The following is a 144,179-nucleotide window of genomic DNA, read 5'->3' on the forward strand; positions in this document are numbered from 1 at the left end:
TACTAGGAAGCTGGAAAAAAAATTCCAAATGTGGTAAAATTGGTTTAAAACTTTGCATCACTTTCTTGTAGGCTCAGTTTTTACGACTTTCACTCCAAATAACACCTCTGCTTTATTCTTTGGTTCGGTACAATCACGGTGATTCCAAATTTATACAGGTTTTTTTGTGTTTTAATACATTTTCAAAAATGAAAACAATGGGGCTCATTTACTAAGGGTCCAAACGCCGCACTTTTGTCGGGTTTCCTGAATATTTCCGTCTTGCGCCAAATTGCCCAGGGATTTTGGCACACACGATCGGATTTTGCCACATCCGCGCCGGCTTGCATGCGACAGAAATCGGGAGACGGGCTGTCGGACAACCCAATGGATTCGGACAAACCGCGTAATTTAAAAAAGGATTTGTGTCACAAGATCAAGTACTTACATGCACCGGAAAGAAGCAGGTGAACTCCGGCGCAGCAGCGACACATGCAGGAACTCGGACGCACGATGTTAGTCCGCGCCGGACCCGAATCCTCGTCGGACAACACACCGCGGGATGGTGACAGGACCAGGTAAGTAAATCTGCCCCAATGTGCATGAAAAAAATAGTTTTGCCATAGTTTTTTCATACTTCAGTGTACGGATCTGTGTGAAGTGTCATTTTTTGAGAGATGAACTGACGTTTTCAATGATTGGCGTTTTGGACATTTGGGCGCTATTTTCCGTTATGGGGTTCACCTCATGGAATAACCGTTTTTATATTTGATAAATTGGACATTTTGGGACACAGCAATACCAAATATGTTTGTGATTTTTACTATTTATTTAGTTCTATATCAGTTCTAGGGAAAGGGGGGTGATTTTAATTTTTAGGGTTTTTTTTTATCATTTTTTTTTACTTTATTTTACTCCTCTCCAATCCTCCTGGTGCATAGTAACAAATCTCCAGGAGCCATGCAGCCACGATGAAGACCTGAGACTGTTATGGCAACCAATTGCCGCTCCCCGATGACGTCACGGGAAGTGGGAATCTCAACAAACATGGCAGCGCCTGTCTTTTAAATGCCACTGGTGGCCATCAAAGGGATAATACTCGCAATCGGTTCTAGCACTGATCATGGGTATTAGCGGTGGGGGTTTGCTTTAACCCCACCTCTGTATGAAGAGGGCTGACCCCCCCGAGCCCTCTTCATACACCCTTACTAGCTCTGCGCCATATATGTATGGCAGAGCGTGAAGAGGTTAAATACGAAAGCCTTAGGCTGATGCCACATGTGACGTTTTGGTCCGTTTTTTAAGCAGGCGTTTTCACTCCGTTTAAAAATGCATGCATTTTTGAAAACACACCAGTTTTTGACCGTTTTTGTCTGTTTTTCTTCAATTATCTTAATAAATAAATAGGTTGTAAGTAGCCAAATGCATGGTAAATGGTCAAAAAAGGATGAGTTATTAAACGGACAGAAACACATGCTTAAAAACGGACCAAAAACATCATGTGTGGCATCACCCTTACACACCATGCTTGCACCAATTGCAGATCTCCAGGGTTAAATTGCCAATTGAACTGTCCTTCAGGTCATTGATTTATACTTAAATTTCATGTTAATTATTTTCAATCTATATTTCCTCTGTGACTTTAAATTACCATTAAATCAGAAAGCAGAGTCCCATAATGTGATTAAAGCACAAAGGTAGAATCGGATAAGAAGGCAATTCTCTCTTTGATCTCATGTCACATGGCAATAGTTCAATTGTTTTTGTCTGGCAGCTTATTGATCAATGAGCCGCATTGTTTGGACAAATGCTCGAACATGGTTAAAATCCTAAATAAAATGTCAGATTGAATTAACGTTCATTGTTAATAAGACAATCTTTTCGAAGCACATTTTAAATAAACAATAATAACAAACATTAGCAAATAGACAAAAATCGCAAATAGGTTCACAATATATAAATATATATACCTCTTTACAATGGAAGTAGAGAAGAATCTGCTCCATTAGGTCTCTTTCACATTGGCGCTGGTGCTCAGCTTCAGTTACAAATCAGTCGCGTTTTGTCTCCGTTTTTCTTCTTTTTTGTCTCCGTGTCCGAAAAAAAAAAAATGAAGGTCTTACATTGCTTCAAAAACATCACACCTGGCTTTTGAGCCTTATCAGTGAAAAAAAAACGGATGTTTCATCCATTTCTTTTGTGGACCCATAGACTTTTGTTGTCTTTGGTGATCCGCATCCGTGAATAAACTAGGACATGTTTCATAATTTTTTTGTGAAAATACAAGCCAATGTGAAAACGCCCATATAAATCAATGGCTTTGTGAGGCATCCGTGGAAATCACTGAACCACGGACGTGAAAAACAACGCCAATGTGAAAGAGCCCTAAGTCTGATCTGTGTCTCTTTCTGAGGTATCAGTAGATTCATATAATCATGTTGTTTCATCTGTTATTACTCTGAAATGTCTTATTTTGTATATGTACCCCATGATCTGTAAAGCGCTGCGGAATATGGTGGCGCCATATTTATAATTGTAGGCCAACTGTTGGACAGTATAAAGAAAGATGGACATAAGCCCCTCCCATTTTACTCTAAACAACACCTACTACCCAGCCTATTTCCCTACCCACAAGCATTATATAATATTGATGCCCCTGTCCTCCATCCACCTCATATTGTGGCCTCCTGTCCTACACCCCCTCATTTTGGCCTCCTGTTCTCCATTCTCCTTCATATTGTGGCCTCCTGTCCTCCATCCTGATCTTACAGTGGTCTCCCATCCTCCATCCTCCTCTCAAAGTGGGCCCCCTGTGCTCCATTCTCATTTTACTGTGGCATCCTGTCCTCCCTCCTCACCTTACTGTGGTCTCCTGTCCCCTCTCATCCTCTTGCTGTGGCCCCCTGTCCTCCATTCTCCTCTTACTGTGGCCTCATGTCCTGCCTCCTCCTTTTACTGTGCCCTTCTGTTCTCCCTCCTCCTCTTACTATGCCCCCCTGTATTCCATCCTCCTTTTATTGTGGCCTCCTGTCATTCCTCCTCTTCTTACTGTGGCCTCCTATCCTCTCTCCTCCTCCTGCTGTGGCCTCCTGTTCTCCCTCCCCCTCTTACTATGGCCTCCTGCTCTCCATCCTTCTTTTACTGTGGCCTCCTGTCCTCCTCGTACTGTGGCCCCAGTCTCCACTTACTGTGACTTCCATCCCTCTCTTCACACTTTGGCCCCCTGTTCTCCATCCTCCTCTTACTGTGGCCTCATGCCCTCCCTCCTCTTCATACTTTGGCCCCCCTGCCCTCCCTCCTCCTATTACTGTGGCCTCCTGTCCTTCCTTCTTCTCTTACTGTGGCACCCTGTCCCCTGTCCTTCTTTTTCTGTGTTCTCCTGTCCTCCATCCTCCTCTTACTGCGGCTCCCCCGTCCTCCATACTCCTCTTCCTGTGGCCTCCGTCCTACATCCTCCCTCGTGCTGAGTCCCCCATCCTCCATCCTCCTCTTACTGTGGTCCCTGTCCTCTGTCCTCCTCTTACTGTGGCCCCCTGTCCTCCTCTTACTGTGGTCCCCTGTCCTCTGTCCTCCTCTTACTGTGGTCCCCTGTCCTTTGTCCTCCTCTTACTGTGGTCCCCTGTCCTCTGTCCTCCTCTTACTGTGGTCCCCTGTCCTTTGTCCTCCTCTTACTGTGGTCCCCTGTCCTCTGTCCTCCTCTTACTGTGGTCCCCTGTCCTTTGTCCTCCTCTTACTGTGGTCCCCTGTCCTCTGTCCTCCTCTTACTGTGGTCCCCTGTCCTTTGTCCTCCTCTTACTGTGGCCCCCTGTACTCCACATGCTTCTTACTCCTTGTGGGAGGAGTGGGTCAATGGGACATTTAGTATACAGTAATCTATACATATGACTTTTATTCCTAGAGCTGTTTTGTATGTCTTTTTTCAGATTTAATAAAACATAAAATAAAAAAAGCTGTGTTGGCACTTTGCTAAAAATAAGTTTGCTTTGGTTGTAGTTTGGGCACTCGGTCTGTTCCCATCACTGATATAACATCTTAATTCCTTGTGCGTTATTCCTGGTTATGTATAAGGCATGTCTCTATATTATATGTGACACATCAGATGCCTGGCATACACATGTAGACAGAAATAGACATAATGAACTGTAATAAACTCTGTTCTTTATATTCAGTCTTCATTGCAGGGTGGGATGTCTGCTGACTATATCATGTGCTTCTTTAGATTTCGGGAGATGCCTCAGGATGCTGTGTTCTTTCAGCCAGGGTACACTGTTAGATATGACTATATATATATATATATATATATATATATATATATATATATATATATATATATATATAAATAAAAGGAGAGCCCGAAGCAGCACAGGTAGGTTAGGGTGCAGCAGCCGTAGGACCCCTGGCTAGGGTCCGTCTAGGTAACCGTAAGGAAGAGGCAGCACTCCAGGGTACGTGGAAACGGGTGAAGCTTTATTCCATGTGCAACGTTTCGGCGTAGAAGCACGCCTTTTTCAAGCATGCCTCTTCCTTACGGTTATATATATATATATATATAGAATAGACAGTACTGTATGTATGCAGATCATCAACTAAATGCCATTAGACTAGACTGGATCCACGATACAAACAATTTTTCCAACGCAGAACTAGAAGCAGAGCTAGCAACACCTCACGACCTAATAGCACTCATGCACACAAAGTACAATAGATGGCCCATAATCGCCAAGACCTCGATAGTACTAAGAGATACCCTGATAACATGGAAGGAAGTCCGAAAACTATACTCCCTTCCCTTCCTCCTCTCTAAGCGCATGCCCCTTTGGAGACATAGAGAATTCACACCGGGCACAGAAAGTGTCCTCTACAGACCTTGGAAAGAAAGAGGAATCCAGAAAGTAGGAGACCTACTTCACGAGACTGAACCGAGATGGTTGACAGAACAGGAGCTAACAGACAAATATTCCCTAACCGGGTGTGTCACATTCACATACCACCAATTGCACCACTTTCTTAGCGAAAGGTTAGCAGACGTGACGAAGGAAGCCTCAGAAACCACCTTCACATCATTCCTGGGGACCCCGCGGAGTGTACGTTCCATTTCCTCCCTGTACACAAAAAGGGCAATTGCTCAAGGGGACACAACAGCTGGTAGGAAAGCGCTGGGCTAGAAAATTCCCAGAGAGAGAGGTATACGAGGGAAGTTTAAAAGGTTGGGCCAAAGTCTGTAGCGAGCGAGCAATGGAGGGAAACCTACTTTAGAACCTTGCACCACGCCTATTACGGTTTTAACTTACCCAGAACACCCTCCAAACCTGACAGACTGACAGCGTGCCCGAAGTGCCTAGAGCCGAACACTGACTTGTGGCATGGCCTGTGCCAATGTGACCACTCACAAAACTACTGGAAATCAATCACAGAACACATTATGGTAAAATGGAAAGTTAACTTACCCATGGACCCGCTGCTTTTTATCTTACATGTAGAAGAGGGGGGGGGACCAAGACGACGATTACACCATAAGACTTGACATGCATGCTCTTTTATTGGTAGCGAAAAGGTGCCTGATGAATCATTGGATTCAACAGACAATACCTACTGTCACTGAAGTTATATCATAATTGAAATACCTTATAAGATTAGATTGCCTAGAAACTCTGAGACATAAAGAAAAGCAGACGAAAGGATTTTTTAGAAAATGGAAAACCTTTATTACAGCACATATGACAACGGCGGAAATAGTAGAATTAGTTACTCCATTCCGTCTCACTGAATGGTACAACACACAATATCTAAAAGGCTCATTGGGAGCTCTGCAATTGTGAAAATCCAACTGGCAGAACCATACAGGAAGGACCACCGTCCTCCCCACGGTGGACCAAGCGTAGGGTCGTAGAGACTGATATGAGCACAAACATAATGACATACCCTCCCCAGGGCATCCTCATTCAATATACATATTATTCTCACATAAGTTGATGACGTTACGAGTAAAATTCTGTATGTATCCTTATTTGCCATACCAGAAACTGCATTGTAACGAAAATGTCTGTAAAACTGTTAATGAACCAAGCAAAATGTGTTGTTACACATGTTTATGTTCATTTTTGAAAAAAACAAATAAAATGATACATTTTGATAGAAGTGTCACTAAATATTCTCTCTCCATAAATTAAAATACAAATATATACAAACATAACATACTGAACACCTATCTATTTGGATACATTGTTTGTTTTGTAATTAACTCTTCAAATTAAACGACATAATAGTGTTTTATTATATGTAACTTACCTGGCTCTTTCTATCTATCACATGTTACTTTTGTAGTTTCCTGTTGTAAGTACAATACAATTACATTCTGGGAAGGAAGCTACTTGTGAGCCTTGTGTTCTACAGAGAAATAACAGCATTGTAGACACAGCAGCTGGTGCAATCCCTGCCTAATTCTAAAGCATTCACTTGACATCAAAGCAAGTTTGAAATGAAAGTTTTGTCTGTAAATAGCTTTAGAACATAAAAAAAAAGAAAATATTGCATTTCATCAATGTAGAATGTGGAGGAGCTGTGGCAAAGTACAATGTATCATATCACCTTGTAACAAAGAGTTACTAAATCATTTGTTTCAGAAATGAATAGAGCAGGTAATGATGGTAAACTTTGTAATATACTTCATTATATTCCGTCTTTTTTCTGCTTCTGAGTCCTGTAGTGAGCATTGTATCTGAAAGCCTTCTCCATCCATCCACTTGAGAGCGAAAAGGAGGCCAATTATTAACTCTTTCAATAATGTTTCATTTAATATTTCAGTAGATAAGACTATCCAGGAACAGTATCAGGTCACTTTATCTCTCAGTTGTCAGTGGATACAGGACAAAACACTGATTTACACAAACTGCATTATTACTATTGGTGATAGGGGCCGTGTGACTAATGGCTATGGGGGGGGGGGGGCACAATTTGAAACTGGGGCCCCTGTGACTATTGAGGGCACTGTTAGTATTGATAACTGGGAGAATTCTATGGGTCTGGAAGATTATGGGGTTATGACTATTTGATCCTGTGGTGGCACTGTGACTATTGTTTATTGGGGGGCACTGTGACTGTTGACTACTAGGGGGCACTGTGACTATTGACTACTGTGGGGAGCACTATGACTATTGACTACTGTGGGGAGCACTGTGATTATTGACTACTGTGGGGAGCACTGTGACTATTGACTACTGTGGGGAGCACTGTGACTATTGGCTACTGATGGGCACTTTGACTCTTGTTATTCTACTGTTTTTATGCACAAAGCATCAGGGTATAAAAATATATTAGTTTGGTGTGGGAGGGCATAAAATATGCTAGTCTGTGCCTGTGGGAGAGGGGCACTGTGTCATGAGTTTAGTGAAAAGTAGAGGATTGTGCTAGTGCACTTCGCATTCTGGATGCTGAGTTATTGGTAGTAGGGAGCCTTTTCAATGCTTTAAGAAAATTTACCATTTGATTTTATGCATTGTGAACCAAACATTTATTGAGAATGCTGTAACTACACTGATGCAGAAACATATCTTGTTTAATCCCTGAACTGAGTGGTTTTGCTGAAAAAATAACTATAAAATGATGATAATGAGGCTCTGTCGCTCCTATGGCTACTACTGCGCTTCTCCTCTTACCCCAATTATGCACTCCTTTAGAGAACGCTGACATCATTGCATTGTCCCTGACAGGCAGAATCACTGCCCCATCCCGTAGCTGCTGAGTCATCCAGCTCAGGTTGATTAGTCCTGTCTGGACAGTTCAGGAAGCTCCATAAAACATAGCAGCCAGTATGCACCCAGCTTTCCCGAGGTCCTGAATTTTATAATTGTTTTTTGAGCAATACCACTCGGATCAGGGATTAAACAAGATTTGTTTCTGCATCAGTGTAGCTACGGCATTCTCAAGGTATGTCACAATACATAAAAACAAATGGTAGATTTCCTTTAACCCCTTAAGGACGGAGGGTTTTTCGGCTAAATTCTCGCTCTCCAACTTCAAAAATCCATAACTTTTTCATTTTTACGTGTACAGACCTGTGTGAGGGCTTATTTTGTGCGTAACAAATTTTACTTTCCCGTAATGTTATTTATTTTAACATGCCGTGTACTGCGAAGCTGAAAAAAAATTCCAAATGTGGAAAAATTGAAAAAAAACCGCACGTGCGTCACGTTCTTGTGGGCTCAGTTTTTACGACTTTCACTCTTCGCTCCAAATAACACGCCTACTTTATTCTTTGTTTCGGTGCGATCGCGGGGATACCAAATTTATATAGGTTTTATTGTGTTTTAATACATTTTCAAAAATTAAACGAATGTGTACAAGAAAGAAAAAAAAATTTTTGCCCACTTCTGACGCTAATAACTTTTTCATACTTTGGCGCACGGAAATGTGTGAGGAGTCATTTTTTGTGAAATGAGGCGACGTTTTCATTGCTACCATTTTGAGGTCTGTGCGACATTTTGATCATTTTTTATTTCATTTTTTATGTTATGTAAAAAGGTGTAAAAGTCGCATTTCGGACATTTGGGCGCCATTTCCCGCCTCGGAGGTCACCGCCGGCCGTAACCGTTTTTATATTTTGATAGATCGGGCATTTTGGGACGCGGCGATACCTAATATGTCTGTGATTTTTACTGTTTGTTATGTTTTATATCCGTTCTAGGGAAAGGGGGGTGATTTGAACTTTTAATATTTTATTAATTTTTTTTATTTTTTAAACTTTTTTTTTTCTTTTTTTTTTCACTATTTTTTAGACCATCTAGGGTACATTAACCCTAGATGATCAGATCGCTCCTACCATATACTGCAATACTACAGTATTGCAATATATGGCGTTTTTGCAGGTCATACATTACAATGAGCCACTGGCTCATTGTAACGAACCTGCATAAACCATGTAGCCTCGTGTCAAAAGAAGACCCGAGGCTACCATGGTAACCGATCGCCGCCCCCCGATGACGTTCGGGGGCGTGGCGATCGAAAAAAAGATGGCGGCGCCCGCGCGCCGCCGTCTTTTAAACGCCGCCCGCGACATTGCGGGCGGCGTTTAGAGGGTTAATAGCCGCGATCGGTGCAAGCACCGACCGCGGTTATTAGCGGTGGGGGTTTTGTGCAAAATGCAAAAACCCCCACCTCTGTATGAAGAGGACTCAGCCCGTGAGCCCTCTTCATACATCCCTTATACCTCTGCGCCGTAGAGCTACGGCGCAGAGCGTTAAGGGGTTAAACATAACAACCTCATAAGGGAGGATCATATATATAGTGCTTCCACAAGCTCGATGAGGATTTGATAGGGACATACCATCTGAGGGGTATGTAATTACAAGCCAGGAGTAGCCGCTCCCGCAGGAGTATTCGTGCATGATGATCCCAGTGCTCCTCATAGTAGGGATACTGGTTGAGACAATAGATAGATTACTGATGCCCAGAAAATAGCTACAGGAGGAAGGGCAGGTCCAAATCATGTACCTACAGCCTGTATGTGGCTCCAAACAGCGTGCACTATCAGATAAGTGCACTTCTGAGTCAATCAATCCGGTGCAAAGTACGTCTATTGCATGTATAGTTGAATCTATAGTTGGTTAACGGAACACATTTCTTTTCTTAACTTATCTTACAAAGTTTAGTATTATCGACTGTACTATTTATTTATGCATTTGGTGCAAATTTATCATCTTGGTCCTGTCTTCCGCTGTCTTCCTGTCTCCTGCCACAGTCTTGATGGTTCAGGGCCTGAACCCTCCCGCAAAAATGGCCAAACAACACATGACTTGCCTCAGTCACTTCTCTCCTTGGTCTTGTCCCTTACATTGTTTTGCTTGTGTTGCTGCTGCTGATCCTGACTTTAGCTTTGATGCTTGCTGACATTGCCTTTGCCTTATCCTGGCTACGGAATATGATGGTGCTATATAAATAAAGATTATTATTATTATCCTATTGGTTCTGACCCTTGGCTACGCTTCTGACCCTGCTCCTGTCTCCACCTCTGACTAATCCTCCTGGCTTTAATATTTCTGCTAATTTATGACTATTCTGAGGACTCCAATCCGTGGATCTTCCTGCAGCGCTTACCTTACCTATTAAGGGTTAAAAGTGAAATCCCAGGGGATCCCTTAAACTCTAAATGCAGCAGTGTATATTCCAGGGAAAAATGTGTCCAAAAAATCTTGGTTGTCTAGAGAGAACTACAAGAGAAAAGAAGGATATTATTTCTTCAAGACATGAACCGTGACTTGGTGTCACTTAGAATATTATTGTACATGCAGACACTTGGTGGGACATGGAGCTTGTTCTGCTTCTCTTCAAAGGATGTTGACCTGGATTTATGATTTCAAGACAGGATCCTCTATGAAGGGATAATTCATAGATTTGCCGCGTTAAGCTCTTCAGGCTTTTCCTGTGTGTATCTTAGGCTTGAAGTGAATGTAGTATAAAGAAAATAGTGGAGATATATTTTCCTAAAAACACAGCTGAATTCAAAGGTGGTCTCCGTTATTGTGTCACACATGTGTTTTGCTGATTAGTTTAGTGTCTGTTAAATTTATATAAGTGAAAATATATTGATGACTTCATCTCTTGCCTGGTTGGCTGGAGTGAACAAACATCTTTATTTATGTAGCACCATCATATTCCATAGGGCTTTACAATCATAGGGGTCATATACAAATAAAATACTACATAAGGGCTCATTCACACGGCCATTCATGGGGACGTACATGCGGCCGCAAATTTGCGGCCACATATACGTCCCCATAGACGGTAACGGAGGCCTGGCGGCAGTACGGTGCCACACATGTCCGCATGCTCTATCTTTCTGCGAGTGTGTGGGCCGCTGTTTTCTATGGAGGGAGGAGGGGTCACCTCCTCCTCACCTCCAGCATAGGGAGGTATGACTGTTCCCATACTTCTGGGAAAACCGGAGACTATGAAGCGGCTTCTGGGAAAGCCAGAGACTCTGGAGAGGCTTCTGGGAAAGCCAGAGACTGGAGAGGCTTCTGGGAAAGCCGGTGACTCTGGAGCGGCTTTTGGAAAGCCAGAGCCAAGCAAGGCAGACGTGGAAGTCGACCACGAGGTTGCTTGGAGTCAAGCAGTTGATGAAGCATGGAAACAACTCTACTTAATTTGTTTTTCCACCCAAAAAAAAGCTGCCAGGACACCTGGGCAACTAATCCGGAAAGATCTGCCAGCAACTGATTAGAATCCTTGGCAGAGTCCCTGATCCTGGCGGAGTCCATGGCCGGATCCTGCTGTAACGTTTACACAGACAACAGGAAAGTACTTGGGAGTACCCAGGAGGAAAGTCTCTATGGGAAGAGTCCAAAGGGAGGAGTCTGTGGACCAGTGGACCCTCTGGATCACCGCGGAAGATGGAGAGAGTTCTAGCCGCAACCCGGGACCGGAATCTAAGTGGCACCCTGGTCTTCACCAGAGCCCGCCGCAAAGCGGGTTGTTCATTCCACAGGTTGCGACTATACCTGGAGTGGCAGCCAGGGATGTAGGACACAGTCCGAGCCTGAGATGAAAGCAGGAGTGCGGCTTGGAAGGATGAGCTGGAACTCACGGCAGGCAAGCAGGCAGCAGCTGGCACAGGATCCAGGCGGGCAGGAAAGGAGAGGTCCTTGGAGGAGAGTTGGTGGCTTGGAGGTGCCTGGGAATGCTGGAAGACGGGAGCCACCAGGAGCGAATGGGAACGCTGGAGACAAGAGACACAGAGGCATCTGGAAACGCTGGAGGAACACGGAGGTGCCAGATTATAAGGCCTGAGCCGGATTAGCCAGCGCCAATCAGGAGGACGCTGGCCCTTTAAGGCTGAGAGAAACGACGCGCGCGCACCCTAGGAGTCTTTTGTCATTGGAAAACCTGTGTTTTATTTACCTATCACACAGCAACAATAGATGTGCTGAACTTTGGTGCATTGGATATTCTATAACCCCTAGATTTTGTTTCTTCTTCTCCTTTGCACACAGGGGTGGATTAAGACTGCCATGGGCCCTGGCCTGTATGGATATTAGAGCCCCCGCAAGTCTGGAATCACTTCCTAAATATAGTACTATAATCAGCTTCTATGGGAATGGAGGATGTGTCCCTTCTGCTGCATTCAATCTGAGGTTTAAAAGGTCCTGGAATGGCTTTTTTATACATTTGTAATGAGAGCAGGAACAGATATATGAGGATTTCATGGGTGAAGGTCCATGGACCCCCTGGAAGGCTTGGGCCACAGGCTAATGTCCAATCTGCCTGTATTATATTCCACTACTGTTTTCATGATCCTTAGTCTAGTTGCCTGGGATCGAAAGAACCATATATATAAGTAAATAAGAGGTAAACATGATCATTGCTTCACTTTCTTAGTTTAAGTAATCATTTAAAGGATTTTTTCCATCTATACAAATTATTCCCTATTCATAAGTTTGGGGTAAAGTTGTAGATCAGTGTGGATCCGACTACTAGAAGCAGCAGTGATCATGAGGTCATGAAGACAAGGAGTTCTTTGTTACAGCCAGCAGGTAACCCCCCCCCCCCCCGAGTATATGCAGCCAGCAGGTAGGTAACACCCCCCCCCACTCCAGAGTATATATAGCCTGTAGGTAACACCCCCCAAAGTAAATACAGCTAGCAGGTAACCCCCAGAATATATATACAGCCAGCAGGTAACACCCGTCTCTCATCCACAGTATATTCAACCAGCAGGTAACCACCACCCAGAGTATATACAGCCATCAGGTAACACCCCAACCAGAGTATATACAGCCATCAGGTAACACCCCACCTAGAGTATATACAGCCATCAGGTAACACCCCACCTAGAGTATATACAGCCAGCAGGTAACACCCCACCCAGAGTATATACAGCCAGCAGGTAACACCCCACCCAAAGTATATACAGCCAGCAGGTAACTGTCCCACCCAGAGTTTATACAGCCAGCAGGTAACCCCCCCAGAGTATATACAGCCAGCAGGTAACTCCCACTCCTCTAGAGTATATACAGCCAGCAGGTAACCACAACCCAGAGTATATACAGCCACCAGGTAACCCCCCCCTACGCAGATTATATACAGCCACCAGGTAACCCGCTATCCACCCAGTACATAGTATATACAGCCGCCAGCAGCCCCCCCCCCCCTTCCCATAGAAACTATACACAGTCAGGTCCCCCATGTGGCAAGTTAAAAATTAATAAACTAAATACTTACCTTCTGGTTCTAGAGCTCCCCTGTTACTGCCATCTTCTCCCACTGGCTGCCTCGTCCATTCTGTGCTGATACAGGCCGGTGCACATAATGATGTCATCATTTGTGCCGGCCTGTGTCCTGCACAGCGTTTCTATGTTGCACCACTCTGCCTGTCAATTACATTGATTTCCTGGTAGTGGGGACTTGCCAGCATTTAGCAAGTCCTTACTGGGGGCAATTGTGCCGCTCCCTTAAGTGGTCCTTGATCTGCTGCCTGAGGCGGACTGAAGTTTGTGACAGATGTGGCCCTGCTCCTACCGTATCTGTTTAGTCATTTACTTAGTTCATGTCTATTGTGTTTTTCTTTTTGTAATTGCGTACATCCTTCTTCTTTGTACAGTTACATAGAATGAAAAGCGCTCTAAAACATTATATATTTAATTATAAAATTACAAAGCATCATGTATTGAACTGCACCACTGACATGTGCACAGAATGACCACTAGTTGTTGTGTATTACATAAATATACAGTATTGTGATTGAGAGAATAATTCTCCTCACATAACCTTTTTTCTGGGACTGTGACCAGAAACCTTTCTTATATAATACGGCTGGCACAATGAGCGGAGTTGGCCAGCATCGCTCCAGGGAGGGTAAAGCTCTGTACGTGAGGTTGGTGATGCACGTTCCATGCCAAAAAGATTATCGTTATGTGTGCAAAGCTCTAGGTGTGGCTATGAAAGGAGAAATAATACTATTCCATCTCTGAGTAAGGTCAGATTTCTCTTATGCCAACACCTGGAGCCACCCACAGGCATTAGGATTTATGTTATCCTTCCATGACATGTTTCTTCAGAGATCTGGAATGCTAGTGGATAAAATTGTATGTCTCTTCAGAATTTCGACCATCCTGTGTATTCACATAAGACTAGTTATATAGGTATATACTGTACTGGAAATTATATCTAGATGCAATGTCCAGCCAAAGAGTATCATTCCTTCCCGGGGCTCTGCCTTCTCAATCTCTCAATGGCCCGTGTATGGTGCAGATACGTAGGTATGCAGACTGATCCCGCTCTATACAGGCCAGGTATCTGCTCTAGAGGCAGGGTGTAATAGGGAAGCTGTATATTCAGAATATACTGCAATACAGCTCCTGGTCATGCCACATCACAATACATATAAGGCTACAGTCATGTAATGTTTTATGTATACACTCAGTATGTGAGCCAGGAAAGCTCCCGACATATGCTGAGTGTATACATAGACATATACTGGATAAAAGCGTTCCTTTTTGCCTCTGCCTGCACAATATACATTGTATAATGTAGAAAAGACAAGATGGAAAGATGCAGCAAGCTATGTCTCTCCATTCTGCTCCATTCTGCTGAGCTATGCACAGCGGAGGCCATAATAGCTTAAGGAGACGGATGCAACAGTTTTGCATCCACCTATGGCCTTTGCTGGGTGTACACTCAGGGAGATCCATAGTGATGTCACTTACCATGTAAGGACAATGACATCAGTGGGGAAAATACCCTGAACATCGTCAGCAGCCAATCACAGGCTTCTTCTGGTATTCACTCCTCCCATTTTCAGGGGGGAGGGGAAGGAACACGGTAACATATTCCTCCGTATGGCCATACAGTGGGATATATCTTAGGCTTGGGAATGGAAAGATGTCCTCACTCTGCTGTATTGCTTCCTGGATGAATCTATAAATAGCCACATCACCTCTATCTTAAAGGTTTACTGATAGTAGGCTACTCCTACAAAAAAGCTCCTGAGGATTCCTTCTTAGAACTTTTTTTTAATGATAACCCTGGACGCTGTTATTTCCGCGATATAGAATTCTAAAAAATTCTAAAGAATTCTGGGGTGCTCCGTCTTAGGTCACCGACCACCTCTGAGCGCCTCAGCTTATAATTTATTAACTTCCCCATTACTCTCCTCAACAGAGACATAATCAAACGGAGGCACTGGAAATATTCCACATATTAAGGGGTTGTTTTAAGTATTTAAACAAATTCTACCATTTGTTTTTATACAGTGTGAACCAAATATACCTTGAGAATGCTGTAGCTATACTGATGCAGTAACATATCTTGTTTAATCCCCTAACCAAGTGGTTCTGCTCAAAAAACAAATTTTATAAAATTCAGGACCTTGGGAAAGCTGGGTGACTACATAAACACATTACACATAGAGCTCACTGAACTATCCAGACAGGATTAATCAACCTGAACTGAATGACTCATACACAGCAGCTGGAGGATGGTGCAGTGATTGATTACTTCTGCCTGTTAGGGACAACACAGTGATGATGTATTCTCTGCTTATGCTGGGCAGGGCAAGGCTGGAGCAGTGCATAATTAAGGTGAGGAGAAGCACTAAGCCAGTCAAAGGAGGGAGAGATCCTTATTATTATTATAACTTTGTAATTGTTTTTTCAGCAAAAACACTTGGTTCAAGGATTAAACAAGATATGTTTCTGCATCAGTGCAGCTACAGCATTCTCAAGATATGTTTGGTTCATAATAGATAAAAGCAAAAGGTAGATTTCCTTTGTATGTAGCTCAAAGATCCGGCGGGGGTTGGTGGGAGCAGCCTGCTTAAATAGGAACCCCGGAAGCGGCCAGCGCAAATCAGCGATGCTCTGGCCCTTTAAATCTTCTAGAGTCAGCGTATGCACATGCCCTAGGAAGCTGGAACGTGTGCCGACTGGCCGGGACGGAAGCAGGAACCCAGAGAGGTAAGAGAGGGCCGGGGAGGGCGCCGCCACAGAGAGTGGGACAGGTGTGCCTGTGATCCGAGGGACACCCGTGACATCTATATCAGTGAAATCCCAGCGTACAGGGTTACAATAAAATTGTTAAAGTTATAATAAGAACGATTCCTCAGGAGCTTGTAAGTAGCACCAGTATTCATTCAGTAAACCTTGATTATTGATTTCTAATTGCACTTCGAGACCACATACAGACCAGTGCAAGTGGATTCCCAGAGGTCAGAACCCCTACATTAAAAAAAAGAAGAAATAAATTCCCCTTACTGATATATGGATTAAAAAAAATCAGTAATAATTGCTAACAAAGAAGTTAAAGTATAACTTACTATGTATAAAAAAGTCGAGATTAAATATTATCTGGTTCATTATTTGTTGATGCACTCGTCTGACATTACCTGCGTTGGCACTTGGTAGATGTTACATATTGCCAAACATCCAAGGACGACTGATAAGTGAACAGCGAGAACTGATTACACACTGCTGAGTCCTGCAGTAATAACCTGTCTGATGAAAGCGCTCTCAATTCTAGTTTATCCAAGAAATGTCATGTTTGATATTAACCATTGCTGATATCAAGAAAACTGATCTTGTTAACCTGCTGATGGTCACACCATCATAAGACCGAATCTAGATACAACTGTCCTTGTTAGATTGTAGCATTCATTGGGGCACATTTACTAAGGGTCCGAACGCCGCATTTCCATCGAGTTTCCCGAATTTTTCCGTTTTGCGCTGAATTGCCCCAGGTTTTTTCATCAGCAGCGGCTTGCATGCGACACAAATCGGGGGGTGTGGACGACCCGACTGATTCGGACAAACTGCGGAATTTAAAAAGCAAATTGTGTCGCAAGATCAGCACTCACATGCACTGGGAAGAAGAAGGTGAATTCCGATGGGGCAAGCGACATATGCAGAAAATCAGGCGCACAACCTTAGTGAATCGCGGTAGAATCGAATCCTCGTTGGACAACGCACAGCGAGGATTCCGAGGGGACGGGTAAGTAAATGTGCTCCATTGTGTCTTATTGTGTTTACTTTTATACAATTTACTTTTATACAAGAGGTTGTTCTAAGTATTGAAGGGGTTGTTCACTTTCAGCAAATAATTGATATTGTTTGTGTAATGAAAAGTTATACAATTCCCCAATATGCTGTCTGTAGCAATTCCTTTTGGTTTTCTAGATCTCTGCTTGCTGTCCTTTTATACAAAAGCTTCATTGTTTACTTCCAGTGGATAACAAGCTGTTAGTGTCACATGCCTCTGATTACTCTCTGTGATAATCACGGCTCCGGCACCTGCCTGTCCATCACAAGACCATGGACTGTGTAGCATTGTGTAACTTTTCCTTACGCAAACCATATCAATTATTTGCTGAAATTGAACAACCCCTCTAAGTTATCCCCTGTCCACAAGATAGGGGATAACTAGATGATTGGTGGGGCTCTGACTGCTTGGACCCCACTGATAGCAGAAAGGGACCCTCATGTTCTCTAGAATGAAGATCCTGTTGTCACTGATGGTTGGGGCAGCACGAGGAGCATGAGTCTATGGCAGTGGTCGGAGGTAACCACTTATTCCATAGAAATAATTTGGGAGGCAAGGCACATGCTCATCCTTACCCTTCACCCTGGGAATGCCATTCTCCGTAGAAGAGGAGTCACATTCTCTTGATTGGTAGGGGGTTCAGCAGTGGGACCCTCACTGATCATCCTGGGTGTCCCTGAGATTCACTTATTGGATCGCAGGGAACACCAATGCCCCTCTCCGTGGCGGCACCCGGTCCCTAGCTCACTCACCTCTCCGCGTTCCTGCTCCTGTGCCGGCCATTGCACGCGTCCCCGCTCCATAGGGCGCTTGCGTGCCAGTGCTCGCAGATTTAAAGGATCAGCGTGCCGCTGATTGGCGCTGGCCACTTCCGGGTTGTCTTTTAAATCCGGCTTCCTCCAGCTACCCCCGCCGGATCTAAGGGTGATGTCACACGTTCAGTTTTTCAGATGCAGTTTTTGATTCCCAAACCAGTAATGGAGTAAAAGTAGGAGGAGGAGCAACACCTTTCAATTATTTATCTCCATTATGATCCACGCCTGTTTTTGGCTTCAAAAACTGCATCTGAAAAACTGAACGTGTGCCATCACCCTTAGTGCTCCAAGCCTATGAGAAAGCTATTCCTGTGTATTCCTTGTGTTCTGCTCTCTCATTGTGACCTCTGCCTGTTCCTGACCACGAGACTGACCAGTGTTTCTGTTCCTCAACCCTGTCGCACCTGTAGAATGACCTGGTGGTATCACGCCGCAGCAAGACCATACTGCTTTGCAGCGGCCTCTAGTGAAGTCCGTGTGCCACTTAGATTCCGCTCCCAGGTGTTGGCTTGTGTCATCGTCTGCGGAAGTCCAGGGGGTTCACTGACCCCAAGCCCTGACATGAGATAAACCACTTAAGGGCTATCCAAAGAGTACAAAGATTGAGCAGTATATTCCCTGCTAAACAGGGTTGGGCCTCCTGCACATAACCATTGTTTTGAAAGGTTTTGCTATCTTTGTCCCTTTGTATGAGTTAACTGTAGTCTGTATTGCAGTCATCGGCATGAGAGTGGACCTTGCATGTCAATGACACATGTGCCACATGTGTTGTTTGTGGCAAGGATGCAGGAAGGCTTGCTTCATTAACCCCTTAACGCTCTGCGCCGTAGCTCTACGGCGCAGAGGTATAAGGGATGTATGAAGAGGGCTCACGGGCTGAGTCCTCTTCATACAAAGGTGGGGGTTTTTGCAAAATGCATAAAACCCCCACCGCTAATAAACCCCCCCCCCCCCGTTGCATATTAACACCCCCCCCCCGTTGCCGCCGGCAAAGTCGCCGGCGGCACTTAAAAGACGGCGGCGCGCGGGCGCCGCCATCTTTTTTTCGATCGCCACGCCCCCGAACGTCATCGGGGGGCGGCGATCGGTTGCCATGGTAGCCTCATGTCTTCTTTTGACACGAGGCTATCTGGCAGCTGCAGATTCGTTACAATGAGCCAGTGGCTCATTGTAATGAATGTGCTGCAAAAATGCCATATATTGCAATACAGAAGTATTGCAGTATATGGTAGCAGCGATCTGACCATCTAGGGTTAATGTACCCTAGATCAGTGGTGGCGAACCTATGGCACGGGTGCCAGAGGCGGCACTCAGAGCCTTTTTTGTGGGCACCTGGGCCATCACCCCAGCAAACTAGAAAAGACTCAAAAAATCTTCCTGCTATGTACAGAGGGAAACTGGAAAGAAGCTAAAATGATGAAAATTGTCCATCTTTCTACTGTGTTACTGTCTAGGGAGGCCACTATGATTGAAGGTTGTTTAACAGGGAGCAATAAGTTACTGCTTTAATTTTTGGTCGGCACCTCGTGATAAATAAGCAGGGTTTTGGGTTGCAGTTTGGGCACTCAGCCTCTAAAAGCTTCGCCATCACTGCCCTAGATGGTCTAAAAGATAGTGAAAAAAAAAAGAAAAAAAAAAGTTTAAAAAATAAAAAAAATTAATAAAATATTAAAAGTTCAAATCACCCCCCTTTCCCTAGAACGGATATAAAACATAATAAACAGTAAAAATCACAAACATATTAGGTATCGCCGCATCCCAAAATGCCCGATCTATCAAAATATAAAAACGGTTACGGCCGGCGGTGACCTCCGAGGCGGGAAATGGCGCCCAAATGTCCGAAATGCGACTTTTACACCTTTTTACATAACATAAAAAATGAAATAAAAAATGATCAAAATGTCGCCCAGACCTCAAAATGGTAGCAATGAAAACGTCGCCTCATTTCGCAAAAAATGACCCCTCACACATCTCCGTGCGCAAAAGTATGAAAAAGTTTTTAGCATCAGAAGATGGCAAAAAAATTTTTTTCTTTTTTGTACACATTCATTTAATTTTTGAAAATGTATTAAAACACAATAAAACCTATATAAATTTGGTATCACCGCGATCGCACCGAACCAAAGAATAAAGTAGGCGTGTTATTTGGAGCGAAGAGTGAAAGTCGTAAAAACTGAGCCCACAAGAACGTGACGCATGTGCGTTTTTTTTTTCAATTTTTCCACATTTGGAATTTTTTTTCAGCTTCGCAGTACACAACATGTTAAAATAAATAACATTACGGGAAAGTAACATTTGTTACGCACAAAATAAGCCCTCACACAGGTCTGTACACAGAAAAATGAAAAAGTTATGGATTTTTGAAGTTGGAGAGCGAGAAATGAGCCGGAAAACCCTCCGTCCTTAAGGGGTTAAAAAAAAAAACCTTTGTAATCCCACCATTTTTTAATCCTTTGCGCACCATATGACTGGGGAGCTGGAGTAAGGCTGCTGTACTACAGAGATCCAGCCCCTTCAGTCACTGTCAAGCGTCCTGACTTTCCAAATGGCACAAGAGCAAATTTGTGTGCCTATGCACTGCTCAACAGCGGTGATAACTCCAATTTGTGTCTCCATTCACGTGAATTTACTACAGGTGGACACCAGGGGGCATATTTATCAGGACCTCTGCGCACCGCCACTGGCGCAGAGGCCCTGAAATAATCGCAAATGCTAGCTTATTGCTAGCTTTTGCGATTATTTGCCCCAATCCGCCACCTTCACGCCAGTGGGGCGTGAAGGGGGGGCGCGGCCGGACGGGAGTGGGCCGGCGCGGGGCGTTACTGTCCCCGTGCCTGCGCACTCGCTGCTGCCGGCGACTTTTCATACGCGAAAAGTCGCTTCATGTATCGGGCTGCGAATTTACATCGGCGGTGTTGATATCCCCCCAGGTGTTGATATATCGTAAACATGATCAAGACAAATCATAGATTTCAAGTGGCATTACAAATGGCCTAAATACTATTGGCCTACTACTGGTATTGAGTACGGATTGAACAGGGGGTCACTGTAGTACCCCTATTGCTCTATATGGCTGCTATCACTATATTATAAAACGGAGAGCCGGGGGAAATTTAGAGGAAGTTGACCATATTCTATTTGATGTATTAGTGTCTGCTGTATCCTACTATGTAAATTAATAAAAAAAATATTGTATTAGTTATATATATCAAAAATAGGATTGAAGGAAATCTACCACCAGGATCAAGGTTTATAAAACAAAAACACTGACATACTGGCGTGTGCCCCCTCTGGCAGGATCCACTCTTCTTTTATATATGCCTATGTTTTTTTTTATTTAAATGTTTTTTTTTTATATTATGCAAATGAACATGAGGGGCTCCAGGATCCATTGACAACTATGGAGCCTGGAGCCCCTCAGGTAATTTGTATGTATTTTCTTATCTTTGTAAAAACAAGGGCATAAGAAGCTAAAAGTAGAGGGGATCCTCCCAGAGGGGGCACACACCAGCAGGTAAGTGGGCTTGGTTTACAATCCTTCATTCTGGTCCTTTAATATTCTTCTTTTGGCAATATATAATATACTGTATTATTGTCCTTCAGAAGTTTTGTACTAATGCCAGCATTACTGTATTAAACAATAATCCTGCCCCCTGGCTAAGGACTGGCACTGGATTCAAACCTTCAGCTAAAATAATGAGACAACTTTTTGGCATTGGGAATAGTGTAGAATACTGCAGATTTATTTGGTTGCCTCTTACGATCGGTAGTATTCACCATGATCTATAAAAACCTCCATGTAATTGGTGTTTCCTCTTTGATCTAGATTACATTTGGCAGTAGAACCGTATCATATAAACATTGCTTTACTATTATACCGCACCCTTTGCTTCATGCATTCCCAAAGTTCAGTGGGGAAGGTTTATTATTCATCAGGCATTAGTTTTATAGAGAGTATCTGGGGCTCTTTTGGTCTATTCTGTATGTAGCATATATTATAGTGGACTATAGAGCTTTGATAATGTGGTTTATTTGTATTTCACACATTTTTTTTCTGTGCGTCTTGTGCCAAGAGGGAACTGGAGTCGTTTTGGACCTGAATTGTAATTCAGCCGCAAATCATAAATCTGTCTTCAACATCTAAATTTTTTTTGCTATTTTGTGCAAATCCACAGATGCAACAATTTAGCACAAAAAAAATTGCAGCCAAAAACTAACAATACCCAATGATATATTTACGCTGCCAAATAAAAGTAGCATTAAGGCTACATTGACACAGCCGTTGTATACGTCCCCTATAGGCAGGCAATGGGCGCACTGAGACGTACGGTGCGGCACACTTGCGGCACCATACAATTTCGTACCTGGGAAAAGATCTTTCCCTGTATTACGGCGCGTTGTGCCATGTATCATTATGGATAGAGGGCGCTCGTCCCCTCCCCCTCTCCCGTAGCACGGTGGGCACGAATTTGTGTGAATTAAGCTTTATATGATTAGGACCAGTGTCGGACTGGCCCACCAGAGTACCAGAGGATCCTCTGTTGGGCCCTGGTGCAACCAAATAAGGGACCCCAGAGGTCAATCAGAAAACACCACAATTTGAAAGCTGCTAGAGTATATTTCCTGGGGGATAGTGAAGAGTGGGGCCCCATATTGATTTTCTCTGGGGGGCCTAAGGAACCTCAGTCCGACACGTAATAGGAGCCATGCACAGTACATAAAGGGGTTGGCCACCAAACACTAACAAGGTAAGTATGAGACTCTAATAGGGTCATCCCTATTATACTGACCCTGTAAATGTTTGTTTTTTAGGGAGCTGTGGGTCATGTGACCACTGGTTTATCATGCTTGATTTTGATGGTAGATTTCCTTTAATTTACTGGTAAAAGTTTTCTTCAGTCAGTAATCTGATTATCAGCGCCAGCACCGATCACGGGTGTTATAAGCTGCAGCGTTTAGGGCTTGTCCACCTTCAGCCACTAATTGATATGGTTTCTGTAATGAAAAGTATATATAAATTTCCAATGTACTTTCCCTATCAATTCCTCATGGTTTTCTAGATCTCTGCTTGCTGTCTGTCTATAGGAAGCTTTTATGTTTACTTGCAGTGGATAGAAATCTGTCCATGGTCATGTGATGGACAGGCTGGCGCAGGAGTTGATATTATCTCACAGCTTTTATTACTCTCTGTGATAATAACGGCTCCGGCACCTACGAGTCCATCCCAAGACTACGGACAGATTTATATCCACTGGAAGTAAACATAGAAGCTTTCTATAGCAGCAGAGCAAGCCCAGATCTTGAAAACCGTGAAGAATTGTTATAGAAAGTATATTGGAAAATTGTATAACTTTTCATTACACAAACCATATTAATTGTTTGCTGAAAGTGGAAAACCAAAAATGTGCTGAAAAACCTCACCTCGGCTTATACACGAGTCAATAAAAATAATAAACTTATATACTCACCCTTCGACGGCCAATGCTCGGCGCTGCTTCCCGATGTCGGCACGGCTCCTCTTCTGTCTTCCCTGCGGCTACTATTTTGTTTTCGGTCTTCTGTACAGCCGGGAGAGACGTGGCCATGTTATCTTCCTGGCCGGCGCATTATATGGTATGGCCGCTGGTGACGTCATAGTATGCACCCGCCGGGAGATAACATGGCCACGTCCCTGCTTGCTGTACAAAAGAACGAAGAAAGAAGAGGAGCCGCGGGGAAGACAGAAGAGGAGCACATCGGGGACATCGGGAGCCACACTGAGCATCGGGACCGCCAGAGGGTGAGTATATAAGTTTATTTTTTTAAGCGCTGGGCGGGCTGGCTGTATACTACAGGGGGGCAGGCTGGGCTGGCTCTATACTACAGGGGGCAGTCTGGGCTGGCTGTATACAACTGGGGGCAGGCTGGGCTGGCTGTATACTACGGGGGGCAGGCTGGGCTGGCTGTATACTACAGGGGGCAGGTTGGGCTGAATGTATACTACTGGGGGCAGGCTGGGCTGGCTGTATACTACTGGGGGTAAGCTGGGCTGGCTGTATACTACTGGAGGCAGGCTGGGCTGGCTGTATACTAGCGGGGGCTGGCTGTATACTACAGGGGGAAGGCTGGGCTGACTGTATACTACTGGAGGCAGTCTGAGCTGGCTGTATACTACTGGAGGCAGGCTGGGCTGGCTGTATACTAGAGGGGGCAGGCTGAGCTGGCTGTATACTACAGGGGAAAGGCTGGGCAGTGCTGTATACTACTGGGGGCAGGCTGGGCAGTGCTGTATACTACTGGGGGCAGGCTGGGCAGTGCTGTATACTACTGGGGGCAGGCTGGGCAGTGCTGTATACTACTGGGGGCAGGCTGGGCAGTGCTGTATACTACAGGGGGCAGGCTGGACTGGCTGTATACTACTGGGGGCAGGCTGGGCTTGTTGTATACTACAGGGGGCAGGCTGGGCTTGTTGTATACTACAGGGGGCAGGCTGGGTGTATACTACAGGGGACAGGCTGAGCTGGCTGTATACTACAGGGGGCAGGCTGGGATGGCTGTATACTACAGGGGCCAGGCTGGCTGTATACTACATGGGGGCTGGCAATATACTACCTGGGGGCAGGCTGGCTATATACTACTGGGAGCTGCCTGGCTATATACTGGGGAGGCTGTGACCAATGCATTTCCCACCCTTGGCTTATACTCGTGTCAATAGGTTTTCCCAGTTTTGGTGGTAAAATTAGGGGTCTCGGCTATACTCGGGTTGGCTTATACTCGAGTACATAAAAACACTTTTATTATAAGCAAAATGTAGTCATATAGCTTTTGTAAACACAGTTGACAGGTATATATACCTTTTGGTGTTTAAAGCCATGTGTTCAATGGTCAGAAGTACATATAAAGCCATACCACCATTGTATACAGCCACATTTATCAATACTAGAGCAGTCTGTACTATGTGCAGTTTGCGTGTGTAGTGTGCAGGGGGCGCCAGATTCATCAAAACTGGTGTACGGTCTACATGAATCTGATGTCCCCTGCACTGCTGTGGAAGGGTGCACCATTTTTTTTTATATGCACCTTGTTCATGCTGCAGAATTATGGTGCATGTCAGTAATAAATGTGCTGTATGGTCGGACTAAGCACTATCACGTCCCTTTAGGTGCACATTTTTTCTGGCTTGTCAGACACAGAGCGGCAGCGACACAAAACTGGCGCAGACACTTTATAAATACATGGGCAAGCAGTTTGCATGTTCCTTTCAGTGCATAGTCACACAGAAAACTGGTGCAAACACTTATGTGGGCCAGCATGTCCAACTTAGAGTAGAGCTGCAGAAATACCATAACGCTTTACTATACAAATGTAGACTTATCTTCTCTTTCGGTATAGGTAAATAGGCTACATTTATTTTTTCAGTTTGTCCATACCTCCCAACTTTTGGACGAGAGAAAGAGGGACAAAAGCCCCTCCCACTTTTCTAAACCACGCCCATTGTCCCACCCACAAGCATAGTATAATATCGACCTTGACGTTCCCCACATAGTACAGTGCCCCTTACTTTGGCCACCCCCCACCCCCATGGACCCGTTTAATACCCCCTAATGCAAATCTGCAACATATAAAACATATAAAACACCTCTTTAATTTTATCCTCCCTTTACATTTTGTTTTCCACTTTTATTTATCTCCCCAAACTTACACATAATCCTATCTGTACTCCTACCCCCACCTCTCCTCATATGGTGTGGTCCCTGTTCTCTATCCTCCTCCTGTAGCCTCCTGTCCTCCAGCCTCCTCCTGTGATCCCCTGTCCTCCATCCTCCTCCTGTCCTCCAGCCTCCTCCTCCAACCTCACCCTCCAGTTTCCCCCTCCAGAATCCTCCTGTCCTCTGACCTCCTTCTGTCCCCCAGCCTACTCAAGCATCCTCCTGTCCTCCAGCCTCCTCCTCCTGTCCCACGGCCTCCTCCTCCTGTCCTCTAGCCACCTCCAGCCTCTTCTGTCCTCCAGCAGCACCCAGCAGCCCCCTGTCCTCCAGCAGCACCCAGCAGCCTCCCCCTATCCTCCAGCAGCACCCAGCCGCCTCCCCCTGTCCTCCAGCAGCACCCAGCCGCCTCCCCCTGTCCTCCAGCAGCCTCCCCCTGTCCTCCAGCAGCCTCCCCCTGTGCTCCAGCAGCACCCAGCAGCCTTCTCCTGTCCTCCCGCAGCCTCCAGCCCCCCTGTCCTCCTCCTGTAGCCTCCAGCCCCCCCTGTCCTCCTCCTGTAGCCTCCAGCCCCACCTGTCCTCCTCCTGTAGCCTCCAGCCCCTCTGTCCTCCTCCTGTAGCCTCCAGCCCCCCCTGTCCTCCTCCTGTAGCCTCCAGCCCCCCCTGTCCTCCTCCTGTAGCCTCCAGCCCCCTGTCCTCCTCCTGTAGCCTCCAGCCCCTCTGTCCTCCTCCTGTAGCCTCCAGCCCCACCTGTCCTCCTCCTGTAGCCTCCAGTCCCCCCCTGTCCTCCTCCTGTAGCCTCCAGCCCCCCTGTCCTCCTCCTGTAGCCTCCAGCCCCCCCCTGTCCTCCTCCTGTAGCCTCCAGCCCCCCCTGTCCTCCTCCTGTAGCCTCCAGCCCCCTGTCCTCCTCCTGTAGCCTCCAGCCCCTCTGTCCTCCTCCTGTAGCCTCCAGCCCCACCTGTCCTCCTCCTGTAGCCTCCAGCCCCCCCTGTCCTCCTCCTGTAGCCTCCAGCCCCCTGTCCTCCTCCTGTAGCCTCCAGCCCCTCTGTCCTCCTCCTGTAGCCTCCAGCCCCACCTGTCCTCCTCCTGTAGCCTCCAGCCCCCCCTGTCCTCCTCCTGTAGCCTCCAGCCCCCTGTCCTCCTCCTGTAGCCTCCAGCCCCTCTGTCCTCCTCCTGTAGCCTCCAGCCCCACCTGTCCTCCTCCTGTAGCCTCCAGCCCCCCCCTGTCCTCCTCCTGTAGCCTCCAGCCCCCCTGTCCTCCTCCTGTAGCCACCAGCCCCCCCCCTGTCCTCCTCCTGTAGCCTCCAGCCCCCCCTGTCCTCCTCCTGTAGCCTCCAGCCCCTCTGTCCTCCTCCTGTAGCCTCCAGCTCCCCCTGTCCTCCTCCTGTAGCCTCCAGCCCTCCCCCCCCCCCTGTCCTCTATCCTCCTCCTAGCTCCTCTCCCTGTTTCCAATGCGTTTTGAAACACATTACAAAAGCTAAGAAGAAGGGATTTGCCTAGGTACATTACTGTAAACAATTTCGTTTACAAAACGCAATGTAAAGATGATGTTAACACACATGTTAACGTCACGTAAATGCATATGTCAACAAAACGAGTGTGTTAACATGATGTTAACACATACATTAACATTACGTTTACGCAATTCGGTAAATCACCCCCCCTCAGCTGTAGTTTCAAAACGCAATGAAAATGCAACCAAAACGCAATGGGGCACATTTACTTACCCGGCCCATTCGCGATCCAGCGGCGCGTTCTCTGCACAGGATTCGGGTCCGGCTGGGATTTAAGATGGTAGTTCCTCCGCCGTCCACCAGGTGGCGCTGCAGCGCCGAAAATAATCTTAACGCCCCGGAATGCACCATCCCATAGAAGGTGAAGGTGAGCGCTCCCCAAGCGACACATTTTCGTTTTTTAAATGCGGCGGTTTTTCCGAATACGTCGGGTTTTCGTTCGGCCACGCCCCCCCGATTTCTGTCGCGCGCATGCCGGCCCCGATGCGCCACAATCCGATCGCGTGCGCCAAAAACCCGGGGCAATTCATGTACAAGCGGCGCAAATCAGAAATATTCGGGTAACACGTCGGGAAAACGCGAATCGGGCCCTTAGTAAATGACCCCCAATGTGTGCCCGCACCCTAAAGTCTGGTGGGGTGAACTGTGCTGGGGGGATTGGCTGGGTGCCCAGCACAGGCCTAGGGGGAGGATATATCCAAGGACATACATAAGTAGAAGACGCTCTGGAGCCAGAATGTAGCCGCCTGTTTATCCTCAGCTTATTTGTTAAGGGTAAAATATTTGTAAAGAGCTGAACTTTTTCCTCGGTCAGCGATGTAGCAATCTCTGTGTTGGATTGCAGTAATTATGAGAATCATTATCTCATTTTGTTTCGTTTCATGCCTTCTTGCAGACAGTAGAGGCTTTGTTATTTTCTCCAAAATTGTGGTGCCGTGGCCCCCTTTGTATGAAAGCATAAAAATTGGAGATTGTCTTGTGGCTGGTGGAAGACTGGAGTCGCCTTGTCTAATGCGGCTTCAGATCCCCTGTGGCAAAAATGTTTATTTTTAGAAATAAATGCATAATTGCTATAAAGTAGATCCCCCAACAATATAATATTTTGTAGTCGGTGGATAGGAGGATAAAATACTGAGTGTTTGCTAACAATTGCCTTGGTAAAACCAGTATTTCGTTCATTCCCCATAAGCCGTTTTGGACTATTTAATATTAACAGACTGATAAGACATCTCATAGTTGTGGAGCTAGTGCCAGGCCCTGTGCAGTTACAGCTATACAAAGGATATTTACACTAGAAAAAGATGTATTATTGAACTGTATTACTGGCAACATTAGTCAAACGTAAAGTAAAGAAAACTTTGACATTTCCAGTAGGCTACTTAGTTAGCAAAAGGTGTAGCAAGCCATAGCCCCCTCCTCCATTGTCTTCACCAGATCAGTTACTTCTGTCGTAATAACTAATTATAAAGAGTCGCATCCTGAGGCCAAAGAAGGGACCACAAAGGTGATACAAGTTTTAATAATGGCACTTGGTATGTTGCGGTTTTGTTCAGATTCATTATGAATTATTAGGGCACATTTACTTACCCGGTCCGCGGAGTTCCCTGAAAGTGCATTGTCCAACGAACATGCAGTCTGCCGCAATTCACTAAGATCCTGCGCCCGATATCCTGCATGTGTCGCTTCTCCGCTCAGGTCCGCCTGAGTTCACCTTCTTCTTCCTGGTGCATGTAAGTGCTTGATCTTGCGACACAATTTGAAAGTTAAATCCTGCGCTCAACCCGAATCAGTCGGATCATCCGACGCAATGCCCCCTGATTTGAATACCAGTCCCAGCAGGGCAAATCCTGAAAACGCTGGAAAAACCGATAAAAGTGCTGTCACGGACTCTAGGTAAATAAGCCCCAATGAGTTTTCCGGGCTTCAGGGCCGGGGTGAGAAAAAAAGAACACATACTTAACTTGCTCTGGATCATCTCTTTCATACAATTTTGGAGTCTGTACCCAAACACTAGTTCTGGGGGTCTTAAGCCTCCTTTGGAACACAAGTCTACTCTTCCGTTTTCCGGGGAACTTCACTTTTTCCCTGGTCCAAAGAGATGACACATTGGCAGAAGTGAGTCCCCATGAGTGAGGTAAGTATGCTCTTTTATTCTCACCCTGACCACCGTCCCCTGTTTGTTTTCCAGATTCATGGAAACCCCTTTTAAGTTAAACTATATCAAGGGGATGGGGTTCAAAATCTTATCAGACATATGATAGAATAAATAGCTTTTAGGGTCATTTTTATTAGAGGTTAAGTGAACTTACTCCTACATATCAGCTCTTAAGTATTATGTGTACATCAATTGTACATCAAATATGCTTGCTGGTCTTTGAATTTATCTGCATCGGTTGGGAAACAGTTTTTACCTAATTTCCATAATTTTTGTCATAATTTCTCTTTCTTTTTTTTTATTAATAAAGGGGGTAAAACCGGATAATTGATTACATTCTACATTTTCAGCTAGACATAAAAATAATGGGGTGGATTTGCAACTCATCCCCCTTTTCTTACACCACATCCACTCCAAGTGGGTGGGGAGTAGGCCATGCCTGGCAGCGGATAGGGCCACCACGGGGTGTAGTAGAGACTTATTTACAGGGACTGCTCCATGGAAAACTGTGCACATCAGTTTATATCAGCCAAATCAAAGACTTCCACAAAAAAGATTTAACAGGGTTCTTCCTAATTAGTAAAGACAGGTCCATTTGTTAACTGAAATAATTTTAATTGAGCTCAGTAAGACTAATGCCTCCTGCAGACAATTGTCTAAGCCCAATTTCACAGACCGCACACCTTGCACAAAAGGGGAGTCCTTGCACAGTCTTTCCGTACAAGGCTTGCAGTCGTGGCATCGGGAAGACTTAAGGGCCTGTTTCTTACGGGCTGCACACGATTGAGTGAAGGAGGTCCAAATGTAAAAGAAAGGAAGAGTAAACTAACCATCACAGAGAATCAATATCCACATCTCATTGACATATTGGGGAACATTTACTAAGGGCCGTGCGCCAGTTTTTTAAAGAAGTGTTTGTGCCAGATTTGTTTCACTAGCTACAGTTTTGTGGCGTGACTGCACTATTCTTCACGCAACACAAATTTCTCCACTGAAGGGGGCGTTACGGTGCTCAGACGGACCGGTTGCCAGATTTAACATGCAAAGTCAGACAGAAGTGTCGCATAGCCCATGGTAAAAGTGCACCAAAAATAAGTGGTGCACTCCGTTGGAGCAGTGCAGGGGGCGCCAGATTCATAAAGAACCTGCGCCAAAAATCCTGAATCTGGCGCCCCCTGCACACTACACTACACTGTTCTTAGTATTTGTGCTCCATTTACTGTACATGGTATTCTGCTGATGGCACCGGCTGAGGGGACCACATTTAGATCTTGATTGGCTTTATTTTTTAATGTAAATTGTATCAATTCATGTACATGATCATATCATGAATAGAATTAATTAATGGAGTTGGTACTTACATAGTTGGAAAAAAAATGATCATATTGATAACATGGGGTCAAGATCAAAGGGTAACATGTTCTCACATTGCCTAAACATGTCTCTGCTCAACAACAGAAATCGCCTTTATCGCAGCTTAGTCACGTGCCTATTCTATGTAAAGGATTTCAGCCTGGAATTAATAAGTGTTATCATACATGCAGATATGATGAAGGTCAGCATACAGTGTAGGTGTTAAGAATGTGTTCTGCGAAAGTGGATACTATACAGATATAAATTCAAGGTTACGAACTATTACAATGAGGGAAAGGGGTTCTGCTATTGTATTGGATAATGGAGAGGAGGGACCTATGTATCCTCTTTGTAGGTCCTACATGCAGTGATTACAGCATTTAACCCCTTAACGCTGAAGCCACTTTTCACCTTCCTGACACGGCCCATTTTTTCAAATGTGCCCTGTGTCACTATAAGTGGTTATAACTTCAAAACGCTTTAACATATCCAAGTGATTTTGAAATTGTTTTCTTGTGACACATTGTACTTCATGTTAGTTACAAAATTTTGGTTGTATGTTTTGCATTTATTTATGAGAAAATCAGATATTTGGTGAAAATTTGGAAAAATTCTCAATTTTCGAAATTCAAAATGTTCTACTAACACCAGAAAACATAATAACTAACATTCACAAAATGTCTACTTTATACCTCCGTGGTTTTTTATACATACTATCATTTTTGTAGGATGTTATGGGGCTTTGAACGTTAGGTGCGATTTTTCACATTTTCATAAAAAAAGCAAAATCCTGCTATTGAGGGACCTGCTCAGGTTTGAAGTCACTTTGAGAGGCCTAAATAAAAGTAAAACCCCATAAATTACCCCATTATAGAAACTACACCCCTCAACGTACGTAAAACAACTTTTATGAAGTTTGTTAACCCTTTAATTGGTTTACAGGGGTTAAAACAAAATCGGGTGCAATTTTGAAAATTTTTTTTTTTTTTACTAAATTAATGTGTTTTTCATAAAATGTACAAATTCTCAGTGGATAAAATACCAAAACGCTCCACAAAATTTGATACCCAATCTCTCCCGTGTATAGTAATACCCCATATGTGGTGGTAACCTGCTGTATGGGCACACGCCAGGGCATCGAAGGGAAGCTGCGCCATTCAGAGCAGATTATGCATTGTCACTTTTTATTGGCTATACAATCTTTATTTTTTTGGCAATTTGGACATAGAAGGACTTATTTTTTGCGACATGAGATGAACTTTACAAATACTTCATTTTAGTGGGTCTGTAGCTTTTTGATGAGATTTTATTAACTCTTTAATGTATGGAGGAAAAGAAAATTGTCAATTTTGGGTTCCTTTTTTTTGTATATTTTGGGGGTCGTACACCATACACTAAAAATACTATAATATTTTTATTCTCTAGATCACTACGATTACGGTGATACCTCATTTATATAGTTTTTTATATATTTTACAGGAAAAAAGAAAATCTCCTTTGTTTTTGCATCGCCATCTTTTCGGAGATTTTTTTGTTGACAGTGCTAGTTTAGGGCTTATTTTTTACGCGTTGAGATGTCCTTTTCAGTGGTACCATTTTGGTGCACATAACTTTTTTTTTATCACTTTTTGGAACATTTTTGTGAAGGGATTTTATGAAAATTTACATTTTTGGCGAGTTTTTCGCATTTTGTTATTACGGCGTTCACCGTACGGGTCCAAAAATGTTTCTGACTTATTGTACAGATTGTTACGGGCGCGGCGATCCCAAATATGTGGGGTATTTTGGAAATTTTCAGGTTTTTTCACTTTATTAGATGTGTATAGGGAATGTTTGTGTTTAGGGGGACTTTAACTTTATTTAATTAATTATTTTTATGCAAAAGTGTGTTATTAGTGTTTTTTTACCTTTTTTCTTTACTTTTACAGGTTAGCTTGAACAAGTGATCCATTGATCACTTGTTCAAGCTATTCTTCGCCTAATACAGTGTAATACAGATGTATTACACTGGCAGGTGTCGGCTATAATATATAGCCGACACCCGCAGCTTCTGGCGCCGGCTCCGTTCAGGAGCCGGTGCCAGAAGCTTGACGTACTATTACTGCATTTTGCGGGAACGCACCTCCCGCCATGCAGTAATAGTACGTCAAATGTCGGGAAGGGGTTAATATAATACAAATTAAAGGAAACCTACCATTTCAAATGGTAGGTGTAAGCTGTAAATACCGAGCACCAGCTCAGGGTGAGCTGGTGCCGGTGCTTACTTTTGTTGGTGTTATTAACCGCTGTATTGCGGTTTTAAAGAGAACCCGTCATGCAAAATAACCCCCCCAAACTAAATATATTTTCATAAACTGCCATTAGAGAGCATTGCCTCTATCCCTTCATTGTCCCTCTACATGCCTGTAAACCTAAGCAATGAGGTCCTAAAGCTGTATGCAAATGACCTGTGGAATGTCCAATGAAGCATTAGCATATTCAAGCTGTCCACTCTATTCATGAGTGGGAGGCAAAGCCACACCCCTAGTGCATGACTGACAGCCTGTATAATGATGTGAGGCTGTCTAATGATGTGCTTCCTGGTGCTGGTGGCCGCACCCCCTGCAGCCTGTGTGTGCATGTGTGTGTGTGTGTATAGGAGATACAGCAGCTCCAGGCAGCAGCCATGTTATAGCAGAACATGTCAGATTCATGTGTAGCTGATGTCTGTGTCTCTCACCTGTATATTAGGAGAATGCAGCATGTCAGCAGATGCAGCACACACACTAGCAATGCTTTACTATACATTACACACAGACATGAGCAGGGGGAGGAGAGGGGAGGGGGAACAGGGGGGACATCACTGCCTCTGACCATGTGACCAGCCTCATTTACATAATAAAGAATAGACTATTTTAGAATGATTAATGTATGAATTCACTAGATAAAGGCTGGGATGGGATCCTTGTGAGCTGCTCCAACAGGTAGAGGTGACAGGACAAGTGACACAGACCTGATGACAGGTGTCCTTTAACACTTTTTAAAGTTTACAGCAGAAGCTGCTTCGGCGCCGCGCACAACGTCTCCGGCATTTCCTATGTAGGCACACGCAGCGCCGAAGCAGCTTCTGCTATAAACTTTAAAAAGTGTTAAAACCGCGATACAGCGGTTAATAACACTAACGAAAGTAAGCATCGGCACCAGCTCACCCTGAGCTGGTGCTCCGTACTTACAGCTTTCACCTACCATTTGTAATGGTAGGTTTCCTTTAAAGGGAAAATCCACTTATTCGGTACCGTTGTCCAGAAGACCTTAATTTTTCCCAGTGGCGGACTAAACAGCATTAATGTTGCTGATAACACTCAGATCTATATGTCTAGCCTAAAGATCATCTAGCCAGAGTTCCAGAATGTCTATCAGCCATATCTTCCTTCTTCAGCTTTCTAAAACTTAACATGGACAAATAGGAACTGATCTTTCTTCCACAAGACTTTTACTGTAAGAGCAGTGAGACCGTGGAACTCTCTGCGGACTCTTTGTATGTGTTCAAGAGGCCTGGATTCTTAAAGGTTGGACTTGATGGACTTCCGTCTTTTCCTGCCTTATATACTATGAAAAGAAAAAAACTATGAAACAATTCATGGCTCCTCACTCTCCCTGGTCCACTGCTTTGTAGTAACCTTTGACCCTGCCTTAACCTTTAAAGGAAATCTAGCATTTATTTGGTACCCATTTAAACTAAATATACTTACCCATCGGTGTCTTCGTCCAGATCCCGGCACGTATCTTCAATAGGCTTGAAACACCTCCAGCATCTCCAGGCTCTTCAGCAGGGGAGGTAACTATCACCACTAGAAGCGTGCATAATTATTATCCAATTATCCAAGAGCGTCTGTATACATGGAGCACACCAGGCACAAATCCCTGTGTGTCAAGTCTAACGAAGATTTGTGCCGGGATCTACATGAAGACATTGAAGGTAGTTTAAAGGGCTACCACGCAAGTAGTACATTTCCTTTAAGCCTCTCATCCAGACCCTCCCTACTACTCTCACGTCTCTTGTATCTGATCCTTCCTCAACCTGGAGAATTTAAGGCTGCTAGTCCATACCCTCCTCATCTCCCACTTGGACTAATGCAACATTCTTCTCTGTGGTCTTCCAGCTAACTCTCCCCTGAATTTTTATCTAAGCTAATCCATCTCTTTCCACATTTCTCATGTGCCCCTTTACTGGTTACCCATCAGTTTGAAATATTAACCATGATTACCAAAGCTCTCCACAGACTGTCCCCTCCACATATCTCTGACTTAATAACCTTATAACGTTCCACACATAATCTCCAATCTTCACAAAACCTTTAGCTTCACTCTCCTACTATCTGCTCATCTCACAATCATCTCCAGGACTTGTACTGTGCATCCCCCATACTATTATTAATTGCCTTAGGGTCTCATGGCTCGCACTTCTGTGATCATCTAATGGAGATAAGTGTAGCTGTGGTGCCTTGGCAGAGTTAAACCTTTGGCTTTGGGCCATATAGTAAACGTGAGAGGCAGTGGCGGGTAACTGGCAGGTGAGGCAGAATTGTTACCCATACACAGCCAAGCCCTGGCCTCTGCACATCTTAGCCCAGTCTGAAACGGAAAGACGCTGACAGAGGAGTACAGGAGAAGTATAAAGCAGAACCGTATTCTTGGTGAGTAATGAACATATGACTAGAACCAGATGGTCACCCAAATGAAGTCCAAGAATAAGGTTTTCTGCAGCTGATACCTGCTGAGTGGTTTGGCTGTACACAGTAACGGGTCAACTTTTTGAAGGCAATCTAATTCCTTGTCAGGACTTAGATTTTAGACTCCAGATTTCAGACCCAGGAAAATCAATCCACAGCCCAATCGCTCACGCCTAAAACAAAAAGTCTATTCTGCGTAGTAAGGCCACTAAAACTTCATGCAGAGAAAAAAAACTAGCTAAAAAATATATAAATCATCTATTTTTTGTTGGGCCAGCCATCCAACCCCGCTTACTTACATTGCTTGCAGAGATACCTCACTAAGCACAAAATTTGGGTTTGGAGCAGAGATCTTTATTCATTCTCCGAATCGTAACTGCAGAATCAATTTCCTGTGACTTCTGAGTAGGAAGAAGCATTTGGCAGGGATTAATATTTGCCTTGAATTTTACATTCTGTCTTCCTGTATCTTATTCGCTACAATGAAGAAACTGTATAGAGTTCTCTGGAATTGATTAGAAACAGAACAAACGCTGTGGGCCACCACAGCACAAACTAAATGATTATTCTAAGCCACTGGCTCTGGGATTGTATTCCGGAGTCCAACCAGTGATCCATAATTCATGTTCTTTTATCCGTCTTACTTTTTTATTATGACGCACTTTATGTCAAGCTTAATAAAGTCAGTGATCCTCACCAGCAACACGTTATTCTCTGCTATATACCAGACAGTCCTGCTTTTATTTGAAGACATATATGGTACAAATTGAAGTGAAACTAGTATTTAAATGGAGTCTGCTGGCAGATTTGATCTTGTAAAATTGCATAGATAGCAACCCTGGAGTTCTCTTTTTTGTGGATGTTAGTAGCAGCAGGACTGTGGAAATACATTTATATCACAGGATTGCATCTTCTTGAAATACAAGGTGATGGGACTTATGTACTAAGGGTTGCGCTACTGACTTTAGTCGGACTTTGCACCGTTTTCAGGTTTTGTGCAGTTTTGACAGGTATTTAACAGGTGTCTGCATTGGGATTTTGTCTCACACAATCGGTTTCTGTCGCAGCTGCGCTGGCTTCCATGCGACATAAATTGGGGGGGCATACTGTCTGTCCGACTGATTTGGACTGAGCGCGGGATTTAACAATCGAATTGTGTTGCAAGACATTGCATTTACATGCACCACGAAGAAGATGATGAACTCCGGAGGACCTGAGCGGGGAAGCGACACATGCAGGATATCGGGCGCATGATCTTAGTCGGACAATGCACTTTCGGTGAACTCCAAGGAACAGGTAAGTAAATGTGCCCCGATGTATCCTCACACTGTTATTCTCTGTGCCCTGTTCAATGGACTGAATTGACTGTTAGAATATCCAAGTGTAAGCCTGCTACAGGTTTTACTTACAGGAGATAGGAGGGCGATGCACAGAACTAAGAACACTACTTTTAACAATGCAATGCAGTAAATCTCCCTTGGAGTGGGTTGGCAAATATTTGTGCAAATCGTCAGCTACACCAGAAAACTGAAGTAACCACATTGATAAATTCCCCCCATAGATCATGACAAGCCCACCATGTTGTCATGTTTTGTCCTGTCGTCTATATAGCACTGAAGGGGTATTACATAACTTGTGTCTGTGTAGGTATCATGAATGTGTAAGTCTTATGAATAAGATGTGTTTACAAAGTATAATATAGCCATAAGAGGCGGCTTATTCAGTGTTTAGAAATGGACGTATTTTTGCTTACACAGCAATAAAAAACCGTAAAGCGGCTCCATTTTCCTCCAATGCAATTCATAATGAAGAAGCTTCTCTTTTGTAGAGAGGATTATCTTGATTCATACTGCTACAGAGACCTTGGCACAGCCTGGTTAGCTATTATCATCAGTGACGTCAACCTCATGTTTGTAAGACCACAACTGCTATTGCCAGAGGGAGGATCAGCGTAACATTGCTGGAACTCTAAGCGGACAAGTCTGATCACTAATAGAGGCAACGCACAAAGTTACTACAGTAGTTTAATGTAACCATGTCCTCACCCAGTAATATGAATACAAGTATCTTCTTCTTCTTTTTTTTTTAAAAAGTCTCAGTTTTACAACATTTTTGCTTGTTTTACATCCTTCATTTTTGTTTTTGTAATTTACAAAACTGAGTTCACTTTACAACTTTCACCACTTGGTGGGGACTTATATAATAATTCCTTTATTTATATAGCGCACACAGATTACGCAGCACTGCACAGATCTTGCCAAATCAGTCCATGTCCCCAATGGGGCTCACAATCTAAACAACCTACTAGTATGTTTTTGGAGTGTGGGAGGAAACCGGAGGACCCGGAGGAAACCCACACAAGCACGGAGAGAACATACAAACTCTTTGCAGATGTTGACCTGGATGGGACTTGAACCCAATGGGGCACATTTACTTACCTGGTCCAGTCGCAATCCCGCAGTGCGTTGTCCAACGAAGATTCGGGTGTTCTGGGATTCACTAAGGCCGATATCCAGCAGGTGTCGCTGCTGCGCTGAGGTGCGCCGGAGTTCACCTTCTTCTTCCTGTATGTGAGTGCTGATCTTGCGACACAAATAGGTTTTTAAATTCCGCAGTTTTTCCGAATCCGTCGGGTTGTCCGACGGCCACACCCCCCAAATTATGTCGCGTGAAAGTTGGCAGAACGGAAATATTCGGGAAACCCGACGAACCTGCGGCGTTCGGACCCTTAGTAAATGAGCCCCAATATGTGGACAGATGCCTTCATGACCATTTATAGTTTTCTTTAATTTTAGTTTAGTTTTTTAGTTTTCTTTTCGGTACAGTTGTACGGTAGACCGTCATTTTCCCCAGTGGGGAACTAAACAGCATAAATGTTGCTGATAACACTCAGATCTGTATGTCTGGCCCAAACATCATCTAGCCAGAGTTCCGGAATGTCTATCAGCCATATCTTCCTTCTTCTTCAGCTTTCTAAAACTTAACATGGACAAATAAGAACTGATCTTTCTTCCACAATTCCTGGCTCCACACTCTCCCCGATCCTACTTCTTTGTAGTAACCTTTGATCCTGCCTAATCCTTTAAAGGAAATCTAGCACCTTTGTGGGAGCCATTTAAACTAAATATACTTACCCGTCGGTGTCTTCTTCCAGATCCCGGCACATATCTTCAATAGGCTTGAAACGCCTGCAGCATCACCAGGCAGAAAAAGTGAAAAAACTCCATTCTTTATTTTATCTTCATATTAAAATACAACATGGCCTTGACAAATAGCTTCATGACATCAGTAGACAGTGTTAGCCAAGGTTTATTAGCTGGGTGTAACATTTGTACTGGTGTTGTCCTATAACCATATGTCTGATTATGCTCTGATTTTATTTCACTCTTAATTTGTTTCACTCTGTCTGGACACTGTATTATAACTTGCAACCAGCGCTGATTTAATTGAACCACACCCGTTTGTCTCCTGCAAACTCTGCTTATCTTCACTAACAGTTAACCCCCATTTACAGAATCTTTCTTTTGCTGTGATAGAATCTCTCTCCAATCACGTTGCTATCCTGCCTGATTTCAGAGTACTGATCCAATCACCTCTTAGGCCAGGGCTATGGATTGTAATATAGGTCTTGTGGACCAGGACTCTTTGCCTGCTATAGTCTTATAATAAGAGGCTACATTCAAACACATGTTTGGGGGACGTATATACGGCCGATATACGTCCCCCATACACTTCTATGGGCTCAGGGCCCTGTACGGGAGCGGTACGGTACAGCACACATGCGGCACTGTACCGCTCCGTAGCCCGGGAAAAGATAGGACATGTCCTATCTTTTCCCGTGATACGGCGCCGTGCGCTGTATCTTCCTATGGAGAGGGGTGAGGGTGAGCAGCGCTCATTCCCTGCTCCTCTAAGCAGCGCCGATGTATGCCCGTCGTACTACGGTATGGCGGCCATACATCGTGTGAATGTATCCTTACTTGTGGTAAGTTAGCAGTGTTATTATGTCATTCTGTATTACAGTATCTTGACCCTTTGCCTGTATTCTTGACTTCTAGTGATTTTGTCCTGCTTTGTCCTCTTGGTTTTGCTCCATATTTGGTAACTATCCCTCTCTGTTTGTATTGTCTTGTTCTATCTTTGTGTTTAGCACTTTGGCGCAGAGAGGGAACGTCAACTTGTTGTCTACCCACTTCCTAGGGTTCGTTGGGCAGGGACAACTGGGAAGAGGGTTTAGTCTCACTGTCTGACCCTGACCCTGCCTAACACACAGCTTAGTAGACTCCAACACTTGCCATCAAATTTGCATACTGAGATATAAGATAACATAGCTATATAAAGATGAAAAACCACAAACACATGTTTCCATATATTGAGAGATATCTGAAGGATAACATTTGATCTAGCACAACGCTCAGGCCATTTTAAATTCACGAACAGGAATTTTTCTTGTTTTACCTTACTAAGAATGTTCAGGGAACCTTATTAAGATGTGTGTTAAAAAAATATTCTTCCTTTAATATTAATAGTAATACTATTTGTTGTGGGGATAAAGTCAGTAATAATGTTACAACAATAATAAATTGGTTCTGCTTTGCTAGTTTAGACTTGTACCCGTGAAACCCATGAGAATCGTCCAAGTGAAACTGAACAATGGCTTCTTGTCTAGGTGGAGACCAAGGTTATTGAGGATCTGTGTACATCCTTTATCTGACTGATGGATCCAGAGTGTTGGGACTTTTGATATAGATAAAAAAAACAAGGTGATCAAATAAAAAAATACCCATCTAAATGAAAAATTTATAATTTCTGTATTTCGGATGACAGAATCCTGGGTGTAATAGAGGTTCTCATACACACCCATTGCACATAAACCATCAACAATATAGATTAAGAAGTTTAAAAAGCCTTACATTTCCCCTCCATAATGGAATATTTTCTAATTCTGGTTATTTACGAGTCTCAATGACGTTTTGTTGTTAATGTAAAAGATGTACTAGTACACACACTGATAAGCCTATCAGAGCACTGCAGAACCAGCAGACAAAATAAGATTAAAGAGCAACTCCGACGTGAAGATCCTCCCACCATCGGTTCTAAATAAATTGCTGTGTTACAGTCTTTGTTGTTAATTGCGCGTCTACTGAAAACTAAGTCTTATGATATTTCAAGTCTCATAACTGAAATACTGCTTTCCAATCTTGTTCATCTCACATGTGCATGGTCAGCAATTTTCAATCAGTGGGAATCCAATTCCTGAACCCCACCCCACCCCCACCGCCAACCATTATCGATTATCTGCCCAGAGCGGCTGTAATGTTTGGATGACCATTTATTATACACAGGACACAGTGCTGCACATTGCTTAGTGGTTATGTTTGGTATGGCACCTCAGATCAGACAAATAAAATTAGACCCCCTCATCCCCCGAGCACAAAAAGATAATAAAGGAAATCCAGATCAAATAAAAATAATAACCTAGATCTGCCAATAAATAATAATACAGAACAATAATAATGGATGCCCTTAAAACAGATAATAAATAAGGATTCAGACCCCAGACCAGACAAAAAAAAATACTTAGAATCTCATTCCGCTTCTGCTACATACACAACACTTGATGTTCTTCTAAAACTCCATGTGCTGCTCTGCATTAGGACCTGACACCTGCAAGTAGTGCCAGCATCGGGGCTGAGAGAGGCAGGGTCGGCTCCAGGTTTCAGTAGGCCTCTGGGTGACAGAGCCTCAGTGGGCCCCTTTGCAGTGAACTTATGTGGCATCATTAAAAATTCAGAAACTAAAACTGTTCCCTCAAATATTCCCTAGTTTATCATACAAAACAGCCCCCTCGTGTTTTTTTTATATAACCCCCCCCCCCTCATCCTATGAATTAATTTAATACAGCCTCCTTCACCCCCCATGGATTTGTTATGTATAGCCTTACGTGCCTCCCCCCCCAGCAACTCTGGGCCCCAGTACTTGCCCAGGTATGCCCAGAGTGGGTGCCGGCCCCAGAGAGAGGGACCAAAAGCTTGGAGTATATTGAAAAACTGAAAAATATGGCTTCACGATCCTTTCCTGCTCCTTTGCTTTGGTTCCTGAGGACGATGTGCGTTATCAGCATTAGGCACCAACCGCAGCAAAGGAGGACCATGAATCGTATTGTACATTTTACAAGAAATCTCCTCCTCTACTCTGGGGGCCCTATTGCTTTGGTTCCTGAGGCCAGTGCATACACCAGCATCAGGCATCCGCCGCAGTAGAGGACCTTGTAGTGTATTGTACATCTGAGCCTCATGCTCCTCACCTGCTCTGGGGTCCCTATTGCTTTGGTTCCTGAGGCCAGTGCATACACCGGCATCAAGCACCTGGTGCAGCAGAGGACCTTGCAGTGTATTGTACATCTGAGCCTCATGCTCCTCTCCTGCTCTGGGGGCCCCATTAATTTGGTTCCTGAGGCCAGTGCATACACCAGCATCAGACACCTGCCGCAGCAGAGGACCTTTTAGTGTATTGTACATCTAAGCTCATCCTCCTCTCCTGCTCTGGGGGCTCTATTGCTTTGGTTCCTGAGGCCAGTGCATACACCAGCATCAGGCATCCGCCGCAGCAGAGGACCTTGTAGTGTATTGTACATCTAAGCTCATGCTCCTCTCCTGCTCTGGGGGCCCTATTGCTTTGGTTCCTGAGGCCAGTGCATACACCAGCATCAGGCATCCCCCACATTAGAGGACCTTGTAGTGTATTCTACATCTAAGCTCATGCTCCTCTCCTGCTCTGGGGGCCCTATTACTTTGGTTCCTGAGGCCAGTGCATACACCAGCATCAGGCATCCACCTCAGCAGAGGACCCTTGAGCAGTGAGTACTTGTCACATCTAGACAATGCTACCTGGACTCCTGCACCGTCTTTGGATTCTTATTGTGCCGCTGCTTAGAAGGGGGGTGTTGGTCGCACCGTGAGGCAATGTGGGCCACAGTTTCTGCACCCCAGATTTACAAGATTTACCTGATTTCCTCACATTCACTCAAGGTAAACAGACACCTGTTTTTTTTTTACCTCTTTTGTCCATTTTTGAACATTCAGCACAATGAAGCTCTTTATTGTTTTCATATATAAGAGAATTGTTTCCTAACAATCAAACAATCCATTATAAACAAATACTAATATGAATTAATTGGTTGTTGAGTATACAAGGTACAGGGCTGGATTAAGACTGACATGGGCCCTAGGCTGTATGAATATTATAGCTCCTCCATGTCTGCCTTCTTTTAATTTACAGTATCAGGAATTTTGGAGGACCTTCAAAGGTCTTGAAATGTCTCTTGTGTACATGAGTATTGAGTGCAGGACCAGATGTACAAAGATTTCATGGTGAAGGCCCTTCACAATGGACAATTTGCTGAGTGCTTTGGGGGGCCATGGGCGCTCTAAAAGGCTTGTTTACCGGGCTACCGCCCAAACCGCCTGTATTATACTCCACTACTTCCAAGGTGGGAGCACATCTCCAACTTCCTGTAACTTCTCCGGCATTGAGATATTGCCCTGCTACTAGGCAAAACTATCAACTGCAACAATACAAGTCACACCAAATATTGCAGATACATAACACATAAAGCTCATGTCTAACTTGTCTGCAGCTGACAGATTTTAACTGACTTATTTTATCCACAATCCCCGCTGAGAAGGGAAGAACAATACATGTAATCTGTGTGAGCATTTATCTACACTTTTCTCATAAATCACCATAAACGGTGCATTATTATCCCTTTCATATACGCGTCTCATAACTTTGAAGCTGTCATAACTCTATGGCTGCCTGTCCTACTTGATCCTACACACACCCTAAAACAGACTCTTATAGCAACTCAGTAAATATTTGACTTACAGTGTATAGTACTCGCTGCAGATACAGTTTCTAGCTCAGACTTGTAGATAAGTATGTGTTCACACAAAAGCCAATGTGACTCTTGTATTATCTGATGATAAGGAAATGTAATTGATTTGGATTGTAGTAAAGTCCATTTGTACGTATTAGATTGAATTCACACACAGTGAATGTGCTGCAGAAATGTATTCTTCTGTCCCATTCTGCATACATTCAGAAAAAAAAGTAGTATGGTGAGGAAATCTGTAATATGGGACTGTAGGATAATTGTATAGGAGATAGACAGATGATAGGGAGATTGATGATAGAAGATAAAGATGAACGATGATATAGCTTTATAGATAGATAGATAGATAGATAGATAGATAGATAGATAGGAGATAGATAGGTAGATAGATAGATATGAAATAGATAGATAGATAGATAGATAGATAGATAGATAGGAGATAGATAGGTAGATAGATATGAAATAGATAGATAGATAGATAGATAGATAGATAGATAGATAGATAGATAGATATGAAATATATAGATAGATAGATAGATAGATAGATAGATAGATAGATATGGGATAGATAGATATGGGATAGATAGATAGATAGATAGATATGAGATATATAGATAGATAGACAGATGCATAAATATAAAGTAGATTATATATAGATACATAATAGAAGATAGATACAGTAGAAGAGAGATAGAAGATCAATTGATTGATAGATGGATAGTAATGGATAAATAGGTAGATATAAGGTATAAAGATGAATAAATAGACAAAAGCTAGATAGAGAAATGGTTAAATGGACAGATATGTAGATAGGAAACAGACAAATTATAGGAGACAGATAACTAGACAGATAGATGCTACGCATCTTCACCCGGGGCATTCAACCAAGGGGTATTAAAGGAGCAATACATCATCTGTCCACAAAAGTCCACATGCAAGCAAGTGACTCCTTTAGGACAGGGGGCCCTGGGCAAATGCCCATTTTGCTGCCCTCTAACACCGTCCCTCCCCATGGCTATCATTGGCCGTGGTGGGGGGTCCTCATCAATCAAGAAATTGTGGTTACTCCTGTGACTACGCCACCTCCATGCCATGTGGACATGGACCTCGCAGGATGGAGATGCAGCTGTTGGTGGAGTGCGCACTTCAGATAGTTTGCAAGGACAGGGGGCCCGGAGAACATGCCCAGTTTACTACCCTCTAATCCCTGCCATGCATATTTACTATAGTCTCCTCTGGTAAACAAGCATAGGCTATAGCTAAACTCTCCACCTGGTCAGTCCTGGTCTAACAGTGGCATCAATTTTTATGCAACATGTGCAGATCTTATTATTATGCTGTCACTTGTAATTGAAGATGTGGGGGGTTTTTTTGGAGCTACCCTTATACAGAAAACCTTATTCGGACCACTAGCCTACCTGACCCAATATGATGGTATGAACCAGCAACATAAGATGGGAAAACACCCATTAACTTGTTTTTTTTTATAATAGTAAATGGTGATATCATCCCTTCATCAAACAAATCATACAAAATGTAAAGATCATGGAATTATTAAAGCCTAAAAATAATCCCAGCAGATGTGATGTGAGCAGGTATAACATAAGAGAGTAATACGAGATCTGGGTGGAGGTTTTCTACAAAACCTACAATACATCAGGAATACATGTGAAATGTTGGTTAGTAACTTTGATTCTTCTATGAATGATCCTCTTACCTCGCTACTTAGTTTTACTCTGTCACTTACATATTTGTTACACCCAAATAAGAACAAAGTTCAACATTCACAAGGACCAGGATCCAGAGCACAGCTGCTCATGGAGCATAGAAAAAATTTAATTTAGTAAACAGAGTGATGAGGTTTTTTTTTCTAGTCTAATCTGGGTTCTTCATTATTTTTTGCATCTGGTCTGGGGTCTCCATTATTTGACTAATCTTTGGTCACCATTATTATAAATATCTGCTCTGGGGTCTTTTTTTGTGCTCTGGAGTATACATTATTGTTGCTCTGTGGTTTTTATGATTTTTGTCTGGTCTGGGGTCTGTATTATTCTAAATAGTTTGCTCTGGGTCTCTTTTATTTTTTATGCCTGGTATGGAGACTGTTTTACTTATCGTCTGATTGCAATGGGGCTCATTTACTAAGGGTCCGAAGAGCGCATTTTGGGCGGGTTTCCCGCCGATTTCTGTTTTGCTTCGCATTTAACAGGGATTTTGGCACACGCGATCAGATTTTGGCGCATTGGCGCCGGCTTGCACGCGATACAAATCGGGGGGGCGGCCGTCGGACAACCCAACAGATTCGGACTACGCGCAGGATTTAACATTTCAAATTGTGATGCAAGACCCGCGCTTACAAGCATGGTAAGAAGAAGGTGAACTCCGGTGGACCTCGGCGGGGAAGTGACGGATGCAGGAACTCAGACGCACCATTGGTTGGAAAGTCCGAATCGGGGATCGCGACAGGACCAGGTAAATAAATTTGCCACAATGTGTTTTTGGTTTGTTGTTAGCATTGAGCATACTTGCGTTCACTTCCGAATCAAACTTTGTGGATTTGGGTCACCCAGACACGAACTTCATGGGTTTAGCTGAAACTTTAATGCCAGCAGTGGTGCCAGCAGCGATCAAGGGATTTAACTTTTTAAATGCTGCTGGCAATGTCTCCAGCGGCATCTAATTTACCTGCAGCCACACGCTCTAGCACTAACCTGCCAGTGGTGTGGGACGCTATGCATGTAGGTGTTTTGCATTTCAGGGTCCAGGCTCCAACGTTGACAGCATTATTTTAGGGTTAGGACCATTTTAAATGGGTCAACTTATCAGTATTTGTTATCATTTTGCAGGTGCCATTCTGTGCTATTAGACTCTGCTTCTATGGTGCTGGTTACTACTGCGGCTCCTTGAAGTTGAGCTCTATGACAATGAAGACCTCAGACCAAACAAGGTTATGCACCTTTGCAGTAGACTGAATTACGCTTTCATGATGACAGATTCCCCTGCATCCACACATGCAGTGTCGGACTGGCCCACCAGAGTACCAGAGGATCCTCTGGTGGTTCCTGGCTCAACCCAATACTCCCCACCCCAGAGGTCCATCAAAAAACACCATCAAAAAAGGCTATATTATGTATAGTATATTTCCTGGGGGATAATGAAGAGTGTGCCACCAAATTGATTTTCTCTGGTGGGTCTAATGAAACCCAGTCCGACACTGCACACATGTATCTACAGCACAGAGTCTATATAGCAGTGCAACTAATTTCAGGGCTGAGCCAAGTCATTTATCACGTTTCATTGGATCATCGAGAGACTACGAGAGTTTAATACCTAAAGAAAACTCCAGTGACCTGTGATTGCAGCACACTTGGCACACTTTTTTTACTAGGAGTAGGATAAAGTTAATCTCAGTGTATCTGCTAATCCGACTAAACAAGCAGTTGTAATTGCAGGTCTTGTGCTTTTTTTTTGGATCTACCCTTATACAGAAAAACTTATTCGGACCACTAGCCTACTTGACCCAATATGATGGTATGAAACTGCAACATAAGATGGGAAATCAACCATTACCTTGCTTTGTTATAAAAGTAAATGGTGATATTTTCACAAATCATACAAAGTATAAATATCATGGAATTATTAAAGCCTAAAAATAATCTCAGCAGATGTGATGTGAACAGGTATAACATAAGAGAGTAATATGAGATCTGGGTGGAGGTTGTCTACAAAACCTACAATACATCAGGAATACATGTGAAATGTTGGTTAGTAACTTTGATTCTTCTATGAATGATCCTCTTACCTCGCTACTTAGTTTGTCACTTACATATTTGTTACACCCAAATAAGAACAAAGTTCAACATTCACAAATTCACGCCTATCCCCAATGTAAAACCTGAATGGGGGTTAAAGAACAGCTACTGGCACAGCCTCTGCCTAAAATAACTACATTGTTTCACATATTTAGTTATCTTTAAAAGTGAAATATTCACTGTATACTGAGAAATCAAGGTCAAGGTGCAAACTTTACACCAACAATTCCACAAGTTCAACCATTAAAGAGTCTTCTGTTATCACATACTGCTCAGTGTAGGGAAAAGGTCAAATGTATAGAAAATCTGTGAGGCTGACTAGACTGCCAGGGTTTTATTGAAAATATGTTCCATTGTGTAACATTATACAATTGTTGCTCTTATTACAGGAAGTTTATATTGACACATAATTGTTATGTGTATGATGCAATATTTTTATATAACTTTCCAATATAATTAAGGAATAATTTCAGAGATACCTTTGTCTTATAAAAGTGATTTCATTTTTCTTACCCTTTATTCTAAAAAAACCTTTACACAGATAAGCCTGATTTTGTAGCGGTTATCTCAAATGACTTTCTTCCTCATCCTTGAAATGTAAAATTATGTAAATGTATTTCATTAAAAGGGCAATCCCCACTTCCTCCTGATTGCCGCACCTTTCAGCACCTCCACAATGTCTGTCTGTAGGACTACAGCCACAATCCCTCTTATTCTTAATAATAATAATTCCTTTATTTATATAGCGCTCACAGCTTATATAGCGTTTGCCAAATTAGTCCCTGTCCCCAATGGGGATCACAATCTAATCAACCTACCAGTATGTTTTGGAGTGTGGGAGGAAACCGGAGGACCTGGAGGAAACCCACGCAAACACAGAGTGAACATACAAACTCTTTGCAGATGTTGACCTGGATGTTGACCCCAGTGCAGCAAGGCTGTAGTGCTAACCACTGAGCCACCATGCTGTGTACAGTTTATATTGTTACCATTTCTGCACATTGTCATATTATTATTGAAATATCGTTACTGCTATGCTGTGTCATAAATGTGACGGTGGGCAATGGTATAATGTGGATGCTAACAAGCTGTGGGTTGCAGACCCTTTGTATTATCAGGGATCTGAACCTTGCTGCAAAGTTTTAGCAATAGTGGCAGGTGGCTTGGGTGGGACTGTGTAAGGCACCAAGAGGTTAGGCTAGGTAAAGTACCAGAAAGGCCAAGGTCAGGGCAGATAGGAAGCTTGGTGGTACAAATCCATGATCCAGATGCATCAGGGACCAAAGAAAAGCACTACCTAGAGCAGGAGAGGAGTATTGAGTAATGATATATACTCTACACTCCATGGTCCTCTCCTGCTGCAGGCACCACTCTACACTGTGTCTTGATGCTGGAAGCAGACACCAGCACCAGGACCCAGAGCACAGCTGCACATGGAGCATAGAAAAAATGTAATTAAGTAAACAGAGTGATGAGGGTTTTTTTTTCTAGTCTAATCTGGGTTCTTCATTATTTTTTGCATCTGGTCTGGGGTCCCTATTATTTGGCTAATCTTTGGTCACCATTATTATAAATATATGCTCTGGGGTCTTTTTTTGTGCTCTGGAGTATACATTATTGTTGCTCTGTGGTTTTTATGATTATTGTCTGGTCTGGGGTCTGCATTATTATAAATAGTTTGCTCTGGGTCTCTATTATTTTTTGATTGCCTAGTATGGAGACTGTATTAGGTCCATCATTGATTTTCTCTGGTGGGTCTAATGAAACCCAGTCCGACACTGCACACATGTATCTACAGCACAGAGTCTATATAGCAGTGCAACTAATTTCAGGGCTGAGCCAAGTCAAGTTATCACACTTCACTGGCTCACGAGAGTTTAATACCTAACGAAAACTCCAGTGACCTGTGATTGCAGCACACTTTGGCACACTTTTTTTTACTAGGAGTAGGTTAAAGTTAATAGCAGTGTATCTTCTGATCCGACTAAACAAGCAGGTTAGTCCAGGAGGGTCAGTTAAGTTTTTTGTGTTGGGAATTTACTTGTAATAAGCTGCTGCTTTGTATTCCAACATCAGAGGATATAGACCTATTCAAGTCTTTAACGGATCAATTTCCTGCCTGTAGGTGTTTGCGGACCTCTCGTCTAATATACCTTTGGCCTGTTATTCTGTTTCCATGGACCTCAGAAGCCCAGTAGGTCAACAGATATGACTATTGCAGATGCTGACCCTTGTCCCATCCATTTTATAACCAAAAATAGAAGAGATTCTAGAATATATGACTGTGAAAAGCACATTTTATTGGTCAAAAGCCATAGCAAGACCTTCAATAAGTTGAGTGTGGGGAATATTTACTCTAGAAAAGTGTAAATTGCTCCATCAGCCATTTATACCTCCAGACAATTGGTCTTGGGTCCTTTTGTATTAATTTGAAAACAACAAGTTTTGGCTTGTTAGGTTTTATAACAAGGGATTTGCAATCACAACCCATCATAAGTGCTGTCACAGGTCAGGCCTTATGTGCTGTGCCTAGAACCTGTAATCTAAGGGCTCTGTCACGGGTGCTCCTGCAACCAACATCCATGATGACAGTGCATGCGCACTGTGCCCCTCTCTGCGACGCCCGCTCCCCCTGGCATCACTCACATCTCCAAGCTCCTGCTCCCATCCAGGCTTCCCAGCGTGTGCGTCCCCGTCTCCTAGGGTGGGGGCGCGCCGGCTTCAGAAGATTAAAAGGGCTAGTGCACCGTTGATTGGCGCTGGCCACTTCCTGGAATTGGATTAAAGCCGGCTCTTCCCAGCATTCCCCGCCGTATCCTCGTGCTCTATGCCGTTGAGAAAGCTTTGTCCTTCGCCTTGTGCCTGTTGGATTTCCTGTTGTAACGCCGGACCTGTTCCTGTTTACGCTCCTCCGCTGCCTGCCCTGACCTTCTGCTCTGACCGTGAACCTCTGCCACCTGTCTTGACCTCCTGCCTGTCCCAGACCACAAACTTGCTTACCAACTCTGTACCTCACCTTGGCTGCCACTGCGGACAAAGTCGCATCTGTGGAACGACCTGGTGGTACCACGCAGCAAGGCTCTGGTGGAAACCGGGTGCAACTTAGATTCTGGTCCCAAATGTCCGCTTGTGTCATTGTCCGCAGTGGTCCAGGGGGTCCACTACCCCTGTAGCCTGACTGGCTCTTTCACATTCACGTTGTTTTTCACATCCATGGTTCAGTGATTTCCACAGATGCCTCACAAATCCATTGAGTGTTTTCATATTAGCTTGTATTTTCACTGATCCGTTGTCCGTGGAAAAAATTATGAAACATGTCCTATTTTTTTCACTGATGTGGATGACGGAATGCAACAGAAGTCTATGGGTTTGCAGAAAAAACGGATGAAAAACCAGGTGTAATGTTTGCAAAGCAATGTGAAACCTTAATTTATTTTACGGACACAGAGACAAAACGGATGCATCACGGAGAAAAAAAACTGAAGAAAAGCGGAGACAAAACAGAGACAAAACCAATGGATGCGCAACTGAAGCTGATCATCAACTCCAATGTAAAAGAACCCTTAGTTTACAATACCAGCAATCGGTGTGGTGCCTCCAGGTTCTAGAATGTTCTAGGGGAGAATATGGTCTGCAATGTCCTGTGCCTTTGATGAATCTATATCCAGAACTACTTCCTAAAAACTTTTTCAAGATATGTTTGTACACCGTAATGGAAACCTTAAAAAAAAAGAACTTAAAAAAAATGACTTTGTTTCTATTGGATTTTTACTTTTTCAGGCTTAGGTAGAAGTATTGAGGTTGGTGCTTATCACCCGCCAGCAGTGTAGGCACGAGACACTTGTCCTGGCTGTACAGCAGATTACTAGGTGGAGTTCAATGTTCTTTTTAGCTATCAATGAGTGACTAGAGATAATAGCTGTTAAAGCGAAATCTTCCCTTTGAGGGATGCCCTCATATGACTGTTTCTTTGTGTTTATATATTTCTGGGCTTAGAAAGACTAGAGGGGTGATAGTAATAGAAAATGTAGTAGTTATAACTGCATCTAGGGCTAGAGTTGGATTCCATCATGTGTAACCCATATAAAAATGTATAAATTGGCCACATTTATCAAAAACAGACCAGATTCATGAATTGTGGTGCATGTTCTTCATGAATCTGGCCCTCCCTGCACTGCTCCAGCAGAGTGTGCCGACTTTTTTTTGGTGCACTTTTAACATAGAGCATGTAACACAATTCTGTCAGACAATGGGGCAGATTTACTTACCCAGCCCATTCGCGATCCAGCGGCGCGTTCTCTGCTCTGCATTCGGGTCCGGCAGGGATTTATGAAGGTAGTTCCTCCGCCGTCCACCAGGTGGCGCTGCTGCGCTGAAAATCTTCTGAACGCGCCGGAATGCACCACCTCGGACCAGGTGAAGGTAAGCGCTTCACAAGCGACACTTTTTCGGTTTTTAAAATGCAGCGGTTTTTCCCGAATACGTCGGGTTTTCGTTCGGCCACGCCCCCCGATTTCCGTCGCGCGCATGCCGGCGCTGATGCGCCACAATCCGATCGCGTGCGCCAAAATCCCGGGGCAATTCAGGTACAATCGGCGCAAATCGGAAATATTCGGGTAACACGTCGGGAAAACGCGAATAGAGCCCTTAGTAAATGACCCCCAATGTATGATAATTGTGACGCATGGTGCCACTGTGCACAGGACGCCCTTTTAAGTGTGTCTGCTGTTACACTGTCTCACCCTCCCACTCTGCTTCCTCAGAACTGTTAATCTGATATTAAGATTCTATACTATGGATATATTATCAGAACGTTTACTCCAGAAAACCCCTTTAAGACTGGGGCCACATGGGTCAGAATCACTGTGGTTAGCCCAGTCCTCAGCTTAAAGGGGTTCGTCATTTCAAGTTAAGCCCTACCACAGGCGCATGTGCCGGCTGCTCTATTCATCTTTATGATGCTGACAAAGATTGCTGAGTACGGCGCTTGGCTATCTCTGTCAGCACCAGGCGCGACAGGCGCTCCGGTCATCTCGAGCCCAAAAGGGTACATCACTGACACCTCTACCAATCAGCGAGTTAAAGAGTATCCTGTGGATCGGGTCTATTTTGCTTTGACTGGAGAACCCCTTTAAAGGAAACCTACCATCAGGAATCAACCTATGAAGGTAGATCTGATTGTAGGTTCCTACTAACATTCTAAACTATCTTTCTCTCATCCTAAAACACTTACTAAACTGATCTAAACTTTATCTAACTAATTTGCAAATTATGAGAAGAGACTACAGGGTTGTGGAGTAGTCTATGGGAGCTCAGTCTACTCCACGCCCCAGTACGTCCGAGGAGTTCACAGAAAGTGCATTGTCCGACGATATTGCACTAAGATCATGCGTCCGATATCGTGCATGTGTCGCATCCCCGCTCAGGTCCACCGGAGTTCACCTTCCTCCTGGTGCATGTAACTGCATTGTCTTGCAACACAAATTGAAAGTTAAATCCCGCACTCAGTCCGGATCAGTTGGATCGTCCTACAGCCACGCCTCCGATTTCTGACACATGAAAGCCAGTGCAGTAGCGCCAAAATCCGAAGACCCTGTTAAATACCTGTCACAGCTGCTGCAAAACATTGAACAAGTCCGACGAACGTGCGATCCAGAACCCTTAGGGTGAAGACACACATGGCGTTTTTGGGCCGTTTTTGGGCCGTTTTTACTAAGTGCGTTTTCAGATCGTTAAAAACGCATGCGTTTTTGTCCGTTTTTCATTGCGCAATTCCGGAAAAACTGACAAAACGGCCCAAAAACGCCATGTGTGTCTTCACCCTTAGGCCGGCAGAACAAGTGGCATTTTAATCCCGTTTTTAAGCAGTCCGTTAAAGAACGCATGTGTTTTTGACCCGTTTTAATTAAGATCATTGGTAAAACCTGTCAACAATGGATGCTTTTTCAAAAAAACGCATTTGTTTTTAAAAAACGCATGCGTTTTTTTAACAAGCTGCTTAAAAACGCCCCAAAAACGGGTTCAAAACGCCACGTGTGCCGCCGGCCTTAGTAAATAAGCCATGCTGAGTTTATTTCTGGTCTCTGAGAATTCGGGTCCGGCAGCCCGGCAAGCACACTTGGACTTGCAATCCATTTCCCAAACATACCTGCCTTCTTCCATGTGGATTGACATGGGAACAGGGATCCAAGCCCAAACATCCGGATCCCTTAGTGTAAGGTTTTGTAATCATTATCACTCCTTACAGTAGGATTATGTTCCGGCATGTTCAGTCCCCTGTAATGATGTGTGTGGGTGGAGAATCCTTACAAATTCTTAATAGTAAAGCTGCATTAGTATTGTTTAACACAAAAAAATCCAGTTTTCGTGAATACTTGCCAAGAAAGCTTTGTGGGCTGTGGTTACAGATTGGCATTGCTGGTATAATTATTAACTATGATGTTTTCCCTGCGGAAAGCAGTGACTTCTCCTTGTGTGTAGATTCTGTTCTCTATGAGTTCATTCGAGTTCTCAAGGGTTTGTTTCATTATGTCGCTCAACTGAACGATGTTGAAGTTTGTGTGAAGATGGGTTTTCTCTGGCATTGGTATAGGTGGTCATAAACATTTGTCTAAGGCTAAATGCCAACGACCAAGTCTATTCTTATTAAAGAGGAAACTTTAAAAGGATAAATATAGGACCCTAATAGGGTCACCCAAATTCTACTTACCCTGTTGAAGTTCGCATTTGCTGCCATGAGCCTCCTGTCATGTGACCCCCTGGCAGCAGAACTTCCTGTGATGTCCAGTGTCCAGCTGGTGGATGGAGGGGATTGTGCACTCAGTTTGGCGGCGAACAATAAGCGTACAATAAAAAGGGTAAGTATAACATGAGGGACCTTATTAGGGTCTTATACATTGTTATTTTTATATATTAGGGTCTTATACCTTATTATTTTTAATGGGTGGCCAACCCTATTTAATGTCTGTTTTTAATGGCCAATTTCCATCCAATTTAAATTGATTTAAATCTGAGTGTCCGGTTTTAACAGACGAGTTGCATCTACGGTGCGTCCATTTTTTCCAGCCTGTTAACAAAAAAGGTGAGTTTCCGGAGTGCATCCTGTCCTCCACCATTCTCCTGACCCATTGACGTCTTTTGGAGAAACGGTCTGTGAGAATGGTTTTAGATTAGGACATGGATTAGGTCATTTAATGGAACAGACGGCCATGAATTTTTGCAAACTATCTGAAGTGCGCACTCCACCAGCGGATACGCCCCCTTCCTGCCCCCTCCATGCCCACATGGCATGGCAGAAGCTTAGTCGCAGAATTAACCACAATTTCTTGACTGACCAGGACTCCCCCTGGACAATCATAGCCATGGCGTGGGCCGGCGTTAGGGTGCGGCAAACTGGGCATTTTCCCAGGGCCCCCTGTCCTAAAGGGGCACCATGCATGTGGACTTCTGCTGTCTATATATCTATCACCTATTCATCTAGTTATCTATCTCCTATAATTTGTCTCTTCCTGTGACTGTTCATAAAGTAGTTTTATTTTGGGGCCCCACTTTTAGTTTTGCCCAGGGCCCCAGGGACATGGCGTCAATTTGCCAGATTGGCTGTTTGGCCGCCATTCCAGCAATATGTCTGGGTCAGGCGGCCGAACCCAAATCTGACTACCACTAATTCAGTGATGGCGAACCTTTTATAGACAGAGTGCCCAAACTACAACTAAAAACCAATTGTTTACTGTGAAGTGCCAGCATGGAATTTTAAGCAGTAAATTACTGCTACTTGTTCTTCCACATCTTTCAATTGTATTGGCCCCTGAGGCAACCAATACAGTCTCTGTACAGATACCAATACAGTTACAGAAGTGTTTTTCGCACTGAGGGCAGCATCTCTTGAGTTGCGTGGGACTGCAGGAAGATTCAGTGTTTGGTGAACTGTGTCCTTGGACAATGGCCTGAGTGCCCACAGAAAGGGCTCTGAGTGCCACCTCTGGCACCTGTGCCATAGGTTCCCCACCACTGCAGTAATCTCTAGACACAGACAGAAACGGGTTACACACTGATGAAACACAAACTACAAAAACGGGCCATGGATCTGTTGTCTGTGACCCGAAAAAAGAACAAGTTTGTGTGCAGGTAGCATGAGAGGAGCACTGCTATACCCCTTTCCAGCACGTACTGTAATAGGAAAAGCTTCATGCTATTTAGGAGAATTTGTGTAATGATTTTTCTCCTTTAACCCCCTGGAAAAAATACAGTAAACTGTAACTCAACATCTAGTAAAGTCATGGAGATAACATACATATATATGTGTTGTCTGTAATACAGATCCTACCACACTACCTGTAAGGCCAAGTTCACACATTGCGTTTTTCAGGTGCAGTTTTTGAAGCCAAAAGCAGGTGTGAATCATGTCATTGAGAGAAACTACTCCTCCTCTACTATTTTTCACTTCACTCCTGTTTTGGACATCAAAAACTTCATCTGAAAAACGCAAGGTGAGAACATTATCAAAGGACTGTAGTAAATAACCGGGTACCACATACAGCATTGTACCCTCATTCACAATTTTAATCAGCTTTTCTGGGAATTCTGTTCCTGATTCCTATAACATCTATACAGATACATAGTCAAGGCCAGAAAATATCATCCCAATCCCAAAAAGATCAACTTCACTGGGAGGAAAACAGGAAGATCTTGTCTAGAGGAAGGCGGTGAAAGGGTTAAACAAGAAGGCGTGGCGGGAAGGTGGTGGGCGGCGCGCGGCATCGTGATGCTTTGCGTCATCGTCACTGGGCGGGGTTAGAGGAATCCTGCGCTGTCATTGGTGGAAAGGGCATGACAGCCGACTTTGGTCGGATTGCCCTGTACTTTCCCGTCATATTGCTTAGGACGGTCCCGAGAACGGAGAGAGTCACCGGTCCGGGCAGAGTATCACAAAGGGGGGCGCGGCACAACGACACCAGGACATACTGCGACAACTTCACCGAGGAGACACCGGGCCGGGGCTAGAGGCCACCATGATGGAAATAGAGTTACCCCCCGCTAAGCAGTCACAGCAGGTGAGACGTCACCTTGTGTAACACTGGAGCTCGCTTATGTAAAGCCGGGCAATTTTTATCGGCCGACGACTCGGAGACTGTCAGAAGTTTTTGTAATGATTTATTTGTATGAGATGTAATGATTTGAATGTACTGGCCGCTTATAAATATGTATTACAGATTATATCTGTAGTAATGTGGCATGTATCAGTACATTGTCTGTGGATGTGCTATATAGAAGCTTAAGAATAAATTATAATCATGACTGTGTTCCAAAAAAAATAAAAAAGTACAAACATTTGACGGCTCGATACATTAGTGATCCGGTGATCACAGGTCATGTGATTAGAGGATCTAGTGATCGCTTGCATAAGGGGGGCACATACTTTCATGCGTCGCCCATCTTTTTTTAGTAGTTGTGCTGGGACTTGTGGTTCCACGTTGGATTGGATGTTTGTGCATGTGGCTGCAGATTCTGCAGAACCTCCGTGATGTCTTGTTCTGATCTGAGGGTCACGGATGTAGTTGGTGTTTTTAGGGTTTGGCCAGGATCAGGTGCTCCTGACCTGGAAAACTTTGTGATTAATAAGTGACCAAGAGACTTTGACCCCTCTCTACTTGTACAATGTCCAGGTATTTGTAGAATTTCCATGTTTTAAAGTTTTTCTTGGACTTTTATTTTCTGGAAGTTGTTCTTCTATATAATATCCTGTCCCATGTGATCCCAGGGATACGGTTAATATTTCCTAGGTCCCCCCCTCTTCTGAGAAGAGGACGCCCCCCCTGGAGCCGCACTTCCATCGCTATGGTTGGAGTTTTTTCTCTCCTAGACAACTGAATGTGCACAGTCACCAGGGGGCTCCTTAGGGGGTTCATGTTACAATGTTATTTATTAGCATTTTGTTATATAATATATTGTATCGAATGTCTAGTTATGTAGAAATGCAGAAACAGTAGATGTCACTAGGGCGATCTGCCGTTCAGGAGTCCAGGAAAGTTAGGTGCCATATTGCTATGGTATATTATTGATGTAGAGCTGTTCTAGAAACTAGTCTTATCAAGCGGTTATAAAGTGTTCTTTCAAGGTTTATCTTTTTTATATGGTTACAAAATATTTCTTTCTTCTTGTTTATCGCCCTCTGCTTAGATTTTACTTTCACATAAGATCAAAGACCTTAACGTGGTGGATGTATATATATATATATGGCTCCCCCCGACTAGGAAAGTTATTGTGTCCCATTCTATGTAATACATAGGTAGAGATGAACAGACCCGGTGTTCAGTCATAGATATTATATTGAAATATATAATATAGAAATTATATAGAAGTTCCCGGATTGGGTCAGGCTGCCGATCCCAAACTTGAACGTCGGATCCGCTCATCTCATCAGAGGTGTTTATCGGTAGCATGCTCCTCTCTTCTTTAAAAGTATAATTGCATAAGCTGAGCATGCATGTGTATGGTGAGTGGGGAGGAATAGCTGCCTGCTATTGGAAGTGTATGGGCTCCTCATTAGGGACCTGAGATTCGATGCTGATATTGGTCACCAGTGTGAAGGTTATTTGAAGGATAGTTGCGTCACTGTTGTCACCTGATGACAGAGATACGATTATTGTCGTTTATGATGAATACCTTGAAGACTGGGATCTGTCTTAAAGCGATTGTCTATCCAGAACAACCCTGACAGTCATACGATGCTTGGTGGTCCCACTGTTGGGAGATGCTGAGGCCTAGTAGTAGATCATTGAGGGAGTCTGATGTGGAGACTATTTTTTTTGGATTTGGTTATCAAATGTCTATGTCCTTTGTTTCTCATCTCAAATCCCCACATACAGTAGAGGCCTAAATAAGGAGCATCTGAGTGTAAGAGTATAGTCACATCTGCATCCGAGGAGTCTCCAGCAAGAATCCTGCACACCACTTGATGGTCAGTTTCGGCCACCTGACCCGGACATGTTGGCGGCCGAAGAGCTAATCCAGCAAATTCACGCCCCTGGCAACTAGCCATGGCTATGACTGGTCCCAGCTATTGGGTCCACTTATCTCTGCAGAAGACCTCATTGGTGCCCATCATTGTAATTAAACGGCCTTCATTATTTCCATTCTCCAATAAAGGATGTTAAAAGCCCAGATGTGATCCTAACCCTCAATGTGCACCCACCCCAGACACCCACATTGCCACCTACTCCCCTACTACATTGCCTTTCGGTGGACTGACTACAAGTACAATCCTGGTGCCCCAGTTCCTGCACCCGATCTATCTGGGATCCTAAGGCGTAACATCAGAAAGCCTCCGTGGTACATAACACAGGACTGGCACATGGAAGCCTTTGTGAGTGGTCAGTAGCCACCTTGTAAGGGGAGAAGATCTGATCCGAATGAATTTCTAGTGACTGTACATTTCAGGAAAAGAGTGGAATGAAATCTTTCCAGACCATTGTCTTCATACACAAACAGTGGAGAGCTCGGCTGTCACGCCTATTGTTACTCTTGTCACGCAACGTCTCCAGCTGAACGAGGACCGGCCCTGATCTACAGGAAGGTGCACAATGATGTCGTCTGGAGAGGTTCTGCAACTCTTGGTTGGATTATGCTCCCGGCTTTCTACTGCTTGGGCATGCTGGGAGCTGTAGTACAACACAGCTAGCGAGACTATGGTGGAGATAAAAGAATAGTAGAGATGGGCAGTGATTGGTCATAAAAGGGGCAGCGCAGAGGTCCTGCCTTCTAGAAGTTTCTCTCTGTCCGACTCCGAGGATCTGCTAGAATTTAGAATCTCGCAATTTTCTGAGCCATGGATCGCTCTATTAGACTAATGGGACCGGTAATCAAGATCATTATCTCTCTCTATATATAATTATATCATGGGTGTCATCATTTTATAACTAGGGAATTTTCTTTGGGAATCTTCTTCCTCAATGAGCTCATTGATGAGAATTAAATTGTCAGCAGGGTTCTTTTTTTGCCAGGGGGTCCACTTACATTCTAATACTTACTGCTCCATATTTCCGAAATTCTTACCTCTTTTTTTTTTTTTTTTTTTAATCTAGTGTCCTACTACTCATCTCCCATCTGAGCCGGTCAGTAGGTTACATTCACTGACAGCAATGAGAAATCTTGTCTGAAGTTAGAGGACTCACCCATTACCTACAAAACCATTACTCGGTCCACCCTATGTCATTTCTTTTTATTTCTGGGGGAGGCGATGGTTGCGAAACATAATGTTGACTGGACCTCTATTATCTTCTAGTCTTTCATCATTGTGTTTTTACTCCTAGTTTTTATTCTGTATGGTACTTGCCTATTAATACACTGACCACATGACTTATAGGTGTATCCTCTACATGGTAACACATCCCGGCCTCCTGTGCAGCGTTACGTCCCCCGGGCGCCAGATTATCCATGGAACTGACAGATCTTTGCATGTCTGCGGGATCCAGTTTTATTTGTCTTTTTTTTTTTTTTTTACATTATTATTTAGATGTCATGTTTGGCTGTAAGTTTTGGTGACTATTATAAAAAGAAGGGTAAAGATGTATTATACCCTATATTTCCATGATTAAAGTGGCCCAGTTCTGTTGTATCCAGCCAATCCAAGTGTTCACCCCAATTGGGGGGGGGGGGGGGGGACAAACTTTGAAACTCTTCTGTGTACACATACTTTTAAGTACATTAAGATGGAATCCCTTAAAGCGGTTTTCCCATTACAGCAATTTAATGTTATTGTTTGTTTGATGAAAAATGTAACAATTCACCAATATACTTTCTGTATCAATTCCTCATGGTTTTCTAGATCTCTGCTTGCTTTCTTTCCATAGAAAGCTTCTATATTTACATCCAGTGGACAGGAATCTGACCATGGTCACACAGGTGCGCGGCTCGTTATATATCAGAGTAATCAGCACTGTGTGATATAACGAGCCGTGCACCTGTGTGACCATGGTCAGATTTCTGTCCACTGGAAGGAAAAATAGAAGCTTCTTGACAGCAAGCAGAGATCTACAAATATGTAATGAATTGATACAGAAAGTATATTGGAAAATTGTAGAACTTTTTATCAAACAAACAATAACATTAATTTGCTCAAATGGGACTATCCCTTTAAGTAGACACCTCGAGACACCTCCGTAGTATGCCATTATTTTCACCATACTGTTGTATATGTTGCTTAGAGTCTCCAGCATAGTCAATGGGGGAGATTTATCAGAAGTGTCTGAGAGAAGAACTGTTCTGGTTGCCCATGGAAACCAATCATTGGTTCCCATGGGCAACTAAAACAGTGCAGAAGTGTCCGAAAGAAGAACTCTATGGAAACCAATCAGAACTCAGCTTTCATTCTCTCACAGCTGCTTATAAAATTAAAGGGGAGCTCTGATTGGTTTCTGTGGGCAGCTAGAACAGTTTTACCTCAGACACTTCAGTACATCTCCCCCAATAACCCTTTTCTATACTGCCAATTAAAAAAAAGGCACCACACCATAAAGTCCCTCGGGCTCTGACATGTATACATTTTCCGGTACAATGTATACTGCTAATACAACGTGACTGCATAAGGAGCTTTTTCCCAGGTGGAAAGCAATTTACTGTACACCTATTAGAAGGGATTATAGCGCAGAGGAAAGTAGAGCAGTTACCAGTAGCGACTAGTAATACCCACCGGTCCAGGAAGTGGCTAATATATTAAGAGTACATGGTAGCATTGTGAAATACATGTGTGACGGGGGGGGCATTATCTGGCTGCCTACAGGACACGGCTGGAAGAAAAGCTTCTCCTGTGTTGGATGTCTGCAGTCCCCCTTGAAGGATCCCTGTTCCTGTGCGTGTGAGCTCTGCTACACTCGGCACAGCAGGGAGTTGTTGGGGCTGCTGAGAGTCTTGCGCAAGCAGCACTTCCCCTCCGCTCCCTGTGCCAAGGGCAGCCTCATATTTTCTTTTCCGACTACATCTGGATTTAGCAGCCTCATAGTGTAACCTTACAGTCAGATTGCATAATTCTGCATAGCTGAGCAGGCGGAGGGGAGACGCCATGTGAGAGCCGAGTGTTCTTACTGTACAACTAAAATTCTGGCAGTACATGTATATGGACGCTTGTTCATCCTTTATCATATAGTTAATATCATTTTTTCCCAAATAATTCCTGCCTGTCAGTGGTCTCCAGTTATACCCCTTATAACCTGGCGAAACTTGTCCTTACTTTTAGTTTGGATGTTTGATAGTAGTAGCACTACTACTACTAGTAGTATCCCCTACATGAGTATATAACAGCAGTAATATACCACACGAGCAGCTGTAGCTTATTTTATTATATTCCCCATATTTTTTTCCCCAAATGATCTCTGCCTGTCAATGGTCTCCAGTTATACCCCTTACAACTTGGAGAAGTTTAGATGTTTGATAGTAGTAGCAATGCTAATACTAGTAGTATCCCCTACATGAGTATATAACAGCAGTAATATACCACACGAGCAGCTGTAGCTTCTTTTATTATATTTACCTTTTTTTTTTTTTTCCCTGACTTTTTTTTTTTTTTTTTTGGCCCACTTGCTAAACTCTGGGAAGTGCTCTGGGAATGTGACTGGACTTCTTGTCGCCTTATTAGGAATGTAGAAAATCGGTGCCATAAAGATAATGTATCGCTAATAACTATTACAGGAACAGCACAGGAGTCAGTACTTTGACTGAAACGTATTGATTGAACCTTGTGCTCTGCACTTGGGGGAGTTCTGCTCCGGTTCATTGTCTACTTATTCTATTAAGCCCTTGTGATAAAGCTGGATATGGTGCAGTGCTAGTACCGGGGTATATGTCCTACATGCAACATGAAGCTTTACTTATAAGACAAGTTTCTATTAAAGCACAAAATGTGGAAGTTCTCATCTCAGTTTTTATTCACATATATTGTATTACACATGCGTGCCATCCGGATTTTATCCGGAAACTTTCAATCAGTGTCTCAGGGGACAGCAGTGTTAACCCACAGCGAATGAGTATGGAGGTTTACAAGAGCCTAACCCTAATGCTAGACTTTTCATCCGGCGGATACACAAAGGGAGACCCAGCAGACTAAACTATGGCCAATTATATTTTTTGGAAATGTAGATGTTTGTTTCTACTGATATTCTCATTATTTTACTCCCATAATAAGGCAGGACAACAGAAGTCGTAAGTGTGTGTATGTGTACATCATAGCTCACAGTACTGATATCGGTCTGATAATCTGCCTCTACCAGTAACTTCTCAGAGATTCCCTTTAGAGGGGGAAATGAGATTGATGTCCTTGGATACTACCTCCCCTGCACTCTGGCAACGGTGACCTCTCATGTCGTATTGAGGCTCCGACCACCTGGATTCAGCATTCATTACTACAGGACGGTTGTGAGACATTGAGTAACTACAGGCCATTTCATATGCAAACACAATTTGTTTCTTTGTGAAATCTCTCCAGCAGTGGTGGTTGTATCCAAAGACAACAATCCCATTTCTAAGGGATGACATGGCTACATTTATGGGAAATTTATTGTCCTGTGCAATTTAAGAAATGTGTGTGGTGTGTATATAATATATATAGATGTATCTATATCAGATGGATTAAATGTGAACGTCCAGATGACTGTAGTTAGTTTTTGTTAAAATTGTGAAATCTGTAAAAGGGAAATGGATATGTATTCCATTGCGTCAGTAAAAACCCCCCTTCCTTGCTGGCAACTTCATGTTCTCAGTTCCTTATTCCAGACCATCCAGACTTGGCCTCTATACTGTGAAGCCTACTGGATGGTAATGCATCACTAAGGATAATTTGGAAAGTTTTTTACTTCTTTACTCAGTATGTGGTTGAGATGTAGAACGACTTTCCTGGAGACGGGGAACGCAAAAGAAGACAGTTGTGACCACAGTATAGTGTGGAAATTCCTGGAAATTCTTGAGAAGTTGCATTATACAATGCGAGCTATCACACAGTGCCACAGTGTTTTGCAAATGTGGCCACAAGTGGTAAGGTCTCACGGAGGTTACCATCAGGTTGAGGTTGCATTGCCCCATATTTACCCAGCGTCACAGTGTGTTACATTTCTGTCTCCGGATGTTTCTCTGCTTCCTACACTATGCCCCTACTAGAGTTTTCAGAAGAACATATATGATAAGTCTAGTGGATGAGCTGAATAGGCGAACAATGACCACTTTCCAAACCACAGGAGGTGAATGGCATGTAAAGGTTCAGTCCCACCAAAAAAAAACCCTACAAAAACAACTTGTTTAGCATTTCTGGAGTGCAGTGGAGTCGATCTACAAACCACACAACCACTACAGACAAGGTCATAATGTAGCATCTGAGGGTCACAAGCTCGTGGTTTCCTGAGATGACTTCCTGGCAAACAAAACTCAGAGCAGGTCTTATTCTTGCCGTATTTTCAGTCCAGACAAGTGGCAACGGCCACTTGTCGGTAGTATCCGGCCCAAGAATTCACAAGCTCCTGTTCAGGTAGCCTTAGATACAGTCCCATTAAGGTCTACAGGGCTTTTGATAATCAGATAACATAGAGATGGAGCACAAGGTATACAACGGGGATATGTATTGGGGATTGTATTCCGGTATAGATGTGCAGACCTGATGTTTCTGATCGGGAAACAATCCAGCAAATTGACGCCTCTAGCGACTAGTTTCCATGGGACTGTACGGGTCCAGGTTAAAGCGCAATTCAACCCCAAGCAGCACCAGACGTAGAATTGTTGGCAACATAAGGAGGTCAGAGCTTGTTGATCTATTCGGCACGAACGGTAGAGGAGGAAAGGGAACGCCATTTGCTGTTATATTGTGTTGTGTTAGTTGAGGAACAACTCCCAAAGACACATGTGAATTGTAATGTATGGCGATACTCTATGTACTTTTGAGAACCCATTTGCCTTGGTGTAAAAGTGTGATCACAACAGAACATTTTGGCATTGGAGGGATATCTTCTTCCAGTGGCAGATAACCTTTAGTTGATGAGCCAGTACAATGTTGGCTGGATACTTTGTGTCTCATCACTTCCTTCTCCTTAGTAATGAGGAACAAGTATTCTGACACCATTGTACTGGCTCATAAATGAAAGGTTATCTGTTCTCTGGAGAAGTTGTTCTTGAAGAAAATGGGATGTTTTTTTTTTTTTTCAATAATATCCACCAACACTTATTCGTGACGTGATGTTCCTTCTGCACTGAGGTAGAGCCCTCGTCACCACCCATCGGGCGATATTTATTACCACTTAAACGTGATTTTTCTGGCATAGAATTAGTAAAGGAATCGCAAATTTGGGCATAGGGGGGTGTCACCGGCAGAGTAGGCAGGTGTTCCCATCCTCTGCCTGCGTAATTTTGAAAAGTTGTTACCCAAAACTACGCCAAGTCGGACCTGACGCTTTGCCCTGCCGCAGTGCGGCCTGCCGATTACATGAAGAGGCCTAAGCCTTCTGATGTATCTGGCGGGACACAGGGGAAAGAGCCTATGATAAATCTCCCCCATTGTCACCACCCAGATTCTTCTACTAATTGGTTTGTATAGTAATACTTTTTAGGTAATTTTGGCAGAATTGCCTTGGCAGATGATAAAGGATCTGTTAAATAATGTTTCAAGATGTGGAATAAGGTAAATTATGAGGGGACTTTCCATCACAAGTAGAGATGAATGGACGCAATGGTCGGGTTTGGTCGCTTGACCTGGAAATATTGGCTTATTGGCTCAAAACACCCACTCCGGCAAATTGATGCCCTAGCAACTAGCCATGTCTGTGATGGGAACCCCACTTGGGCAGTCATAGCCATGGCTAGCTTCTAGGAACATCAATTTGCTGGATTGGATGTTCGGCCGCCAATGATTAATCTACCGTGAACCCATCCAGCATTTGGTATTGGGGACATGATTCATTTCTATAAACGTATGAAAAATATGGTGGAAAGTTGTTCCAGGTTAAATCAAACGAGGTTTATTCACCAGAGGCGACAGGGCTTTGTTACTATGAAAACTGTAAATCGGTGGAATAGCCTGGCTCAGGCGCTGGTCACAGCAGGGACAGCAGAGAGCTTCAAGAAGGTTATGTTATATAGAACTGTTTCCTTACATCCCTTTCTCATCCAATCCCTTCCCTTCCTTGGTTGAACTTGATGGACTTTTTTTTTTAACCCTATAAACTATGTAACTTGTAGGACAGTGGGATAACTAGATATAACAAATCAATGTCTAATTATATTTTGCATTATATACATAATTATATATCATCCATAATTACACAGCAGACATTAATCACAGATTTGCAGACAATTTGTCCCTGCCCACATAAAGCATAGCGTGTAATCCAGTGCCAGGGCACAGCATTGCCAGTTCATGCCGGGGCACTGTAATAAAATATGCAAATGCCAGTTCCTTGTTCTAATTTTCAGTAGTTCGGTAGGAAGTAAACCTAGATGTAGAGATTGTGCTTTTGTAATGGCGGTAGGAGGACTTGTATAACAGACAGTATATCCCAAGCCTTATATTTTTATACTGATGTTTGCATTGTAATAAAGATGGGGCCTTAAAGGGGTATTCCCATCTGGACATTTGCATTTAATTGAATTCATTTGCCACATGTAAACATTTCTTCAATTGGATGTTATTAAAAAAATGTTCCTGTATGAAGATCATTTCTCATAAATGTAGCAATGTCCCTTAGAAACAAGATTTCTCAGATCCGACCACCTCACATTTTTGCAGCGGTGGCCAGACGTGCCCTATTGAGCCCTGCCTGACCACCTGGATTCAGCAATCATTACCACAGGACGGCTGCGGGACATGGAGTAACTCCCGGACATTTCATAAACAAAAACCTTTTGTTTCTTTGTGCAATCCATCCAGCAGAGGTGGTCGTATCCAAGGAGTCAGTCTTCTTTCTAAGAGACCATATTACTACATTTATGAGAAATTATCTTCACACAGGTAAAAAAAATGTTAATATCTAATTGAAGAAATGTTTATATATGGCAGATTAAAGAAAGTGAATGTGAATGCCAGGATGAGAATACCCCTTTAAGTCCTTGATGGGTCATGTGAACGTTTGCCTTCTCAGAAGTTAAGCAATGTACCAGTATTCCCAATTTTTGTTATGGTAAAGGGTAGTGCTGTGAATCCGAGTAGTCTGACCTGAACATGTATGTATTGTATTATATAGCAGTAAAATCCACTCGGGTCACATTGAAGTCTTTTTATAGTCCTAGATTTTGGTTTTATGCTGTTGGTGTATTGTGTAAGATGCTAGACAAGGTATTACAGTATTAAGCTATGTGACCAGCACAAATGCATGGCTTCATGTTCTCGACCTCTGCTGTAGGCTTTGCAGTAGTTTTATATCTTTGTGTGCCTATGGCAGATATTTGCTGGAGCATCTGGCCCCCAAGTGCTAATGTATTGAGTGTTTACCCATGACACTGTATATAGAGGTTACTAGGCAGCCATGTCCACACGGTTGGATCTCCTTACAGTTCCTGGCCTTCTGTTTAAGTCTAAGCAGATGTAAAACATCTGCTGGGTCGTAGGCGAAGCCTTTGAAGCTGCTCACGTGATTTATTGTCATGTTTTTTTTATGACGTTGACTCTACATGCAGAAGATGTTGTCCCGTGTTATCGGACATAAATAGTCCATAGGCGGCATGTGCCATGTGTGACCTTGGTCTAGTATTGCTGTAGACTCTCGTGAAGCTCATGTGCTTGTATGTTGTACCCTTTATGGCCTGTGCTAGGGTTAGGAAGGTCTAGTATTGCTGTAGACTCTCGTGAAGCTCATGTGCTTGTATGTTGTACCCTTTATGGCCTGTGCTAGGGTTAGGAAGGTCTAGTATTGCTGTAGACTCTCGTGAAGCTCATGTGCTTGTATGCTGTACCCTTTATGGCCTGTACCAGGGTTAGGAAGCTCTAGTATTGCTGTAGACTCTCGTGAAGCTCATGTGCTTGTATGTTGTACCCTTTATGGCCTGTGCTAGGGTTAGGAAGGTCTAGTATTGCTGTAGACTCTCGTGAAGCTCATGTGCTTGTATGTTGTACCCTTTATGGCCTGTGCTAGGGTTAGGAAGGTCTAGTATTGCTGTAGACTCTCGTGAAGCTCATGTGCTTGTATGTTGTACCATTTATGGCCTGTACCAGGGGTTAGGAAGGTCTAGTATTGCTGTAGACTCTCGTGAAGCTCATGTGCTTGTACCCTTTATGGCCTGTGCTGGGGTTAGGAAGGTCTAGTATTGCTGTAGACTCTCGTGAAGCTCATGTGCTTGTATGTTGTACCCTTTATGACCTGTACCAGGGGTTGGGAAGGTCTAGTATTGCTGTAGACTCTCGTGAAGCTCATGTGCTTGTATGTTGTACCCTTTATGGCCTGTGCAGGGGTTAGGAAGGTCTAGTATTGCTGTAGACTCTCGTGAAGCTCATGTGCTTGTATGTTGTACCCTTTATGGCCTGTGCTGGGGTTAGGAAGGTCTAGTATTGCTGTAGACTCTCGTGAAGCTCATGTGCTTGTATGTTGTACCCTTTATGGCCTGTGCTAGGGTTAGGAAGGTCTAGTATTGCTGCAGACTCTCGTGAAGCTCATGTGCTTGTATGTTGTACCCTTTATGACCTGTGCTAGGGTTAGGAAGGTCTAGTATTGCTGTAGACTCTCGTGAAGCCCATGTGCTTGTATGTTGTACCCTTTAAGGCCTGTACCAGGGGTTAGGAAGGTCTAGTATTGCTGTAGACTCTCGTGAAGCTCATGTGCTTGTATGTTGTACCCTTTATGGCCTGTGCTAGGGTTAGGAAGGTGTAGTATTGCTGTAGACTCTCGTGAAGCTCATGTGCTTGTACCCTTTATGGCCTGTGCAGGGGTTAGGAAGGATTTCGGTCTTCTAGGATAGTTATATAATACACGGCCCATGTATTTTATTTATCCTTTATAAGCTGCAGTCAGTTTTACGGCATTTTCTAGTATGTAAAGCTGATGAAACATCCATTGGATAGATGAAGAAGGGTCTGACACTCTCTTATGCGGATGTTGAGTGTTTCTTGACCTTCACTTCTAACTCTCAATGTGAACATACAGCTTTAATGAGCCCCTGGACGTGTGACCTGTCTAGACATGGTGATCGGCTGGGTAATATCTACACAGGATATGGCCACCTTAAAAGGTTTGGCCAACTATTAGCAAAGGCCATCAACAGTTGATCGTTTAGTTAACATAGGGCAAAAGGCTGGTGGTCCGTGATGCTGTCACGACACCCATTGACAGTGAATGGGAACCGAAGGGGTAGGTCCGGATTTTGGCTGCCAAAGGGTCACAGAGCCAATTGCTTCCAGCTCCCCACCTTGTGTTTGGCCACAGCTGAACAGCTGATGGGTACCAGGGTCATTTGTCCCACTCATCAACTATTGAAGCTTAGAAGAAGAAAGAGCCAACCAATACTAAGTTAATTGAATCCGTTTCAGTGGCCAGGCATTCAGAGCGTCCGCTCCGGCATAGGTTGTATTCTTTTACTGAACTAGTTTTTGGTTAAAATGCGCTTTACACACTTGGCTAAAGGTGAAACTAGTGCTTTATTATGTTTTTTTTTCATAGACTATAATGAGGATTTCTCAACCTCTTTTTATGAGGAGGATAGTTGTAACAAGTAATCACAGTGGATCAGTGGTTAGCACTACAGCCTTGCAGCGCTGGGGTCCTGGGTTCAAGTCTCATCCAGGTCAACATCTGCAAAGAGTTTGTATGTTCTCTCTGTGTTTGTGTGAGTTTCCTCTGGGACCTCCGCTTTCCTCCCACACTCCAAAACATCCTAGTAGGTTGATTAGATAGTGAGCCCCATTGGGGGCAGGGACCGATCTGGCAAGCTCTGTACAGCGCTGCGCAATCTGTGTGCACTATATAAATAAAGAATTATTATCATTTATAAGTAATCCTGGTTGTGGCGTCTTTCAATGCTCTAATAATGAGCGAGGCTTGAGAACACAGCAGAGTTCACCGCGTGCAAAGGGCTCGTTACTCAATGACAGGGTTGTCATAACAAGACGCACGTCTCTGTAGGTTTACTTATGTAAGTGACAGCTTTACCGTGTAGGTGGAACTGCAGGCAAATGTTGGTTACTTTGCAAATCAGGTTGTTTTCTGAAGCATATGTCATGTATTTTGATTGTATTGTTTCGTTCTTAAAGGAGAATTGTGGTTTAATATTGGCATAAAAATATAAAGTATCATATTGGTGGAGCTAAGGTACTCAGCAGCTGATGAACAGGAAGCAAATAGCTCCATTCCTTGTGCAGTGGCTGAACTGAGTCATTGCAGCTTAGCTCCCATTCAGTTGAATAGGAACTTACTATACTAGTAATGTTTAAGGGGAATCTGACAGCAGTGTTGGCCATACAAAGCTGTATACAGTGTTGGGTATTGGCCCTGGAGATGTGTAACGATACCCTTCTGTGGGTTGTTGTTAGCAGCAGGACTGTAAAAAAAATGCATTTATATTCCAAGATTGTAGCTGGACTTGGAGCACTCTGGTGCACTGGTGTGTGAGGTATCTGCACAGCACAGTCCCTCCCCTAATTTCTGTAGCAGGCTTCTGGTCAGATATTACAGCAGTTACTGAGGGGCTGTGCTGTGTTCAGTGAAAAGATGTCGCACAATTCTCAGCGGTCATAGGATTAGGGTTGTGGCTAAGATGGAGCCGACTCCTGAGCCAGTTCTTGGAGCCGGCTGTTCATAAACCACCCCTCACTAGAATCCAGCTTAAAATCCTGGAACGCGAGTGCACTTTTCACAGTCCTGCAGCTACTAACAACACACACACAGAGGTTTGGTTACACAGATCTTTGTATGACCAAAGCTGCTTACAGAATAATTACTAGCATAGTCTACATTGTATTGTAGAAGTCACCTGCCATGAAATATCTGCGCGAGGGGAATGTACACAGTCTTGTTCCCCTGAAAGGAGCCTAACCTACTGCCAGTGTGTGTTTTCTCCATAATGCGATTAACCTTTGAACACATACATGGTTGTCATGAGCCTAAGGGATCGCTCTCATTTTACTTTGCTTGAGATTAAAATTTAAAAAAAAAAGTTTTTCTGTACAGAACTCAGGACAAATGACAAGGGACTGATCAAGTTACATTGTAGCAGTAGTTAAACACGTAGACGTTGCTAATGCTAATACTAGGGGGGAATATTATTTCTAGAGGAGACCAGATTTCACCATTGTCATAGTGGAGGACACTGTGGACCTCTCTGGACAGGGACAAAAGGGGCCTAAATTAAGGGTTTTTTTTTTAAGCAAAAATATCACATTTTATGGGAACGCCATTTTTATGGGATTTATTCATTCATATTTGGAATTTTTTACGCAGTTACATCACTTATGTTTTTTGGTTTTTTTTGTCTTAACCCTTGGACTTTGTAGACCTGTGTCCTTATTCATCCGAAACTAATTGAAACACAAGTCATGGCTATCGTCTTTGTCTGGTTTTTTTGGAGCTCCCGACTAGAATATTAGCCAGTATCCACATAAGAGTTAAAGGGGTTGTCCCAAGTATTCTCTCCTATCTACAGAATAGAGGATGACTAGCTGATGGGTGAGGGACCAATCCCATAGACAGTGAATGGAGCGCTATGGCGGATGCTCATTCTTCCGCTTCACCCATTGGTGGGATCGGGATGCCCGTTCTCTGGAGAGTTGGGGGTCCTGTTCCTATGAGCATGGGTGGTCCCAGCAGTACCCTGTGTTGAGATCACTGAGGGCAATTTTAATTTTGGCACATGTACGACATCATTTCCTTTAATTACAGATAAGTGGCGCCTTCTCGAGGACAACCTGTTTAGCTACCAGATGAAAAGTGACCCTGGGCTCAGATAAATTCTTATCTCATGATTGGTTAATAATTTACGGGAGGTGAGATATCCAGATATTGGTTTCCTGCCGGTGCAGACTTGGAACCTGATATGTGAGGCTTGGGTGGCTTGTTTCTCTGCCGGATCAGATTCAGCCCATTGTTTGCCGTAGAATATGACAGGAAATGAAGGGAGCACGGCCCCTCCGATAGTTCCTTATTGCTGGCGCTTCTCATGTGACATTGCTTGTGATGGAAAAGAAAATCTTCGCCTGCTTCATGTTTTGCTATCACCCTGAAGGCAAATAACATGTGAGTTAGAAAATGAGGAAACAAAACAAAAAGCTTTTTCTTTCTCTCTGAAGTTGCCGAAATATGTTAATATAGAACATTTTCGGCTTTTTGGGAGTAGAATTATGACATTTCATATCATTTTTAGGGCATTGATGGTAATGGAGGGGCACGTGGTGCTGGTAGTATCAAGTTATTGGGTTATTCCATCGCTTGTCATCACGAGGGACCAACCACCCGGACCTTCAGTGATGGGAGATAGGGGAACTATGAAGAGCATCACAGCTTCTTCTCTCACCATCCAGGTTGACATGGTCTATAATGACATGGACTGAGTTGAAGTTGAAAAATTATCCCTTTTTAAGCTCTGTTTGGCAAGGCCCAGGTGGAAAACGAACCAGAGCCTAATTATCCGCACTGATCCACAAGACTCAATTAGGTAAATAGGAAGGACTGTTGTCGTCAGAGCTTTTAGCTAAATTGTAAAAGTGCCGTTCACATACAATAAGGGCGCTGTCCCACGTTACGTTTGCAAACGCAGACAAAACCGCGCCCACCGGGGCGGTCCGATCGCATCGGCTTTTCTATGGAAACGCCTGCGATCGGGAATGAGCCACCGGTGTTTTGCATTAATTTAACGCAAAACACAGGCAGCTCGTACCCGAGCAACGTGGGACAGCGCCCTAAAGGAAACCAAAAACAACAATTTTGGTGGACTTGCTAAAAGCCTTTTGCGCTAATTTGTACCAAGGGTCAGTACGTGGCAAGGCCCTTGTCACATCTGTGATCGTGGATAAAAGTGGATCCAGCCTTCGGGTTGCTTCCATGAGTTGAGCCTCGCTGACGTATATGGATGGCACGTTATCCATGTGTGCTAGGAGTGCTGCGGGCCTGGATTAGGGGCTCGGGAGTTATATCACTGCTTATATAAACCGGAATTAGGTTTTTATTTGTAAAAGATCTTGAGGGCCACATAAAATGAGGTGACGGCCTTGTTTCACACGTGTGTGTGATCTAATGTGTATGGGAACCTCCTGCCTATGGATGTCAGGGGAGAGGGTGATCTGTATGCCATATTTTTTTGTTGCTGATGTATATTATCCCCTTCCTGGGCATATGTACATGGAGTTAAAGGAATTGAACACTTTACCTCAAGTTTTTTGGAAAGGGGGGCGGGGCAGGATATTGGGTAACTAAACAATATACACCTATTAAAAGTTTTTCCCCATTTGTAAAGTGAAGCCTCCGGACATCAGCCAGACATTACTGACAAAAAATTGGCTGCAAACGGAGAGTCATTTGATCTCTATTTGTCCATGAACAATTGCCCTGCCAAGACCTTATTCTGGTATTCCTGAATACAAGACCATTTTATGGACAGGAATCTCTGGCTGATGAGGTCAGGAGGCTTCACTTTACATATGAAGAACGCGGGGAAGAACATTTAATAAATGTATATTGGTAAATTACCTAATATCTTGCCACAGACACTTGCACACACATTACAAAAACATGAGGTAAACTGGCCAACCCCTTTAGGAAGGATTAGATCTAAAGGTCAAGTGTAAGGATTTGTATATTACACCCCATCTATGTTATCTATATAACTATATTATATCAGGCAGTGTGTCAATTCCCGGGCTATGTATTTCATAGATTATGTATTGTTCTTCCTAGGACATGGATCTCATTGACATCCTGTGGAAACAAGACATTGATCTTGGTGTTGGCCGGGAAGTTTTTGACTACAGCCAGAGACAGAAAGAATATGAGCTGGAGAAGCAGAAGAAGCTTGAACAAGAGCATCAAGAACAACTTCTCAAGGAGCAGGAGAAAGCCTTGTACGCCCATCTGCAATTAGATGAGGAGACTGGGGAATTCATTCCAGTTCAGCCGGCACCCATGGTGGCCGCAGCAGCCGTCACACAGCCAGTCACAAGTTCCTTGCAGGTAATTAGTCAGATTCTTAAAGAAACATGTCACAAGACTTCATAAGCCAGAGCCTTACCCTAGTCAACCGCTTTGTCTTTCCAGAGTAAACCTGAAGAGGGACAAGAACTCTACATTGATGAATGCATGAAGATTTTAGCTGATACATTCCAGTATGAGGTAAATAATAAGTGTGCACTTTTTAAGAAGTTCTTATTTTCCCTTAATGTACAAATTGAAGACACATTTCTCTAGATCTTTTTGTATTCATTGACAGAATTTTATAATTTTGGGACTAATACACGGACTGTGCATTGGCCGTATTTCATAGACCGAACACAGTGTAGAGACATACAGTACATCACAGTATAGTATAAGTAGGCCCTGTATCAAGGCTAAGCTTCGAAATATTATTGTGATTAAAGCAGGGACTCCTTGTACCACATATAGAGTCCCGTCCTCTGAACTGTGGATGGTTCCCGATTCACTGACATAATAAAATATTAATATTTAATAAAGCAGAGAATGTCGAAGTGTCTAATAAATTATAAGTATCACCTTTAGGACTTACATCTATCTCAAGATCATTATATATAGGATGGAATTGATGCACAGCTGAAAATCTTTAACAATGACGTTGGCGATGGGCTCCAGATTTTGGGGGTCTTTAGTTATAGAGTTTTGGCTAGATTTTAGGAAACTATTTTGTTATAGAATTTAAGATATGTGAAAATCATCTACTGTCTAAAAATTGACATTTAAATTATTCTTATTCCCCAGGCACCTCAGATGAACTTCCACCAAACTGCGATGGCACCAAATTCTCCGATTGATACCAGCCAGAACTTTCTCCCCACCGAGCAGCAGCCTGTTCCAGAGAGTTGGCAGAACACCACAACCAACACAGAAAACGTGCAAGACATGGAGCGAGCGTGGGAAGAATTGCTGTCCATCCCCGAGCTGCAGGTTAGGCTCTCATCATTGTCTATGAACAGATCAAAGCAGATGGATAGTTTACAGGTCTATGCTGCCAAACACTGATAGGAAGTAAGAGTTCCCCAAATAAGGGCGCCTTCTAGCCATTGCTGCTCCACCAGGAGATTCTGGGAAATATACAAATACATTTTCCTTGGTGGAAGGACGCATTGTTTTCCATTAAGGCAGCCTTAATTGGCAAACTCTACATACCGAGAACATACTTCCTGACCCTAGTCGATAGGGAACTGGTTTGGCTGAATGAGAGGCTATGCTGTACTGAAGAGACCCAACCAGGTCGAAACAGCGCTGTCTACAGTTGGGAATCCGTTCCTTCTGGTTTGGCTCAATCCCACATCATGTTATTAGGCTCCTTGTAAGCCACACTTTGTGTTAAAGGGGCTGCCTTTCAATGTAGGGAAGGAGGCATTGTTTTCCATTCCTACCTTGTAAAATGTATTTGCATATTTCCCAAATACTTAGATACAAATACACGGTCAATGGTCTATTCTGTAGATGTAAGGCCTAATACACACCAACGTAATGGGGACCCCCTCCTCTCTCCTGCACCCGGCAGGTAGTGCATCCTTTTGTGTGTCCTGCAGATAGAGAACATGGCTTGCTCTGCTGCACCTTTTCCATAACTTGTTTGTTAACAACAGTTATCTATGGAACCTGTCAGGGCGATTTGGCCTTGCAATAACATAAATATTTAGGACGCTAAACCATCTAACGTCCCAAATCTCCCCGACAGGTTTCCTATTAAGTTGTAAAGATGTGAATACCCTTCATTGCCATGTATAACTTCCTTTTCTCTGTCTTTCCGCAGTGTCTTGGCAATCAGATAGAGAGCCTTATTGACCTGAGCTTGTATCCAAATCAAGAAGCCATGTCAGAAACTTCAAACAACTACATGTTCCACAATCCACTGCCCAACATCGAAAAGCCAGCAGAGGACACCGCTCCCATTTTCTCTAGTGACTTTGTTGATACTTTCGCCTCTAATGTACCCACCGTAAACACAAATTCAACGTTCAATGTGGAATCATTTTGCGATGATATATTTACCCTTATTGATCCCAAAGTGACCAATGTGCCTTTGACAGACAATTGCGGCCAATCATTCACTGAACTTCTAAACGAACCTGTCGATATCACAGACTTATCATTATGTAAAGCCTTTAATGGCAACAGTCCAACAGAATTCAATGATTCTGATTCAGGGATCTCCATTAACACAAGCCCTTGTGCTACATCACCGGGCCAGTCCATGGGTTCCTCCATTTATGGAGACGCACATTATAGCTACAGTGACTCTGAAATGGAAGATATGGACAGCACAACCGAAACTGCAGAGAATCCAAAAGAGACATTCCCCGTCCCCTTTACAGAAGACGCGTTCTACGCACTCTCGCCCATAGTGCCGCTTGATATATGCTTTGACTTAGAAGCTCAAACTCCCTCAGAAAAAGAGCTGCCCGTTAAACCTGGCCAAAGTAAGACTCCTTTTACAAAAGACAAGGCCTTAAGTCGTCAGGAAGCTCGTTTCAGTAGAGACGAGCAGAGAGCGAGAGCTTTGAAAGTACCGTTCTCTGTGGATAAAATTGTCAATCTTCCTGTGGATGAATTCAATGCCTTAATGTCCAAGCATCAATTCAACGAGGCTCAGCTTGCACTTATTCGAGATATACGCAGGCGAGGCAAAAATAAAGTGGCGGCTCAGAACTGCCGGAAGAGGAAAATGGAGAACATCGTAGAACTGGAGACCGATCTAGACAAGCTGAAGTACGAGAAAGAGAAGTTGCTTGCCGAGAAGGGGGAATATAACAGCAGCCTCCAGCTTCTGAAGAAGCAACTCGGATCCCTATACATGGAAGTCTTCAGCAAGCTACGTGACGAGGATGGCAACAAATACTCGCCCCAAGAGTACTCCCTGCAGCAGACAAAAGACGGAAACGTCTTCCTTGTCCCAAAAGCCAAGAAAATTGAGATTAAGAACGAACAGGTGTAGAATCCTCTGCCCCCCTTCCCACTTAAAATTCTTTGCTTTTACAGCTAGGGTAAAGGGGTTGTAATGTTCGGCACAACTAACGTTTTTTAATCTGTAGCACTTACAAGAAATAACATTGCAATGGTGTTGTAAAAAACCCGCTATAAAAACTTTAGGATTGAGAGTTCTCCTTAGCATATCTTTTGACAAGCTGTGCTGTAGGTAGGATTAGGAGAGGAAATAGTTTTACCAGGCAAGCGAATAGCTTACTTCAGATGGGCATTTTAAGTACCAGTGACCTTGTTTTAACTTTTTCATCTATATTTGATTTTGTGTGCGCTCCATTGTACGTGTGACTATGTTCCTGTAATCTGAACTGATTTTTTTTTTTTTTTTTAAAACTATTCCTATGTCTGCAGGCTTGCTTTACTATGGTATATACGGGGTAGCAGTTATAAAGTCAGCGCTAGGTGGCGATACCTGTAGTTGTAGTGTAAACCATTTTGAGCTGAGCTTGCTGTAGAAAGGCGGGCCTTTCACCAAAGACAACGCGATACAAGACTAAAAGGTTAGGATCATGTGATCAGGTTACATTCATGGTTTGCCTTTCTGATCCATGTTGAGATTACGCCACTTGTAGTTGATCTTTCGACTCGAGAAGCCCTAACCTAAAACGTCAGTGAACCATTTCCGCAAGTTTGTATCAATGTTTACCCGAGTGAATGCTCCCGCACCAATTCCTGAATAAAACTGTAAATATTACAATGCATCCTATTTATATAAAAATATATAAATTGTCCTATTTTATTTGTAACAAATAAACCAAAAATAAACGTACTGCACACAGTATCATGTTTCAAGCCACGTTTGTAACTGCAGGATTTTTTTTTCTATATTTGTTTTATTCAAAGTCCAATACCACCATTAATAAAAACCTTATCAATTTGTGATTGTTTGATATTCATCATTTTATTTATGGAAGTTGGGTTCCTGGTCTCACTTTCTATGAAAAATGGGTAAATATTTAGTAAGACTTCTTGCAGAAATGTTTAATTCACCCATTGACACAATTTTTGTATAGCCAAGAAAAAAAAAAAATTAGACTTCAGTTCATTAACAGTACACAAGGGGATGGATACTGCAGCAGTATGGGTAACAATCTACAACAGTACTGAGCAGTGTAGATGCATGTAGCGCTTGAGCCATACTGATGCTTCTGGAGGTTGATCTACAGAGTTGACAGTTTAGAAAACTAGTCTCCTAGATGTGCATGATACATGGAATGACAATGCAAAACTGCCCTAACTTGAAGCTACATGTCATTCTGAGCCCCCCCCCCCCCCCCTGTTCAAAATTAGTATAGGTGGAAAGTAACCTGAAAACTCCCCCCCCCCCTTGTAATTCAAGGATCCAGGTTATAATTCAAACATGTCAGATATGACCTACTTGCATGAAGTTAAAGGGCATCAAATGTTTGATTTCAAGCATCGGTAAGGAATCCAGTACACACATACCTGTTCATATAGTAAATTATGTTTAAGCAATCCAAAAGGATTGCAGAGTTCTAGAACCCACAAGGGTGCACTGGATACAAGGTAGCCTTTCTAGAAATTAGCAAAAGTGGGAAGTTCTTGTGTTTTTGAAAACCCATCATTAAGCCCCAAAGCTAAATAGATTTCCAAAAACTTTAGACATTAGAAAGCATTTCTCCCATCCCTACATTGCCCCTCTACATGCCTATAAACTTAAATCGGGCAAAGCTGTATGCATCATTCAGCTGTCCAGCTTATGAGTGGCAGGTACAGCTACAACCCCAGTGCTTGATTGACAGCCTGTATAGTGACTGCCTGCTGGCGCCCCCTGCAGCCTGTGCATTTGAGGCACAACTGACAGCCTGTATAATGTAATACTCCCATTAACGGCAGCCACACCCCCATGTATACAGCAGAGATTATACACATGGCTGCATCCTGGAGCAGTTGTAAGAGAACAATGTCAGCTACTTGTGTGACTGATACAGCAATGCTTTACTATACATTAGACATGAGCTGTAGAGGGTTAACACTTTCTAGGTGCCCAGCCTAATTTACATAATGATTTTACAATGATTAATGAAATAACTAGATAAAGGCTGGGATGGATCCTTGTGAGCTGCTCCAACAGGTAATGGTGACAGAAATAGTGACAGTCCCCATGACAGGTGGTCCTTAAAAAATTAAAAACCCTGAAGTTGTATAATTGAGCTTATATTTAGGAATTCACTTACAAGTTGGACTTGAAGGGGTAGTCCCATGTATACAAGTTATCCCCAATCCTGTGCATAGGGGTTAACTAGGGGACCCAGGAGTCAAACCCTCAATCATAGTCTACCAGATCACCAGAACAGGAACCCCAGCTCTTCAGAAAGCACACATCCCAGTCAGATGGGCAAGTGCTGGTCCCATAATTGGGAGCAGAATCCCTGTTCTTGGTGAGCCCAGTAGTCAGACAGCCATCCTTTGTGCTTTGGATAACCCTTTTATGTTGAGGCTACTGTGCAATAGCCATAATGTAGGTCAGCCTATAGTTTTCTCCACTCTTAAATGTGAGGCCTTGTGAGTAAATGTACAGGAAGCAGTCTTTATGCAACACCCCAACTCAGGCATCTCATGCTGCTTGTAAATCTCAGAATTTCAAGATGAGTGGAGTCTTAGTCTTAAAATTGGGCACTTATGTAATAGCACGTGGAATCCTGGCAGAAGCATAACTCCTATTTATACGTAGATGTAAGGTGTTATGTGGATCTGGTCACATGAACTGAGGCCTTTGTGTGATGCCAGAACTGGTAAATTTGCATTACTCAGATCCAATAGGAGGCACAAATATAAGCTACAGTATGTCCATGCTACAGGAGGAGAAGCAATTTAAAACTTATCCAGTAAAATGACAACTAAAAGACAGATTTTTAATAAAGTTTATAAACCTTTATTGCTGATTTGACAGTACAAGATCTCAAGGGATACAAAATATATAAACATCTTCCAATTACAGTGAAATAAATGCTGTGTCTTCTCTTGCGCCCTGTTCTACTCTTGCAGTTTAGATCTACGGGTAAAACATAGCAAATTTGGCAATATACAAATACAATCTCATCTAAAGAAATCTGAAAGAAACCATACAGAGAAACTATTGCAATGAATGAATGAGGATACTCTATAGTCCCCCCACAACTTTCAACCTTTGTACTGCTAAAGGTCAAAATCCAGGCGTTGCACCCAAAGCAATAATTGATATGAGAGTTTACAGTGTTATTCACTTCATGAGGTATCAATCCTATTTTGTTATTTAAGCAGCTTAAAACAGACCATGCATATCCCAGACTACTGTTATTATATTTCTTTGGTCTAATGGTGTATATAAAAAGCAACACCTGCAGAGATTCAACATTAGAGCACCATCTCAGTGCGGAAAGTTGTGATAGCAGATGTATAAACACTAAAAAGTGCTAAAAAAAAAATATAGAGCGCCTTCTATAAAGTCTGTAGTCTTTTGAAGTGTTAGCTGTATCATGTAAAAGATCCAGATTATATAAACCTCACCTTCATCACTTACCAGTTTATCTGAAGAAATCCTGATGTCCCACTATACTTTCTCTTGAGTTTCCAGGTATTCTTAATATTTCTAGAAAGTCAAAAGATTAGGATTTGCAAATTGATGCAAGTAAGAGCTGTATAGGATTAAAAAGTTAAATCTTTCACTGCTGACAGTGCTAGGTATAGGCCCTGGAGAGCTGTGTAATCATACATAACACGTGGCAAGGTTTTCAGATCCTGCAAGTGGTTTTTCCAGCATTTCAGCCTGAAGAGCTGCCTGCTCTTTACAATGAACACAGCTCCCGTTCCCTCCGCTCGAGTTATCTAACCAAAATTTAATAAGGGGGGTTACAGGGTATGGAATAGCATAGTGCAGAAAGCTCTCCAGATTAAAAGACTCCACCAGAGCCCTTGCAAAAGCTGCAGAATAACTTCACAGGCCTCATCATCAACATGCAAAAAGGTTACACAAACAGGACTGCTACCCAAAAGCCTGCAGCTTTTATTATGGTCAAAATTGGTGACATTCCCTTAAAAAGGGACACCAAGTGAGCATCTATTCATTACAGAATTGCAATTTTACCAAAACGTTAGCACCAAGCAAGTAAAGTTCTACAAGAAAGCAGGTTTGTTACCCCACTGACTAATATGCCCTGCTTCTATAGGATCCAACCAAAAGCAGCAAGGCTGGTCAAGATCAAGAGGGCCAGGATCCTAAACAGCTTACCATTAATCCGTTATACTAGTCAGATGTAGTGGTACAGAGAAGGCTGGCCAGGGCTCAGACTAACGCATTGAAATATACTACATGGGTCTGATCCATCATTAAAAGGGTTTAAAAAAAAAATAAAAATAAATACATGCTGCTTAAAGGGCATTGAATGCTAAGGAGTTTGAGGGGCTCCGGAAATACAATCTTTCATCCTGGTAGTAGATGTCCTTAAAAAAAAAATAAATAGCACCACATCTGCCCATGGGTGGTATTGCCATTCATCTATACAGATGCTGCACTCCCAGGACAAACCATGGTCAGGTGTGGTGCAGGTTTTGAAAGCAAGCATCAACCCCTTTAATACCAGAGGACCACACACTGGGTCCGAGTAGTACAAAAGAAATTCTGCAACCCTAAATACTTACTAGTTTATAGTGGAGTGAAGCCCCAGAAGCCATGATGTCCTCTCCTTCAGCTAGTCCTCTCCTCCTATGAAGCAAAAGGGATGTTATTCCAACTTCATAATGTATTCTGCAGTCTATAGGGAAGAGAATAAAAGCACACCTTACCTATTCTTATGGCCCTTGCTTTCAGGTCTCACTGCTAGACCTATCGGCTTTTTGTCACACCTGTAGTACTGTAGCTATCATTCTAGTAGGCTCCAAATGATGTTGAACTCTTGCTAGACTGTCTTCGTTATTTCAGCTGTAACTAGTCTTGGGGAAGCGCCTCACTATCAGCATAGTATATCCTGCATTCACTTCTTGGAAACTTGCAGTTCTTGTTCCTGCTGTAACTCCTTTTATAATGCTGACTGAGTCCATACCGTAATGGCGATAGATGTGCTGTGCTAGAGAGGTCTCAAGTAATCCACTGGTCTATAAGGCAGGACAGCTTAGTTTTCTAGCACAGAAGATAAGGCTGAACTTTAAACAGTAAAACTAAAGTACAATTGTGCCCTCGATGTGCAAACACTGTTGTATCCAACAATACTTGAAGGGTGGAGACACGAGTGCTGCAGATTTATAACCAAAGCCATAAAATGGGTTTGGGAGAACTTAGTATAACATGTAAAATGTCAACTCAAAAATACATCTGCATCAAGCCATGCCCTATCCTAAGTGCCCATTCAGACTGCAATATCAGGACTTCTTGCAGCGTTTGAAAGCCAAATATGGGAAATGAACCCCAGATGCAAAAAGTTAAATTTGCAGCACTTGTTGCATTCCTGGTTTTGGCTTACACTGAGCAAGAGAGAATACTGCTGTGTGAATAGGGACTAGAGGTTTATCAGGTGAAGGTTTGACCAGCACCTATGCCCAATACTATGTCTCATTTAAATGGAGTGCTTCGCTGATGGGGTTGGATAACTCAAAGCAGTAAGGAACCTAGTCCAAGAACCATCCAGTTTTAGGCAATCACCAAGTGTTCATTTAGGCCACAGATTTTGGACCATTTTCCCCTAGATTTACTAAAGTGCAATTAGTTTGACGACAATACTGCATTGTATTTTTAAGAAAAAAAAAAATAAAAAATACTAAAATAGTCTCAAGTTACAGACATACAAGCTCATAATTCTTGTTTGGCAACATAGCAATCTACAACTATTTTAGAAATTTGCCCCAAACCCTGCACTTTTGTAAATCGAGGCTCTACATTTCACATCAGAACCAAAGCAGTTTAAACTCGTAACTAAATGGGTTTGTCCTAAGGCAGGATTTTTATGTTAAAGAACCAAATTTAGTTGGTTCCATTACTAAAATACATGAAAATGAATCCTTTCAAGAAAATGCAGGAAAACATGTTCCCACCCTTCCTTTGTGTCAGGTCTTGCAGCAACCTATTGACTCAAAGGCAAATGGAAACCAATTGCTAATAGTCCGAGTTCAACTTGCAGCATTTACACGAATATTAACCAATTTTCACCTTAAGATTTATATTTTGTACTGGTTATCTGTATTCTCCCCTCCACACTTTCTCCAATTCTCAGCAGGTGGGTGGAGACTGGATGTCATCTCTCCCATACACTGCACAGAAAGCCTAATCTTGAAATTTTTAAATGAATATCTCAGAAGTAGAGTTGTGCGTTATGGATGGACAAACGCCTATTTTTCAGGAAGATTCCCTCCGACTGCAAATTCCGGGGATAGAGCTGCTACTGGAGCCATGGGCCATGTTCCCAAGAGGCAAATGGGTGTTTTCTAATTTATTGCTTCAACTTTCCAATTTTAATTTGTTTTACCCAATCAACATTGCTACTTTCTCTTTAATAGATTTGAACTTGGAGTAGGGTGTAGGAAGTCTGCTTCACATTCATTTAAAACTTTTCAATTTAGTAAATGTTTGAACCTTCTAAGCCTGAACACTATATTCAGTCTTATCTGGAAATTTAAATTTAGCCTTAGGCTGCAGTCACACGTGGTGCTTTGAAAGAGTTTTTTTGCCCGTTTTTAAGCAGTCTCAAAAACTGTTTTTTGACAGGTTTTACCAATTATATTAATTACACTGGTCAAAAGTGGATACGTTTAACGGACTGCTTAAAAAACGGTTCAAAATGCCACGTGTAACAGCCTCATTTTTTAACTTTTGCCTTTAATTTGCATGTAATTTGTTTTCCCTGATGCAAGCTAGCGTTTCACACCACCCATAAGCTTCAATTTTAAGAAGCAAGCTACTATAGCATGTAACAGGTCACAAGGACAGGCCCACTTCCACAAGGTCTGCACCAATTACTACATGCACAACCCCTCCATCAGTGGCTGGAGCAGATTGCCCTCAAGGGATATGGGAATGGTCATGGAGGATGTGCATACAGTATCTTCAGTAAGGACATGCAAGATCTGAGTTCTGCCATCTGTGGGACACATGACCTGTGGACTCCTGCATATAGGGGACCCTTTTCGTAATAAAGTCAGAGGGAAAATTTAACCAATTTCTGATCTATAATAAGTCTTATGCTATGGTTATGAATTAGAAAGAAATGGGAATTTACATTTATGGAGTGGTGAGATCAGATCACCACACACCAGCTCCCAGAGCCCCAATCTCATTGAGAGCCTTTGGTTAGGATAAGGCAGTCATTTTTGTAAAATCCTCCTTTAAAGGAGCACCACCCACAATTGAAAGGTTTCTCTGGTGATTGAGCTCACTATACCTCAACTCTCCACACTTGTCCCTTCACCAAATCAGTGTCAGTAAATCAAATTCATTCCTGTGCACTGCCAGCTGCTGCTACACTTAGTTTCCACAGAAATGACCTGCTTGCTTTCCACACCAGTCCCATATTACCCATCTTAATCTATAAGCAAACCCCATTAACAGACGGCCTTATTGGATTTCATTTTGCATTTCTAAATATGGACTGTTAATATTAATACAGTATTAATCCTCTTTACTGTAAAACTGCATCAATCTGAATACTTTTTATAAAAAGTACTTATTCTGCAATTTGCATTGCAATTAATCTTAATTCAAATTTGGTAAGGGTTGTTTGTACTTTTTACCAAAGGATTAGAAAAGACTTATGAATTACTTGCTATTGCTACCTATGGCCATGGAGCTGCTGTAAATCATGTTCACAGAGCAGAGCACAAACTCAAGTTGAACAGGAAACAAATATACAAAAAGGGATTGGGCAAGTGCTGTGCTAAATAACTGAGGCAACCTTACAGACAAGCCAGTTTTATTAGAAACCATACACTGGAGAAGTCTCAAGCTGGTATAGAAGATTAACAAACAAAATTAGCTCACTTACACAAGTACCTGTCCATTACTATAAAATTTATATAGCATTGGCAAGCTAGTTAAAAAAAAATATTGAGACTGTACGTTCACAGAAGGCAAATATTGAGCCCAGTTCACATTGAACACTTAGCAACGAGTCTACTGTGGAGGGACTTAAACATGCTGAAGGTTTCTTGCTGTTACTAAATGGCATCAAGCCACCACACAGCAGACCTGTTAGCAAAGTATTAGGGATTTTTTTTGGGGGGGGGGATGAAATGAAAAAAGCACAAGGCTATAGGTCATCGCTCCAAGACGGGATACCTGGAAAGTAAACAAGTGGCATTTGCGATGTTAAAGAAAAGATTTTTCTATACATTTTGACCATTACAGAAGTAAGCTGTGTAAAAATACAAGAAACTTCACTACAAATTTACCATTTCAGATACCACAGCAGTTAGTGCACCGATTTTAGTGTAAAAATGCTTTTATTCGGCACACGGCTCAAATTTCTCTTTCGAATAATCTGACATTAACTCGTTAATAAAAAAAAAGCATGTTTATTGAGGTCGAGCAACACTTTTCTTTGCCCTGTTATGAGGAGAAACACTGAACTACATGATTTTTTTGTTTTTAGTTAAAATCTTCTCAATTCTTTATTCCTGCTATCACTAGAACAATTTTCAGGGCAGTATACCTGATGTAATGGGGAAACGGGATACAAACTACAACAGATAAAAATACCTCAGGAATGTACATCTAATCAACACTACATTGCATTCATCATCAGCTGCACTGCTTACAAACTGAGGCTATTACAGTCCTCAACAAGAAATGCCTCCTGTATAAGCTGCGGTAACTTTTCTGACTATGGATCATCGCTGCTCCTGTAGTAGATTTTATAGTTCCTCTAATGCACATGGACGACTGTCTCAAAGTAACCTGCAGCTTTCCTGACAACTCCTCGCTCTCTTGCTAAGAACTGTAGCCTGTTGAATGATATAGGACAAGAAGATTATTATTCAAAATGCTTCTTCAGCCAAGGCTATTCATTTTCACAAGACAACACAACCATTTCTAGTTACCTTTTTCTGTTGTAGACTCAAAACCTTCTGCTGCCGTAGCTTCCGCCTCCACCACCGCTGCCGCTTCCACCACCGGATCCATAGCCACCTATGGAAATAAAGATTGTTACCACTATGTCCAAAACACACACAGCCTAAGCGTTACTGAAAGTTAAGACTACGCACCACCATAGGGGCCACTACCACTTCCAGAGCTTCTTCCGCTGAAGCTTCCACCTCCCTTCATGGGACCATAGTTAGACTGCTGTTGGCCACCATAGTTTCCAAAGTCATTATAGTTACCTAGAGAAGAGAGATTGCGATGAGAAACCAAGCAAATTGCAATAGTTATACTTTGAGATAAATATGGGATCACATAACAATGGTTGTCCAGGATTACCAAGTTTGTAGACAGGGGGGGGGTGCTAGTCCTACAGTTTTTGCCTGTGTTCTATTCAATGAGCACATGGACAAATTAATTTCTATAAGCCTATACAAGTGAGCAGATTTCTCAAGCTGCAAAACTAATTCCTATTCCTTCCTGCTCTTATCAACTACCACAGATCAATACCCTACATGCAACTAAACCACACGGACAGATCAAGTGGAAGTACAAGACTCTCCACTGCTGCCTACCATCTTATTAATCCTGGAAAACCTCCAATTACATGGAGCACTACTTACCACCAAAGTTTCCGCCTTCATTGTATCCATCGTATCCACCACCGCTTCCACCGCCATATCCACCACCTTGGTTTCCATAACCTGGGCTACCACCATAACCTCTGCCACCATAACCAGGTCCACCACCATAATTTCCACCACCTGGTTTACAGGGCAAAGAAAACAGCTAATGTAAAGCAATCATTCTGAAAGTATAGTTGTAAATCTTCTATACAAGCAGAACTTCAAATTGAAGTAAAATAAAAAGTGAAAAAAATAAGCAATTTTATTTTTCAATAGTTAACTGGTGTGCTCTGTGCACTTCTAAGAGGGAGGGAGAAAAATGATTATATGGTAGTCCATTAGGATGACTGCAAAATGCAAGTTAGGCATCCATGATTTATTCTATTAAAGAATTTTATTGATAAGGATAATGTACAGCTTTACAGGACGCATTTGGAAGGAAATAAAAATGCTGTATGTTACATATACATGAAGGAACAACACCTGAAGGGAAATGAACAATATAATGGGACACTATCTTGACATATGCAACACGGGACCTTCATGGCCAAAGTTAAACCTAGAATACAGAATACCAAAGGATCAATCAAGACCCTCTTTCAGGAAGAATCAATTGCATCCATAAATATGCATGGAGGAGCTCACTCTTCCTTCCACTACACGTACCAATTGCCAATATATCTTAAAAGAACTACGTTAGCTTAATATAACCCAAGGCGTTGCCTTGTATGCAAAAAGAACAAACTTACCATCTCCACCAAATCCGTTATATCCATCTCCACCGCCACCATAGCCTCCTCTGCCACCTCCATAACCACCTGCAAAAGGGGAAAAACAAACAAGCATTAAATAAAGTTATGATTAACTATGCTATCAAATAAAAAGTAAGGAGGCAAATTACCTCTGTTTCCAAATCCTCCGCCGCCACCTCCTCCACCACCACCACCACCTCTTCCAAAGTTTCCTCCACCACTTCCATAGTTTCCACCTCTACCCATGAAATTGCTTCCTCCGCCTCCACGGCCTAAACAAGAGAAATCTTGTCTTACTTTCTCAAAAGCCTTCTTAAAGAAATTGCCAAATAAGAAACCAAATACAAACCTCTTTGGGAGCTGGCCGTCTGCATTTCCTGCTTTGAAAGAGCCTTTTTCACTTCACAATTGTGGCCATTGATGGTGTGGTATTTCTGGACTGAAACAAACAAATTTTCATTACCATCAACCACAACAGGTCAGGTTACCCCATTAAAGAAAATGCCAGAACTAGACTCAAGTTAAAGCAAACTGTTTAAAACTCGCCCTAATAAGAAATTATGGTCTGACACTTACAGGACTTACCAACAATCTTATCCACTGTATCATGGTCATCAAAAGTAACAAAAGCAAAACCCCGTTTCTTGCCACTCTGACGATCTTCCATAACTTCAATTGTTTCGATTTTGCCATAGGTCTGAAAATAGTCTCGTAAATGGTATTCTTCAGTGTCTTCTTTGATGCCACCCACAAATATCTTCTTTACAGTTAGATGTGCCCCAGGTCTAACAGAATCCTAAAAAAATATAAAAACACAATAAGTTATTTAAAAGACCAACAGGAAATTAAGTGTCAGAAAAAAGTGAAAAGTACATACTTCTCTTGAGACCGCCCTCTTGGGTTCAACGACACGGCCGTCAACTTTGTGTGGCCTAGCAGACATGGCAGCATCAACTTCTTCCACACACGAGTAGGTGACAAAACCAAAGCCTCTGGAACGCTTTGTCTGTGGGTCTCTCATAACCTTAAAAAACAAAACAGTGAATTATACCTCATTTATCATAGATGAGCCCTGCTGTTAAACTCAATTCTATGGTTAATTACATCTGTAGATGTACAATTCATTCAATTATTTCATTCTTTTCCCTTATGAAGGAGCCCTGGACCACTATACAAGTCCTTACATCCTTGTGTCACCCCCTTCATCCTGAGACCAAGTTCTTGTAAGCAGGTCCCGTCACTCCTATTGTTCCATTTAACTCTTTGCACTGTGTCATCTTATTTGCATATGTTCCCTATAATTTGTAAAGAGCTATAGAATATTATGGCGATATACAAATAATTGGTAATTTGGTTGAGACTAATAAACAAGACAAAAGTAATTTAACTTTTGTAAAAGTGCAGGGAAAATGGATAGGTTATAATATTTGTCATTGGGACAACCCCTTGAATTAAAGGCTTATGAGAGGTTTAGAAACTGGACTGGAGTCCATTCTGCGATTAAAAATGTGCAACATGTCTAGCAACAGGTAAGTGCTGGAGATGCACAGAAAGAGGTGGATTCCAGCTAGAATCCACCTCTTTACATCTTGTGAATTTCCTGGCCATCCAGCAGGTCTGTTTGGTTCCTTGCACTGGAGGCGGCACGCAATATCAATTCAACTTTGGCTGAGAATCTAAAACAATGAGTGAGCAGACACTCAATTGTTACAATATTTGTTTGCTATATCGTTGGAGATCTTCTATTCCTTGATCATCCATTGCTCTTCATCAACACACTATGCTGTGCACTTCACTTACTGTCTGATACACACAATTCTTAACACCGTGTTAAAAGCAATTACAAAACTGAAAAGCATTAACCTATGATGACTTACCACGCAGTCTGTCAGCTTCCCCCATTGTTCAAAGTGTTCCCTCAGGCTGTCATCGGTGGTCTCGAAACTCAAGCCCCCAATAAACAGCTTCCTCAGTTGTTCGGGTTCTTTGGGCTCATGCCCCTGTTTGGACAAAAATAACACATGAGCCTTTGCTTTATATTTAGCGTGTGCCCATCACGAGCCATGACGGGTAGAGATACAGTAAAGATTGACACTATCGACTACTGCCAATAAAACAATACTGTGCAACTAAACACAAAATACATGTAAAGACCAATGCTATATCTGGAAGCACAGACATGACGGTCTACAAGGCTATAGACAGCCCATATGATTAAAGGGATTTACTACAATCACATATTACTCATGTGAGATTTGAATAAACCATGAAAGGGCTGTCTAGAAGTTGAAATTCACAAATTTCTTCCAAAAACAGAGCCAAGCCTGATCATGGTTTAATGCCGGTATTGCAGTTCTGCTTCATTAATCCCTATACCATGGTCCAGTATGGCGCCGTTTTCGGAGTAAAGCAGCCATCTTAATATTGCATTCCAACCTGGGACATTTAAGATGTAGCCTCCTATGTGGGAAATGGGTTTATGCATTCTCCTCCCGGAGAAGCCAATAAAGGGGATAAGGGAAAGAATATACTTACAGCATCATCCGATGAACTCCAACGTTCCTAAAAGCAAAAAAAAATGTTTTATGATGAATATCATCCACTGATATTTAAAGAAATCAAAATATCCAAAATAAAGGAAATCATTCAGAGGAAGTAAAGCAATTGTGGCCATTACTCATGACTCCTGGGATTTTAAAGGAAACCTACTACTACGGATCTACCCATTAAGAGATCTTGGTAGGTGGGTCTAACGTATTTAAGGATAGCCCTTTATAGAGGGGAATAAAGGATTAGACCCATCTCTTGTGATCTTTAATCAGGGCAATATGCAAATTTTCTAAAGAGGCTACTGTGGCGTAGAATAGCCGGAGCAGAGGATATTCCGCGCTGCTATTCCACGCCCCCAGAGGCCTCGGATCTTCCTACCCAGACATCTTCAGTGCGCAGCCATAAGGAGCTGCGAGCACTCGTCTGTGAAGCCGGTGTTCTGCGCATGCACAGAACACAGGCCAGCGGCTCCGAGGTCTCGACTCCGAAGCCAGAGCTACTGCGCTTTCGCAGAACTGCAGCTTCGCGGACGAGTGGTAGAGGGGGATGGGTTAAAACAAACGCAACCTGTATTGTTGACACTGGTCTGATCCTTCACAAGACAAAGTTCACATACTAATAGTAGTAGTGTGTTCATACACGGCACTCTAATCTTTAACAATCTTATGTGCACAATTCGCGTAACATCCCATATACAGGCGGTCCCCTACTTAAGGACACCCGACTTACAGACAACCCATAGTTACAGACGGACCCCTCTGCCCACTGTGACCTCTGGTGAAGCTCTCTGAATGCTTTACTACAGTCCCAGACTGCAATGATCAGCTGTAAGGTGTCTGTAATGAAGCTTTATTGATAATCCTTGGTCCTATTACAGCAAAAATTTTGAAACTCCAATTGTCACTGGGGCAAAAAAAAAAAAAATTGTCTAGAACTTCAATTATAAAATATACAGTTTCGACTTACATACAAATTCAACTTAAGAACAAACCCCCAGTCCCTATCTTGTACGTAACCCGGGGACTGCCTGTATAAAGAAATTGGCCAATTTAATGATAGCAGAACATTGAAGTCTGGGAAAGTTAGTAGAAACTTAAAGAAATTTACACCCAGGATAAGTACTGTAAATCAAGCACACTGACACACTGGTGTGTGTTCCCATACTTTTTTTTAAAACTAATAGGCTCATTGGTATAATTGTAAAGCCTAAGGGGCAGCATTAAAACAAACCTACCAAGCCCAGAGCGCCTCAGGCCAAGTTGCATAATTAAATATTTTGCAAAAGAACAGGGGATAAGCAGCTAAAAGCAGATCCTGCCAGCGCAGGCACACACCAGTATGTCAGTGCCTGGTTTACAATCCATGATCCTGGTGGTAGATGACCTTTAATAAAACATGCCAGAGCAACATACTAGACTGCCAGTGTAAATCTAGTGGCACCAGAGGAGAAATTCACCTCTATCAGATCAAGGAAATAACATGAAGTGTCTGATTACAGGGGTTTGATCATAATAGGTTAGTTTTGGTTATGGGAAGAGCTCATAAACAGTCACTGGGGCTCCTGGGATCATTAGCGGCCACAGTCAGTGACAACCTCCTGCAATACCTTGTCCTGTTACATCATATATTACATAAGCCTTGCAGGTATGTATATATACTATACATCGGCCTGCATTGTGCGGTCACGTGAGCGGCAGGGCCGCGGCTTTGTCTCCCAGCACATAATGAAAGCCGTTCGGCCCTGGCTCCCATTTTATCGTCTCCCCGCCTCATAATGGCCGCCATTTGCAGGCCGCTGCATGAGGGCGGGAGAAGAGACACGGGACGCGCTGCGCTACAGTACAATACACCAAAAATAACACATCAAGACTAATAAAGTTCATTGCGGCGTGGAAGGCATTCTGGGACTTGTAGTTCAAGCCTAAGTATTCTCCATGTAGCGACCGATTACAATGACTACAAATCCCACCATGCGCGTAGCCGCACTAGACTAGACATGTATATAAGCCATAGAGACAACGATTCGCCATGATCCAGAGAGCGGGCAACACGTCACCCAAGCGCCCCGCTAACCAGCGCCAGGCCGCAGCTGCCTCCAGCCGTGCGACGCAGTGCGAATACACGGGACCGGGGGCATAGGAAGCCCCTGAGAGAGAAGCCCAGGCTGCGCACTCACCTCCATCCCGGGTCTCGGCATTGCTCCAAGCGTGCAGCTCTCCTACCTCGGCCGACAAGAAGAAGAGGAGGGACAAAGCGCCTGCTCAACGTGACGTTAGTTACGTCCAAAGCGCCAAGCCCGCCCCCAGCCTCGTTACCGAGCCAGCCCCGCCCACTCACAGCACGACGCCGCATGAATGAGGCAACCGCCGCCATTTTGTGCATCTGCCTTCGGCGGGAAAATGAGCGTCGTTATATATCGCATAATATACATAATAATAAAACGGAGAAAAACACGACATATGGAAGATACCAGAACACATACAAAGTCATACACATTCTGTTACTGCTACCGTAGCAATAAAGTCATATAACGCAGTAGTCGCTCAAGTTGTGTTGCCCATAACCCTATCACTACCTGGCTGTAGCCTCTTTCTCTCTTTGCCTGCATTGTGTGGGTGCTTTCCCGCCCGGCGTTTTGTCGCGTTTATAAACACGTTCAAAACGCAAGTGGGAGGGGCTAAACCCCTCCCACATGCGTTTTAGATGCGTTTAAAAACACCACATGGAAATGTGCCCTCAAATCCTTATAGGCTGCTTTCACATGGTGCAATTTGATAGATTTTTAATGCATGTGGTTTTTTAGGACGTGGTCACACGCCGATGCGACCGGACTGCTGCCAGGCGTGACAGCGCCCTCAAAGTAGCCAAAGGCATAGTAACATTTGAAAACGCATGCATTTTGACCAAACTAAAGCGCCATGTGTGAATGCAGCCTTAATTTTCATTTGCGGTTTTGACAGGATGCAAAAACGGCACAGAAACACCGGCCTGAGGGCACATTCACACGATGCGTTGCATCTCGTTGTGCGCTGTTTTATTGACGCATTCCACTAGCTTCAGCCTTGCTTGCATGCTAAGGTTACATTTCGTTTTAGCAGATGCAGTGGAATGTAACCTTGGCATGTTATCAAGGCTGAAGCCAGTGGAATGCGTCAAAAACGCAACGCAGTGCATCGTGTGAATGCGCCCTGAGACACAATCCAAAGGGTGAAGACACACATGGCGTTTTTGGGCCGTTTTTACTAAGTGCTTTTCCGATCGTTAAAAACGCATGCGTTAAAAAACGCATCCGTTTTATAAAAACGCATGCGTTTTTTGAAAACGCATGCGTTTTTGTCCGTTTTTCCGATATTGCGCAATGAAAAACGGACAAAAACGCATGCGTTTTTATAAAACGGATGCGTTTTTAAAAAACGGATGCGTTTTTTAACGCAGGCGTTTTTAACGATCTGAAAACGCACTTAGTAAAAACGGCCCAAAAATGCCATGTGTGTCTTCACCCAAAGGCTGCGGTCACATGTTGTTCTTTGTTTGTGTTACGGGCACTGTCATACTTTTGGTTGTGTTTTCGTTGCGTTTTGAAAAGCATTACAACAGCCGAGGAGAAGTGATTTGCCTAATTACATTGCTGTTAACATTTGCTTTTACAAAACAGAATGTCAACGCAATGTTAACATATTGCTAACATGTGAGTTAACAAAAACTCATACATTAACGCAAATGTTAACAGTAATGTAATTAGGCAAATCACCTGTCCTCAGCTGTAGTACTGCATTTCAAAACTCAATGAAACTGCAAAAGAAAACGCAATGTGTAACCGTGTCCTAAGGCCGCTAGCGTTGCATTCATAACGTAACGGTAACGCACAGGAGACGGGTCTCCACCGACACATATACGTTTCCAGATAGACGCACCTGATCAGGTTATTGAACGCATGCGTTTCCCTGGAAACGCATATGGCCGGCGCCACACAGGGCGCTTTGTCTGCGCTTGCAAACGCAAACGCAGACAAAGTCGCGCCCACCGGGGCGGGCCTCGGTCCGATCGCATCGGTGTTAATTTAACGCGAAACACCGGCGGCTCGTTCCCGATCGCAGGCGTTTCCATAGAAACTCCGATGCGATCGGGCCGAGGCCCGCCCCGGTGGGCGCGACTTTGTCTGCGTCTGCGTTTGCAAGCGCAGACAAAGCGCCCTGTGTGGCGCCGGCCTATGGGTGATGGCACACTTGGCGTTTTTAGCGCGTTTTTGGGCCGTTTTTATGTAGTGTGTTAAAAACCAGTTTGAAATAAGATAATTAGTCAAACCTGTCAAAAACTGCTGCGTTTTAAAAAAAACGCATGCGTTTTTTGACGGACTGCTTAAAAACGGCCCAAAAACGCGTTCAAAACGCCACGTGTGCCATCACCCTCTGTGATCGGACCGAGGCCCACCATCTGCGTGTGACCGCAGCCTAACACATGCGCTTTCAAACACATCACAGCAGAGGAGATTTGCCTAATTACATTGTTGTCAACTTTGTGTTTCCAAAATGTGGTGTTAATGGATATGTTAACATTCAGTTAACAAATGCATGAGTTAACACAGCGTTAGCATATGTGTTAACCCCTTTGCACACCTTGACATGATTCTGTGTCATAGGATGCGGGTCGTTCCCGCACCTTGACGTAGAATCACGTCATGGCGATCGCCCGGGCTACTGGCGACTATCGCGATCCTGGCTGTTTAAACCTATAGACGCTGTGGTTTCCATGGCAACCCTGAGTTCCGATAAGGACCCCAGGGCTGCTTGTAGTAGCTGCCTTCTAGGATCATGCACTGTGCACAATCTTACAGTGCAGCTGTCAGCCTATGTAGAATGCATAGGCTGACTATATAATATGCTGCAATTCATTAGGTAATGAACCAGGTAAAACCTATATTTTTTTACTCGAGTATAAGTTGAGTTTGGGTTTTCAGCACATTTTTTGTGCTGAAAAACTAGGCTTATACTCGAGTATATATGGTAAATGTTCTGCCCATTGTTACTTGGCGATACAAAAACAAACAAATTTCTCACAAAATGAGTTCTATATTCTGCAAAATAAGTTTACCATAAAAAAAAGCCATATAAATGGCACTTTATTTTTATGGTTCGGTTAACGTCCGGCGAAAAAAAATGCTAAAAACCCTAAACAAGAATTAATGATTTTTTTAACCACCACCAAGAAAGAGTTAATAAAATCTGATTATTAGCTATTGAGCCCCCCCCCCCCCCCCGTAAATGATATACCTGAAACGTGGATCTCATCCACAAAAAAAATTATCTCCCATATGTCCAAATGACAAAAAAACATTTTATAGCCTGTAAAATGTGACATTGCAGATCTGCTCTGAATGGGGCTCCTTCCGTTCTATGCCCGGCCGTGCGCCCATACAGCAGTCACCACCACATATGGGGCATCCTTATACTCGGGAGAAATATGGTCTCAGACTTTGTGGAGTTTTTCATCATTTAATACTTTGTGACGGTTTAATTTTTGTCCAAAATTAATACATTGTCTAAAAAAATTACAGCTTGTAAATTACACCTCCATATTGTTTTAACCCCTGTGAAGCATCTATAGGGTTAACACACTTCTTAAAGTAGATTTTTTACACATTGAGGGGTGTAGTTTCTAAAATGGCGTGATACATGGGGTTTTACTGCTGTTTAGGCCTCTCAGGCCAGTTAAAGCTGAGGAGGTGCCTCTAAATAAGGGTTTTGGCGATTTTCATAAAACTGAGAAAAATTGCACCCAAAATTCTGAACCTCCTAACAACCTAGAAAAGAGAGAGGAGGTATAAAACCCTAAAGCAGACATTCTGGAAATGTTAGTTATAAAGTTACTTGGGTGCTATGACTATCTGCCTGAAAAGCAGAAAATTTTGAACTTTGAAAATGAAAATTTTTTAGAAATGTTTGCCAAATTTCAATTTTTTTCATAACTAAACACAAAAGATATCATCAAAATTTTTCTATTTGAAGTACAATGTGTGACGGTAAAACAATCTCAAAATCCCCTGGATATGTTAAAGTGCCACGAAATTATAACCTCCTTTAATGATACAGGGCAAATTTTAAAAATCAGGCCTGGTCCTAAAGGTCTAAAATAACTTAGACACAAAGGGGTTAATGTTGCATCAACACATGCATTTTGTAAACACAATGGGGGTCATTTACTAAGGGCCCGATTCGCGTTTTCCCGACGTGTTAGCCGAATATTTCCGATTTGCGCAGATTGTACCTGAATTGCCCCGGGATTTTGGCTCACGCGATCGGATTGTGGCGCATCGGCGCTGGCATGCACGCGACGGAAATTGGGGGGCGCGGCCGAACGAAAACCCGACGGATTCGGAAAAAGCGCCGCATTTAAGACAAAAAATGTGTCGCGAAAATTACACTTACCTTCACCAGGAATATGCCGGTGAATTTCAGGGCATTCCAGCGCGCCTCCGGGGAACTTCAGCGCAGCAGCGCCACCTGGTGGACGGCGGAGGAACTACCTTAATGAATCCCGGCCGGACCCGAATCCAGCGCAGAGAACGCGCCGCTGGATCGCGAACGGACCGGGTAAGTAAATCTGCCCCTATATTGACAGCAATGTAAATAGACAAATCTCCTCTTCTCAGCTGTTGTGATGCGTTTGAAAACGCATGTGTTAAGGGAGACTTAATCCGTGGTGAGCCGCTTAGGGGGCAGAGTTTAGGGAGCCATCGGCTCACTGAGGTGAGCCGGCTCAGGTCGTTCACAAACAAGAGCCGGCTCTTTTTGCCGGCTCGTTTGCAAACAACCCATCACTAATGATCACATGCTGAGACACACACTAGACACAATGGAAATGTAATATTACCTCAACACGTGATAACAGGGAAAGCCTTTTGGATTGCGTCTTAAAACGCACAAAGTGTACGGGGCTGTAACCTTATAAATTTTTCTTTTATGAGTGTTTGTTATTTGCGGTACAAAATATAATCATTAGAGGTGTTATATAAGTGGATTTTCCATTTTCACCAATTGCACTACATTTGGAATTTTGTTACCACTTCCCAGTAATTACCACTTTTTTCCATGGAATCATCATTGTGTTTGCATCACTTGTATGTTTTGCGTGTGTTGCTGACTTGCAGGACTTCCACATTGTATTCAGTGATCCGGGGTGCCAATGACATTTACAGGCAGCCCGCGGGTCCTCTGAGGGACCCCTGGGCTGCCAGTAGAATCCTATTAGACCATGAATATGGACTAACAGATGTCCGAAACTGACAGTATACTGCACTGAACTACATAAGGAAAGCCAAAATTGTGCAATTAAAAACTACATTGTGTACCCCCGAAAATAACAAGACCCCATGCAACTACGGTGACAAAGAATAAAATTGTTATAGCTTGTAAAAGGCATTGACAAAAGAAATTAAAAATAGTCTAGACATAAACATGAAAAATAGGTGCGGAAATAAGTTCTTAACCACAATGTGCTGAAAAAACCCGGCTTATACTTGAGTCTTGGCATACTTGGGGCAGGGGCCGACCGGCTGTATACTGGGGGGATGGGCTGGCTATATACTGCAGGAGCTGGCAGGCAATATACTGCAGGGGCTGGCAGGCTATATACTGGGGGGCAGGGACTGGCTGTCTATATACTGGGTGGGACAGGGACTGGCTGGCTATATACTGGGGGATATGGGCTGGCAGGCTATATACTGGTGGCAGGGGCTGACTATATACTATGGGAGCAGGGGCTGGCAGGCTATATACTGGGGGGCAGGGGGCTGGCTGTATACTGGTAGCCATGGGGTGGCTGTCTATATACTGGGGGGAATGGAATGGCAGGCTATATACTGGGGGAAGGTGCTGACTATATATAATGGGAGCAGGGGCTGGCATGCTATCTACTGGGGGGAAGGAGGCTGGCTGTATACTGTGGGGCAGGGTAACTGGCTAGCTATACACTGGGGAGAAGGGGGCTGGTCAGCTTTATACTGTCTGGAGGCTGTGACCAATGCATTTCCCTCCATAGGCTTATACTCGAGTACTCCCAGTTTTTTGTGTTAAAATTAGGTACCTCGGCTTATACTAGAGTACATACGGTAATAATACGTTACAGAATGCTTCTGGAAGACAAGTATAAGGCTGGATTCATCATTATAAGGGCATGTTCACATTTCAAATTAAGTTTTTTTCTGTAAAAAATATTTGACCATATATCTATGGATGTTTTTTTAAAATAAATGTTGCTTTATATAGTTATTATAGGAAGCTGTATATTGTTATTATAGGGGGGCTGTATATATTTATTATAGATGACTGTATATAGTTATTATAGGGAGGTTGTATATAGTTATTATAGGGTGGGCTGTATATAGTTATTATTGGGGGCTGTATATAGTTATTATAGGAGGTGTATATAGTTATTATATGAGGCTGTATATAATTGTTATGGGGGGCTGTATATAGTTATTATAGGGGCATTATATAGTTATTATAGGGGGTGTATATAGTTATCATATGAGGCTGTATATAGTTATTATAGTGGGCTGTATATAGTTATTATAGGGGGCTATATATAGTTATTATATGAAGCTGTATATAGTTATTATAGGGTGGGCTGTTTATAGTTATAGGGGGCTGTATGTAGTTGTTATAGGGGGCTATATATAGTTATCATAAGGTGGGCTGTATATAGTTATTATAGGGGGTTGTATATAGTTATTATAGGGGGCTATATATTGTTATTATATGAGGCTCTATATAGCTATTATACAGTGGGCTGTATATAGTTGTTATAGGGGGCTGTATGTAGTTATTATAGGGGGCTGTATATAGTTATTATAGAGGGTCTATATATAGTTATTAAAGGGGGTCTGTATATATTTGTTACTAGCAACATTTACTCTAATGAAAAGAAATGTGGGTCCCCACCAGTTTCTGCACAGGGTCCTTCACCATCGTTAATCCAGCCCTGAAGGGCTCCACCACACTGCTATAGTCGGTCCATGAATCATGGAACGTGCCCTGTCACATCCCGTCCACAGTGTCGGAAATGGGGCTCCTTACATCATAGTAATTTATGATACAAGGAGTTCTTTCTTCCCTCTAGTGGGGTAGCAGGCAATCCAAAATTAGTGTTCCAAGAAACAAGACACTGCACCGTTCATAATCCACGGACCAAACACAGCAATAAATAAAAATTATTGTAAAAAAAAATAATTATGATCACTAACAAGGTTACAAATATGTTTCTGTTTACAAAACAGACATTGTAAAAGTATTTGTCTCTGATGCATTTCAAGACAGATCACAAGTACATAGTGTGAACTTAGCCTCAGGCCTTATTCATAAGTCAATGGTCAGTGTTAGATTTGATTGTAAGTCAAGACAAGATGTGGAGTTTATACAGTGATAAGTTATAATGGGAGGACGTGTTCCTGTTCTGATGCAAATCACTGAGCAGGATACTGATGTGAGGATAAGCCCCAGGCTGTTTTGTTTTTGTTGTGGTTTTCCTGCAATGGTCAAACAATAGTCCAAACAAGAAAAAGTTGATGGAGTGGCACTGTGGTATTCTGGATTGTGATCCGATGTGGGTGCAAGCTTCAGGGAATCTGGCTCAAAAAACCCTTACGTTCAGGAATCCAACAACAGGGAAGCAGCACTCCAAAATAAATAGTGATGTTTATTTCCCCAGTGGAATTAGATACAACGTTTCAGCTATCTCTATGTAGCCATACTTGAAAATGGCTACATAGAGATAGCCGAAACGTTGTATCTATTCCCCCTGGCGAACTAAACATTACTATTTATTTTGGTCAAACAATAGTGTAATATGCATAAGTGCTGCAAAACTCTCAAAAAATAACTGAAGTGTGAAGGCCAGATTCCCTCAAACAAAAAAATACATGAAAACACCCTCAGTGTGTGCACTGAATGGCACAAATAATAGGGCTTACCAGGTTGGTGGTATTCATGACCTCTCATCAGATTGATTGGTGGGGCGGGATAGACTTGGCAATAAAATTCCCTTGGGGTTTGAATTGGTAAGGCTTGTAGTAGATATGAATCACAGGGTTAAACGATGTGGGGGTGGGGAGATTTTTTAGGGTGCACTGGCGTATAATAATCGCAATTGACGCTGAACTGACAATAGATTCCTTTAATTAAGAAGGAAAACCAACTGATACAATAACAATATCATATTTAATGTATAGTCATTAACCCCTTAGTGATCACCCATACGGGTTTCTACGTCTGTCACTAAGTGGCCTTAGGCTAGGTTGACGGGTTTCTCCGCTGGCCTAACCTAAGGTCTGCACTGGCCCCTGTGCAGGGAAGGGCAGTGTCCCGGCTGTCTTATGACAGCCGGGACCCTGCTCTAACAGTCCGGATCGCCTGTACGTACCGTTAGATCTACGTACCTTCAGAGGGAGGGGGCTCCCGGGACCCCGCAAAAGTAGCTTGAGAGAAGGAAACAGCAGACTTCAGGATGCCGGCATTACTACCTTCATCGGATGACTTGGAGAAAGATGTGTCCAACTTATTGGATAATATTTTCAACATTTTGGACAGTAGCTTGAGAGAAGGAGGCTCCAGACTTTAAAACGATAGTAGGATGATGCAGTACCCAAGGAGTTATCTCTAACCGGGGAGTGATGGTTACCATGTGCACCCAGAGCTTATTGGATGAGTACTGAACCCTAACCCTAAAGCAACCTTAACGGATGTAAAGCCTGATACATAGCATGGAATTTCAGAAGGCCAACACGACCAGACTCTTTGGAGTGGTAGGGATGGTATTGGCTGATTTGTCAACCCACACAGAAGAGATCAGAAGTGATGAATGTTTTGCAAAAATCTGCCAATGCTCGCGATCTGCATGGCCTGTAGGAGTGTATCATGGTCACACATTTTTTTTCCTCAAATTATTTATACAGAGGATTGTAATTTTCATTTTTAAAATCAGAGAAAATTACGAAATAATTACATACAGGTCCTGCTACCTCTTTAAGAAAAGCTGTAATCTTTCACGGCAGAGAATCAAGTTCATGCCCTGAAGCATTTAGAAAATGGGAACATCTTTGGAAGGCAATCTTTTTAGCTTTCATTAAGTATTTACTGAAGTGGAAGCTCGAGAGGTCTGTAGAATACAAATTGCGATATGGTCATTATTTATGCACATTCTATTGTACATAATTAAAAACCGGGCAGTAATCTGTGTTATATTTCCTTGAGAGTTATTGAAGTTGCCAGACAATTTAGCTAAAGGAGAAGAAGTCAAGTTTTTATTCATTTTGATTTTATAACAAAGCAGACCTGAGCAGACAGTAACCTCTTTTACTGTCACTTCGAGTGTCATGCTGGAATGAAACAATGGGACTTATTTACTAAGGGTCGTGAATTGTACTTTTGGCGGATACGGGTAAGTAAATCTTCCCCAATGGGACCAAACATTTCAAAAAATGTCTGCTGGAGTGACAAGATAATAAAATAAAATAAACCATCACTGGGCCCAGTAGCGATCGCTCCTGCTGCGACTGAGATAGTTACACCACTGACAGCCACTCTCTGTGACTAGCTTTCGAGACAAATATTTCATCCCCCGCTTTACAAAATTCACTTATTAGCCGCCATATACAGGAGCCATTGGGGCACATTTACTAAGGGTCTGCACACTAAGGGTTTTTGGCAGAATCGACTTTCAGGCAACAAAAATCGAGGGGGAAGGGGGGGGCCGTCGGACAACCCAACTGATTCAGATTGAGCGCAGGATTTAAAATTCAAATTGTGTCGCAAGACAATGCACTTACATACACCGGGAAGAAGAAGGTGAACTCCGGCAGACCTCAGCGGGGAAGTGACACATACAGGATATTGGGCGCACGATTTTAGTGAATCGCACCGGACTTCATCCTCATCGGACAACGCACCTCGGGGATCGCGACAGGACCAGGTAAGTAAATGTGCCCCATTGTCTGCTGCTGCTGCTGTGGCAGTTAGAAGTTGAGCCGTGATTGGTTGCTATTCTGCCACAAGTCATTAATATGAGCTCTGTGGTGTGATTGATTACTATAGGCAATGAGTATAAGACGCTTATGTGTGAGGTAAGATGGATAGAGACAGAGAGACAGACAGGCTGTTACAGGGACTGACTGACAGACAGGGTGTGAAAGGAACTGACTGACATGCGGTGATAGGGACACAGTCAGTGACAGATAAAATATTTCTATTTTGTTATAGGTAAGAACAGTTATTTACTATCATTGCAATAATCAGCTAAGAAATATGGCAATATATATATATTGCAATAATTAGTTAAAAAAGGTATAAAAGTGTACCATCAAAATACAGAAAAGTCAAAGCTGTGTCTTTAGCCACCGATTGGAAAGCACAAGTCAATGTCCATCTCTTTAAACACACCTTTAAAGGAAATCTACCACATGGATGCTGTGCTTCTAAACTAATCACACTTAGATCCTGGCATATGCTTCCTGAGATAATTTTTTTTAAAATGATACAAATGAGCCTCACAGGCTTCTGTCTACATTACCGGAGCCCCTGCTGGCTCCATCTTATGTGAATAATCATCATACAACGGAGTCCGCAGTGGCTCCTGTGACATATACAGGAGCTTCTGATGCTCATTTGCATAACTATAAAGGCATTTTTAAGTGTTCACATTTGGCTTGTCAGGCTCCAGTGGTAGTGGACCCACTGGATCACCACGGACAATGACGTAAGCTGACACCTCGTACTGGAATCTAAGTGGCACCCAGTTTTCACCGGGGCCGCCGCAAAGCAGGCTGGACTTGCTGGGGCGTGGTACCACCAGGTCGTTCCACAGGTGCGACTTTGTCCGCGGTGGCAGCCAAGGCAAGGTACAAAGGCGACAGGCAGAATCGTGGTCGGGGACAGGCAGCAACAGGTCAGGGCAGGTGGAACAGGATCAGAGTCAAATACGGAACCAAGGTCACAACAGGAAATTGCACAAAGACGCATGGCATCAGGGAACAAGCTTTTTCAACGGCACTAGGCACGAAAATCCAGCAGGGTGTGCAGGGAGAGGCTAGGTTAAATAGGATTCTGGGTAAGGCTAACGCAAATTAATTGCACGCTGGCCCTTTAAATCTTATGAAGCCAGCTTGCGCACACCCTAGGAGATGGGGATGTGCACACAGGACCGTGGACACGGAAGCAGGAGCGAGGACGGGTGAATAGCTTTAGCACGGGCATGGGTGAACCCCGCGACCCGTGACATGACTTACTGCATAGCGTCCACTGTTTCTGTGATGCGTAGATGGTAGGGACACAAAGCATTGGGGGCTTAGCCTGCCAGTATGGGTACTAGGTGGAAGCCATGTGACGCCCCACCCAATAGTGTATGAATGCACTAAAACAAGGTCTCGTGCAATTTGATCAAAATTTAACTAGGAACCTTGAGTTTGTTTTGTTAATATAGCCTAGTGGTAACAGATCATTGTATGATGTCTGTATGTACAGTCCAGATATTTCTCTCTTCAAATGTTGGTAACCTTAAAAAATATACCCGTGGTCAAAACTCACAGGTCCCCACTGTAGCGAAAATTCACAGGTTCCCACTGTAGCCAATAGACACTGGTCCCAATGTCATCTCCTCTCATCACTCCTCTCTTGTTCTCCCTTCTCATCCCCCTCCTTCTCTTCCACCCAATGTCCAATGTTCTCCTCTTCTTTTATTATCCGTGTTACCAGATTACCAATCTGGTAATTCGACCTGCCATGTTTCCGATCCCATTCCAGATTCTCTTCTTACCCGCTGACCTTCCAGTAGGACACCACTTTGACCTGACCTGGAATATTTGCTTTCTTTCATGGCCTGGGTCCTGTACTTCGACTCTTCTATAACTCCGTCTGCCATGTTTCTGACCCTGGCTTGTCTTCTGATCCCCTTCCAGATTGTCATTCGTGACCTGTTGACCTTCCAGGAGGACCCTGGCTTGACCTGACATTGAATAAGGGCTACCCTCTCCGACCTATGCTTCTTCTTTTACCACCTGTTGCTGGATGCTGCTCCCGGAAGTCAACATGACTTAATTCCACTCTCTCTGTGTTGGAACAGGATTCAAAATCTGCATTGTAAGGCAATGGATATCGATATTGCATTGCAAGACACCTTAAAAAGTGTTTAACCGAACCAAAGTGACAAGGGATCATCGTTCCTAGCTGCTGACTTTCTGTATTTCCTGGTCCCATCTTGACACCTTGGCAATAGCTGAAAATGGCCAATCAGTCTATCATTGGCTACAGCGGATGCCCAAAACCAACAAGTGATTGGCTGAGCAGTTATTTCCAAAAGTTTCCTGCATGTGGGGGCACACCATGAAGTATAGTCCAATATGATCTGCAAACCTCAGAATGACAGTGGCAAAGGAACGGTATTTTATCTTTATGGAATGGTTATTAGTCTAAATCATTGTGATAAAAGAGGTCATTTATGAAAGTAAACACTTGTTAGACCTTGTTAGATTTGTACTGATGGAGTGAAATTATTTATCATGCTTTTTCTGCACATTATGGGGATTGGAAAATCTATATTTTGTTTTAGAAGCCTAGATTAGTGATTACTGGGCTACATACTGACAAGAAGTATTAGTAATCATTTTAAGCTCCATTTGATTATGGTTGAGGAGTAAAATTGCTTATGTGGATGGAACAAGTTTTAATATGAAACCTGACCCGGATCATTCAGCAGTTCAAAGCACTAGTACATGAGTTCTGATGTTTCGGAGATAGGACCTGTTGCCCTGGGATAGTATCTTAAGTTGAATGGAGTCACATTACTGTAGCTAGGACAGCTGGGGTCTTAAAGGGGGTCTACTGGAATGTATTTTTACTGGTCTATCCTTAGCTCTATGAAAAAAACAGTGAGGTTCACTTTATTGTTTAATTTGCAAAGCTGGTACCAAATGTACAGCAGTAGTAAACAACACAGGGGATATGGTGCTCTATTGTTTGTCTTCATCAATCTTTAGAGATATAGGGGCACATTTACTTACCTGTCCCGTTGACGCCGCCGTTCCTGAATGTTCGACCAGGATTCGGAGCTGCTGCGATTCACTAAGATCGTGCGTCCAATTTCCTGCATATGACGCTTCCCCGCTCAGTTCACCATTTTCTTCCCAATGCATGTGAGTGCTGATCTTGCGACACAATTTGATTTTTAAATTCCGCGGTTTGTCCGAATCAGTCGGGTTGTCCGACAGCCACGCCCCCGATTTGTGTTGCATGAAAGCCGGTGCCGATGTGCCACAATCCGATCGCGTGTGCCAAAAACCTGGGACAATTCAGAGCAAAATGGGAACATTCGGGAAACCCGATGGAAATGTGTCCGACGGACCCTTAGTAAATGAGCCCCAATGTTTTTTTTTTTTATTGGAAATTATTTCTGTATAAATAATAAAAGAATAAAAAAAAAACTTTACATTTGGTATACATTTGCAAAAAATATTGTTCTCAATGCCATATGTACCCAAAAATACTTTGAAAAAAATTTCAGACAAAAAAGATAAGGTAATGATAAATTTCAGTGTGAAGATTATGACAACAAAATAAACTGATTATACAATATTTTTATTTATTTATTATTGTGTTTATCAATTATATTTATTTATCAATGGTATTCATATCAGCCCTCAGAATAAAATTATAAAAAGTTTGATCTGTACCATAAAAGAAGCAAAAAAAATGTATTCATTAGGAAATTTTGAGTTAAAAGGGTTGGCCACCAAAATTTAACAAGGTAAGCATTATGCTTACTCTGTTATAGCCTCCATGCTATCCACTCCCATATCGGTGTACGGATGTCTTTGGCATACAGTAATGTCTGTATGTCCCCCTTCATCTGCCAGAAGCAGCAGTCCTGCTGCCTTGTGGTCATGTGATCCATGGCACCCCGCAAACTTTAACAGGGTAAGTATAATTTGGCGACCCTTTTAGGGTCTAATACTTATCCTTATGCTCCTCTATTCATAATCCTCCGCATAGATTATATATTAATAGTGGGGGTATTTAGCAAAGCTGGTGTTTTACACATCGTTCTTGATAACAAAAACACTGGTAGTTCATATTGCATTTTGTTGACGAAAATTTCCATGAGTAGATTTGTCTGGTCGCAACATGCCTTAAATTCATGGTGGTATCCAGGTCGACATAGGGCAGTGATGGCAAACCTTTTAGAGACTGAGTGCCCAAACTACAACAAAGACCCGCTTATTTATCGCAAAGTGCCAACACAGAAATTCAATTTGTGATTTATACTCCCTTCTCTGTCACAGTTTTCATTGATACCAGCACCTGAGGACACCAATAAAGCAGAAAATAGTCCCAGGTAGAGCTGTCACTTTAAAATACCTCTGCACAGCAAGTCCTGGGCTGTCTGGGACTGCAGGAAGATACCTGGAGTCATCTCTGGTGATGGCCTGAGTGCCCACAGAAAGGGCTCTGAGTGCCACCTCTGGCACCAGTGCCATAGGTTAGCCATCACTGACATAGGGCATGCCTCTCAATATCTCTGCTGGAAAGCCCAACAATGAATTTTGACAGCATTTCAACAGGATTTGGGTAAAAATGGTAAAAAAGATAAAATACCACTGCATGAACTAGCCCTTAGTAAACTTCCGCTTTTCTACAGATTACAGCTAATGTTACCTTTGGTTCTACCCTATAGAGTACGCAGTTGGGCTTTACCCATTATTAGGCATTTCCGGCAGTATTTTCAAAGCCTTCTTTTATAGTATATTTTGTCAGTTTGTTTTGCCAAATGTTCTTGGTAACTGTGTAATATTGAGATGTCTAGTAAAACCAATTCTAACATGAAGTTTACTGATTTGGCAGCGTGCTGGTATATCTGTTAAGGTTACGTAAGGTCATTTTGACTTAACACTCTCAAATAGCTCAGATAGCATGAGAGCACAGATGGCCTGCTTGGCAAGATGTATACTGAAATTTATTTTCAGATCATTCATTTCTCTAATAGTTTAAAAGGCTTGTAATGCATGGTAAGGTAGAGATCTCCATCAAATAGCAATATATATATATATATATATATATATATATATATATATATGAGTTTATCCTCTGAATTTGCAGAAGTTTTGCCATGTCTTAATTCTGCGGTACAGAAAACTTTTCCAGGAGACCTGCAGTAGTAAACGTACAATCTGCAGACAACATGGTCACGTGATACCTCCATTGATGTCATGCTATTAAACCCGTTAATGAGTGTGAGAATAACTGAGCTGATGCAGGGAATATCAGCACCAAATGAATTAGTTCCAAGGACCATCTGAAAGCAGATTTATCTGGTTGGTTCACCAGGTCCTCCCTGGCGTAGAATTGCGCTATAGCCTGTGCCGTGGATGTAGCCGTGGATGTGGCCTAAGGGGGAAAATAGTCTCAATTTCTGTCTGTACACTAGGAGTCGTGATTGTTTCAGGGATCCTACATCGTAAAAATGGAGGTCTGATAGATCCCCCCCTAAAGTCTTTACCAAGCTGTTACTCCACTTACTACACCATAATTTTGTTGGAGTAATATTAAGACGTTCTAAGATTTTTCAGTTAGTAAAACTGTCCGAATAGAGTTACTAGGGCCGGATTATAGGGCGGGCTCCCTGTGGCCCCTACCACTTTGCCCTTAAAAGGGCCCCCACCAAATGTGGGTGATTTAGGTGGTCACATAGCCGGCTCCCCAGTGGTTCTGGCTCCCCGGCCTTTCTCTGAACCAGCTGCTACTTTAACAGCTTGTTCAGAGAATTGGGCAATATCCTTCAGTCTATAAGTTTCTGCTCTGCCATAGACTCTCGGAGCTCACACAATATGTCTGCGTCCTGCCCCTGATGGTGCACTGATGTCACACACTGAGCTGCCAGCACCAGTACGCTGACACCTCAAGGGATGAGGAGGAGGTTGTGCATATCAGGGGAATGGGGGAAGGTCAGTACAATTTTAATCAAGGGCTGTATATGTTTGTTACAGTAAGCTGTATGTATTTATTGCAGGGGGCATATAGTTATTATAGGGGGGCTTGATATAGTTATTACAGGGGGCTGGATATAGTTATTGAGTGGGGCTGTATATATTTATTATGTGGGAGCTGTACATAGTTATTACAGTGGGCTGTGTACATTTATTAGAGGAGGGCTGTATATATTTATTACAGTGGGCTGTATATATTTATTATAAGAAGCCGGTATATAGTATATATACCGCAGCCAAGGCGTAGTACAGAATCATCAGGCAAACTCGTGGTCGGGTACAGGCAGGAGGTTGAGACAGGCAGCACAGGATCAGAGTCGGGGACGTAGCGGTAGGGTAGGACAGGCGGCACGGACTCGGAGTCAGGAACAGAATCAGGTCACATCGGGAAATCAGGATAATCGCAAAGGGCATGGAACAAAGCTTTCTCTTAGGCATAGAAGCACAAAGATCCGGCAGAGGACACAGGAAGGGGCTGGGAACATATCTGAGAAGGTGACAGGCCAGCGGCAATTATCGGTGAGTGCGTGCCCTAGGAGATGGGAAAGCGCCGGACCGCTGGAGCCAGGAGAGGTGAGTTCACTCTGGGGGCACATGGAGGTACACGGGTGCGCCTGTGACCCGGTATATGAGTTGCAGGGGCATCCGTGACATATAATCACTTTTTACACATGAAAAGTCGCCAGCAGCAGCAAGTGCGGTGTGGGGACAATAACGCCCCACCTTCCCGCTTCTTAACACCCCACTGGCATGAAGGTGGCAGATTAGGGCTAGCAATAAGCTAGCATTTGCGATTATTTCAGGGCCTCCACGCCGGTGACGTGGCACAGAGACCCTCATAAATATGCCCCACATGCACGTGAGCCAAATAGTCTCATATGCCAATCTTTTTTTATTTAAGCCAGAATTGTGGAGTGCAGATATTCTGCCACTAAATTTAAGGGAATAAAAATGAACAAGTGACCATCCTTCTGTCTACAGCTACAACTCACATCTATTGAGAAATACAAGCAGAAGAGCAGCACTCCGTGGCATTCAGTCTTTATTCATTCACAGGTGGAAAGTACAGTGCAACGTTTCGGCTAGCTCAATGTAGCCATCTTTTTTCCTGACTCACATCGATTGAGGTACCAACTGGAAAATCCTATTTATAAGTGGTTTCATAAATGAGACGATCTGGGGGTGACACTAGATTTGTTTACTTGACATGTTCAACTATGCGAGGGCACTGATGAAACAGGGCCTATAGTGGTTTTTTTGAAGGCTTGTGCCATATTTATGAACTGTCGGCACCACAAAAAAGCTGTTTTCTCAACTCACATGCCTTTATTTTTTTAGACAAAACCAACCAAGCCAGTGTCATAAACCAAGTACAATCATAACATGTAGATAAAATCAACAATATTTATTGGTATGCCTTAAAAACACATAAAAAACTTTGCACATCCACGTGTGCCTAGCTGTACTACTACACAGAGTACTCTCCTCACTTTTGCCTATGAATGAGGCTGAATGTAGACAAGGACAACGTTCAAATAAAGTGCCTGATATTCTGGCCAAATACCAACACTGACAATAAAATCAATGACAATACTGGTATAAAATAAGCAGTATAAATGCAATAAGTATGAGAATATCCCCAATGTCCGTGTGCTGTGCTTCTTTGTATTTATGCATTATGGTGAAGGCTACTATAAAGGAAAAAAAATGACACTAATTAAAAGAAGAAAAAAAGATTATCCTATGTGTGTGCCATGTTTTTCTATATGCGCCCTTCTGGATTTAGAATCCGACATTGAGCACCACTTAACAGAGTGTGTAGTCTCTATTGTATAGTATAGTTATGGCCATGACCAAAATGTTGCAGTAGATATTTGGATGCAAACTTTTTGGAGGGTCGCAACAAAAAAAAAAATCTCACAATCTTACCCTAGTAGGGAGAGATTATCGAGATGCTGAGATTTTACACGTGATTTGATGCAATGTGCCAGCACTGGGACAAACCTGGGCAAATGCCGGGGCCCAGAGCTGCTGTGGGGGGGGGGGGACACATAATGCTGTACATAAGGAATCCATGGGGGTGAGGGATGCTTATTTCTGAATTTTTAATACCAAAATGTGAGTTCACTGCAAAGGGGTCCACTGAGCTGCTGTCGCCCAGGGGCCTACTTAAACCTGGAGCCGATCCTGGCCTTGTGGGTCAGGGGGTCCTGCAGGTCAGGGTGCTGTGTGCTTAGTTTTGTTTGCATTCCATGTTACTGTTACTTCCATGTTACATCCATGTTACTGTTTAAAGGCATACTGAACACAGAAATTCACACATGGGCCCTTGAGCCCCGTTCTGTAGTTCCGTAGGATAGTGGATCACATGACCTGGGGCTCCTCTGGATGGGAGTGTAAGTAGAATATGGGTGACCCTAGTAGAGGATGGTATACTTTGCGGCTAACCTCTTTAAGCTATGACTTCCCATCCATTCCTGTTTGAAGTCTCATAAATGTAGGTTTGTTCTTGGGCTTCAGATGACCCCTCAATAGGTTCAAACTGGCCAACAGGATTTTCATTAAAAACCTCAATCTGTATTATAAAAAGAACTTTACCAGTTTTTCTTTTCCATCTTTTATATTAATATTTCAAAGTCCTCTGCATTTCATAAACTATGGGAATAAAGTGCAGTTATGCGGATAGACTCCCTTTTAGATATAAGTGATACTTGTAAATATGTAATTTGAGACATTTATTTGCCATCATATATTCTTTCCTGGTTTGCTTGGACAGGAAAACCAGTAATTAGAAGTGATATTGTTTTATGAGATAACTATAACATTTTCAGCAAGCCTTTAACACTCGTGGTTTGGGACAAGTGGCTGACAATACATCTGACAGGTTAATAGCTGGTGAGAAAGTGTTTACTGTCTGTGCTATAAAAGGGTTTATTTGCAATTTTACTGCTTACCCTCCTATATGGTTTATACTCTAGTTATATTTCTAAACTCTGGAATCTAACACAGAAAATAGATGTACATTGAAACTTTATGTTTATTATGTTTCACAGTAAAAATAATTATGAGCTTTTTGATCATCCGTGGTTTAACTATGGATGTGCTGCACATGTGGCCTTTGTGCGGCTCTCATTGAAAGGTGATCCTTTTAACAGAGGAAACATTAAAGGGCTTTCCCTAGGAGGGAGGAAGACTATGAAAAAAAACATACTTACTAGGCTCTTGTATAAAGGAAATCTACCATCAGGATCATGGATTATAAACCAAATATACTTACATGCTGGTTTGTGCACCCTTTATTAGGATCTGCTCTTCTTTTTATGCCTTTGATTAAAAAAAAATATGCTTTAAAAATTATGTAAATTAGCCTTGGGCTATGTAAATTAGTAAATTAGCCTTGGGCTAGAGGCTCTATTAACTTCTATGGAGCGTGGGGCCCCTCAGGCTCATTTTAAAGCCATTTTTTGTAAAAACTAAGGCATAAAAAGCTTAAAGAAGAGCAGATCCTGACAAAGGGGACACACACCAGCATGTAAATGTACTTGGTTTATAATCCATAATCCTGATGGTAGATTTCCTTTAAGGCACCAGAAGCACTGCCTCTACCTCTTTTTATTTACTCCAACCTGGAATGGCAGTGCTGACGATCACTTGACCAATGTAACCTATCAGTGATTACAGGAGCAGAAAATAACGTCACTTCTGAACAACTATTTCAGCAGACAGCAATTACCCCAAATGGAACCTGACAAGGCACCTTGTGACACAAAACCACACACAGGTCCTTATGGACTGCTGGTTTAGTGTCCCAAATCGCTCCAAAAAAAGATTGATACATACCTCGTCAGCAGCTCCCTGCGGATGTCCATGGCAGCCAGCAGGGCCAGATTAAGAGTGGTGGGGGCCCCTGGGCGCAAACTGGTGGAGGCCCTTCCAATAATGTTTTTGGAAGTATATAGCCAGCCAGCCCCTGTAAACAGTGTATCGGAGATCTCCTCCAGTGATAGCAGCTGTGTCTCACTGACATAGCTGCCATCCTAGACCCCTATGTGTGATGCTGAGCTGAGTCACTGACTGTGGGAAACTGGTGGGGGCCCCATTAAAAGTGAAAGTGGTGGGGGCCCCGGGGCTTGAGCCCCAGGAGCCCCTCCTTTAATCCGACCCTGGCAGCCAGTGAAGCTGGCTTAGGTATGGTGCATGCGCAGTGAGACCAGGATATTACCCAGGCTTCACTCACTGCAAGCGAGGCACCGGCGAGGGATCTGAAAATGTAAGTCATCGGACTCACATATAGGTAAGTTAGTATAAATGTTTTGTGTTTTCATAAAAGCCACCCAAAACCAATATAACGGTCTATTTTGGACCCACAGGAGCATATGGACCTGTAGTTTGTTTAGGGTCCCTAATCAACCTGAATGGTCCTCGTCAGGTAGACATATTGGGGCAGATTTATCAAAAGTGTCTTAAAGTAAGACAGGTCTACGTGTTATGTTGCGTCAGATTTATTAAAATGTGTAATGCTGCATAAAAAAATTGGGTCAAAATTCTGTACTCATCATCAATGGGGCACATTTACTTATCCGGTCCAGGTGCGTTCTCCGACGAGGATTCGGGTCTGCCGGGATTCACTAAGGTCCGTGCGCCCGACATCCACCAGGTGCCGCTGCTGCGCCGAGGTCCGCCAGAGTTCACCTTCTGCGCCCCGATGCATGTAAGTGCTGGTCTTGCAACACAAATTCTTTTTTAAATTCCACGTTTTTTCCGAATCCGTCACGTTGTCTGACGGCCACGCCCCCCAATTTCTGTAAGTGCTTGGTCTGGTGACACAATTTGAATCTTACATCCCGCGCTCAGTCCGAATCAGTCAGACCAACCGACGGCCCGCTCCCCGTCGGCTCATTTCTCGCTCTCCAACTTCAAAAATCCATAACTTTTTCATTTTTACGTGTACAGACCTGAGTGAGGGCTTATTTTGTGCGTAACAAATTTTCATTTCCCGTAATGTTATTTATTTTAACATGCCGTGTACTGCGAAGCTGGAAAAAAATTCCAAATGTGGAAACATTTAAAAAAAAACCATCATGTTCTTGTGGGCTCAGTTTTTATGACTTTCACTCTTCGCTCCAAATAACACGCCTACTTTATTCTTTGGTTCGGTGCGATCGCGGTGATACCAAATTTATATAGGTTTATTGTGTTTTAATACATTTTCAAAAATTAAACGAATGTGTACAAAAAAGAAAAAAAATTTTTTGCCATCTTCTGACGCTAATAACTTTTTCATACTTTGGCGCACGGAGATGTGTGAGGGGTCATTTTTTGCGAAATGAGGCAAAATTTTCATTGCTGCCATTTTTAGGTCTGTGCGACATTTTGATCATTTTTTATTTAATTTTTTATGTTATGTAAAAAGGTGTAAAAGTCGCATTTCGGACATTTGGGCGCCGTTTCCCGCTTCGGAGGTCACCGCCGCCCATAACCGTTTTTATATTTTGATAGATCGGGCATTTTGGGACGCGGCGATACGTAATATGTTTGTGATTTTTACTGTTTATTATGTTTTATATCCGTTCTAGGGAAAGGGGGGTGATTTGAATTTTTAATATTTTATTAATTTTTTTTATTTTTTTTTCACTATTTTTTAAGACCATCTTGGGTACATTAACCCTAGATGGTCAGATCGCTGCTACCATATACTGCAATACTTCTGTATTGCAATATATGACATTTTTGCAGCACATTTGTTACAATGAGCCACTGGCTCATTGTAACGAATCTGCAGATGCCAGATAGTCTCGGGTCAAACAAACACCCGAGGCTACCATGGTAACCGATCGCCGCCCCCCGATGACGTTCGGGGGCGCTGCGATCGCAAAAAAGATGGTGGCGCCCGCGCGCCGCCGTCTTTTAAACGCTGCCGGCGACTTTACCGGCGTCGTTGAAAGGGTTAATAGCCACGATCAGTGCAAGCACCGACCGCGGTTATTAGCGGTGGGGTTTTGCTGCAATATGCAACAACCCCCACCTCTGTATGAAGAGGACTCAGCCCGTGAGCCCTCTTCATACATCCCTTATACCTCTGCGCCGTAGAGCTACGGCGCAGAGCGTTAAGGGGTTAAATACCTGTGATCCGCCACTCTTAGTAAATAGGCCCCATTGTTTCCAACAAGGATTTCAATTAGCAGCCAGACTCCTTTAGAAGCAGCTTATCTCTTGCCAACACAAAGGATCAAACAAGTTGAAATCAGCAGACTCAATCCTTCAGTCTACCATTGTGCTATCACATTGTTGGCATAGTGCTATTGTGAACAATCACCCTGCCAGAGGCTTATGATGTGTTTATCAATATAAGGTCAAGGTCCTGGCAGGGTGATTGTTGATGGGCAGATAAGATCACATGACCCTCCGTCTGCAGCCATTTTATGGAGAGGAATCTCTGGCTGATGAGGTAAAAGTAGAAGACTTCACTTTACATATCAAGAAAGCGGAGCAGAACTATTATTAGATGTACAGTGGTGTAACTTGAAGCTGATGGTCCCCAGTCCAAAGACTTTGTCACGCCCCCAACTATATTGTATTGTTTATAGTAGTAGTCTTCTCATATGGAAAAGTGACACCTTACAGGCCCCCTAAGGTTCTGGGCCCGGTTGCGACTACATCCTCAGCACCCCCTCAAGTTATACCCCAGTACATTGGTAAATTACCTAATATCCAGCACCCCCACACACATAACAAAAAACCTGACTTGAAGTGGCCAACTCCTTTAAGTTCCTGCTAGAATATAAAAGTGTAAGATGTTGCTGTTATAACATAGGATGGCTCGGTTTATCTGTAATGTCCTTGGCTCATGTAAGGTCTATTATCAATGATTTCTATTATTTGCTAACACAACAGAATGCCATCCTTGTAGCGGTGCAGGACGCTCTAGTTTGACTTTGCAGTTGAAGTTTCTTGGCTTTCTGTTTTATCACCATGGGTGCTAGAGCGATAAATGCAGCAATCTCCGAGCCTCCTGGGCTTCACACCAGGATATTGCCAGGTAAAGCTAAAATGATTCTCTGCAGGAAGAGCAAGTTCTAAGCCTAAAGCGTTTACCAAATGGAAGTATCTTTGATAGACAATCTTCACTGGTTTAAGTATTAACATATAAGTTGGAGAGTGGCTGTCGCATAGCAAAAAAATAACCTGAGGCTATGGCATTTAATTAAGCTGTGTGAGTTGTTTATAACTTTCTTAATTACTTGTGCAATCAATTATTTCTTATCTAATATAAAAGTTGCCTAATTAAATAGTGAATGGAAGGAGTATGGAATTTAGAGGGAGAATTGGATGAAGCAGGACCAGAGACAATCCCTTTTTGACTGTTCTATACTAGTTTCATGATTTTTTAAAAATAAATATTTTTTTTTTTATAAATGTGGGATTTCTTCTATAAGCCCAATAATGGTAAAGAATATGTTATATAAGACCTTGCACACAGGCCTTTTAGATGACATGTACATCCCATTATGGTTCTAGTGCATTGAGCACCAGAAACACAGTACAGGCAGTCCCCGACTTAAAGGGAACCTATCATCAGGAGCCATTTTTCTGGCTCCCCCGTGTCCCCATAGAGCAGTGGTGGCGAACCTCTGGCACTGGTGCCAGAGGTGGCACTCAGAGCCCTTTCTGTGGGCACTCTGGCCTTCACCAGAGATGACTCCAGGTATCTTCCTGCAGTCCCAGACAGCCCAGGACTTGCTGTGCACAGAGCTATTTTAAAGTGACAGCTCTACCTGGGACTATTTTCTGCTTTATTGGTGTCCTCGGGGTGTTGGTATCAATGAAAACTGTGACAGAGAAGGGAGTATAAATCACAAATTAAATTTCTGTGTTGGCACTTTGCGATAAATAAGTGGGTCTTTGTTGAAGTTTGGGCACTCGATCTCTAAAAGGTTTGCCATCACTGCCATAGAGAATAGTGTACACATTGCAAATGAGTTTTTTTTTTAAATAAAACTGGCTTTTTACCCCAAAAAGTTTACCTTTTTTATGCAGAGCTGTGTCCCTAGTCCCATGATACTGGAAAAAGCCAGTTTTACTATATAAACTTCTTGGCAATGTGTACACTAGCCAGAAAAAGGGCTCCTGATGACAGGTTCCCTTTAAGGACACCTAGCTTAAAGACAACGGGGCTTATTTACTTAGGGTCTCGCGGCTGCATTTCCGTCGGGTTTTCCATCTTTATGGGGATCGCGCCACCAGGACAGGAATTTAGAAGGGCATTGTGTTGCACGTGATTGAATTTTAGCGCAATCGTGCCGGCTTTCATGCGACACAAATAGGGGCGGGGGAGGCAGTCTGTTGGACAATCCAATGGATTTGGACAAACCGCGGGATTTAACTTTAAAATGGTGTCATAAGCCAAACACTTACATGCATCGGGAAGAAAAAGGTGAACTCCGGCGGACCTGAGCTGGGAAGCAACACATGCAGGATATTGGGCGCACAATCTTTGTGAATCGCGGCAGAGTTCATCCTCATCGGACATTCCGGATCGGGGATCGTGCAGGGACCGGGTAAGTAAATGTGCTCTGCAGTGAAGCTTTATTGACCATTGTTTCAGTGACAGCACAAAATTTTCAAATTCCATTTTCACTGGGTAAAAAAACTATTTGTCCAATCATGAAATATATCAGAACTATCTATTGTTGGCATAAAAGCCAGCAGAAGAAAAGAGGGAGCACCAGGACTTGGACAGGTCCTGTTAATTTTCACTAAGAATTAAAGTATTATTTATGTAAAGTAATAGATCTCCCAGACAGAGAAGTGTGGAGAGTAAAACAAATCCTTTCTCTTGCACAGCTGCATGTTTGCCAAATGTGGTTGGGGGCAGGGCCAGATGATAGGGTGGGCGTGAGAGGCGTGCACCTGGGGCCCCCAACACTTTGCCTTCAAAGCGGCTCCCACCTAATGTGGGCGATTCTGGCATGGCTTTCATCTACATCTCCCATGCTGGGTGTGAGAGGCATGCATAATTAGCAGCCCAGAGTGCCGGACATCTTGTCCATGCACTCCTGGCTTCTAATAATAAGTCTTTTTCCTGGTCTTGAAGCAGACCAGAATGACTAGGTGATCGGAAGAACGAGGAATGCAGGTGCAGGTGAGTATGTATGTTTTTTTTTTTTGGTATACTAACTGTTAGTTTTCCTTTAAGTTTATCCTTAATAGTGGATTTTCTATGATTTATTTCATTGACTACTTTCATGATTGCATATTGATTACCTTTTGCTTCTTATTTGGCCATTAATACAGATCGTACAGCTCTGCTATATTACTAGTTCTAGTTCTACTTTGTTTTAAACTTTGCTATACAACTGGTTCCAATACTTCTTCCTTGCCTGAAAGAATATATCTTATTACATCAGCCATCTGCCAAATCATATAAAGTTTGCCAGCAAGTAATCCAATTCCTTCTTAGCGGATGCACTTGCAGTGTGAGCTTAGCAGAAAGTTTATTCGGACTGACTACTATAGTAAACTATAAAAAGGGCATAAGAAATGTTATCATAGAGCAATGGTGCGGATGTAAAAGACTGATATTAATTTTATACTTTGTTTACTATGATAATGTTTTCAATAGACTAGTAATAGTCAGGGCATCAGGCATCATCTAGAATCATTTAGAAATCATTAAGAAATCTAGAAAATAAAAATAGCTAATGCAATATTGTGTATAAAGCACTAATGTCATTTAATGCATTCAATGTATTTACAAAGATAACTTTGATGGGTGGGCCTAAGTAATACAGCATCTTCCCAAACTCCATTTCAGTGTGTTGTGAGTGTTTATTAAAGGGGTTCTCCCCAAGGTTGAAAAACATGGCTGTTTTCTTCCAAAGACAGCGCCACACCTGACAATGGGTAGTGTGTGGTATTGCAACTAAGCTCCATTGATTTCTATACAGCTCAGCTGCAATACCTGCCCAAACCATGGTCAGGTGTGGCGCTGTTCTTAGAAGAAAGCAAACATTTTTTTTCAATCTTGGGAGAACCCCTTTAAGAGAAAGAAAAAAGAAGGACAATATAATACATTTCTTATTACAATCGAAGTCCAATCCTACTTGATGCACCTACACACAAACCATTGTTTATTACATTTGCTAAAATATTCAGCAGTGTTTTCTATCAGTCACATTAGTCCTCACAATCAAAGGTCTTTTTTATCCTACTGTACTACAGGCGGTCCCCTACTTAAGAACACCTGACTTACAGACGACCCCTAATTACAAACGGACCTCTGGATGTTGGTAATTTACTGTACTTTAGCCTTAGGCTACAATAATCAGCTGTAACAATTATTAAAGGTGTCTAATATTAAGCTTTATCCTGGTTCTTATGACAAACCAACATTCTAAAAATCCAATTGTCACAGAGACCAAAAAAAATCTGGCTGGATCTACAATTATAAAATATACAGTTCCGACTTACATACTGATAGGGATTTTTATGCAGGGCCCCAACAGCCCTCTTGACTTTTGTAAGGTTCTCCCGGTACCAGGAACTTGAACATAAAAACCTGGACACGTCAGTCTCTTAGTGTATGTAAAGATCTTCTCCCGTTTAATATCACAGACAGAAGAGTCATCAAAGAGGCGTGAATAGTATACTGCAAAGCTATTGGTCATCACATTCTACAAAAAGTTAATTAATTGTGCTCAGTTCTCAGGGAATTTGTACACAGATATTGTTTATACTATTTCCTGAGAAGAAGGAGATAAGTGGACTCCAGAATCATAATATTGAACTAAAGATGAAGGACAGACTGGCTTCTCATTAAATGTGAAAGGGAATTAGCAAACAGGCGAGCAAACACGTTACATAAAATGAAGTTTGGACTGGACAGTGCTTTGACCCCCAGAGTGATTTTGGGATTTCTTAAGTCAAGATGGCGTCCGAAACCAGTGCAATCTCCTTAACACATACAAATTCAACTTAAGAACAAACCTACAGAACTTATCTTGTACGTAACCCGGGGACTACCTGTACTATAATAAAAGAAACAAAAGTCCAGCACCAGTGGAGATCTTCTTAAAACTTTTTCGCTTTATTTCCTCATGTTAAAAGTCGTACATACAAATCAATAAATCATTTTTAGTCATAACATTCACGTCATGATATAACTGTTGGTCTGTTGTCTGAAACGCGTCAACAAGATTTATTCATTTTCTGTACGGCTTTTACCATGAGGAAATAAAGAAGATCTCCACTGGTGCTGGACTTTTTCTTCTTTCACTATCAGCGCACACACTAATCCAGAGTTTGTCCTCTGTATGTGGAGCTGGTTGGCTGGATTGGAGATGCTCCCTGCGGCAGGAGCTGGAGTATACTTTTCTTTGAGCGTTACTCTATTATTAGGTTTTAGTGTATTGGAGGAACCCTATGTATGTTTGATGTATTGCAGTATGATTCAGCAATGAACAGGCAATAGTGTTGTATAAAAGATCGTTATCTACGAATCAAAACAGTCCTTATCAGTTGTAAGACTTTTGAACTAACCCTTTTTAGTCAAAAATGGCTCCCGATACCGGTATGAGAGCAGACGCTAAGACACACCAGTCTCTTAGAAAAGGCAGACTCACACTCTTTATTAGCGCGCAGTCGCATAAATAAATCACAGAAAATCATCTTCATATGGGGCGTGAAAAGGTGAAAAAATACTGCAATGCTATTGGCCAGCTTGAATATCTCCCCATAAATTCACTTTCCCAAAACATGCAGATGAACTTTACATATTGGGGCACATTTACTAACTTGTCCCGTTAACCCCGCCGATCCGGAATGTCCGACGAGGTTACGGAGCCGCGCAAATTAACTAAGATTGTGCGTCCAATTTCCTGCTTGTGGCGCTTCCCCCTGCATGTGTCGCCAGAGTTCACCTTCTTCTTCCCGGTGCATGTAAATGTTGATCTTGCGACACAATTTCATTTTTAAACTCCGTGGTTTGTCTGAATCAGTCGGGTTGTCGATTCCCAAAGAAAATGCGTCTGACGGACCCTTAGTAAATGTTAATATTGTATCCAGTGTAAAGGTAAACCTTATGTGAAAGGGCTCAGACATGAAGAGTTACACTTAAATGTAATTTTTGTTTGCTCTATATCTATTGCCATATCACTTGTATGACATTATATACATTATCGAGGTCCCGCCACAATCCATGCATTTAGTGGCATACTGAGCAGCATTGTACAGAGCTTCATTGTATACATCTGTCCCTGTCTCCATTTGGCCACACAATCTAAATTCCCTTAAACACTCCTGTGGATGGAGACCCAAGTACTATACCCACGGGAAACCCACCCAGGATCTCAATGCCAAAGTCTTTTGTCTGAATTAGGTCCAAGTTGATTATATAAGCCCATTGCAGAGGTGCAGGAGTCCGTCCTTAATGAAGAATTTTCCAGAGGATTACGTTTAGGTTTCCAGTCTTCGGTGATGAGGAGACGGCCACAGGATCACTTGCAGTATTCGTCACATGGAAGGTAAAGGTCCAGGTATCACTGACAATTCATGGCAGAAGGGGGGGTCTGCAGCATCTTGAGGGGTCTGTACAATCTGTAATGGAATGAAACCGAAACACATAACGATGAAAACAAGGCAACATTAGTCTCTTGTTGGTTTCCCCTATAATTTTTTACCCTTACCTTTGATGTTAAGGATCAGCATTATGTCTATATGTGCAAGGTCCTATTGGGTTATGGAGCTGCAGGCCTAACATTGGCATCTGTCTTCCATGTATGAATTCTTACTGGGCCTTGACAAGCTGCCTATTATGAGAATAGTAGAGAAATTAGTTTAAAGTAGAATGCAGATCCTTAGCCACATAGATTTGTGCAGCATAACACAAAACTACATTAACTTATTAGGGTTTAGGACATGTAATACATGATACAAAACACAATGGGGCAGATTTATCAAGCTGTCTGAAAGTCAGAATATTTCTAGTTGCCCTTGGCAACCAATCACAGCTCAGCTTTCATTTTACCAGCGCTCATTAATATTTTAAAGCAGAGCAGTGATTGGTTGCCATGGGCAACTAGAAATATTCTGACTTTCAGACAGCTTGATAAACCTGCCCCAATATTGTCAAAACTTGCAAATGGTTCTGAATGGGATCAGGGTTCAGGCTAGTGTGCTTAAAAACCACACCAGAACTGCCTGTGACTGACAACTCCCTTTCTGGTCTTTGTTGGGAAAGCTGGGTTTGAGTTCGAGCTTGTTTTGTGTGAAGCTAAGCTTTAAGTGATGGATTGCTGAACCGGTCACTGCTCAGGATCATTGCCCTCTTTATATTCTGTGCAGTCCCTTCAGAGGGCGCTGGTTATTCAGTCTAATCTCAGCTAATTAGTGCTTTTGCTATCTTGTTTGCTATCCTGTGTATTTGACTTCTGCTTTGCCTACCGACCATTCTATTGCTATATGATTCTGTACTTGTCTGTCTGTATCTTTGTCCTTTAGTGTAGTGTATCTCCCAGTGTTACCCTGCTTCCCCTGTCCCAGGTTTGGTTGGTTCTGGCTTGACACATTTTTGTAGATTAGTGTGAAACTCAGTATTCCTGTTGCTTGTCTGCTCCACCATCCAGCAGCTGCCAGGCAAAGTAAGTCTTTCCTGTCACCTTGTAGGGTCACTCAGGGACTGTTACTTTCCTGATAGTGGGTTCACCCTTGTCAGGGCGGTTTTATCTGCTAAACAGAAGATTGAACAAACTAAAACAGGAAATTTGTTGGTTAAACCAAATGTAGAACCTATTGTGCTTCTCCACAAATTACACTGAGGAGAAACAATATATTTATGAAAAAAATACTGTCCAAGATTATGGAAGTCAAGAAGAATTTCATACCGCATAACAAACGATGCCAATGTATATTATGTAATGTATATGATCTCCAAAGCCATACAGGTAAAGTGTATATGTGGTAAGATCCTAATTCTAATATTCTGTGGCTGTAAGTCTAAGGTTACAAAAAAGTATGGGGGATGTATATATACGGCCGACGTATATACGTCCCGCATACATCGCAATGGCCTCACCGCGCCATATGGGAGCGGCACAGTACCATTCCGTTGCCGTAGAAAGATAGGACATGTCCTATCTTTCTACAGAATACGGCGCCGGCGCCTGTGTATTCCTATGGAGAGGGGCGGGGGTGAGCAGTTTTATATAAAAGAACACTCACCTATTGTGATGATCTCCGATGCCCGGGATGACAGCAGCCCCGATGCACGTTTTGGCTTAATTATAGCCTTTATCTGGGAGTGGAGTCATTAGGGATGGTTGTATCTGCGGACTTATCCTGAGGAACATTGGGTAAGTGGTGGTGAACTCACCCTGCAATCTGCCATATAGCGCCAAGTCTGGTTGTGGTTGCGTTGTCGCTGGACAGGTTTGTTGCACATATTTGACCATTTAGAGGCTGAGCTGAATCCAACTAGGTGAAGTGTATTACTAAACTGGTATGTCCAGTATGTCCATTCATCATCACTGACTTTTGTGGTGTTTTTTTAGCGGTTTGTTGACACAATTTTCATAACAGAAGCAAAATCAAGTTTTTTTTTCAACATGGAATTTTATTGAATAACAAGCTACCAAAAAGTAGTGCACATGTACATCTTCCATTCAATGATACAATCGTACAATATTGAAGGACATAACATTGTGAAATGCAGTATGGTACACAAGGAGAGATAACTAAATATACAATAGTACAATAAAATGAAAAAAAAGTATAGTAGTGATAATACTGCGCTATGCTCTCATTCACAGGAAAGAAGTAGTAGTACTGTGGGGTAACTCAAAAGTTCAGGACACCCTTTTATTTCAGGAACCAAAGGGAAAATTATATATCTAAATAGCCCTGCAAGTGATGTGTGAATGTATTGAACATGGATAAATGTGTATGGATACAACTTAGATATGAGCTATGGATAATTTATTAATAGTTGAGGGAACCCAGACATCTCTTTTAAATGGTCATACCCATGTGACGTATTTGTGATCTATCATAGCTCTCGGACCCACCTCTATCTCAAGAAAATGTCTGATCTTACCTCAGTCTCAGGGCCAGACAGAAAGAAAAGTTTGTGATGTATGAACTTTCTCTATAGGCGTCGAGAAGTTTAAGATCGAAAGACTTTGAAATTTAATCAAAATATGATTAACCAGGGAGAAACCCAGGCACTGTGACTAGGTCATTTTATATTTGTTATCCATGGCCTTCTTCCTTCTAAAATCAACTCCTACAATTATGCTAATGAGCCTGAGGGGCTACCCTAGCACCTCTGGGATCTGGCTTTACAGGCTGTTACACTGTCTCACCTCCTCCTGTTCCCTCAGAATTTGTGCAGTGAGCACTTCTTGCTGTAATCTCAGTGTTGAGGGAACAGGAAGTGCGAGAAACAGTTTAACAGCCTGTAAAGTCAGATCACAGAGGTGCTAGAGTAGTACCTCTGGCTCATTAGCATAATTTCAAAAGTTGATTTTATATGGAAGAAGCCCATGGATCACACATATAAGAAGATTACCACAGTCACGGTGCCTGGATCTACCGGTGTCTTTGCTTTATCATGCATGCTTTTAATGGAGGAGTTCCTTAAAATAGGAGAGTCTTGCTTGTGCCTCCAATTCTTCATTTTGACCTAAGGTAAGGGGACCACGGTTCTCAAGGATTTATGTGATGTGTGCGTTTTGTGTCCATGTGCTACACAAAGGTTAAGAAATTGTTCACACTCTGTATTTTTGGAGTCTTCTTTTTCTCTTTGATCTTTCTGTGCATTTCTTTGATTAGATATTAGTTAGTGTTCCTCTAAATATCTTTAAAGAAATTTTTGAGAAAAAAAATAAAACTTTTTTTTAAATGATACCGGTAACTAAAAATAAAAGCTTTGATGACAAAAGGTGAGATCCCAGCAGTGGTTTCAGTTCTAGAAGGTGAAGCTGTTTACCCATTCTAGAAGCCCTGAGCAGAGCAGCATCATTAGGGCTCCCATTACCCCTAAAATTCACAGATATAAACTATAAGTTGACGTCAGCCAAGACTTACAATATCACTGAGAAATATTTCTAATAATTAAACTACCTTCTATGTTGTGTTTTCCCAAGGAACACAATAGACCTGTTCCTCTGTGCATCACCTCCATCTATGACTGATAATGAGGTGTAACGGCTGCACTGCATGCTGGGAAATAGGAATCTCTTCTTCACTAGTCTGCAGTTTGTGCTGACATCTGGTGGGCAATATACATGCTATGGTCATTTATTAGGTATTTTGTACATGTATGGGTGACGAAAAACAAACACTGTCACAAATTATTTATTTTTATGCCAGTGGCTAATTTTTGAGTTTAAAAAAATGTGAATGAGCTGCAACATCTATTAAAGGAAACCTACCACTTGAAGTGGCAGGTATAAGAGGGAACTACTGAGCACCAGCTCAGGGTGAGCTGGTGCCGGAGCTTATTTTTGGTAGTGTTTTAAACCGCAGTATCGCGGTTTAAAACACTATTTAAACTTTATGGCCGAAGCTGCTTCGGCGCAGGGAGGTACGCGCTCGGCGCACCATGCCCGCGGCTCTCATTCACTTCCTATGTAGCCACGTGCACGGTCGCGCGCATGGTGCGCCAAGCGCGTACCTCCCTGCGCCGAAGCAGCTTTGGCCATAAAGTTTAAAAAGTGTTTTAAACCGCGATACTGCGGTTTAAAACACTAACAAAAAAAGGTCCGGCACCAGCTCACCCTGAGCTGGTGCTCGGTAGTTCCCTCTTATACCTGCCACTTCAAGTGGTAGGTTTCCTTTAAACATAGATGCAACATTGGCTGCAGTAATTGTATTGCCAGGTATGTAGCAGTAACAGCAATACCCCTTGCAACCCTAATTGAAACTAAATTTCCACTATGAAAATGATTGATGTGGCCATAGCAGTTTTTTTTACTGGAAGTAATGAAGGGCCCTGCTGAACAAATGCAGATAGAGATCTGAAAAAGAACCTGTTATTTTTTCACTGCTATTGCCCACACTGTATATAGCGAAAAATTGCATAGTTCCGATCCACAGAAAATGAACTTTGTAAGCCTGCCTGGAGCAGTAAGTCGTAATAGCATGTGCAAGGCAGTGGGGCAGATTTACTTACCCGGTCCATTCGCGATCCAGCGGCGCGTTCTCTGCGCTGGATTTGGGTCCGTCCGGGATTCATTAAGGTAGTTCCTCCGCCGTCCACCAGGTGGCGCTGCTGCGCTGAAAAGCATCGGAACGCACTGGAGTTCACCGAGCCGGGCTGAGTGAAGGTAAGTGCAAGCTCCGCGACATATTTTTTTTTTAAATGCGGCGGTTTTTCTGAATCCGTCGGGTTTTCGTTCTGCCACGCCCCCCGATTTCCGTCGCGTGCATTCAAGCGCCGATGTGCCACAATCCGATCGCGTGCGCCAAAATCCCAGGGCAATTCAGGGGAAATCGGCGCAAATCGAAAATATTCGGGTAACACGATGGGAAAACGCGAATCGGGCCCTTAGTAAATGACCCCAGTATGTCTTTCAACTCATTGACTCATTGGGGCTTATTTACTAAGGGTCGCGGATTGCACTTTTGTCAGACTGTTCGGCGGTTTCGAGATTTGCACAGCTTTGACAGGTATTTAACAGGGGTTTGTGCTGGGATTGTGTTGCACGCAATTGGATTGTGGCACAGTTGCGCTGGCTTTCTTGCGACAGAAATGGACGGGCCATTTGATGATCCAACTAATTCGGACTGAGCGCGGGATTTAAGATTCAAATTGAATCGCAAGACAATGCACTTACATGCGCCAGGAAGAAGAAGGATGAACTCCATCGGCCTTGAGTGGAGAAGCGACACATGCAGGATATCGGGTGAAGAATCTTAGTGATCGTCAGACAATGCACTTTAGGTGAACTCCAAGGAACAGGTAAGTAATCTCCCCCATTGTTTGCTCTGTACAGCCATAGGTAGGGTTGATGAGGGACTTGCCGGGAGACATGATCTATGGCGTATCCCCATCTCAGCTTCTTCTTCTGGTTGTTCACATAGAATGGCAGTCTTATCCTCCAAGCTTTGTTCCTTAAGTACAAGGCAATAGGGACTGGGGTTGTTCTCTTTATATACCTCCTTCTTCAGCGCAAACAATGACAAAGCATCTCAAATAGACTTACAGTATATTGAGTCCCCAAATATTCTATGGCAGAAAGGTTTCAACTTTCTAGACAGAACCTGTCTCTCAGAGTTCATTAACCCTTTTTACAGGTCTATATAGATCCAGTACTAATAAACAGAATGTATATAACAAAACACTATAGATTAATGCAAGATATCCACAATATAATATTCAGATATCCACAAATGGCCAAAGTTCAATGCTCCTCAGATCCAATTTTTGTAACAGTGCTACGAGAACCAGTCATTAGGTTTATTGAAAATCTGGTGACAGGTTCCCTTCAAGTGCTGCGTTGAATTGACTATAGACAAGTAAAATAATAGTGTTAGTAGAAAGTCACATACAACAGATTTGTTGAAAAAAATTTTGATTACTGAAAATGTTACTTTGGTGTGTGTTTGCAATTCAGCCAACCACATTCAAATACATGGAACAGCCACGGAGATTTGAGCCACAAATAACTTTAATTAGTTCCACATTTAGGCTAGCTGTAAAAATACACCCATATATCGGTCAGGTCTAAACATATTTTCCAGGACAGGAGTCCTTAAATAATACAGGAATATGATGCAAGGACCCCCTGTTTGCTGTCCAAACTGCAGCACTGGTGCTGCTACGATACTTACAGTCCCAGCACTGCAGTTTTGCCGGTAGACAGGGCGTCCATGCTTCTTATTTCTGTATCATTCAAGGCTGAACTCATATTTCTGCAGCCGGCTTTAGTGTGAATTTACATGTTCAGGTTTTTTTATGCAGTTTTTCAAGCCACAAAAGGAAGAACACAAAATATGGCAGAATGGACTGCTGCACGCACAGACCTTTGCTCTTGGAACTCAAAATCTTGGGCAGATCTGACATCCACTCATAAAATCCAAATGTGATTTTACTTTCCTTTTTATTCACAACAGGAACAGAATTAATAGAAAATAGGTGATGCATCATCTATTATAGACAGGTAATTACCTTATATGACCCCACTCTTGGGCTCAGATCAAAAACTGCATAGAAAGACCCAAAAATGTGTCCATTTATCAGGATAAAACTTCTCAATACTCAACAGATTTTTCCACTCATTTTTTTTTATTGAGAAAATCAGTGGCAAAATCAACATCCCATTAAAATAAAATTAGAAATATTAGACATCTCAGTCAGAATCTGTGTTGGAAAGCCGGGCAGATTGTAACCTGGATCTTCACCTGTTTGAATAGCCGTTTTACACAATCTATCCATTTTACAAACCACAAAGATCCATTGACTTCCATCAAATTCCATTGACTTCCGGTCCTAACATGTAATAAAAATAGTGAAAAAAGAAATCTTATGGGATGTAACTCAGTGTTACATTTCAAGGATTCCATGGACTGTGTCGGCTCTGGGTGCTGTCCATTTTTTTCTACTGATAGTCCACAGACAGAAAAACGGCTCATACCATCTGCACACAACTAGTGTACTCTACACAGGTTTTCCTTGAGCACGTCATTCCTGATATGGAATAAGCACCACAGAGGTTGAGCTCTGATGGCAGCAAAATTGCAGTGAAATGACTGCAGAATTACAACTCTGGTCAATACCACAGCCATTCCACAAAACTTTTCTGCAGCTGAATGTCCTTTTTGCACAATGTGCTGCAGAGGTTCCAGTTGTAAGAATCACCTTAAAGGAAATCTACCACTTGGGTAGCAGGCATTTTAACCAAAGCCACTTACTGCTTGGTGCTGCTGTGCTGATAAGGGATCATATCTTGATCATCTTAAAAACCTATTAATTTTGCCAAAAAATGTCTTTTAAATCAGTGTCAGGCGCTGTGGGGTAGGTCTCTTCGGCGCTCTAGCCATTGCTAATTATACACACCTCCTGCCTCCCCTCCAACTCATTCCCCTTCTCCAAGAGCCAAGGACAATACCTGGCTTTGGGAGTTCTTGCTCATCCACGTTCAGCCTCTGTATAAGGCAGCCAACTGTATAAGGCAGTCCGAACGCATGTGCATAAGAACTCCCCAAAGCCGATGATGTCCTTGGCTCTTGGAGAAGGGGAATTGGAAGGAAGGGGTAGCACCGAGCAGTAAGTGGTTTGGTGAAAAGGCTTGCCACCCAAGTGGTAGATTTCCTTTAAGGCTACCTGCACAGTAACGTATTCGCTCCGTGTGCTGACCAGATCCCATGGACCAAGCACAGTGCAGTGTATGGGAGTACTTGGTTCATAGTGAACCAATGCCTAACACAAATCTGCATGTTTGGTCTCATACACATGGCCCTGATTTCCACATCTCAAATTTCCACTTCCCGGGATGCAAAACTCAGAGCTCTGCCAATCAAACATGGGCCCCCTACTTTGTTGCCTGTGAAATGCACTTGTTCATGTGCAGGTAACTTGAAGGTAAGGCACAAGAAACGCAGGATGTAATTGCTGCTGTGGTGCTCTATGAAGATCCCAAGAGAAGGTGATCCAGCGAGTCCATTAAAAACATTAAACTTTTATTCCATGATTAGAAAAAAACAGGGTAATGTGCACAAGGTACATAAAGTTGATGCGTTTTGGATGGAGCAGCGTCCTTAATCCTACCGTGGTGCTAGGTACAGAGGAATCATTGGTGGGTGATGCTAGGTATGGTGGAATCATTGGTGGGTGGTGCTAGGTACGGTGGAATCATTGGTGGCTAACCCTTCAGCAATTAACAGTAAAGCGTTGTGGATGACGTTTTTACAAATCTTACCCAAATGCTCCATGAAAACCTGCAGCATACAATAACTTCTATTTCGATTCGGAATCTTCAGCATGTCAATTTGCCAATTACTGTATTTTTTGGACTATAAGGTGCATCGGATTATAAGGCGCACCATCAATAAATGCCTGCTAAAACATCTAGGTTCCTATATTAAGCGCACCAGATTATAAGGTGCACCTGATTGTAAGGATGAATGACCAGCAGGTGGCAGATCTGTGCACAGTTCAAGGCAGCTGTTGTCTGTAAGCAGGTTCATATGTAAGGTGCACTGGACTATAAGGCGCACCTTTGATTTCTGAGAAAATCATAGGATTTTTCGTGTGCCTTATAGTCCGAAAAATACAGTAGTGCTGTGGATTTTTAGTGCAGAATTAAACTTTAGCAATGTAAAGGTTGAACACTTCCCCCCCAGTATACCCCACCACAGGTGAGCTGCAGCAAAAACCTGACGTTTTTTGGTGGGCTTTATCTGCGACCAGAATCACTGCGAAATATCCACAGCACTTCTGTCCAGTGTGTTCCCAGCCAAAATGGGCTGTTTTGTTGTGGTGGAAATTGATCACAAGAGTTGAAATCTGTGTGTCACATCTACATCGTAAATTGAGTTGCTGCAGATCGAAGCATGAGGATGGGATTTCAAGCGCTGTGCTGCAGCTGTAAATCACCCCAGGTTATACATTGGCGAATTCGCAGTTCCTAACCTGCGGTGCTTACAGCCAGCGTGTCCCTTGCCTTGGGGCGATTTTGGATATTATTGACCTATATGTATCCACCGCATTGTACCATTTTTTCTCATTTTAACATCATCTGTATTATGCATATGTTCCATATTTTAGTAGATTACCATTATCATTTTTATATGACAATATTAAAAAAATCATCAATTCTACAACCAGTCTTCCTATTTGCCTCCAGACATTGTTAGTTCTATTTATCCCATCGAGGAAGAGTCAGAAACCCAAAGGGAACCCGAAATGTACGGTAATTCATTCCTCGGCTCACGTTCAAGTGCAAAATTTCTGCTTCTTCTGGACTTTCACATGTTAAATTGATAAGCTTCACCACCAGATGACCCCGAAATGCACTTGCCATAATGCAGGACGAGACAGTGCGACAGCCACTAGGGGGCGCTCCAATCCACACATAAGGAATATGCAGTTTCACCCTTCTGAAACCTGACTGATATTAGAGGAAGCGAAATAAAAGATAGAGACAAATGCCAGCCTGCCGTACAAGCAAGACCTAAAATAAATGAAGCATGTGATTGATGTGTGCGTTCAGGATAGTATCTAACACATAACCTAGTAAATCTGAGGTTATTATGAACATCATGCGGCTATTCATTTGATGCAGGAAAGCGAAGGACTGGGGGGGGGGATGGGCGAAGGTGAAAAGGAGGTCTACTTAACGCATACACCGCCAGATGGAATTTAACATTCAGCTTTTAACCTTATACTGTAATTTGGCGCACATCTGTTTGCATTGCGCAACACCTCGCCGATTTTATTACACGTCCATATGCTTTGTGTTCCGTATTTTGTCTAATTCTGCATTGTCCTATGTCGTTCCGACGGAGCCGTTACAAAATGATTTGATATTTTAACGGCATCACGATCTTGTTTAGAGGAAATTGATACATTGTTACTGAATTGAAGAGAAATGTTTGACAGATAACATAATACACAGTATGTAGATTATATATTACGTTTTTAAAAAAAATCCAAATACAGAATCATCAAAAATGCCAAAATGAAATAAAACTATACCCTCCCGGAGCGTGCATGATATTAGGGTCATGAAAGACAATGGAAGTTGATATGATTGGTCTATAATATACGGTATATAATATATGTTTTATACAGTATATATGATTATATTTAAAATTTGCAAAGTGATTCTGGGGCGTATCATCCATTCTCCTGCTTTCTCTCCTGCATCGGTCACATATACAGTGTAAAAGGTCATTTATAGGATGCTGCACTGATTTCAGGATGTGCTGAGGATTTGTATAATTACATTGCGCTGTATATGTGGTGCTTTGGTCCATTTTTCTCCTCATTACCATCAATAGGACATAACCGCAGTGTCAAAAATCTATGTGTAAAGGTTTTTATTTTTTACGTGGATACTGTGGTTTTGAATAGAATCCGTTTTTAGGATCATTTCCTAGAAACGTTCCTAGAAATTGGGAACCAGATTCTATTTTCACGGTGAAGAATACACTTTACCAAGCAGATAAAGCGATTGCTATGTATGACAGGTTATGTCATGATGTATCTATATCGGGATTGTAGTTGTTTAATAATATAGTACGAGACATACAGATGTAGCGGAGAAGTGTGCGTCATATTTTTTAAAAAAGTATGTAAAATCCATTTTGCAAACACCAAGAAAAGGTAATTATAGAAGTTTCCTTCTATATCTCTTCATGAATAAAAGTGTCCAATATACTTTATTTAATTTATCATCATTTTCAAGTAGAAAAATGAGAGAGTATTTGGTCAGAATTGTCAAATACCAGAGAATTTTAATGATAGAATCACACTTTTTCAAGGCCTTGTCCAATACAGTGATTTTTTTTTTACACCTCTGTTATTTCACAAAGAGAAGGGAGTTGCATCAGTCCATCTGGTTTCCTATTATGCCTGGTTATATTATCTTAAAACTATTATTTTGCAATAATGTTTTACTTTACACTTGTTCAGGGGTTAAAATACATGTACAAATCTAGAAATATTTTATTCTATAATATTATATTTAAATTAAGTTCCAAGGCTCGTTAATGAATCAGACGTGGAGTGACATGGAGCTCCCTCCTGCAGGTGGCACTAGCGAGTAGCTATTTGCATACTTTGTTTTCCCATTCAGCATTGCCAGTCTCCAAACTGATTGGACCAGTACCCCCACTTGTACTTGTATGTATAGTGTTTCCCTCAACCCACTACAGCCACACTTATGAGGGGCCCACAGCATGAACAGCTGCAGATTTACCGTATTAATGTCTCGGCTATCCCACATTTTGCTCCAATTGTAATGGGAAGTCCAGCTCATGAATGCAATCATTAGGCTCCACTCACTATAAATAGCTGATTCTTTTGGCTCATGGATGGCTCCCTATGTAATTACATAGGGAATAGTTTTCAGGCAGCCATCCTCACTCCATTTTAACCTGGAATTTTTGGGTTAAAAGGGGACGTGGTCATAAAACCTCTCGTTCGCCTGAAAGAGCCGGTTCTTAGTGCTGGCTCGTTCACGTCCAACCTACTACTAACTACCTCCAGTGCTTGTTGAAGAGTCACTTAGAGAGTTAGTTTATCATTCTTCACTTCACTCCTACTCTATTGAGGACTATTTGCATACTTCTATTTCACTGTTATGCATTACCAGTAAGTCCTCACATTGCCTGATTATCTTAAAGAAAATCAGAATCCAGCACGGATAAACCAGGGACACTTACTCATGGATCCAGGAACTGTGACATTGGTAATCTCACATTTAAAATTATGCAAATGAGTCTGAAGGCCTCTGGTTGCATAACCAGAGCCCCTCAGTGCTGTAGCTTCACATGCTTTTACAATGAGCAGAACATCTTTTACACTCCCCCTGTTATCTTCCTTCCCCCTCTTCCTGTGTAAGGGAAGTGCAGGGGGTGGAGACCTGCTCTGTTCATGGTAACAGCCTGTGAAGCTAGAAACACCCGATAGAGCCTCTTTATCATATTTATGAAAATTGATTTTAGATGGAAGGCGACCATGGGTAATAAACATAAGAAGATCACCACAGTCACAGTACCTGAATCAACTGGGGGGGGGATTTAACAATGTGTCTCAGGTTCTGCCAGTTTCTATCTGGAAAACACTAGTCTCTTGCTGCACCAGATTTATCACTGTGATGATGAATTCTGGTGCAGTATAAGGCTGTCGGTTCTTATTTTAGACCTACTTTTAGTCGGTCTAAACTGTGCGCCAGAATTTTGGGCACATGGACAATTTTCCACAAACCATGCCCCTTTCTCGTGAGACCACACCTCTTTTCACGCTCCCTTAATCAGACAAGTCAGCAAAGTGGCAAAAACAAGGTCTAAAAGCCTTGATAAATGTGGCGCAAGGCATTTTAGACAAAACCACCAGAATTGTGGCGCAAGTGCGTTTATAAATTCCCCCCAATGAGTAACTACCCTAGCTTATCATATTTAATTTTGATTGTAGATTTATCCCCGAGCCACAGGATAGGAGCATCTTGCTGATCGGTGGAGTCTCAGTGATGGGATCACAAGAAGAGGGTCTGTTGCACCCCGGATGAATAGGCAGGTCATGTGCCATGCTTGGCTATCTCTGTCAGTTCTATAGACAATGGTTCTAAGGATCTGTGGGGGTCCCTATGAGCTGACTTGTTGCCACTGGACAACCCCTTTAACCCCTTAAGGACGCAGCCTGTTTGCAGGTTAAGGCTCGCAACTTTTTTTTGAAATTTGACCAGTGTCTCTTCCTGTGGTAATAACTTTTCAACGCTTTAAGATATCTCTGTGATTTTGAGATTGTTTTCTCGTGAGACATTGTAGTTTATGTTAGTAGTGTCATTTCGGTGATCCGTTCCTTTTTTGGGGGGTAAAAATTCAAAAATTTAGGAAAAATTTGAAAAAAATGACTATTTTCAAAGTTTCAAATGTTATACTTTTTAGACAAAAAGTGATACCACAATTTTTTTTTGATAGAAACCTTTTGCCATTGGTCTTCTTTTTATATCCATTATTTGTTTTAAGTTTCCATTTTTTTTATGGATGTGAGAAGGTTTGAAGTTTTAGTAGCAACTTCTCAGATTTTCTTGAAATTTGAAAAATGCGAACTTTTTGGTGATCAATTCAGTTTGGAAGTGCTCTATAAAGGCTTATGTACTATATACCCCCACAAGTAACACCATTTTATGAACCTAACATCTCAACCTATTCAAATCAGCATTTAAGAAGTCTGTTAACCCTTTAGTTATTTTTCCGGAAGCATATGAAAATGGAGTGGAAATTTTGAAATTTCAATTTTTGATTTCAATCTTTCCAATTTAGCCCTAAAATGGATACATTCAGAAGGAATTTGAGGTAAATATATATTCCTAATTTCTTGCCCTGCTTCTTCCGAGTACGGCAATACCAGACATGTGGATGTCAGCTGCTGTTTCCCCGCACAGCGATGTCCAGAACAGAGTTAGCGATACTGGGAATTTGGAAGGCCAATTTGGCTGCAAATATTTTGTGGTGCCACAGTGTAATTGAAGAGCCCCTGAAGTAAAAGTACAATAGAAAACCCCCCAAAATGTCACCATTTCGGAAACTAGACCCCTCAAAGAATTTATCGGTGGTTGTGGTGAGCATTTTAACCCCCAACACGCTGGTCAAAATTGAATGCAAAGTAAATGGTGCAGAGTAAAAATTGCGTTTTTATCTCAAAAATGTCATTTTAGTGCCTCATATACTGTGCCCAACCCATGCCACTTTAGACAAACACCCCAAAAATCATTCTGCGGGTTGTCCCGAATACAGCAATACCACACATGTGCCAATAATTTACAGACTGGGCACACAGAAGGGATGAGAACGGAAGGAGTGAAATTTTGATTTTCCAGCTGTTTTCACACGTTTGGATTTGGAGTGTGATGTCATGTTGGCAGGGCCCGTGAGGTGCCAGTGCAATAGAAACCCCCAATAAATGATACCATTACGGAAACTAGACCCCTCAAAGAATTTATTGGTGGTTGTGGTGAGCATTTTAACCCCCAACACGCTGGTCAAAATTGAATGCAAAGTAAATGGTGCAGAGTAAAAATTGCGTTTTTATCTCAAAAATGTCATTTTAGTGCCTCATATACTGTGCCCAACCCATGCCACTTTAGACAAACACCCCAAAAATCATTCTGCGGGTTCTCCTGAGTACAGCAATACCACACATGTGCCAATAATTTACAGACTGGGCACACAGTAGGGATGAGAACGGAAGGAGTGAAATTTTGATTTTCCAGCTCCGTTTTCACACGTTTGGATTTGGAGTGCCATGTCATGTTGGCAGGGTCCGTGAGGTGCCAGTGCAATAGAAACCCCCAATAAATGACACCATTACGGAAACTAGACCCCTCAAAGAATTTATCGGTGGTTGTGGTGAGCATTTTAACCCCCGACACGCTGGTCAAAATTGAATGCAGAGTAAATGGTGCAGAGTAAAAATTGCGTTTTTATCTCAAAAATGTCATTTTAGTGCCTCATATACTGTGCCCAACCCATGCTACTTTAGACAAACACCCCAAAAATCATTCTGCGGGTTGTCCCGAGTACAGCATTACCACACATGTGCCAATAATTTACAGACTGGGCACACAGAAGGGATGAGAACGGAAGGAGTGAAATTTTGATTTTCCAGCTCCGTTTTCACACGTTTGGATTTGGAGTGCCATGTCATGTTGGCAGGGTCCGTGAGGTGCCAGTGCAATAGAAACCCCCAATAAATGACACCATTACGGAAACTAGACCCCTCAAAGAATTTATCGGTGGTTGTGGTGAGCATTTTAACCCCCGACACGCTGGTCAAAATTGAATGCAGAGTAAATGGTGCAGAGTAAAAATTGCGTTTTTATCTCAAAAATGTCATTTTAGTGCCTCATATACTGTGCCCAACCCATGCCACTTTAGACAAACACCCCAAAAATCATTCTGCGGGTTGTCCCGAGTACAGCAATACCACACATGTGCCAATAATTTACAGACTGGGCACACAGTAGGGATGAGAACGGAAGGAGTGAAATTTTGATTTTCCAGCTCCGTTTTCACACGTTTGGATTTGGAGTGCCATGTCATGTTGGCAGGGCCCGTGAGGTGCCAGTGCAATAGAAACCCTCAATAAATGACACCATTACGGAAACTAGACCCCTCAAAGAATTTATCGGTGGTTGTGGTGAGCATTTTAACCCCCGACACGCTGGTCAAAATTGAATGCAGAGTAAATGGTGCAGAGTAAAAATTGCGTTTTTATCTCAAAAATGTCATTTTAGTGCCTCATATACTGTGCCCAACCCATGCCACTTTAGACAAACACCCCAAAAATCATTCTGCGGTTTGTCCCGACTACTGCATTACCACACATGTGCCAATAATTTACAGACTGGGCACACAGAAGGGATGAGAACGGAAGGAGTGAAATTTAGATTTTCCAGCTCCGTTTTCACACGTTTGGATTTGGAGTGCCATGTCATGTTGGCAGGGTCCGTGAGGTGCCAGTGCAATAGAAACCCCCAATAAATGACACCATTACGGAAACTAGACCCCTCAAAGAATTTATCGGTGGTTGTGGTGAGCATTTTAACCCCCGACACGCTGGTCAAAATTGAATGCAGAGTAAATGGTGCAGAGTAAAAATTGCGTTTTTATCTCAAAAATGTCATTTTAGTGCCTCATATACTGTGCCCAACCCATGCCACTTTAGACAAACACCCCAAAAATCATTCTGCGGGTTGTCCCGAGTACAGCAATACCACACATGTGCCAATAATTTACAGACTGGGCACACAGTAGGGATGAGAACGGAAGGAGTGAAATTTTGATTTTCCAGCTCCGTTTTCACACGTTTGGATTTGGAGTGCCATGTCATGTTGGCAGGGCCCGTGAGGTGCCAGTGCAATAGAAACCCTCAATAAATGACACCATTACGGAAACTAGACCCCTCAAAGAATTTATCGGTGGTTGTGGTGAGCATTTTAACCCCCGACACGCTGGTCAAAATTGAATGCAGAGTAAATGGTGCAGAGTAAAAATTGCGTTTTTATCTCAAAAATGTCATTTTAGTGCCTCATATACTGTGCCCAACCCATGCTACTTTAGACAAACACCCCAAAAATCATTCTGCGGGTTGTCCCGAGTACTGCATTACCACACATGTGCCAATAATTTACAGACTGGGCACACAGTAGGGATGAGAACGGAAGGAGTGAAATTTAGATTTTCCAGCTCCGTTTTCACACGTTTGGATTTGGAGTGCCATGTCATGTTGGCAGGGTCCATGAGGTGCCAGTGCAATAGAAACCCCCAATAAATGACACCATTACGGAAACTAGACCCCTCAAAGAATTTATCGGTGGTTGTGGTGAGCATTTTAACCCCCGACACGCTGGTCAAAATTGAATGCAGAGTAAATGGTGCAGAGTAAAAATTGCGTTTTTATCTCAAAAATGTCATTTTAGTGCCTCATATACTGTGCCCAACCCATGCCACTTTAGACAAACACCCCAAAAATCATTCTGCGGGTTGTCCCGAGTACGGCAATACCACACATGTGCCAATAATTTACAGGCTGGGCACACGGCAGGGGTCAGGAAGATAGAAGCACAATTTAGGTTTTCAAGCTTCGTTTTCACTAGATTGGTAATGGGGGGTACCCCCGAGGTACCAGTACAATAGAAACCCCCAAGTAGTGAACCCATTTTGGAAAGGGCACCCCTCAAAGAATGTATGTAGGCTTGTATGAGCATTTTAACCCCCAACACGCTGGCCAAAATTGAATGCAAATTAAAGGGTGCAGAGTAAAAATTGTGTTTTTATCTCAAAAATGTCATTTTAGTGCCTCGTGTACTGTGCCCAACCCATGCCACTTTAGACAAACACCCCAAAAATCATTCTGCGGGTTGTCCCAAATACGACAATACCACACATGTGCCAATAATTTACAGGCTGGGCACACGGCAGGGGTCAGGAAGAAAGAAGCACAATTTAGGTTTTCAAGCTTCGTTTTCACTAGATTGGTAATGGGGGGTACCCCCGAGGTACCAGTACAATAGAAACCCCCAAGTAGTGAACCCATTTTGGAAAGGGCACCCCTCAAAGAATGTATGTAGGCTTGTATGAGCATTTTAACCCCCAACACGCTGGCCAAAATTGAATGCAAAGTAAAGGGTGCAGAGTAAAAATTGTGTTTTTATCTCAAAAATGTCATTTTAGTGCCTCGTGTACTGTGCCCAACCCATGCCACTTTAGACAAACACCCCAAAAATCATTCTGCGGGTTGTCCCAAATACGACAATACCACACATGTGCCAATAATTTACAGGCTGGGCACACGGCAGGGGTCAGGAAGAAAGAAGCACAATTTAGGTTTTCAAGCTTCGTTTTCACTAGATTGGTAATGGGGGGTACCCCCGAGGTACCAGTACAATAGAAACCCCCAAGTAGTGAACCCATTTTGGAAAGGGCACCCCTCAAAGAATGTATGTAGGCTTGTATGAGCATTTTAACCCCCAACACGCTGGCCAAAATTGAATGCAAAGTAAAGGGTGCAGAGTAAAAATTGTGTTTTTATCTCAAAAATGTCATTTTAGTGCCTCGTGTACTGTGCCCAACCCATGCCACTTTAGACAAACACCCCAAAAATCATTCTGCGGGTTGTCCCAAATACAGCAATACCACACATGTGCCAATAATTTACAGGCTGGGCACACGGCAGGGGTCAGGAAGAAAGAAGCACAATTTAGGTTTTCAAGCTTCGTTTTCACTAGATTGGTAATGGGGGGTACCCCCGAGGTACCAGTACAATAGAAACCCCCAAGTAGTGAACCCATTTTGGAAAGGGCACCCCTCAAAGAATGTATGTAGGCTTGTATGAGCATTTTAACCCCTAAGGTGCTGGCTAAAATTTAATACAAAGTGAGTAGTGCAGAGAAACAATTGTATTGCAATTTATCAAATATGCCATTGAAGTGACAAAAGTATTTTGCCCAACTCATGCCACTGGGGAAAAACACATCAAAAATCATTCTACGGGTTACCCCGGTTAGGGCAATACCCCATAGGAGGCAATAATCTGTAGGATGGAGACACGACAGGGCTCAAAAGGGAATAACTTGTTGGAGCACAGACATTGTACTTTTTTTTTTTTTCTTTTTGGCATCATGAAAGATTTGTAGATGCCAATAGGGGCCAGTACAGTAGAAACCCCTAAGAACTGACCCTATTTTGGAAACTACACCCCTCCATGAATTAATCTAGGGGTATAGTTAGCATTTTAACCCCACAGGTGGACCCCTGAAAAAGTGCATAATGGATAGTGCATAGTAAAAAATATCCATTATGTCATTTTGTGCCCAGCTGCTGCCATTGGAGACAAACACCCTAAAAATCATGATGCATGTTTTCCCGGGTAAAGCATACGGGACAGTAATCTACAGGCTGGGCACATGGCAGGGCTTAGAAGGGAAGGTGCGGCATGCGGCATGATGTATAAGCTGTGCGTCAGGGTAACAACAGGGTACTCTAAAAATCCAGGGATGTATGATAAATTCGGAAGCAATCTTTCATACATAACCCTGGTTTTTCTGGGCATGTCTCACAGTGATGAATGGTGTCCTTCCGAATGCCATTTTTGGAGCACACCCTGCACCTCTTCTGTGTCCTTCCCTTGCTGGCTGTTTGGGGAACTACTCCTGGAAAGTGCTGCCCTGGTACAATACGTGATGGGGCCTCACTTCCAGATGTGCTAGCACTCCCCCCTTCCTGGTCTCCAAAAAGAAAGTACTTTATTACCACCTCTTGAAATTCCAGGAAAGTTCCCCTCTGGCCGGCATATCGATGCAGCACATAAGCATTATACAATGCCATCTGCATCATGTGCACGGCCAGCTTCTTGTACCACACCCTCGACTTCCGCATGGCATTGTACGGCTGAAGCACCTGGTCAGACAAGTCCACCCCTCCCATGTATTTGTTATAATCTAAAATACAGTCTGGCTTGGGGGTTTCTGTACTGGCACCTCGTACTGGGACAGGGGTGGTGGTGTGCTCATGTATTGTGGTTAATACAAGGACTTCTCTCTTGTCCTTGTACTTAACACACAATACAGAGTCGCTGCATAGTGCCCTGCTTTCGTGCCTTTTAAGTTTTTGCCCAAGCAGCGACTTAGGGAGACCTCTCTGATTTCTGCGTACAGTGCCGCATGCCGCAGTATTTCTGGAAGTGAGGCACTTGAACAGGGTGGTGCTGGTGTAGAAATTGTCCAGGTAGAGGTGGTAGCCCTGGTCCAGCAGTGGGTGCACTAAATCCCACACTATCTTCCCTGTAACACCCAGGAAGGGGGGGCATTCTGGGGGCACTATAGTGGAGTCCTTCCCTTCATATATCCTGAACTTGTATGTGTACCCTGATGAACTTTCTCACAGCTTATACATCTTCACACCATACCTTGCCCTCTTATTGGGCAGGTACTGGCGGAAGTGAAGTCTCCCTTTGAATTGTACTAGGGACTCGTCTATGCTCACATGTTTGGCGGGGGTATATGCCTGGGCAAACTTGGCACTAAAATGATCTAATATGGGCCTGACCTTAAATAACCGATCATAACTGGGGTCACCTCTGGGTGGGCACTGTGTGTTGTCAGTGTAGTGCAAAAACTTATGGATGGCTTCAAAGCGCATCCTGCTCATTGCCATGAGGAACATGGGGGTGTGGTACAGTATGTCTGTGCTCCAGTAGTCCCTGATTGAAGGCTTCTTTACTATCCCCATAAGGAGTATTATGCCCCAATACTTGTGCATCTCTGCTGCAGTGACAGGGGTCCACCTGTAGGGTTGTGCATAAAAGGACGTGGGGTTTTGGGCAATATGTTGTGCAGCGTAGAGATTTGTCTGAAATATAATAATATTCAGCAGCGCCTCATCAAAAAAAAACTTAAAAAAGTCCACAGCTCTGAGCCCTGTCGTGTCAAAGTTAATTCCAGGATGGCCCAAAAAGTCAGGGACCTGAGGGGTATAATTATCTGGGGCTACCCATGTGGGGTCAGTGGAAGCCCCAGACGCTTCTCCTGCAGAAGTCCCAGAAACTTCTCCTGCAGAAGTCCCAGGCACTTCTCCTGCAGAAGTCCCAGGCACTTCTCCTGCAGAAGTCCCAGGCACTTCTCCTGCTGAAGTCCCAGGCACTTCTCCTGCAGAAGTCCCTGGAACCCTACGGCGCCTTCTTGGGGGTCCTTCCAGGTCACTGGAAGATGAGCAGGAGGATGATGATAGGTAAAAGGGACCATCATCCCCACTAGCTGACTCGGTGTCAGAGGCAAGCATGTTATATGCCTCCAACACGGTGTACGTCTTCTGAGACATTGCACACAAAAAAAATAGAGAACTGGAAAAATTAGATAATGTGCACCAAACTACACGGATAAACCGTCTAGCAGGCACACAAAAAAAAAATATAATGCACACAAAACTACACGGACAAGCCGCACAGATGGCACACACAAAAAATAATGTGCACTAAACTACACGGACAAGCCGCACAGATAGCACACAAAAAAAAAAAGATAATGCGCACCAAACTACACGGACAAGCCGCACAGATGGCACACACAAAAAATAATGTGCACTAAACTACACGGACAAGCCGCACAGATAGCACACAAAAAAAAAAAAGATAATGCGCACCAAACTACACGGACAAGCCGCACAGATGGCACACACCAAAAATAATGCGCACTAAACTACACGGACAAGCCGCACAGATAGCACACAAAAAAATAATGCGCACTAAACTACACGGACAAGCCGCACAGATAGCACACAAAAAAAATAATGCGCACTAAACTACACGGACAAGCCGCACAGATAGCACACAAAAAAAAAAAAGATAATGCGCACCAAACTACACGGACAAGCCGCACAGATGGCACACACCAAAAATAATGCGCACTAAACTACACGGACAAGCCGCACAGATAGCACACAAAAAAATAATGCGCACTAAACTACACGGACAAGCCGCACAGATAGCACACAAAAAAAATAATGCGCACTAAACTACACGGACAAGCCGCACAGATAGCACACAAAAAAAAAAAGATAATGCACACCAAACCACACGGACCAGCCGCACAGATGGCACACAAAAAATAATGCGCACTAAACTACACGGACAAGCCGCACAGATAGCACACAAAAAAATAATGCGCACTAAACTACACGGACAAGCCGCACAGATAGCACACAAAAAAAAAGATAATGCACACCAAACCACACGGACCAGCCGCACAGATGGCACACACAAAAAGTAGCTACGTACGGGTACACCTACGGCGCTCTGGAAAAAAATATTACCAGGCACCGAAAAAAAACCTATGTGCACCGCGCAAAAAGGCGCTACAAATGCACCTAGCTTGCCCTAAGACAAACTAACTACCGCTAAGACTGCTAAAGATTCTGTGCAGCGCTATTCACACGGCGCACTGAAAAGTGCGTCCAGTGCAGAACAACGCTAACACAGCGCACTGAAAAGTGCGTTTGGGTTCAGAAGGGACAGACAGGGAAAAACGGAAGACACGTGGGATCACACAAGGCGATCACACAGGGAACACACAGGACACAGGAAAAAACAGATAGGGATGGGAATTTGTAGGGAACAATAGGGATCAGATAAGGATCAGAACACTATTTATAGTGTAAAAGTGTAATTTGGTGCACACAGTAACGCTCTTTCCTCTCTCCAGCGATACCAAACCAAAATGGTGCCGCTGGAGGAAGAGGAAGGGGCTAAAACCACGTTTTTTAGCCCAAAATCGCTGTAATTGGCCACTCAGGTTTGACTGGCCAATCACGGCGATCGGCGGGCGGGACCGATTTGATTGGTCGGGTGACGGAGACAGGAACTCCTCCTGCCTCTGTCACCCAAGTCTCGTCCCGATGTCACCACGTCGCGAGACGTGGTGACAATTCTAAAATCCTATGCGCTCGCGCCGTAGCTGTACTGCGCTGAGCGCTAATCGTCGGAAGCTGCGCAGTACAGCTACGGCGCGGAGCGCTAAGGGGTTAAAGAAGTCCTTTCACCACCGTCAAAAACTGTTTGCATCCCTTCAAAGGCATTGGGGGTCATTTATCTTAGAATTTTCTCTTTTTTTGGTATTTTTTTTTTAGCACATTTGATATATTTGCACCTAAATTTGTGACTTTTCCACTCGCCTAGGGAAGGTAGCCATGCACAAATTTTTAAGGGCTGCTCCTGATATAGCTTTAAAAGATGTGGACGTATGGAAAAGCCACAATATTTGGTGCAAATCGTGGTTAAAAAGTTGCAAATGTCCAAGAAAAACTTTAGAAAAGGTTGCAGAAGAGTTTGCGACTTTTGTGCTACTTTTCAATAAAAAGTCGCAAAAACCCTACAGACTCAGCTGCTTGATATATCAACCTCTAAGATCAATCAAACAAGTGCAAAACCCAGAAAAACCAAGAAAAGACACGCACAAATGTCCTGACTAAAGATAAATAACCCCCATTATTCCCCTGGTTTTGGTGTTGATGGAATTTTTTTCTCCAGCCCCAATCATTAGTATCAGTTTGAAGATCTCTACTGTCAATGGATGGAGCAGGTTGGCTCTTCCTTCCCAGGACTACCCTTCTGACAATAAGGAGAGCCTAAGTAGCATAATTTAAATAACTCATATGCTAATTTGGTTCACTAATATAAGATGGGTGGAACCAGGATGGAACTACATTACTGCAGCTGGTCACCAGTATTTTCCCTTTCTGACACCAATATTTGATATTTTGTGGTGGTAAAAGGCAGTCAGACCCCACTAAAGGGGGCTGGCTGGCTGTATACTACAGGGAGATGGCTTTATACTAAAGTGGACTGGCTGTATACTACAGAGGGATGGCTGTATACTGAAGGAAGCTAGCTTGCTGCATACTACAGGGGGCTGCCTGGCTATATACTAAAGGGGGCTGGCTATATACCACTGGGACCTTGCTGGCTATATACTGGGAGGCTGTGACCAATGAATTTCCCACCCTTGGCTTATACTGGCATAATAATCCACCTCAACATGGCAGTGACCATGCATTGGAGTATATTACATCACTACTTATTTAAGGGTTAATTGTCTTACTTTGGGTCATAATTGTGGATCACGTTGATCCACTTTTACTTGTAGACAGTATAAAAGACTGACAAAACTTGTGCCTCTTTAAACTACAAAATGTAGGTGTTTACCACCTTTTAATTTACTCACTAAGGACTTTACTTTTTTCCTACATATTTGCGGATCTATTCAGTATATTTGTAGTACAGGCGGTCACCTACTTAAGGACACCCGACTTACAGACGGCCCCTAGTTACAGACAGACCGCTCTGCCCCCTATGACCTCTGGTGACCTCTCTGGATGTTACTATAGTCCCAGGCTACAATGATCAGCTGTAAGGTGTCTGTAATGAAGTTTTATTGATAATCCTCGGCCCCATTACAGCAAAAAACTCCAATTGTCACAGGGGCAAAAAAAATTCTGTCTGGAGTTACAATGATAAAATATACAGTTCCGACTTACATACAAATTCAACTTAAGAACAAACCTATGGAACCTATCCTGTCCGTAACCCGGGGATTGCCTGTATATGTATAAATCATTAATTGTAACATTATAGCCAAGCTACAATAAGCTGCTTAAATATGAACAAGACCTTCAAAAAATTGGATTGGATGGACTTTAGTATGTTAGTATTTTATTAACTGATATAGTTTCTGTTTTTTGAGTTTTTTTCATTTGATTTCCTTCAGAACCATGTAGATTTCTACAAACCTTTGCATAAAATTTATATCAGTGTGAACTGTAGTGTGTACTTGCTTCTAATTTTACAAGAAAACTATTATAAGACCCGTAGCTTCCAACGAAAACCTTAACGCTTCCGTCATTTGCTTTCCCTCATGCAAGGATAAGCTTTAATTGGCTACAAAGTTCACTATAATTCTATCAACAATCTGTAGCATTGTGAGATTTATTGCTATGTGGTGTCTGTGGCTTTGCTTTACTTGCTTAGTGCTCCCATATTTATAAAGCTGAAAGCCCGGATACCCATATGATATGTTGTTGTCACAATGTATTATTACTATCTCATTCTTTATGTCTAAAACACATGTGCTTATAATTACTGGTCTCGGATACTTTTCCGCAGAGGGATTATCTGGAAAAGACATAAAAATCACATGGGAAAAAGTCTATTTGAAGGAGTTTTCTCATTTTAGATATTTATAGCGCATTTACATGATATGCCATAAATGTATGATGTATGTAGGATCCACTTCTGGGGACTGTATACGTGTGAAATGGTGCTAATGGATGGTCAGATGTCTCCGAAAACTGTTCAGCACAATTGTTTAACTGTTTTCA

The 144,179-nt window shown here is 42.8% G+C and overlaps 2 protein-coding genes across 8 annotated transcripts; one reads left to right on the plus strand and one right to left on the minus strand.

Annotated features, from left to right (window-relative positions):
- The first annotated feature begins 35,115 nt into the window (after positions 1 to 35,115).
- NFE2L2 (NFE2 like bZIP transcription factor 2) lies at positions 35,116 to 76,394 on the plus strand. 2 transcript variants are annotated; one of them, XM_072121639.1, is made up of 5 exons: positions 35,116 to 35,202; positions 72,786 to 73,058; positions 73,143 to 73,217; positions 73,818 to 74,003; positions 74,842 to 76,394. In XM_072121639.1, the coding sequence occupies exons 2-5, from the start codon at positions 72,789 to 72,791 to the stop codon at positions 76,021 to 76,023; spliced, it is 1,713 nt and encodes a 570-aa protein (XP_071977740.1). In that variant the 5' UTR covers positions 35,116 to 35,202; positions 72,786 to 72,788; the 3' UTR covers positions 76,024 to 76,394. The 2 variants fall into 2 exon arrangements, with proteins under 2 accessions (XP_071977740.1, XP_071977738.1); XM_072121637.1 differs by lacking the exon at positions 35,116 to 35,202 and adding an exon at positions 55,774 to 55,997.
- Positions 76,395 to 78,943: 2,549 nt separating this feature from the next.
- Positions 78,944 to 91,714, minus strand: HNRNPA3 (heterogeneous nuclear ribonucleoprotein A3). 6 transcript variants are annotated; one of them, XR_011849440.1, is made up of 14 exons: positions 91,638 to 91,714; positions 89,048 to 89,074; positions 88,390 to 88,512; positions 87,390 to 87,536; positions 87,089 to 87,308; positions 86,862 to 86,951; positions 86,662 to 86,784; positions 86,510 to 86,578; positions 85,758 to 85,898; positions 85,260 to 85,376; positions 85,095 to 85,182; positions 80,712 to 80,775; positions 79,594 to 79,662; positions 78,944 to 79,086 (listed from the first exon to the last, which is right to left on the minus strand). XR_011849440.1 is itself a non-coding variant. In XM_072121640.1 (12 exons), the coding sequence occupies exons 1-11, from the start codon at positions 91,668 to 91,670 to the stop codon at positions 85,112 to 85,114; spliced, it is 1,161 nt and encodes a 386-aa protein (XP_071977741.1). In that variant the 5' UTR covers positions 91,671 to 91,713; the 3' UTR covers positions 84,556 to 84,998; positions 85,095 to 85,111. The 6 variants fall into 6 exon arrangements, 4 of the variants coding, with proteins under 4 accessions (XP_071977741.1, XP_071977742.1, XP_071977744.1 ...); XR_011849441.1 differs by having other exon boundaries at positions 79,581 to 79,662; XM_072121640.1 differs by lacking the exons at positions 78,944 to 79,086; positions 79,594 to 79,662; positions 80,712 to 80,775 and adding an exon at positions 84,556 to 84,998 and having other exon boundaries at positions 91,638 to 91,713.
- Positions 91,715 to 144,179: the final 52,465 nt, after the last annotated feature.

This window comes from Engystomops pustulosus, chromosome 8, assembly GCF_040894005.1.
Source record: "Engystomops pustulosus chromosome 8, aEngPut4.maternal, whole genome shotgun sequence".
NCBI lineage: Eukaryota > Metazoa > Chordata > Amphibia > Anura > Leptodactylidae > Engystomops > Engystomops pustulosus.

What these genes read in the sequence shown, in the direction of transcription:
- NFE2L2 (XM_072121637.1), top strand. Translation starts at nt 55,956, where the DNA reads ATGATGGAAATAGAGTTACCCCCCGCTAAGCAGTCACAGCAG. An exon ending in CCGCTAAGCAGTCACAGCAG is followed by an intron (nt 55,998 to 72,785) that starts GTGAGACGTCAC and finishes TGTTCTTCCTAG; the next exon opens with GACATGGATCTCATTGACAT. An exon ending in TGTCCATCCCCGAGCTGCAG is followed by an intron (nt 74,004 to 74,841) that starts GTTAGGCTCTCA and finishes GTCTTTCCGCAG; the next exon opens with TGTCTTGGCAATCAGATAGA.
- HNRNPA3 (XM_072121640.1), bottom strand. Translation starts at nt 91,670, where the DNA reads ATGCAGGCAAAGAGAGAAAGAGGCTACAGCCAG. An exon ending in GGAAGCTGACAGACTGCGTG is followed by an intron (nt 87,537 to 88,389) that starts GTAAGTCATCAT and finishes TTGTTTTTTAAG; the next exon opens with GTTATGAGAGACCCACAGAC. An exon ending in CGGAGGATTTGGAAACAGAG is followed by an intron (nt 86,579 to 86,661) that starts GTAATTTGCCTC and finishes CCCCTTTTGCAG; the next exon opens with GTGGTTATGGAGGTGGCAGA.